Source organism: Lepisosteus platostomus, chromosome 1 (assembly GCF_059453375.1).
Source record: "Lepisosteus platostomus isolate fLepPlt1 chromosome 1, fLepPlt1.hap1, whole genome shotgun sequence".
Taxonomy (NCBI): domain Eukaryota; kingdom Metazoa; phylum Chordata; class Actinopteri; order Semionotiformes; family Lepisosteidae; genus Lepisosteus; species Lepisosteus platostomus.
Window position 1 is genome coordinate 64,529,917 of NC_142611.1, and position 140,427 is coordinate 64,670,343.

A 140,427-nucleotide genomic window follows, 5' to 3' on the forward strand; every position below is an offset into this window, starting at 1 on the left:
CTCTCCACCCCTCTCTCTCTGATCGGCTCGTCTGGTTCAGCTCTTTCATCGCATCACTCCATCCACACGCCTCTCTCTCATCCCCTCTCTGGATCGGGAAGGAAGAGGGGAGAGGGGAGAGGAGTGAGGAGACGAGAGAGGAGAGACGAGTGAGGGGAGAGAGGAGAGATGGGAGACGGGAGAGGGGAGAGGAGAGAGGGGAGACGGGATAGAGGAGACGGGAGAGAGGAGAGGAGAGACGGGAGAGGAGAGAGAAGAGAGGAGAGACGGGAGAGGAGAGAGAAGAGAGGGGAGAGAAGAGAGGGGAGAGATTGCGATGTGCGTGACCTCGCCCCAGCGGGGCTCAGTGATGGAGACTGAGGACAGCCGCTGCTGTTAAATTATTGGAGGCGATTAAGCCCTGATTTATGACGGTCCCTGTCAGTCCGCCGCGATGGATGGTATCTCCCAAAGAATTACACTTTCTCTCCCCCTGAAGCTCCCATCATCCCTGTCTCTCCATCCATCCATCTCTTCCTGCGGCCTCTCCGCGCCCGTCTCCAGTTCCCTCTCCCTCTGCGTCCCTGCGGAATAATGAGTTCTCACAGTCTTCGCCTAATTCATGGCTCTGCCTTCAAAAACCTGTCTCTATCGATCAGCCCCTGCCATCCGTCTCCCAGTGTCTGTCTCTCTGTCTGCCTGTCTGTCTCTCTGCCTGCCCCTGCCATGCTCACAGAGCACACCCCCTCAGGCGGACCGGACCCCGAATGTATCGGGATTCCTCAGTGAATGGCGAACGGGGGTCAAGAGAGCAGGTTAACGCCTCCCAATTAGGAAGCTGATCGATCCAATTAAGTCATCAGCTCTAAGGTCAGCGCGTCTCTCCAGGACCAGCACGGGAAAGTCAGTCCCCGCTAAAGGACATCCTGCCTGCAGCACTGCAGTGCCCCCTGTCACTGAACAGGAGTATTGTAAGAGACTGGCTGACAGTGCCACCTGCTGGCACATTAACAGCATTGCACACCCCAGCATCTTTCTTTTCCTAAAAGGATTCCCCTCCGAAGTACCTGTCCGGACAATCCCATTAAAGCTCACACCAACCAAATACATTCCTCTACAAACCAGACTGGCCCAGTTCACTTCAGTTCACTCAGCACCATTGCAGGCCCATACAGAGCAGGCTAGCCCAGTTCAGGTCAGTTGTACCTTCATACAACACCATTACAGGCCCATACAGAGCAGGCTAGCCCAGTTCAGGTCAGCTGTACCTTCATACAACACCATTACAGAACAGCTCCCCATCACCTTCTCTCAGTGAGAGTGCAGTGTTCATCTGCACAGGCCTGTGACTCTACCTGCTAGTGTTTCCCATTGGAGTGAGTGGGGGTGGGGGCTGGGTCTCAGGGAAACTGACACACACTCACAGACACACTGACACACACCTCTCACACACTGACACTCTGACAGACACAGATACACACTCACAGACACACTGACACTCTCATAATCATACTGACACACTCTCACAGACACACAGCATACACACTCTGACAGTCACACTGACACACTCTGACAGACAGACACGCCTCTCACAGGCACACTCTCACAGACACACTGATACACACTCTCAGACACACAGATACACACTCACAGACACACTGACGCAAACTCTCGCAAACTCACTGACACACACACACTCTCACAGACACACTAATACACACTCACAGACAGCCTGACACACTCTCAAAGACACACTGATACACACTCTCTCTTGGAGACACTCTGACATACACACACACTCTCACAGACACACTAATACACACTCACAGACACCCTGACACACTCTCACAGACACACTGACATACACACTCTTTCTCAGAGACACACTGACACACACACTCTCTCAGACACACTGACACACACACTCTCTCTCTCAGACACAATGACATACACACACTCTCTCTGAGACACTGACACACACTCACTCAGAGACACTCTGACACACACACTCTCTCAGACACACTGACACACACTCTCTCAGAGACCTCAGAGACACTCTGACACACTCTCACAGACACACTGACATACACACTCTTTCTCAGAGACACACTGACACACACACTCTCTCAGACACACTGACACACACACTCTCTCTCTCAGACACAATGACATACACACACTCTCTCAGACACACTGACACACACTCTCTCAGAGACACTCTGACACACTCTCTCAGACACACTGACACAAACACTCTCACTGACCCGAGCCGCACCGACACTAACCAGCCTCAGGACCAGCTGGCTCAGGGGGCTCTGTTTTGGGCTCAGCTCTTGGCTCAGCAGGGCTTTGTGGTGGTAGGAGTTTTGGTCGCTGTTTTTTAGGTGTAGCCAATACTTTAATACTCTTTTCTGTATGTTTATCAATAGTGGGTACTGGCCTAATTCGGCCCTGCGCCCGTTGTTAGGGGGTGCACACTCTCTGCACACTCTCTCAGAGACACTCTGACACACACACTCTCTCTCGCAGACACACTGACACACACACTCTCTCAGAGACACTCTGACACACACACTCTCTCTCGCAGACACACTGACACACACACTCTCTCAGAGACACTCTGACACACACACTCTCTCTCGCAGACACACTGACACACACACTCTCTCAGACACACTGACACACACACTCTCTCAGAGACACACTGACACACACACTCTCTCGGAGACACACTGACACACACACTCTCTCAGAGACACACTGACACACACACTCTCTCGGGGACACACTGACACACACACTCTCTCAGAGACACTCTGACACACACACTCTTTCAGAGACACACTGACACACACACGCTCTCTCGCAGACACACTGACACACACACTCTCTCGGGGACACACTGACACACACACTCTCTCGGAGACACTGACACACACACTCTCTCAGAGACACACTGACACACACACTCTCTCTCGCAGACACACTGACACACACACTCTCTCGGGGACACACTGACACACACACTCTCTCTCGCAGACACACTGACACACACACTCTCTCTCAGACACACTGACACACACTCTCTCAGAGACACTCTGACACACACACTCTCTCTCTCAGACACTCTGACACACACACTCTCTCGGGGACACACTGACACACACACTCTCTCAGAGACACACTGACACACACACTCTCTCAGAGACACACTGACACACACACTCTCTCGGGGACACACTGACACACACACTCTCTCTCTCAGACACACTGACACACACACTCTCTCAGAGACACACTGACACACACACTCTCTCGGAGACACTGACACACACACTCTCTCAGACACTCTGACACACACACTCTCTCGGAGACACTGACACACACACTCTCTCGGAGACACACTGACACACACACTCTCTCGGAGACACACTGACACACACACTCTCTCAGAGACACTCTGACACACACACTCTCTTGGGGACACACTGACACACACTCTCTCAGACACACTGACACACACACTCTCTCAGACACACACTGACACACACACTCTCTCAGACACACTGACACACACACTCTCTCAGAGACACACTGACACACACACTCTCTCAGACACACTGACACACACACTCTCTCGGGGACACACTGACACACACACTCTCTCAGAGACACTCTGACACACACACTCTCTCGGAGACACACTGACACACACTCTCTCAGACACACTGACACACACACTCTCTCTCTCAGACACACTGACACACACACTCTCTCGGGGACACACTGACACACACACTCTCTCGGGGACACACTGACACACACACTCTCTCAGAGACACTCTGACACACGCACTCTCTCTCTCAGACACACTGACACACACACTCTCTCGGAGACACACTGGCACACACACTCACAAAATGCACTTTCTGAACAGGCCGACAGGCAAACTGTCACCACCTGACACTCTGCACTGCGAAGATATTTCCCTCTCTCCTCTCCCTGCCTGTGTGTCTCCCTCTCTCCTCTGTCCCTGTCTCTCCCATTCCTCCTGCCAGTGAGGAAAGAGGGAGCGGAACGAGGGATGAGTGCAATGGGGCCAAGGACACGGCTGAAGTGGCAGAGGGAGGGAGAGGAGGACAGAGGGAGTAAGAGAGGCAGAGAACAGAGGAGGAGCGGTGTGCTATTAGCTCTATTATACATGTATAAATATTACATTTTCACTGTGTGCTAATGTGTCTTGAAAATTGTATGCAGTTCTGGGGAAAAAAAGCTATCTGGAATATCAACACCACTCTGCACAGCGCTGATCAATTATTAACCAGCACTGATTAAAAACTCATCTGCAATTAACCTGTTCACCTCCCTAGCCTGCTGGGTCATCAATATCCCTCTCTGTCCTTGACGGTAGTCTCACCTCCACACCAGTCCCATCCTGCTCTGTCTGTCTGTCTCACCGATTGTCCTTCTCTCTCTCTCACTGTCTGTCTCTCTCACTTATCTTATTGTCGGCTGGGTGTGTGTGTGAGGTTGGGTGTGTATGTCAGGTTGGTGTGTGTGAGGTTGGGCTGCGTGTGAGGCTGGGTGTGTGTGTGCGAGGTTGGGCTGCATGTGAGGCAGGGTGTGTGTGTGAGGTTGTGGTATGTGTGAGGTTGGGCTGAGTGGAGCAGAGGGTGGCACTGGAGGGTGAGGGGCAGAATGGTGGCCCTGTGGCTAAGGATCTGCATCTGCATCTGGGTCTGTGGCTGGAAGGTTGCCGGTTCAAATCCTGCAGCTGGCAGAGGAATCCTATTCTGTTGGGCCCCTGAGCAAGGCCCTTAACCCCAACTGCTCCAGGGGTGCTGTACAATGGCTGACCCTGTGCTCTGCCCCCAAGCTTCTCTCCCTGTCTGTGTGTCTCAGGGAGAGCAAGCTGGGGTATGTGAAAAGACAAATTCCTAATGCAAGAAATTGTATATGGCTGATAAAGTGATATTATAGCTGTGTGTGAGAGGCTGGGGTGTGTGTGCATAGACGGATACTTTATTGATCCTGTGAGGGAAATTGCAGAAAGCTCGTCAGGAGTACGATTCGAACCCACGCCTCCAAGGGAGACTGTGACCTGCACTAAGCACCTTAGACCACGAGCCAGCTGGTCCAATGAGCCACCGTTACCCCAGAGACACTGCATGCCTCTATCAGTACAATCTGTGTGTCTTTGTGCTGCTGTGTGTGTCTCTGTGCGTGTGTGTGCTCCGGCATGCGTGTCATGGTGTGTGTGCAGTTTAATTGGCGTGACGAGGTAAGTTGTCGGGAAGTCATTAGTGCGTGGAGGATAATCGCTTGAGCGCTCTGGGGACTGGGCCTTCTGAGAGAGAGACGGAAGAGAGGGAGAGAGAGGGAGAGACAGGAAGAAGGAGAGACAAGAGAGAAAGAGACAAAGGGACAGAGAGGGAGAGACAGGAAGAAGGTGGGACAAGAGAGAAAGAGACAGAGGGACAGAGAGGAAGAGACAGAGGGACAGAGGGAGAGACAAGGAGAGGGAGAGACAGAGGGACAGAGAGGGACAGAGGGAGAGACGGGGAGAAGGAGGGACAAGAGAGGAAGAGATGGAGGGACAGAGAGGGACACAGGGAGAGACAGAGGCACAGAAAGGGAGAAAGAGACAGAGAGGGAGAGAGGGACAGATGAAGAGAGAGTGACTGGTATGGAAAAAGAGGGGAAGAAAAGCAAACAGGATAGAAAGCTGTGTGACCGACAGAGAGAAGCAATATGAGAGAAAGAGGCAGATTGTTGTCAAACACTGGTTCCTAACCTGGAATATTGTAGTAACAATCATACAGCAACCCCAAGTGTTCCTGGCTCCAGCTGAGCTGAGACCAGGACTTCAGCAGCGATTTCAACTTCCCACAATTCCCCACACAACCCCAGACGCTAACTGCAGAGATGAAAGGCACGTTTGGGCACGTTGGCCCCGGTCCGACCGCAGGCTGTGGAGGGAAACGGGATCGAGGGGTCAGGAAGGAGGAATCCTGGAAGGAAGCGTGTGTGCTGGGAGAGGGGCTGGAAGAGGCCAGGAGAAGGAGACAGGGATCTGGAAGTGTTACTTGGGAGAGAGCCTAACGGGGGATTTGGGGAAAGAGAGACAGAGAAAGCAGGAGAGAGGGACTGGATTGGGCGAGCAGTGGAGCGGTTGGAATCTTGCCTGTCAAGGCGAGGAGGGAGGGAGAGAGTGAGGAAGGCAGGAGGAGATGGAGGAGGGGATGTCTCTCCTAGGGATTGTTAGTTTGGAGCATCTGTCAAAGACAGAAAGAGAGCAAGAGAAAGACTGCACACAGCACACACTGCACACTGACAGCACTCAGCACACTGCTGGACATTACAGGACTTGACAGGGTAACACAGGACAGGACCGGACAGGACGGACCAGGGTAACACAGGACAGGACCGGACAGGACAGACCAGGGTAATACAGGACTGGAGAGGACTGAACAGACCAGGGTAACACAGGACAGGACAGACCAGGGTAACACAGGACACAATTGGACAGGACAGACCAGGGTAACACAGGACAGGACTGGACAGAACAAGGTAACATAGAAGAGGAGTGGACAGAACAGACCAGGACAATGGAACAGAGAATGGGACAGTAGAAGATGAGACAGGCCAATAGAGAATGAGACAGGACAGTATGGGATGGGACAGGACAGGATGAGATGGCACAGGACAATATGGGATGAGATGGGACAGGACAGTATGGGATAATTAGGGCAGTAGAGAAGGAGACAGGACAGTATGGGATGAGACTGGGCTCTATGGGATGAGATAGGACAGGACAGAATGGGATAATTAGGACAGTAGAGATGGAGACAGGACAGTATGGGATGAGACTGGGATCTATGGGATGAGATGGAACAGGACAGTATGGGATAATTAGGACAGTAGAGAAGGAGACAGGACAGTATGGGATGAGACTGGACTCTATGGGATGAGATGGGACAAGACAGTATGGGATAATTAGGACAGTAGAGAAGGAGACAGGACAGTATGGGATGAGATGGGACAGGAGAGTATGGGATTAGATGGGACAGTATGGAATGAGTCTGGGCATTATGGGATGAGATGGGACAGGACAGTACGCTCAGACAACAGCTTTGTTTAACCCGGTGTGTGAATAAGAAAGGCCACTTGTCGTTGTTTAAGAAAGAAAGGATCAACCAAGGGCTATTAATTCAAAATTCATGAAGAAAAACAGTAAGAAAGAGGAGAGAGTGACAGACAGTGACAGTGGGTACAAGATGTGACCTTTATGTTGAGCACAGAAGCACTTCCAAAAACTCTCAGTAATGAGAACATGAGCGAACGAGGGAGACGAAGAGGCAACAAGGGAGAGGAAGAGGGGATCAGACAGCAGGGAAGAGGAGTGAAGAGAGATTGGAGAACAGAGAGAGGAGAGAGGGAACGAGGGAGAGGAGAGAGGATCAGACAGCAGGGAAGAGGAGTGAAGAGAGAGAGGAGAGAGGGAACGAGGGAGAGGAGAGAGGATCAGACAGCAGGGAAGAGGAGTGAAGAGAGATTGGAGAACAGAAAGAGGAGAGAGGGAACGAGGGAGAGGAGAGAGGATCAAACAGCAGGGAAGAGGAGTGAAGAGAGAGAGGAGAGAGGGAAAGAGGGAGAGGAGAGAGGATCAGACAGCAGGGAAGAGGAGTGAACAGAGAGAGAGGAGAGAGGGAATGAGAGAGAGGAGAGAGGGAACGAGGGAGAGGAGAGAGAGGGAGAGGAGAGAGGATCAGACAGCAGGGAAGAGGAGTAAACAGAGAGAGAGGAGAGAGGGAACGAGGGAGAGGAGAGAGAGGGAGAGGAGAGAGGATCAGACAGCAGGGAAGAGGAGTAAACAGAGAGAGGAGAGAGGGAACGAGGGAGAGGAGAGAGGGAAGAGAGAGAGAGGAGGGAGGGAACAAGGGAGAGGAGAGAGGGAGGGAAGGCAGCGATGATACAGTGTGTGTGAGATGCATGCACATTTCTGTCTGAGTGAGTGCGAGTCCCCCAGCCTTCCCTTAATTAATTAGGCGGAATATTTTAATTGTTCTCGGCTGCAGTTGATGAGCCTGTAATTAATAAACAGCATGTTGCGTCTCTGTAAACATGGCAGGATGACATTTACCAGGCGCTGGCGCTCTCTCTGCTGACTGGCTCAGCGCAGTGCCAGAGCACAGGGGCTGCCCCCCTGCCCCAGAGCGCCAGATCTCACCGGGGCGGAGAAACACCCAGGCTTTCCAATAACCCACTCTGGTACCAGCGCCAGCCCTGCTCATGGAGGTCCCCGATCCTACAATACAGCCCCCCCGTCTCGACAGATTACAGTCCTAACGGGTTCAATTAAATCACCGAGCGATGAGCTGAGATGAAAACTAGACGTATCTCTCTAGGGGGGCGGGACTGGAATCCCCATCTAGGACATACAACACTGATAAAAATCCATTTCAAATCCAACCAAATCCACTCCAGATGTTTGCTACAGCCCTGTGCTCAATTATAAAACTGGAACATTGTAATGTAATCCAACCCATTAATGGTGGTGGCTGAGCCAAAAAAAATAATTCAGGTAGGGAGCTGCGTCAGCACGCGCAGGCTGTAAAGGAACAAGTAAAGGTTTATTCCATGCTGAAAAGAGAAGAAAAGAAACACAATGTTTCCGAAATGTTGTGTTTTCCTTTCTTCTCTTTTCAGCATGGAATAGACCTTTACATGTTCCAAAAAAAAAATATTGCACTGCTTTTTAAAGACATTGCTAGAAGTTGAGAATCCTGGTGCTTTTTTTCATCGCTTTCGAATTGTTTCGGGGCCGATCTGTCATAATGAGAAGGGATGTGTGGAGAGCCAGTATCCATCCTGTTCCACATTCGGCTGGTTTCCCTGCAGGGGGTGCCCTGAGCCGCCCCAAGTCTCTGTTTCCGAAGAGTGGGAACGCTAGTGAGCAATGGCTCTATTTTTACAAGCAAGCGCGTGCAGTAGTGGGAGCCCTGCTCTTTGAGTGCTGTTGGACTGGGGCTCTATGGAACCGGGCCTGGGCCCTGGAGGACTGTTCCTCTCTGACCCGATCCAGCTATGTGGCATGAGCACGACAAGCCTGGGGTTCCGGACCTCGCCCCCTGCTCCCCCCAGTCCACAGCGCTGCACGCTGAGAGTCCCGCTTGCTTGGGCCCGGAACCCTGGTCCGGTCCTGCAGGGCTCATGGGAACCCAAGTCATTGACCAGCTATGGGGCTGGCAGCTCAGCACGGCCTCTCGTTCTGCTTAGGACTCCGGTGCTCGAGGGGGGTCCGGCGGGGTTCATAACCTTCTTCAGGAAGAGGACAGACTTCATCTTGTCCAGTTCAGTTTTTAAGCAGATCAGTGTGACAATTTAGGGCTCAGCTGGAAAGCAAACCTGGAACGTCCAGGATAGGAGACCACCTCTCCTCGTTCAGTGCTTTGTTTATTAAAGTTCGGTTCGGTTCGGAGTCGCTGGCCTAGACGGTCAGCAGTGAGAGTGGTCATTTCTAGTCCTCAGAAGCCTATAGGTGGAGATCTTCATCTTACCTGGCTCCCAGCGTCTTGCCTGAAGCACTGTAAATGCTTGTGCGATTACTTTAGCCTTTGACAACTGAACCAGCAAGGACCTGTGGGTATCGTACAAGGCCTGTACTGGATTGGACTGGATTGGACTGGATTCTCTCTGCTATAAACAATCACTAAGTGGAGACCCAGGACACATGTGAATCGGGTGGTGCACACTTCCATATGGGGCGCAAAAGTTCACCATTCCACCTCTTAATTACCTTTTCAAGCTAATTACCAGCTGTACCGGGCCAATTACACAGTTTTCAAAGGCCGTTAGCTTTAAGAGGCAGGTGACCCCGCCACACCGTGTCAGCTGTCGAGACGCCGGGAAGACTGGCTGGGTCTCCAGATCACATCACGTCTTGACTAATTACGGCGGGGCTTGGTAATTAAGAGATCCTCTGACGAGGATGCCAAAAGACCCTGCTGCTCCCAGACACACGACTGGAGACCCAAGCCCTTACACAGGGCCGGTGGGGGCCAGGCAGGGGGCGCGCAAGGGGCTCATTTTGGACTCACAGCGCCACCTGCTGGACATGCCATTGGGCGTGAGTCTGTGTCTGAAGGAAAGAGGGTTTAACAAGCCAGCGGAGCCGGGGTGGGGGCTGAGCTACAGCGCTGATGAAGATGCAGGGAGGGAGTGAGAGAGAGAGAGAGAGAGAGGATCAGAAAAGGTGTATTCCCTGGCCTGCGGTTCAGACAGAGAGAGGCCCAGGGATTGCCCTGTCAATCAAACCCAACATAATTAATGCCCCCCACCGCTCCACCTCATCACTCCCCCCCCCCCGTCCCCCCGCTCTCCTGTAGCCCCTGAGACTCACTCTTCAAAATCAGAGGCAGGTCTGTACTGGAGATGTTCAACAGAGCATCAGAGACAGGCAGGGAGAGAGGAGGAAAGACGGATTAAGCAGGTATTTAAAAACCATGCAACATCGCTCTCCTCTCTGGAATCACAAAAGGCTCCCTCTGTCCCTCTTCAGCTCCCTCCATCTCTCCCCCCCTCCCTCCTCTTCTTCTTTTCTCCTTCTGTGAATCTCTCCTTCCTTCCCCTCCTCCTCCTCCTCCTCCTCCTCTCATCCCTCTCTCTCTCTCTCTTCAGGGAGCCTGTTTGTCAGGCAGGCAGCAGAGCGAGGCTCAGCACTGTTCCTCTCCCTCTCTCTCCCTCTCCCTCTCTTTCATCCCGCTGTCGCTCGACAGCTCCAGCCCCTCGCACACACCGGAGAGAGGGCGGCCGCGGCTCCCGGAGCAGGGAGGCAGGGAGCGGGACAGGGCCAGCGGCGAGCGGGCGTGCAGGAGAAGGACGATGACTGAATCAGAGACTGAGAGGCCCGGCTGAATTCCAATCAGGGAGGGATGGAGGGAGAGAGGGATGGAAGGAGAGAGGGAGGGAACAGAGTTACTGAGAGAGAGGGTTGGGGGGGGGAGAGAAGAGAGAGACTGAGGGAGAGATGAAGGGGAAGAGAGCGATTGAGAGGGAAGAGAGAGAGTGGTTGAGGGAGAGATGAAGGGAGAGAAAGAGAGAGGAGAGAGAGGAAGACAGCAAGAGTGAAAAGCAGGGGGGGAGTTTCTTCTGTTATGTTCACCATCATCCAGCATTTCAAATCAGGCATTAAGGAAAAAAAGATTCGGAGAACTGATAACCAACAGATAACATGTCAGTTCATCGAGCTGCAGAACCACCCCTCTAGGCTGATCTGTACCAGGACCTGTGCAGCCTTGTCTCACCCCTGCCCTAACAACACTGCACACCGGTGCGTGACCTCTCACCCCTACTCTAACAACACTGCACACCGGTGCGTGACCTCTCACCCCTGCCCTAACAACACTGCACACCGGTGCGTGACCTCTCACCCCTACTCTAACAACACTGCACACCGGTGCGTGACCTCTCACCCCTGCCCTAACAACACTGCACACCGGTGCGTGACCTCTCACCCCTACTCTAACAACACTGCACACCGGTGCGTGACCTCTCACCCCTGCCCTAACAACACTGCACACCGGTGCATGACCTCTCACCCCTGCCCTAACAACACTGTACACCGGTGTGTGACCTTTCACCCCTGCCCTAACAACACTGCACACTGGCTCGTGACCTCTCACCCCTGTCCTAACCTAACCAATGCTGCACACTGCCTCATGACCTCTCGCCCCTGCCCTAACAACACTGCACACCAGTGCGTGACCTCTCACCCCTGTCCTAACCTAACCAACGCTGCACACTGCCTCATGACCTCTCACCCCTGTCCTGACCTAACAATGCTAAACACCAGATCATGATTGAGTTTAAAAGACTTGAACTCAGGGTGATTACAGAGAGCTGGGGTTCTGTAACTGGCTCCAGGTTATGCCCTGGGTGCAAATACAGCTGCTGTCCGTCTGCCCTGTATCTGGGTGAAAAAGTCTCACTCCTAACTGCTAGCAGCTGGCACTGTGTCAGTGGAGTTAGAACTGGAGCTGGAACTGTGACGGATCTTGGATTTCGAAAGAGGAAAAGAGGGCTAGGAACAGCAGGGATAATAATAATAAAAATAATTGACATAGCACCTTTAAAGGCAGCATCTCAAAGCACTTTAGAGTAGGTGTAAAGAAAAGTTAAGAAAAGAAAACTGTTACAAAGATAGTAAATTACAGAATAAGAACATATAAGGAAATGAGTGGTTAGAGGCCCGGCAGAAGACACTTGGTCATTAGAAAATGGAGCAGACGCATCTGTGATATCCCTGGGGACAGAATTCCAGAGGTGTGGCAAGAGAAGAAAGAGAGCAGTGCATGATGGGGAGGGGAGATGGAGAAGCAGGGAGAGGGAGAGGTCTGGGCCTCCAGCAGGAGAGCTGGCCAGCAGGGGGCAGCCACGAGTCCTCACACAGCTGCGGACTGCCCTGTTGCAGGTGTTGTTGGCTCACAGTAGGGCTCTTATCCAGACCCATACACAGAGGGGTGCAGGGAGGCTCAGAAACTCTCGGGGACCCCAGGAACCCTGTGACAGTGAGGACTCTGCTTTGCCCCCCAGCCCGCTCTCAAAGCCAGCCAGAGGTCTAAGACAAAGATGGAGCTGAGACACCAGTTTCCCCAGGATGCCCCTGTCCAGCCATCATTGCAGCTCTCAGGAAGGGACTAACGAGATCAGCTGAAGCCCCCAGGGGCCGGGGAGAGCGCGAGATTCTCCCTGCGCCGCGGCCCAGCTCCCAGACAGCTGCCTGAGTCTCAGACGAGCGGCGGTGTTCCTCCAGCGCACAGCTGTGTGTGTGAGGGAGCGAGAGACCGCTCCTCTCCCTGGAGGAGAGATTCTGAAGAGCGAGAGACAGACAGCCTGAGTGCGGAGAGATGGGGGAGTATCTGTGTGGTGTGTGTGTGTGAGTGGTGTGTAAGTGATGTGTGTGTGGTTTGTATGATGGGATGTGTGGTGTGTGTGTGGTGTATGGTGTGTTGTTTGTGTCTGGTGTGTGTGTGAGTGGTGTGTGGTGTGTGGTGTGTGTGTGGTGTGTGGTGTGTGGTGTGTGTGTGTGGCGTGATGTGTGTGTGGTGTGTGGTGTGTGTGATGTGGTGTGTGGTGTGTGTGTGGTGTGTGTGATGTGGTGTGTGTGTGGTGTGTGTGGTGTGTGTGAGTGGTGTGTGCTGTGTGTGTGGTGTGTGTGGTGTGGTGTGTGTGATGTGGTGTGTGTGATGTGGTGTGTGTGGTGTGTGTGTGGTGTGTGCTGTGTGTGTGGTGTGTGTGATGTGGTGTGTGTGGTGTGTGTGAGTGGTGTGTGCTGTGTGTGTGGTGTGTGTGATGTGGTGTGTGTGGTGTGTGTGTGGTGTGTGCTGTGTGTGTGGTGTGTGTGATGTGGTGTGTGTGGTGTGTGTGTGGTGTGTGCTGTGTGTGTGGTGTGTGTGATGTGGTGTGTGTGGTGTGTGTGAGTGGTGTGTGCTGTGTGTGTGGTGTGTGTGATGTGGTGTGTGTGGTGTGTGTGGTGTGTGTGAGTGGTGTGTGCTGTGTGTGGTGGGGGATGCTGGAGGGTGCAATTGACACTTTGTCATATATCCTAAAATACTTCACCCTCCACATACACCCCCACAACCCCACAACCCCACACACCACACCTCCTCGCTGGGGCTACTCAGCTGTGTCCCTGTCACTCCCCAGCATGCTCACTGAGACTCCCCACTCCACTGGAGCATGCAGAGACAGGAGAGAGGAGGAGAGAGAGGGGAGAGGGGACAGAGGAGGGACAGAGAGAGGAACAAAGAGGAGAGAAGGAGAGGGGAGACAGGAGAGAGGGGAGAAAGGAACAGAGGAGGAGAGAGAGAGGAGAGAGGGGGGCAGAGAGGAGAAGGCACTCAGATCTTTCTAATCCATAAGAAGGAGGTTCTGCAATATCAACAATTTTTGAAAGCATAATCAAACCCATTGTCCTATAAGACCATGAGGTGTGGGGTCCAGGCACAGACAGGACTGCACTAAATAAGACCCCATAGAAGCCCTGCATGCAGAGTTCTCCATGTGCAGAGAAACACACCTAACAACACGTGCAGGGCTGAATTAGGCCTGTACTCATGGCTCACACACATACTGTACAGAAGAAAGCAATCAGATATTGATTCCTCCCACCACAAGGCCCTGCTGAGCCAAAGGCTGAGCCCACCCAGAGAAGAGCCCCCTTAGACAGCTGACCCTGTAGCTCACTGACACCAGCCAGCCTCAGGACAGTACAACTAATGCAACACAAATCAAAGTCAACCAAGTCACAACACAAGCCAAACAACACTACCTAGCATTCCAGTCTGTGTGTGTGTCCAGTACACCCTACACAGATGAAGGAGAGGTTGGTGACCACAGCCTGCTCACAGACCTGGCTCCCCGGAGAGAACACTGTAATTGCTCTGTAAGTCTTCGGTCAGGCTGATGTCCCTCTAGAGAGGAGAGGAGGAGAGAGAGGCCCAGGAGGAGGACAGAAGCCCTCTCTGCTCTCCCTCTCTTTGAGAAAGTTAACAGAACGCCAGCGTCAGCAGAATAACAACACCAGTGGAGAGAGGAAAAAAACAGACAATTACCGGAACAAATTTCCTGCGATTTGTTTGTGTAACGAGGCTCTGTGGCGTGTGCGTTTAACGAGCGAGACGAGGAGCTCGTTAATAATGAATCCTGGGAACGAGGAGGCAGAACTTAGCACAGGAGTCTGGGCATTGGTTCCTAGCACACACAACCAAACACGCACACACAATCACACACACTCATATACTCACATTAGCCCACATAATTACACACACCCATATACTCACACACAATCACACACACTCGTAAACTCACATACGATCACACTCATATACTCACATTTGCACACACAATCACACACATACAGACTTACTCTTTAACCTCACACACACTCATACATTTACATACACTCACACACAGTCCCTATCACGCACACACATCCTCACACACAGTCCCTATCACGCACACACATCCTCACACACAGTCACTGTCACACACACACACATCATCACAAACACACACATCCTCGCACACAATCCCTGTCTCACACACACACATCCTCACCCACAATCCCTGTCTCACACACACACAGTCCCTGTCACACACACATATCATCACACCAACACACATCCACACACACTCTCTATCACACACACACACTGACAACCCCCACCACACTCTGTCACACACACAGTCCCTGTCACACACACACATCCTTACACATAGTCTTATGACACACACACACATCCACACACACACAGCCTCTGTCCTCTCAGGCTGCCAATCAGAGAGCTACAGTATCTCTTTTGATCCCTCTGTTCACCCATCTCCCAGTACAGACTCCCTCAGCCCCCCTGTCTCTGTACCCAACCGCCTCTCCCTCTTCTTCACCCCCTTCTGTCTCTTCCTCCACCCTCTGCACTTCTTCACAACGGGTCTCTCCTCTGTGTCCCCGCTGTCGACTTTTCTCCTCCCGGGATCACTCCATTACAGGAGGCGAGCACACAGCTCCCTCTGGTGGCTGGAACACATTACTGCACCCCGTGAGCCCACCTCGGCGCCTCCTGCCATTTTCTGCACAAGCTCTCCCCCTAGTGTTCAATACGCGCAGTGCTCTTCACGGTGTAAAAACGTGTGATCTTTCTAAAGAAAACGACCGGGATGTGCGAACGTCTTCCACATAAGTAGAAATTAAATTTTATTTTAAAAAAGGCACCGTCCTTCGGATAAGACGTAAAACTGAAGGCATTTCTCGGAAAGAGTAGGTGTATAAGAGACAAGATCACTTTATTTCCCATATACAATTTCTTGCATTAGGAATTTATTTTTCACATACCCCAGCTTGCTCTCCATGAGAAACAGAGCCCCCTGAGCCAGCTGGTCCTGAGGCTCACTGACCTGAGCCACACCGATACTAACCAGCCTCAGGACAGCTCTGCTAGAGCACCACAACCCAGACTCCACCACATCACAGCACAGATCAAACAGCAATATCTCAAACACTGGGACACACACACACAAACACAACATAAACTGGAATGCTACAGAACCCTAAACAGACAATACCCACTAGCTGAATATTTGACCAAAATAAAAAATAACAAACAGAAACAGACCCTGACGAAGTACAGGCTCAGTGATCACAACCTGGCCATAGAAACTGGGCGACCTGGCTGCCCAGAGAGGACAGGCTGTGCTCCCACTGCCAGCGGGGAGAAATAGAGACAGAGGTGCACTTCCTACTGCACTGTGACAGATACTCTGGGATTAGAGAAACATTCTTCCCGAAATTCAGAAATCTAATCCCAGAGTTCCCACACCCGCCAGAGTCACAACAGGTCCCAATCCTACTGGGAGAGGGAGGAGGGAACTCAGTTGATCTGGCAGCCCAGTATGTGATCTCCTGTCACAGCCTGAGGAACAGTGAGTCTGTCTCCCAATAATGCTCCAGCCACCTACAGTATATGTCAATATTTCATAATATGTCTTTGTTGTAAATGTCTGTAACATGTCTGTAGATTTTATTTTACTTCTATTTTTTGTCTTGTTCCATGTTAATTTTATTATTTTTATTTTCTTTGGCAACACTGATTGTACCCATCGGTCATGCTAATAAAGCACCTTGAATTGAATTGAATTGAGTACAGACACACAGACAGGGAGAGAAGCTTGGGTTCAGCCATTGTACAGCGCCCCTGGAGCAGCTGGGGTTAAGGACCTTGCTCAGGGGCCCAACAGAGTAGGATTCCTCTGCCAGCCACAGGAGTTGAACCAGCAACCTTTGAACTTGAACTTGAACTTGAACTTGAACTTTATTGCCATGTGTAACCGGTACTGGTACAATGGAATTCTTACTTACAGAAAGTCTCTCGATTGTAAAACAAGTGTAAAAAACAAAACAAAGTGCAAACAGTGCATCAAGACAATATACAAACAAACAATAGACAATGTGCAAGTAAACATGTAGACAGTTTGAATGTAAACAATACAGACGTGTAAACAATGACTGGAGATGTGCAATAGATAAGAAATCATAATGAGGTAGATGGTGTAGGTGTGGTCCGAGGGGGATGGCTAAATGTGTTCGCCAGTCTCACTGCTTGTGGATAGAAGCTATTGAAGAATCTAGTGGTCAGTGTCCGTATGCTCTTATATCTCTTGCCTGAGGGCAGTGGGGTGAAGAGCTCATGCCCGGGGTGGTGACTGTCCTCTGTGATGGCCAGAATTCTACCACGGCAGCGGTCCTCATAGAGCTGTTTAATTTCGGTGAGACCGCAGACGATGATCTTCTGGGCCACATTGACCATTCTCTGCAGTGCCTCTCTCGAGAGAGAAGAGGTGTTGCCATACCACATGGTGATCCCGTTGGTGAGGATGCTCTCGATGGTGCAGCAGTAGAAGTTCACCAACACATGTATTGGCATCCCCCACGATTGGCACCTCAAGAAATAAAGGCGCTGCTTCATGATAGAGTCAGTGTTCACAGTCCAGATTAGATCTTTAGAGATGTGAATTCCCAAAAACCTAAAGCTGATGACTGTTTCCACTTCCGTTCCATCAATACTGAGTGGGCTGTGAGTGTATGGCCTGTGTCTCCGAAAGTCCACTATTAGCTCTTTCGTTTTCTTTATGTTCAAGTCCAGGTTATTGCTATGACACCACCTAAGCAGCTGTACAACTTCATCCCTGTAAGTGGACTCGTCATCATCACTGATCAGTCCTATTATAGTGGTGTCATCTGCAAACTTAATGATGCGGTTGTTGCTGTGTCTTGCTGTGCAGTCGTGAGTAAATAGGGAGTACAACCTTGGACTCAGACAGCAGCCTTGTGGGGTTCCAGTGCTCAGAGTGAGTGGTGATGTTTTATAGCCTATCCGCACCACCTGTGGTCTCTCGATAAAAAAGTCCAGCAGCCAGTTGCAGACAGAGTTGCACAGACCTAATCCCCTGAGCTTTGTCACCAGTTGACTGGGTATGATGGAATTGAATGCTGAACTGTAGTCCACAAACAGCATTCTCACATACGAGTTCTTAATGTCCAGGTGTTCCAAGGCTGTATGCAGAGCCAGGGAGACAGCATCATCCGCTGATCTGTTGTTTTGGTAGGCGAACTGCAAGGGGTCCAGGGACTCTGTGATGGAGGAGTTGATGTGTGACAACACCAGCTTCTCCAGGCATTTCATCACCACAGATGTTAATGCTACTGGGCGGTAATCATTCAGGCATGTCACTTTTGCCTTTTTGGGGGTTGGAACAATAGTGGTTTTTTTAAAGCAGGTGGGGACCATGGACTGTGACAGGGAGGAGTTAAAGATGTCCGTAAACACTGTGGTCAGCTGGGCTGCACATGTCCTCAGGACGCGAAGTGGTATCCCATCAGGCCCTGCAGCCTTACGGATTTTCACCCTGCTCAGAGTCTTCTGCACGTCCTGCTCTGAGAGTTTCAGAACAAACTCGCCCTGCACACTTGGGGTCTTCTCAGCATTGCCCGTGTTCAGAGCATCAAAGCGGGCATAGAAATGGTTCAGCTCGTCAGGCAGGGATGTGTTGTTCGTGTCAATCTCCTGGCTGCAGCCCTTGTAGCCTGTGATTGACTGTAATCCCTGCCACAGCCTCCGGGTGTCAGCGCACTGCGTTTCAGCCACAGGCACAGACCCTTAGCCACAGAGCCACCATTCCACCCCAATCCCCCCTGCACCCCCATGTCGTGGCCAAATTTCCCCCTGTCCTTTACCAATCATGGCCTCCTAATGATCCCCATCTCTGAACTGGCTCCATCACTCTGTTCTCCCCCCCCACTGAGAGCTGATGTGTGGGGAGCGTCCTGGAGCACTATGGCTGCTGTCGCATCATCCAGGTGGGGCTGGACACTGGTGGTGGTGGAGGGGAGTCCCCATTACCTGTACAGCTTTTTGAATGGAGTGTCCACAAAAACACTATATAACTATTGATTACTTATTTTTATTTGTATGTATATTTTTATTTGTATATATATATGGCCAGCAGCCATATCACCCTGCAACTCACAACTGGCAGCCCACTGAAGCTCAACAGGTGTGAGCCTGGTCAGTACCGGGATGGAGACCTCCTGGGAAAAACTAAGGTTGCTGCTGGAAGAGGTGTTAGTCCTAATGCCCCAGTATAGTGATGGGGACACTATACTGTAAACAGGCGCCGTCCTTCGGATGAGACGTAAAACCGAGGTCCTGACTCTCTGTGGTCATTAAAAATCCCAGGGCGCTTCTCGAAAAGAGTAGGGGTGTAACCCCGGTGTCCTGGCCAAATTTCCAATTGGCCCTTACTAATCATGGCCTCCTAATAATCCCCCTCTATAAATTGGCTTAATTACTCTGCTCTCCTCCCCACTGATAGTTGATGTGTGGTGAGCATTCTGGCGCACTATGGCTGCCGTCGCATCATCCAGGTGGGGCTGCACACTGGTGGTGGTGGAGGGGATCCCCATTACCTGTAAAGTGCTTTGAGTGGAGTGTCTAGAAAAGCGCTATATAAGTGTAAGCAATTATTATTATCTCTGAAGAAGAGAAGTGAACAAGACCTGTTACAAAGAAGAGCCCCTCAGCCCCTCTGGCCCGTTAGGCAGTGAGTAGCCAATTGATCTGAGGCTGTCATCATCCAGCTGCTTCCTGAAAGAAGCCGGGAAATTAGGGTCAACAACATGGCTGGACAGCTTGTTCCATACGCTCTACACAAAGGGTTGTGGGAGTGTGGAACAAGCTACCCAGCCATGTGGTTGAAGCTGATTCCCTGGGTTCTTTCAAGAAACAGCCGGATGAGATCCTCATATCAATGAGCTAATAATTGCCACACGGACCAGGTGCGTGGATGTCCTCCCATTTGGAACTGGTCACATTCCACTAAAGACACTACCCAGGTCTGGGCATTAACCCCTCGTCTGTAATCTGTGCTTTCTATTAGTAAACCAGTTCCAAATCCAGACACACATTTCCCTGAAAGCCTGATGCCCTAATCTGGAAATTAATATTTAATGATGGAACTTAATCGAAAGCCTTCTGAAAGTCTAAATACACTCTTTCCTAAGCTCTGTGCGTATCCAGTTCTGCTGTTGCTTGATCAGAGAACTGTAACAACTTAGTCACGCAAGGCCTCCCTGGTCTAAGTCCTGTTGTCTATTCCCATGGGTATTATTACCACATACTGCAGGCGAACCTTTACTTTGGGTCTGTTACCTTCTTCTATATCTTGTAGGTAATAGAGGTCAGACTTACTGGTCCATATTTACCTACAGGGCTCAGTCACCCTTCTTAAAGAGGGGCGCTATATTGGCAGCTCTCCAGTGCCTGGGTGCGACCCCTCCCTTGAGTGAGCGTCCGAAGAGTTGTGTCAGCGGCTTCTGAACCACATTTCTCATTTCCTTCAGTGAAATCGGTACAATACCACTGAGTCATGGGGATTTATTCATCTTTCGTCATTCTAGTACTAAAAAACACTTCTGCCTCTTCTGGACAAAGACACCCATCCGCTTTCTACCCACTTCATGAGGCAGGGTACGCCCTGGACGGGACGCCAGTCCATCACAGACATACACACTCACAGCAGGGCCAGCCATGACACAAGCCACCAGCATGGCTTTGGACTGCGGGAGGAAACTGGAGCAGCTGGAGGAAACCTACAGGAACACGAAGGAAACATGCAGACTCCACACAGACAGCACCCCAGGTTTGGAATTCGACCCTGGACCCCAGTGCCAGTGGGCAGCAATGCTGACCAGTGCCCCAGCGTGTCACCCTGTGCTGACTGAATTGAATACAACTGTGTGCTTCCTCACTGTGTTACTGAGGCAGGCTTCCTCCTTTAGGAGCCCATCGGTGCAGCAGATGTCGATAGATGTTCTGTCTAGATGATTCGGGTCCCATACCAGCTTACGGCACAAGTTTTGGGCAGAGCAGTGGCTCTGTGGCTAAGCATCTGCGCCTGTTGCTGGTTCACATCCTGCAGCTGGCAGAGAAATCCTACTCCGTTGGGCCCCTGAGCAAGCCCCTTAACCCCAGCTGTTCCAGGGGTGCTGTGTAAATGGCTGACCCTGCGCTCTGACCCCCAGCTTCTCTCCCTGTCTGTGTGTCTCAGGGAGAGCAAGCTGGGGTATGTGAAAAGACAAATTCCTAATGCAAGAAACTGTACATGCCCAATAAAGTGATCTGACCTTATCTTGGCACATCAGCTATTTCCCTGGTGCTGTCTATTGTCCATTATTGTCCCTGATAACATATTACTTCATCCTTAATAGTTCTGTTACTGCTCTTCTGCATTCAAGGGGGACTATTGTATTTTTCACTGTTGTGCACCCACAGTCAATCATGTTCAGTCAATTATTTAAATGAAGACTGTCCTTTTCTGACCTTAAAACTGCACGTCTGTCACACACTCACTTACACATGGCAAAAAAAATAAATATTTAGTGCTAAAAAGCTCGTCTTTCCTCCTCGTTCTGTTTATGACACCAGCAATCATTTTTTTTTTGCCTATGATAAAATCCTCTATGACGAATTAATAAAGACGGTATTTCACGAGGAGAGACGACTTTATGTGAGAAACTGCGCGGCAGAATGCGCCATGTTGGATCTAAATCCTTCCTTTTTCACTGTGGGGGTCTGGCCGCGGTACCGGAGCCAAGATGGCGCCAGTTTCGCCTCGACCTCCTCTCCCTGGACGCGGCTGGCCGCAAACCCGCAGCGCCGCCGAGCAGCCGCCAGGTGGCGCCCGATCCCCCTCCCCCTGTTCTGTCTACAGGCGACCCAGCAAAGATGGCGGTGCGGAAGAAAGACGGCGGCCCGAATGTTAAATATTTCGAGGCGTCCGATACGGTTTCGCAGTTCGACAATGTCCGCATTTGGTTGGGCAAGAATTACAAAAAGGTACCTCTTCATTTTCCCCCCTTTTTCAATGCCATGTCTGGGTGTTTTTTGAAAAAGAGCTCCGGAGACCAGGGGGCTGGGTGAGGCGGGGGGAATTCTTGAATCCGGCTGAGCGATTCAGCCGAGACACAATGAGAGCCGCCCAGAAAACAAAAGAGACCCCGATGTTATTCTCCCCGTCATCCCGGCTGCAGGGGTGCGACCCCTCGGGCTGCCGGTTCGGGCGCGCGGAACGAATCGCAGTGCACAGCAGGGGGCAACCTGTCGCGTTTGAGCCGCGGCGTGTGTTTAGTGTGTTTGCGTGCGTGTCATTCCTTGATTTTGTCTGTTTTCGCAATTTAACTGGCAGGCGGAGATTCTCGCCAGCTGTTAACATCTGGCAGCCCCTGGCGTTTAGCCAGCGGTACTGCACGGCGGCGGGGGGAGCCGTGCGTGTTCTGAGATAACGGCTCTGACAGCCGGGGCCTCCTCCCCTCGCCCCGTCAACACTGCGGGGTCGTGTGGTGCGGGAGTTTCGCGTTTCGATGTTGCGCGACAAAACCTCAGCGCTGTCACAGACAGACACACACGCGCGCGCGCGCGCGCGCGCCCCCTCCCACGCGAACAGCGCCCAGCCCCACTCAGCCCCCGGCTCGGAGCGCGAGGCTGCCGAGCGGCCAGATGTGCTGTCCTATCGCAGCGCGTGTGGGCTGCGTGAAGTGATTCAAGCGCGGCGCAAAGTGGAGAAACGCACGAGAGGTCAGTGCTGTACTCTACTATACAGTGCAACCTCCTGCACACTGACAGACTGATATTGAAGATTGATCCTGGATGTGCTGTAGTGTTCAGTCAGTGTCTCTGTACTGTAACTGTACTGTGTAGTAATGTGCTAAACTACAGTGTCCGTTAACATACTAGAGTATTTTTGAAGTATTCCATTGTATGACACTTTAGGGTGATGTACTGTATAGTGCTGCGTATTGCTTTACGCAGTCAGTGTGTCTGTATTAACCCCTCTCTCAGTGCAGTGTTAATGTACTGTAGTGTCCAGTCAGTCAGTGTGTCTGTATTAACCCCTCTCTCAGTGCAGTGTTAATGTACTGTAGTGTCCAGTCAGTCAGTGTGTCTGTATTAACCCCTCTCTCTCAGTGCAGTGTTAATGTACTGTAGTGTCCAGTCAGTCAGTGTGTCTGTATGAACCCCTCTCTCTCAGTGCAGTGTTAATGTACTGTAGTGTCCAGTCAGTCAGTGTGTCTGTATGAACCCCTCTCTCTCAGTGCAGTGTTAATGTACTGTAGTGTCCAGTCAGTCAGTGTGTCTGTATTAACCCCTCTCTCTCAGTGCAGTGTTAATGTACTGTAGTGTCCAGTCAGTCAGTGTGTCTGTATGAACCCCTCTCTCTCAGTGCAGTGTTAATGTACTGTAGTGTCCAGTCAGTCAGTGTGTCTGTATTAACCTCTCTCTCTCAGTGCAGTGTTAGTGTACTGTAGTGTCCAGTCAGTCAGTGTGTCTGTATTAACCCCTCTCTCTCAGTGCAGTGTTAATGTACTGTAGTGTCCAGTCAGTCAGTGTGTCTGTATTAACCCCTCTCTCTCAGTGCAGTGTTAGTGTACTGTAGTGTCCAGTCAGTGTGTCTGTATTAACCCCTCTCTCCAGTGCAGTGTTAGTGTACTGTAGTGTCCAGTCAGTGTGTCTGTATTAACCCCTCTCTCTCAGTGCAGTGTTAATGTACTGTAGTGTCCAGTCAGTCAGTGTGTCTGTATGAACCCCTCTCTCTCAGTGCAGTGTTAATGTACTGTAGTGTCCAGTCAGTCAGTGTGTCTGTATTAACCCCTCTCTCTCAGTGCAGTGTTAATGTACTGTAGTGTCCAGTCAGTCAGTGTGTCTGTATTAACCCCTTTCTCTCAGTGCAGTGTTAGTGTACTGTAGTGTCCAGTCAGTGTGTCTGTATTAACCCCTCTCTCCAGTGCAGTGTTAGTGTACTGTAGTGTCCAGTCAGTGTGTCTGTATTAACCCCTCTCTCTCAGTGCAGTGTTAATGTACTGTAGTGTCCAGTCAGTCAGTGTGTCTGTATGAACCCCTCTCTCTCAGTGCAGTGTTAATGTACTGTAGTGTCCAGTCAGTCAGTGTGTCTGTATTAACCCCTCTCTCTCAGTGCAGTGTTAATGTACTGTAGTGTCCAGTCAGTCAGTGTGTCTTTATTAACCCCTCTCTCAGTGCAGTGTTAATGTACTGTAGTGTCCAGTCAGTATGTCTGTATTAACCCCTCTCTCTCAGTGTACTGTTAGTGTACTGCAGTGTCCAGTCAGTGTGTCTGTATTAACCCCTCTCTCAGTGCAGTGTTAATGTACTGTAGTGTCCAGTCAGTCAGTGTGTCTGTATTAACCCCTCTCTCTCAGTGCAGTGTTAATGTACTGTAGTGTCCAGTCAGTGTGTGTGTATTAACCCCTCTCTCTCAGTGCAGTGTTAATGTACTGGAGTGTCCAGTCAGTCAGTGTGTCTGTATGAACCCCTCTCTCTCAGTGCAGTGTTAGTGTACTGTAGTGTCCAGTCAGTGTGTCTGTATTAACCCTTTTCTCTCTCAGTGCAGTGTTAGTGTACTGTAGTGTCTAGTCAGTGTGTCTGTATTAACCCCTCTCTCTCAGTGCAGTGTTAATGTACTGTAGTGTCCAGTCAGTCAGTGTGTCTTTATTAACCCCTCTCTCTCAGTGCAGTGTTAGTGTACTGTAGTGCCCAGTCAGTGTGTCTGTATTAACCCCTCTCTCTCAGTGCAGTGTTAGTGTACTGTAGTGTCCAGTCAGTCAGTGTGTCTGTATTAACCCCTCTCTCTCAGTGCAGTGTTAGTGTACTGTAGTGTCCAGTCAGTGTGTCTGTATTAACCCTTTTCTCTCTCCCACACTGTCTCTCAGTATATCCAGGCAGAGCCGCCCACTAACAAGTCCCTGTCCAGCCTGGTTGTCCAGCTGCTACAGTTCCAGGAGGAGGTGTTTGGGAAACATGTCAGCAACCCTCCTCTCACCAAGCTGCCGGTACTGACCCATACAGAACACAGAGGAACAGTGTGCTAATCACACAGTAATACCACACTAATCACACAGTAAAACCACACTAATCACACAGCTCTAGGGTAGAGCACGCTCTGTATTGTTGATCACATTATTGGTAGAAGAGAACATGTGCAGGTTTACAGTGTGTATGTTGAGGAGATAACAGTAGGTACTAATAGAACCACAGGATTGCACTGACACAATGCTAAATTACTATCATGTCTTATCCTGGACTCCAGAGTCAACTCATTTGACTTTTAGTTCATTGTTAATGTACATCGTGATTCAGTTGATTTGTAGTTTCACAGCTCATGTGCTAATCATAAGCACCTGACAGCTGATCTAACTGTGCAAGACAGCGGGTGTCTTGGCTCTGATCTGTGTTCATCTTCCCTGCCCCTCTCCTCTGCTTCTACCTTGCTCCTGCCCCTCTCCCACCCTCCTGCTCTCTTCCTCTCCTCCCCTCCCCCTCTCCTGCTCTCCATGTAGATGAAATGTTTCCTGGACTTCAAGTCAGGGGGCGCTCTCTGCCACATCCTGGCTGCAGCATACAAATTCAAGAGTGACCAGGGCTGGTGAGTCACACTGACGGGCAGCAGAGTGGCAGTATAGAGGCCGTACACAGAGGGTACACTGGGCACTATAGAGACCGTACACAGAGGGTACACTGGACAGTATAGAGACCGTACAGAGACTGTACACTGGACAGTATAGAGACCGTACACAGAGGGTACACTGGGCACTATAGAGACCGTACAGAGACTGTACACTGGACAGTATAGAGACCGTACAGAGACTGTACACTGGACAGTATAGAGGCCGTACACAGAGGGTACACTGGGCACTATAGAGACCGTACAGAGACTGTACACTGGGCAGTATAGAGATCGTACAGAGACGGCACACTGGGCAGTATAGAGACCGTACAGAGACTGTACACTGGACAGTATAGAGACCGTTCAGAGACTGTACACTGGGCAGTATAGAGACCGTACAGAGACTGTACACTGGGCAGTATAGAGATCGTACAGAGACGGCACACTGGGCAGTATAGAGATCGTACAGAGACGGCACACTGGGCAGTATAGAGATCGTACAGAGACGGCACACTGGGCAGTATAGAGATCGTACAGAGACTGTACACTGGGCAGTATAGAGATCGTACAGAGACGGCACACTGGGCAGTATAGAGATCGTACAGAGACGGCACACTGGGCAGTATAGAGATCGTACAGAGACGGCACACTGGGCAGTATAGAGATCGTACAGAGACTGTACACTGGGCAGTATAGAGATCGTACAGAGACGGCACACTGGGCAGTATAGAGATCGTACAGAGACTGTACACTGGGCAGTATAGAGACCGTACAGAGACTGTACACTGGACAGTATAGAGATCGTACAGAGACGGCACACTGGGCAGTATAGAGATCGTACAGAGACTGTACACTGGGCAGTATAGAGATCGTACAGAGACGGCACACTGGGCAGTATAGAGATCGTACAGAGACGGCACACTGGACAGTATAGAGATCGTACAGAGACTGTACACTGGGCAGTATAGAGATCGTACAGAGACTGTACACTGGACAGTATAGAGATCGTACAGAGACTGTACACTGGGCAGTATAGAGACCGTACAGAGACTGTACACTGGACAGTATAGAGATCTTATAGAGACGGCACACTGGGCAGTATAGAGATCATACAGAAACTGTACACTGGACAGTATAGAGATCGTACAGAGACGGCACACTGGGCAGTATAGAGATCGTACAGAGACGGCACACTGGGCAGTATAGAGATCGTACAGAGACTGTACACTGGGCAGTATAGAGATCGTACAGAGACGGCACACTGGGCAGTATAGAGATCGTACAGAGACTGTACACTGGACAGTATAGAGATCGTACAGAGACTGTACACTGGGCAGTATAGAGATCGTACAGAGACTGTACACTGGGCAGTATAGAGATCGTACAGAGACGGCACACTGGGCAGTATAGAGATCGTACAGAGACAGCACACTGGGCAGTATAGAGATCTTATAGAGACAGAAAAGACACAGCACAGGGACAGTATAGAGACCGTACACTGGACAGCATAGAGAGTGTACAGGGACAGTATAGAGACCGTACACTGGACAGTATAGAGACATCAAAGAGGCAGTATAGAGACAGACCATACAGAGATAGCAGAGAGGCAGTGTACAGAGTTTATTTTTAGTGTTGTACAGTATCATGCCTTTCTAGAATTAGTATGGTAGCTGTATCTTGTTAATGCACAGCCTGAATAGAGGAGATATGCGGTCAGTATCGAGCTCGAGTGATTGTAAAGCTGATGTAGGTTGGAGCAAAGGCAGATGCAGGCAGTGTGGAGCCTCTATACTGTCAGCAAAGAGGGTGAAAAACTACTATAGAGTTAGAACAGAAGCTACATGCAGTGGTAGAGCTTCATAGCAGAGTGCAGACTTTGCAGAGCTTTTACAGAGTTAATACAGTATCTTTATAGATTTGATTTATAACGTGTGGAGTTAGTGTAGAGCTATTACTGAATCAAAGTCAAGCTTGTTCAGCTACGTACAATATTGAAGTATCATCCAATGAGTCTCTATGAGTCAATACCGGACCTGCACAGTGCAAGGGCAATAAAGCCTTGGCCTGTCTAGATCTAGTGAATAAGTATCTGTGCTGTTAAATAGTGTCCTTTATAAAAACACTGAGAGAATATTGAAATAGCAGCTATACTGCAACCCCACCTTGTACTCCTCTCTCAGGAGGAGGTTTGACTTCCAGAACCCGTCTCGAATGGACCGGAATGTGGAGATGTTCATGACCATCGAGAAGTCCCTGGTACAGGTGAGCTCACCTGCCTGTCCGTTTCTCCGAGTCGCTGCGTTCACCCTTCTCAGAGGAGTAACTGTGTCTCCCTCTCGCTCCGACAGAACAACTGTCTCAGTCGGCCCGTGATCTTCCTCAGCTCCGACATTGAGCCCAAGCTGCTGGGAAAACTGAAGGACATCATCAAACGTCATCAGGTACCCAACTGTCTCTCTCTCTGTACCTGGCATGTCTCTCTGTGGCTGTCCTGTCCAGTGTCTCTCTATACCTGGTGTGTCTCCCTGTGCTTGGTCTTTCTTTCTGTAGCTTTCCTGTCCCGTGTCTCCTTGTGCTCGGTCTGTGTCTCTCTGTAGCTGGTGTGTCTCTCTGTACCTGGTCTGTGTCTCCCTGTGCCTGGTCTATGTCTCTCTGTAGCTGTCCTGTCCCTCTCCTCTCTGTACCTGGTCTGTGTCTCCCTGTGCCTGGTCTATGTCTCTCTGTAGCTGTCCTGTCCCGTGTCTCCCTGTGCTCGGTCTGTCTCTCTGTAGCTGGTGTGTCTCTCTATAGTTGTCCTGTCCCTTTTCCTCTCTGTACCTCGTTTGTGTCTCCCTGTGCCTGGTCTGTGTCTCTCTGTAGCTGTCCTGTCCCATGTCTCTCTGTAGCTGTCCTGTCCCGCGTCTCCCTGTGCCTGGTCTGTGTCTCCCTGTGCCTGGTCTGTGTCTCTCTGTAGCTGTTCTGCCCCATGTCTCCCTGTACCTGGTCTGTATCTCTGTATAGCTGTCCTGTCCCTCTCATCTCTATACCTGGTCTGTGTCTCTCTGTAGCTGTCCTGTCCCTCTCCTCTCTGTACCTGGTCTGTGTCTCTGTAGCTGGTGTGTCTCCCTGTGCCTGGTCTGTGTCTCTCTGTAGCTGTCCTGTCCCATGTCTCTCTGTAGCTGGTGTGTCTCCTTGTGTCCGATATGTGTCTCTCTGTAGCTGTCGAGTCCCACTCCTCTCTGTACCTGGTCTCTGTCTCTCTGTAGCTGTCCTGTCCCGTGTCTCTCTGTACCTGGTCTGTGTCTCCCTGTGCCCGGTCTGTGTCTCTCTGTACCTGGTCTGAACATGTTTATTCCTGTGTGTGCCACTTTGACCCCTGACACTGTGTTCTGACCCCAGGGCTCTGTGACGGAGGACCGGGCAGCCAGCTCCCACATTGTGGTGCCCATCCCTGCCAGCCTGGAGGAGGGTGAGGGGCAGAGCTCTGTCATACTGGGGGTGTTGGGCTTCAATACGAGGGGAAAAGAGAGCAATACTGAATGTGGCTGTTTGGGGAGGGGGGAACTGTGAAACCAGTCCCAGAACCAGAGTGTGCAGAGTGAGAATAGAGGGTGTAAAGTTTCTTTAGTGTGTACTAATTCGTGTACGTATGTGTCAATCTTATTCTTAGTGTGTGAAGGTGATCGTGTGCTGGTCAGACAGCAGCAGTGAGGGTGTGTGAGAGTGTGTGAGGGTCAGACAGCAGCAGTGAGGGTGTGTGAGGGTCGGACCTCAGCAGTGAGGCTGTGTGAGGGTGTGTGAGGGTCAGACCTCAGCAGTGAGGCTGTGTGAGGGTGTGTGAGAGTCAGACAGCAGCAGTGAGGGTGAGTGAGAGTCAGACAGCAGCAGTGAGGGTGAGTGAGAGTCAGACAGCAGCAGTGAGGGTTTGTGAGAGTGTGTGAGGGTCAGACAGCAGCAGTGAGGGTGAGTGAGAGTCAGACAGCAGCAGTGAGGGTGAGTGAGAGTCAGACAGCAGCAGTGAGGGTTTGTGAGAGTGTGTGAGGGTCAGACAGCAGCGGTGAGAGTGTGTGAGGGTCAGACAGCAGCAGTGAGAGTGTGTGAGGGTCAGACAGCAGCGGTGAGAGTGTGTGAGGGTCAGACAGCAGCAGTGAGGGTGTGTGAGGGTCAGACAGCAGCAGTGAGGGTGTGTGAGGGTTAGACCTCAGCAGTGAGGCTGTGTGAGGGTGTGTGAGGGTCAGACAGCAGCGGTGAGGATGAGTGAGGGTCAGACAGCAGCAGTGAGGGTGTGTGAGAGTGTGTGAGGGTCAGACCTCAGCAGTGAGGCTGTGTGAGGGTGCGTGAGGGTCAGACAGCAGCGGTGAGGCTGTGTGAGGGTCAGACAGCAGCGGTGAGGCTGTGTGAGAGTGTGTGAGGGTCAGACAGCAGCGGTGAGGGTGCGTGAGGGTGCGTGAGGGTCAGACAGCAGCGGTGAGGGTGCGTGAGAGTCAAACAGCAGCAGTGAGGGTGTGTGAGGGTCAGACCTCAGCAGTGAGGCTGTGTGAGGGTGCGTGAGGGTCAGACAGCAGCGGTGAGGCTGTGTGAGAGTCAAACAGCAGCAGTGAGGGTGTGTGAGGGTCAGACCTCAGCAGTGAGGCTGTGTGAGGGTGCGTGAGGGTCAGACAGCAGCGGTGAGGCTGTGTGAGAGTCAAACAGCAGCAGTGAGGGTGCGTGAGGGTCAGACAGCAGCGGTGAGGGTGTGTGAGGGTCATACAGCAGCGGTGAGGGTGTGTGTGTTGGTGAGACAGCAGCAGTGAGGCTGTGTGAGGGTCAGACAGCAGCGGTGAGGGTGTGTGAGGGTCAGACAGCAGCGGTGAGGGTGCGTGTGTTGGTGAGACAGCAGCAGTGAGGCTGTGTGAGGGTCAGACAGCAGCGGTGAGGGTGTGTGAGGGTCAGACAGCAGCGGTGAGGGTGCGTGTGTTGGTGAGACAGCAGCGGTGAGGGTGTGTGAGGGTCAGACAGCAGCGGTGAGGGTGCGTGTGTTGGTCAGACAGAGGGTGTGTGAGGGTACGTGTGTTGGCAGACAGTAACAGTGCGTCTCTCTCCAGAGGAGTGGGTTCGCCCGGTGATGAAGAGAGACAAGCAGGTGTTGCTACACTGGGGCTACTCTCCTGACAGGTACGCTGCCAGCTGCGTTCCTTCCCTTCATCCCATCTGTAGCTGCTGCCCTGATTTTCTGTCCTGTGCTCTACCCCGTGTTTCATATCCAGTAGGATGCTGTTTACCACGCTCAGCCCCGTGTTTACCACGCTGTGCTGGGGGCTCGGCCCCGCATTTACCACTCTCCGCCCCGTCTTTACCGCACTGTACCCTGTTTACCACGCCGTGCTGTGTGCTGCGCCCCGTCTTTACTGGCTGTGACCTGTCTTTACCACACCATGCTGTGCCCTGTCTTTACCACACCATGATGTGCCCTGCGCCCTGTCTTTACCACACCATGCTGTGCGCTGCGCCCTGTCTTTACCACACCATGCTGTGCCCTGCGCCCTCTCTTTACCACACCATGATGTGCCCTGCGCCCTGTCTTTACCACACCATGCTGTGCGCTGCGCCCTGTCTTTACCACACCATGCTGTGCCCTGCGCCCTGTCTTTACCACACCATGCTGTGCCCTGCGCCCTGTCTTTACCACACCATGATGTGCCCTGCGCCCTGTCTTTACCACACCATGCTGTGCGCTGCGCCCTGTCTTTACCACACCATGCTGTGCCCTGCGCCCTCTCTTTACCACACCATGCTGTGCCCTGCGCCCTGTCTTTACCACACCATGATGTGCCCTGTGCCCTGTCTTTACCACACCATGCTGTGCCCTGCGCCCTGTCTTTACCACACCATGCTGTGCCCTGCGCCCTGTCTTTACCACACCATGCTGTGCCCTGCGCCCTGTCTTTACCACACCATGATGTGCCCTGTGCCCTGTCTTTACCACACCATGCTGTGCCCTGTGCCCTGTCTTTACCACACCATGCTGTGCCCTGTGCCCTGTCTTAACCACACCATGCTGTGCCCTGAGCCCTGTCTTTACCACACCATGATGTGCGCTGCGCCCTGTCTTTACCACACCATGCTGTGCCCTGCGCCCTGTCTTTACCACACCATGCTGTGCCCTGCGCCCTGTCTTTACCACACCATGCTGTGCCCTGCGCCCTGTCTTTACCACACCATGCTGTGTGCTGCGCCCTGTCTTTACCACACCATGCTGTGCCCTGCGCCCTGTCTTTACCACACCATGATGTGCCCTGTGCCCTGTCTTTACCACACCATGCTGTGCGCTGCGCCCTGTCTTTACCACACCATGATGTGCCCTGCGCCCTGTCTTTACCACACCATGCTGTGCCCTGCGCCCTGTCTTTACCACACCATGCTGTGCCCTGCGCCCTGTCTTTACCACACCATGATGTGCCCTGCGCCCTGTCTTTACCACACCATGCTGTGCCCTGTGCCCTGTCTTTACCACACCATGCTGTGCCCTGCGCCCTGTCTTTACCACACCATGGTGTGCGCTGCGCCCTGTCTTTACCACACCATGCTGTGCGCTGCGCCCTGTCTTTACCACACCATGCTGTGCCCTGGGCCCTGTCTTTACCACACCATGCTGTGCGCTGCGCCCTGTCTTTACCACACCATGGTGTGCGCTGCGCCCTGTCTTTACCACACCATGCTGTGCCCTGCGCCCTGTCTTTACCACACCATGCTGTGCGCTGCGCCCTGTCTTTACCACACCATGATGTGCCCTGCGCCCTGTCTTTACCACACCATGCTGTGCGCTGCGCCCTGTCTTTACCACACCATGATGTGCCCTGTGCCCTGTCTTTACCACACCATGCTGTGCCCTGCGCCCTGTCTTTACCACACCATGCTGTGCCCTGCGCCCTGTCTTTACCACACCATGCTGTGCCCTGCGCCCTGTCTTTACCACACCATGCTGTGCCCTGTGCCCTGTCTTTACCACACCATGCTGTGCCCTGCGCCCTGTCTTTACCACACCATGCTGTGCCCTGTGCCCTGTCTTTACCACACCATGATGTGTGCTGCGCCCTGTCTTTACCACACCATGCTGTGCCCTGCGCCCTGTCTTTACCACACCATGCTGTGCCCTGCGCCCTGTCTTTACCACACCATGATGTGCCCTGTGCCCTGTCTTTACCACACCATGATGTGTGCTGCGCCCTGTCTTTACCACACCATGCTGTGCCCTGCGCCCTGTCTTTACCACACCATGCTGTGCGCTGCGCCCTGTCTTTACCACACCATGCTGTGCGCTGCGCCCTGTCTTTACCACACCATGCTGTGCCCTGCGCCCTGTCTTTACCACACCATGCTGTGCGCTGCGCCCTGTCTTTACCACACCATGATGTGCCCTGCGCCCTGTCTTTACCACACCATGCTGTGCGCTGCGCCCTGTCTTTACCACACCATGATGTGCCCTGTGCCCTGTCTTTACCACACCATGCTGTGCCCTGCGCCCTGTCTTTACCACACCATGCTGTGCCCTGCGCCCTGTCTTTACCACACCATGCTGTGCCCTGCGCCCTGTCTTTACCACACCATGCTGTGCCCTGTGCCCTGTCTTTACCACACCATGCTGTGCCCTGCGCCCTGTCTTTACCACACCATGCTGTGCCCTGTGCCCTGTCTTTACCACACCATGATGTGTGCTGCGCCCTGTCTTTACCACACCATGCTGTGCCCTGCGCCCTGTCTTTACCACACCATGCTGTGCCCTGCGCCCTGTCTTTACCACACCATGATGTGCCCTGTGCCCTGTCTTTACCACACCATGCTGTGCGCTGCGCCCTGTCTTTTCCGCACTGCGCCCCGTCTTTACTGCCCTGTGCTGTTTTCCAGTTATGACACTTGGATCCCCGCCAGCGAAGTGGAGGCTGCAGTGGAGGACCCACCCACTCCCGAGAAACCCCGCAAGGTACTGACACCCCCAGACACTGATACCCCAAACCGTCGCTTGACATCCCAGCAAACCGCTGCTCTCCCCTGAGTGCCGAGAGGCCGAAACAGCCGTGCACAGAAACGTGCTGACGCGCGCCCTGCCCTCCCACTCTCCCAGGTCCACGCCAAGTGGATCCTGGACCTGGACTCCTTCAACGAGTGGATGAACGAGGAGGATTACGAGGTGGGGGAGGGGCCGCGCCGCAAGCGCATCTCCGCCAAGACGCTGACGGACGAGGTCAGCCCCCCCGACGGCGAGCGCCGCGACAGGAAGCCGGGCAACGCCAAGAAGAGGAAGCGCTCGCCCTCCCCTTCGCCCACCCCCACGCCCGAGACCAAGAAGAAGAACGCCAAGAAAGGGTGCGGGGGCCGGGGTGGGGGGGCACTGGCGAATCGGCGCCTCGGCCAGTTACACCGCTGGTGGCGTTAACCCAGCCATCCGTGTTCGGTGACCCGTTCAAAGAGACACTATGCAGCAGTCAGGTGTGTCTGACAGAACACTAGATGGCGCTCCATCAGCTCAGTGTGGCTGCAGCATTGGCCTGTGGTGGATTGTGGGTGTGGGGGGACATGGCGCTGGCCAGTGTCCAGTGGCTAGTGGCCAGTGTCCGGTGGCCACACAGGCTCTTTTCACTGGGGACCAGAGCTGACGGCTCTGTGCTGCACAGTCTCCAGACTGTAGGTCGTCATGCGAACTGGTGAGCTGACAGGATCCGCCCCGTTTCCATCGGGGTGTGTCGGGGCGAGGGCTGGGATCAGTGTTTAGCCGTACGTACTAGAGTGTCAGCGTGTGTATTAGCATGATTAACACGTCAGCGCGTGTACTAGCAGGTGTGTCACTGTCAGTGTGTATACATGTGTCCGTCAGTATTGTTGTGGGAGTGACCCCTGCACCCCTCCCTCCCCAGCCCAACAGCCCCCTATGCCAAGTCGAAACGCGGGCACCGCGAGGAGGAACAGGAGGACCTGACCAAGGATCTGGATGAGCCCTCACCTGTGCCCGCAGTGGAAGAGGTCACTCTGCCCAAGAACGGTACTGCGCCCCCTGGTGTTTGCACTGGGAAGCACACCTGTCCCTGCATTGCTGCAGAAGTGTCAGTCATCAAACTGAGCGATGTTAGATCAGCTGTATCCCCATGGGGCAGATCAGTTTCCTTTCGTACTGATAGCTGTTTTACTGTAGTGGCCAATCAGTTGTAAAAGTGATAGAAAGTTCTGCATGAGCAGAGGGTATTTAACGAGCTTTGGGTGGAGTGTCTAGGAAAGCACTATATAAGTGTATGTAGTTATTATTAGCCTGATCTGTTAACAGGTATCCAGTTTTGCTTTGCTTTTAACGATTCAGGGTTCAGAGTTTGGGATACAGATTCCATGCCTCTCACCCTGCCTCTCTGTCCCCCACAGTCAATACGAAGAAAGACTCCGAGTCGGCCCCAGTAAAGGGAGGAACCATGACTGACCTGGGTGAGTGACGCGCCTCCTCTCTCCTGCCTCTTCCTGTTGCTCACCCTGTAGCATGAGGGATCTGGGATCATGATTGCAGCCCAGTGCAGTCCTGCACAACAGAGCCCAGCCCAGTGCAGTTCTGTACAACAGAGCCCAGCCCAGTGCCGGACCATCCAGCCCAGTACAGTACAGCACAGCTCAGCCTAGTGGCATTCAGGACACGGCAGCACAGCCTAGCCCAGTGCATTATAGGACAGTATAGCCAAGCACAGTGTGGTGCAGTGCAGTACAGTAGAGGACAGTCCAGCCCAGCACAATAAAGGACAACATAGCAAAGCACAGTGTGGCTCAGTACAGTCCAGTACAGTCCAATCCAGCCTGGCCTAGCACAGTGCAGTGTGGGACAGGACAGCACAGCCCAATGCAATAAAGGACAACATAGCCAAGCACAGTGTGGCGCAGTGCAGTACAGTGTAGTCTAGTCCAGTCCAGTCCGGTCCAGCCTGGCCTAGCACAGTGCAGTACAGTCCAGTCCAGTACAGTCCAGCACAGTGCAGTGTGGGACAGGACAGCCCAGCCCAATGCAATAAAGGACAGCATAGCCAAGCACAGTGTGGCGCAGTGCAGTACAGGACAACAGAGCCCTGCCCGTCACAGTGTGGTATACAGTAGTGCCATACCAGACAGTAGTCCCCTCATGCTTGTGTCCCTTCCCATCCTGTAAGACAGCTGGACGTTCTGTCCAGTTTTACCCCTGAGATTCTTCTCAAAGCCAAAGAGCTTCATCAGTGTGGCCACTGAGGTAGAGCTGCCAGTGCAGTAGCGCTGAGTAAGACATACAGTCTGACATGATGTGGTGTGACAGTTGTTACGTGATTAGACCTGTTATCTCAGGGAGGAATGGTGGTCTAACGCTCTCTCTCTCCTTCTTCACCAGACGAGCAGGAGGATGAGTCGATGGAGGCAGTGGGGAAGGTAACTCACTGGTTTCTCTGTTAGTCTTCACACTTGCACTTCAGACACAGGCATCTCTTGGATTTGCTCAAAGGACCTAAAATAGTGTCACCTGGTCACTGTCCTCTCTCACCGTCCCACTATCTCTCCCTGCTGACCCCCCCATATCTCCCCTTCTCCCCCCGACCCCGTACCCCAACCCTCCCTCTCACTCTCTCCCCCATTCCCCGTACCCCGACCCTCCTGCTCTGTCCCAGGAGGAAGAGGAGGGCTCTCCCAGTGTGAAGGGGGAGCCGGTGAAGGGGGCTGATCTTCATGAGGACAACGTCACTGAGCAAACTCACCACATCATCATCCCCAGCTACGCCGCCTGGTTCGACTACAACAGGTACGGCTACACAACTACACAACCCACTGCCTCGCACTCACCACGTCAACATCATCATGCCCGGCTACAACAGGTACAGCTACACAACTACACAACCCACTGCCTCGCACTCGCCACATCACCATCATCGTGCCCGGCTACAACAGGTACAGCTACACAACTACACAACCCACTGCCCCGCACTCACCACGTCACCATCATCATCCCCAGCTACAAACAGGTACAGCTACACAACTACACAACCCACTGCCCCGCACTCACCACGTCACCATCATCATCCCCAGCTACAAACAGGTACAGCTATACAACTACACAACCCACTGCCCCGCACTCACCACGTCACCATCATCATGCCCAGCTACAAACAGGTACAGCTACACAACTACACAACCCACTGCCTCGCACTCACCACGTCACCATCATCATGCCCGGCTACAACAGGTAAAGCTACACAACTACACAACCCACTGCCTCGCACTCACCACATCACCATCATCATGCCCGGCTACAAACAGGTACAGCTACACAACTACACAACCCACTGCCCCGCACTCACCACATCACCATCATCATCCCTGGCTACAAACAGGTACAGCTACACAACTGGTCCCCCGCCGGCCCCTGACCTCTCCCCCTCTCCCCGTGTCTCGCAGCGTCCACGCGATCGAGCGCCGGGCTCTCCCAGAATTCTTCAACGGCAAGAACAAGTCCAAGACCCCCGAGATGTGAGTCCAGACACGAGGCTGTGTGGAGCGTGCCGTGTGCGCCCCCTGCTGGAGGAGCCCGCAGCCCGTGAACACATCCCAACGCCCCCTCCTCTCTCCCTGCAGATACCTGGCCTACAGGAACTTCATGATCGACACGTACCGCCTGAATCCCCAGGAGTACCTCACCTCCACCGCCTGCCGGCGCAACCTGGCCGGGGACGTGTGCGCCATCATGAGGTCAGGAGGCGCCACTGCGCTCGCGCTCTTCGGCGTCTCCCCCGCGTCGGCCGGCCCGTACGCCGCCGCTGTGCCTGCCCGCGCCTCTGTCCGCGGCTGCGCCTGCCCTCGGACCTCTCCGTCCCCGTCTTCCTCCCTCGCTGCGCTCCGGCCCGTGACCCCCTCTCTCGCCCTGCAGGGTTCACGCGTTCCTGGAGCAGTGGGGGCTCATCAATTACCAGGTGGACGCGGAGAGCCGCCCCACCCCCATGGGACCCCCTCCCACTTCGCACTTCCACGTCCTGGCTGACACGCCGTCCGGACTGGTGCCCCTGCAGCCCAAGACGTCCCAGGTAACGGAGTCGGGGAGGGAGGGGCTGGGGGGTCCTGATTTCTCCGATTGGCTGATCCCCCTCTCCCTCTCTCCTTGTCGGCCCGTCCAGACCCCCGCCTCCCAGCAGATGCTCAGTTTCCCGGAGAAGGTCAAGGAGAAGCCAGCGGACCTGCAGAACTTCGGCCTGAGGACGGACATGTACAGCAAGAAGAGTGGGCCGGCCAAGGTAGGGGGAGGGAGGGGGCGGAGGAGAGGGGCTAGGAGCAGGGTGGAGGGGGGACACACCTGTCTGTGGGAGTGGGAGTGAGAGAGGAGGAGGAGGAGGGAGTGGGGGCGAGAGAGGAAGGGGGGGAAAGAGATCTGGCATCAGCAGGGCCCCAGCGCCCTCGTGGTCAGATCGTGGGTGTGGTCCTGTGTTGTTGCAGAGCAAGAGTGCCGCCAGCGCCACCCGGGAGTGGACGGAGCAGGAGACCCTGCTGCTGCTGGAGGTGAGTGTGTCACCCTCGCCCCGGCCTCTCCGCACCCCCACCCTCGCCCGGGCCTCTCCGCGTCCCCCACCCTCGCCCCGCCCTCTCTGCAACCCCCACCATCGTCCTTTCCCCACAGCGTCCCCCTGACCCTCACGCGCCCCGTCTGCACCCGCCACACTCGCCCCGCCCTCTCCGCACCCCCACCCTCGCCCCGCCCTCTCCGCGTCCCCCACCCTCGCCCTCGCCCCACCCTCTCCGCGTCCCCCACCCTCGCCCTCGCCCCGCCCTCTCCTCGTCCCCCACCCTCGCCCTCGCCCTCGCCCCGCCCTCTCCTCGTCCCCCACCCTCGCCCTCGCCCTCGCCCCGCCCTCTCCTCGTCCCCCACCCTCGCCCTCGCCCCGCCCTCTCCTCGTCCCCCACCCTCGCCCTCGCCCTCGCCCCGCCCTCTCCGCGTCCCCCACCCTCGCCCTCGCCCCGCCCTCTCCTCGTCCCCCACCCTCGCCCTCGCCCTCGCCCCGCCCTCTCCTCGTCCCCCACCCTCGACCCTTCCCCATAGCGTCCCCCTGAGCCTCACCTGCCCCATCTGCACCCCCCACCCTCACCCCGCCCTCTCTGCACCCCCCACCCTAGCCACGCCCCTTCTGCAGCCCCCGCCTGCCCTCTCTGCACCCCCCTGACCCTCACCTGCCCCATCTGCACCCCCCGCCCTCGCCCCGCCCTCCCCGCGTCCCCCATCCTCACCCTGTATCCCCCCCACCCTTGCCCCACCCCGCCCCCCTGCCCTCTCTGTGTTCATCGGTAGCCCTCTCGCCCTGCCCCCCCAGGCGCTGGAGATGTACAAGGACGACTGGAACAAGGTGTCGGAGCACGTGGGCAGCCGCACGCAGGACGAGTGTATCCTGCACTTCCTGCGCCTCCCCATCGAGGACCCCTACCTGGAGGACAGCCAGGCCTCCCTGGGGCCCCTGGCCTTCCAGCCCGTCCCCTTCAGCCAGGCGGGGAACCCCGTCATGAGCACCGTGGCTTTCCTGGCCTCCGTGGTGGACCCCCGAGTTGCCTCTGCAGCCGCCAAGTCTGCCCTGGGTGAGAGAAAGAGGGGGAGAGAGAGGAGGAGACTGGGGAGGACAGTGTGAGAGGAGGAGACTGGGGAGGACAGTGTATGAGGGGGAGACTGGGGAGGACAGTGTGAGAGGGGGAGACTGGGGAGGACAGTGTGAGAGGAGGAGACTGGGGAGGACAGTGTGAGAGGAGGAGACTGGGGAGGACAGTGTGAGAGGGGGAGACTGGGGAGGACAGTGTGAGAGGAGGAGACTGGGGAGGACAGTGTGAGAGGAGGAGACTGGGGAGGACAGTGTGAGAGGAGGAGACTGGGGAGGACAGTGTATGAGGGGGAGACTGGGGAGGACAGTGTGAGAGGGGGAGACTGGGGAGGACAGTGTGAGAGGAGGAGACTGGGGAGGACAGTGTGAGAGGAGGAGACTGGGGAGGACAGTGTGAGAGGGGGAGACTGGGGAGGACAGTGTGAGAGGAGGAGACTGGGGAGGACAGTGTGAGAGGAGGAGACTGGGGAGGACAGTGTGAGAGGGGGAGACTGGGGAGGACAGTGTGAGAGGGGGAGACTGGGGAGGACAGTGTGAGAGGAGGAGACTGGGGAGGACAGTGTGAGAGGAGGAGACTGGGGAGGACAGTGTGAGAGGGGGAGACTGGGGAGGACAGTGTGAGAGGAGGAGACTGGGGAGGACAGTGTGAGAGGGGGACACTGGGGAGGACAGACTGGGGAGGACAGTGTGAGAGGGGCAGTGGGGTGACAGGGAAAGAGACAGACACTGTGAGAAAGTTTGGGCCAGAGGAAGAGAGAGATGGACAGGGGTGCAGAGTGGGTCCGATCTGGAGAGAGAGGGGATAGACGGGGTGGGGAAGGTGCGATCTGCTCTCTGACGTTCCCCTTTCTGTGCCAGAGGAGTTCTCCCGGATGAGGGAGGAGGTGCCGTCGGCCCTGGTGGAGGCCCACGTGCGGCGCGTGGAGGAGGCGGCGCGGGCCAGCGGCCGCCAGGACCCCTTGTATGGCCTGGACAGCAGCGGCATCGCCGGCACTGCCCTGGAGGAGACAGAGCGCACTGGTGAGACTGCCTGGCACACCACAGAGAGACACAGGGACAGAGAGTCAGAGAGCACAGGGACACTCCCACTGTCAGAGAGCACAGAGACACTCCCACTGTCAGAGAGCACACAGACACTCCCACTGTCAGAGAGCACAGAGACACTCCCACTGTCAGAGAGCACACAGAGACACTCCCACTGTCAGAGAGCACAGAGACACTCCCACTGTCAGAGAGCACAGAGACACTCCCACTGTCAGAGAGCACACAGACACTCCCACTGTCAGAGAGCACAGAGACACTCCCACTGTCAGAGAGCACACAGAGACACTCCCACTGTCAGAGAGCACAGAGACACTCCCACTGTCAGAGAGCACAGACACTCCCACTGTCAGAGAGCACAGACACTCCCACTGTCAGAGAGCACAGACACTCCCACTGTCAGAGAGCACACAGACACTCCCACTGTCAGAGAGCACAGAGACACTCCCACTGTCAGAAAGCACACAGACACTCCCACTGTCAGAGAGCACAGAGACACCCCCACTGTCAGAGAGCACAGACACTCCCACTGTCAGAGAGCACACAGACACTCCCACTGTCAGAGAGCACACAGACACTCCCACTGTCAGAGAGCACAGAGACACTCCCACTGTCAGAGAGCACACAGAGACACTCCCACTGTCAGAGAGCACAGAGACACTCCCACTGTCAGAGAGCACAGACACTCCCACTGTCAGAGAGCACAGACACTCCCACTGTCAGAGAGCACAGACACTCCCACTGTCAGAGAGCACACAGACACTCCCACTGTCAGAGAGCACAGAGACACTCCCACTGTCAGAAAGCACACAGACACTCCCACTGTCAGAGAGCACAGAGACACCCCCACTGTCAGAGAGCACAGACACTCCCACTGTCAGAGAGCACACAGACACTCCCACTGTCAGAGAGCACAGAGACACTCCCACTGTCAGAAAGCACACAGACACTCCCACTGTCAGAGAGCACAGAGACACTCCCACTGTCAGAGAGCACACAGAGACACTCCCACTGTCAGAGAGCACAGAGACACTCCCACTTTCAGAGAGCACAGACACTCCCACTGTCAGAGAGCACAGACACTCCCACTGTCAGAGAGCACAGACACTCCCACTGTCAGAGAGCACAGAGACACTCCCACTGTCAGAGAGCACACAGACACTCCCACTGTCAGAGAGCACAGACACTCCCACTGTCAGAGAGCACACAGACACTCCCACTGTCAGAGAGCACACAGAGACACTCCCACTGTCAGAGAGCGCACAGAGACACTCCCACTGTCAGAGAGCACAGAGACACTCCCACTGTCAGAGAGCACAGACACTCCCACTGTCAGAGAGCACAGAGACACTCCCACTGTCAGAGAGCACAGACACTCCCACTGTCAGAGAGCACAGACACTCCCACTGTCAGAGAGCACACAGACACTCCCACTGTCAGAGAGCACAGAGACACTCCCACTGTCAGAAAGCACACAGACACTCCCACTGTCAGAGAGCACAGAGACACTCCCACTGTCAGAGAGCACAGAGACACTCCCACTGTCAGAGAGCACACAGACACTCCCACTGTCAGAGAGCACAGAGACACTCCCACTGTCAGAGAGCACACAGAGACACTCCCACTGTCAGAGAGCACAGAGACACTCCCACTGTCAGAGAGCACACAGACACTCCCACTGTCAGAGAGCACAGAGACACTCCCACTGTCAGAGAGCACACAGAGACACTCCCACTGTCAGAGAGCACAGAGACACTCCCACTGTCAGAGAGCACAGAGACACTCCCACTGTCAGAGAGCACACAGACACTCCCACTGTCAGAGAGCACAGAGACACTCCCACTGTCAGAGAGCACACAGAGACACTCCCACTGTCAGAGAGCACAGAGACACTCCCACTGTCAGAGAGCACAGACACTCCCACTGTCAGAGAGCACAGAGACACTCCCACTGTCAGAGAGCACAGACACTCCCACTGTCAGAGAGCACAGACACTCCCACTGTCAGAGAGCACAGACACTCCCACTGTCAGAGAGCACACAGACACTCCCACTGTCAGAGAGCACAGAGACACTCCCACTGTCAGAAAGCACACAGACACTCCCACTGTCAGAGAGCACAGAGACACCCCCACTGTCAGAGAGCACAGACACTCCCACTGTCAGAGAGCACACAGACACTCCCACTGTCAGAGAGCACAGAGACACTCCCACTGTCAGAAAGCACACAGACACTCCCACTGTCAGAGAGCACAGAGACACTCCCACTGTCAGAGAGCACACAGAGACACTCCCACTGTCAGAGAGCACAGAGACACTCCCACTTTCAGAGAGCACAGACACTCCCACTGTCAGAGAGCACAGACACTCCCACTGTCAGAGAGCACAGACACTCCCACTGTCAGAGAGCACAGAGACACTCCCACTGTCAGAGAGCACACAGACACTCCCACTGTCAGAGAGCACAGACACTCCCACTGTCAGAGAGCACACAGACACTCCCACTGTCAGAGAGCACAGAGACACTCCCACTGTCAGAGAGCACAGAGACACTCCCACTGTCAGAGAGCACAGACACTCCCACTGTCAGAGAGCACAGAGACACTCCCACTGTCAGAGAGCACACAGAGACACTCCCACTGTCAGAGAGCACACAGAGACACTCCCACTGTCAGAGAGCACACAGACACTCCCACTGTCAGAGAGCACAGACACTCCCACTGTCAGAGAGCACACAGAGACACTCCCACTGTCAGAGAGCACAGAGACACTCTCACTGTCAGAGAGCACAGACACTCCCACTGTCAGAGAGCACACAGAGACGTTCCCACTGTCAGAGAGCACACAGACACTCCCACTGTCAGAGAGCACAGAGACACTCCCACTGTCAGAGAGCACAGACACTCCCACTGTCAGAGAGCACAGAGACACTCCCACTGTCAGAGAGCACACAGAGACACTCCCACTGTCAGAGAGCACACAGAGACACAATTCAATTCAATTCAATTCAAGGTGCTTTATTAGCATGACCGATGGGTACAATCAGTGTTGCCAAAGCAAATAAAAATAATAAAATTAACATAGAACAAAACAAAAAATAGAAGTAAAATAAAATCTACAGACATGTTACAGACATTTACAACAAAGACATATTATATAATATCGACATATACTGTAGGCGGCTGGAGCATTATTGGGAGACGGACTCACTGTTCCTCAGGCTGTGACAGGAGATCACATACTGGGCTGCCAGATCAACTGAGTTCCCTCCTCCCTCTCCCAGTAGGATTGGGACCTGTTGTGGTTTTGGCAGGTGTGGGAACTCTGGGATTAGATTTCTGAATTTCGGGAAGAATGTTTCTCTAATCCCAGAGTATCTGTCACAGTGCAGCAGGAAGTGCACCTCTGTCTCTATTTCTCCCTGCTGGCAGTGGGAGCACAGCCTGTCCTCTCTGGGCAGCCAGGTCTGCCTGTGTCGCCCAGTTTCTATGGCCAGGTTGTGGTCACTGAGCCTGTACTTCGTCAGGGTCTGTTTCTGTTTGTTATTTTTTATTTTGGTCAAATATTCAGCTAGTGTGTATTGTCTGTTTAAGGTTCTGTAGCATTCCAGTTTATGTTGTGTTTGTGTGTGTGTGTCCCAGTGTGTGAGATATTGCTGTTTGATCTGTGCTGTGATGTGGTTGAGTCTGGGTTGTGGTGCTCTAGCAGTGCTGCTCTCACTGTCAGAGAGCACAGACACTCCCACTGTCAGAGAGCACACAGAGACACTCCCACTGTCAGAGAGCACAGAGACACAATTCAATTCAATTCAATTCAAGGTGCTTTATTAGCATGACCGATGGGTACAATCAGTGTTGCCAAAGCAAATAAAAATAATAAAATTAACATAGAACAAAACAAAAAATAGAAGTAAAATAAAATCTACAGACATGTTACAGACATTTACAACAAAGACATATTATATAATATTGACATACTGTAGGCAGCTGGAGCATTATTGGGAGACGGACTCACTGTTCCTCAGGCTGTGACAGGAGATCACATACTGGGCTGCCAGATCAACTGAGTTCCCTCCTCCCTCTCCCAGTAGGATTGGGACCTGTTGTGGTTTTGGCAGGTGTGGGAAATCTGGGATTAGATTTCTGAATTTCGGGAAGAATGTTTCTCTAATCCCAGAGTATCTGTCACAGTGCAGTAGGAAGTGCACCTCTGTCTCTATTTCTCCCTGCTGGCAGTGGGAGCACAGCCTGTCCTCTCTGGGCAGCCAGGTCTGCCTGTGTCGCCCAGTTTCTATGGCCAGGTTGTGGTCACTGAGCCTGTACTTCGTCAGGGTCTGTTTCTGTTTGTTATTTTTTATTTTGGTCAAATATTCAGCTAGTGTGTATTGTCTGTTTAAGGTTCTGTAGCATTCCAGTTTATGTTGTGTTTGTGTGTGTGTGTCCCAGTGTGTGAGATATTGCTGTTTGATCTGTGCTGTGATGTGGTTGAGTCTGGGTTGTGGTGCTCTAGCAGTGCTGTCCTGAGGCTGGTTAGTGTTGGTGTGGCTCAGGTCGGTGAGCCTCAGGACCAGCTGGCTCAGGGGGCTCTGTTTTGGGCTCAGCTCTTGGCTCAGCAGGGCTTTGTGGTGGTAGGAATTTTGGTCGCTGTTTTTTAGGTGTAGCCAATACTTTAATATTCTTTTCTGTATGTTTATCAATAGTGGGTACTGGCCTAATTCGGCCCTGCACCCGTTGTTAGGAGTTTTTCTCTGCACACGGAGGATGTTTCTACAGATCTCCATGTGCAGAGTTTCTGTGGGGTGTTTGTCCCATTGCGTGTAATCCTGGTCTGTGAGGGGACCCCAAACTTCACTGCCGTATAGGGCAATGGGTTGGATTACACTTTCAAATATTTGGAGCCAGATTCTTGTTGGTGGGTTGATGTTGAAGAGCCTCCTTCTTATTGCGTAGAAAGCCCTGAGTGCCTTCTCCCTCAGTGCCTTCACTGCCAGGTCAAAACTCCCGGAAGAGCTGATGGTGAGACCGAGATATGTGTAGCTGGATGTGTGCTCCAATGTGTTCTTGTTCAGTGTGAATTTGTACCTGTTTCCCTGAGGTCTGGCTTTCTTCTGGAAAACTATAACTCTGGTCTTGTCCAGATTGACTGTCAGTGCCCAGGTCTGACAGTACTGCTCCAGCAGTGCCAGGTTCTGCTGCAGCCCCTGTTCTGTGGGCGACAGCAGGACCAGGTCATCTGCGTAGAGCAGGAACTTGATTTCTGTGTCGTGTAGTGTAAGACCAGGAGCTGCAGACTGCTCCAACATTCCTGCTAATTCATTGATATAGATATTGAACAGTGTTGGGCTCAGGCTGCAGCCCTGTCTCACCCCGCGGCCTTGGGTGAAGAATTTAGTCCTTTTGTTTCCAATTTTCACTGCACATTTGCTCTCTGAATACATTGATTTAATGATGTCGTACACTTTGCCCCCTATGCCACTTTGGAGTAGTTTATAAAACAATCTCTCATGCCAAATCGAGTCAAATGCTTTTTTGAAATCGACAAAGCAGGCAAAAATTTTTCCTTTGTGTTTTTGGTGGACGTGTTTGTCTATCAGTGTGTGTAGGGTGTAAATGTGATCAGATGTGCGGTGATCTGGCAAGAAGCCAATCTGACTTTTACTCAGGACATTGTGTTCGGTAAGGAAGGCCAGTATTCGTGTATTTAGGATACTGCAGAATACCTTCCCCAGGTTACTGTTCACACAGATGCCCCGGTAGTTGTTGGGATCGAGTTTATCTCCACTCTTATAGATGGGCGTGATCAGTCCTTGGTTCCAGGCCTCGGGGAAACATCCGGCTGTCATGATGAGATTGAGGAGTTTGAGCAGGGCTTGTTGCAACTTTGGGCTGCTGTGTCAGAGAGCACACAGAGACACTCCCACTGTCAGAGAGCACAGACACTCCCACTGTCAGAGAGCACAGACACTCCCACTGTCAGAGAGCACACAGAGACACTCTCACTCACTGGCTCATTGTCTCTTTGTGTTCCAGAAGAGAACAGCGAGGAAAATAAGAGCGACAGCCAGCCCAGCGAGGAGAAAAGAGAGAGCAAAGTACTCTTTCCCCCGTCCCTCTGTATTTCATCTGTCTGTGTGTCCGTCTGTCCGTCTCTGTCCCCGAGCCTGCCTGCCTGTCTGTGTGTGATGGCGGCCTGGCCGTCCTTGGTCCCTTCACTCTGTCTGCATGTGCGTCTCTCCTGCTCCCCCCTAATGCCCTGCTGATCTGCCCCATCCTGCACCTGTCTTACACCTGCCCTGGGCCCTTTGTGATTCCACGTTTGTCCGTGCCTCAGGAGAGTAAGGAAGGGTCCCCGGAGGAGGAGGAGAAGCCAGCGGAGATGGGAAAGAAGGACGAGGAGCGCGGGAGAGAGGGAGACGGAGACAGGGAGGCGGAGAAGGCCGACTCGGAGATGGGTGAGTCTCCGGTCGAGGCCCAGGCAGGGCAGGGCCGGGGGTGGGCGTGGCGAGTGTCTGACCTCTCTCCGGCCTCGTTCCCAGGTGACGGGGAGAAGGAGAAGGAGGGGAAGGAGAGCTCGGAGGGGGAGAGCGAGGGAGAGAGGAGAGCCAAGGTGGAGAAAGACGTTGGAGAAGGGAACCTGGCCACTGCGGCCGCGTCTGCACTGGCGGCTGCTGCTGTCAAGGCCAAGGTATGTCTCCCTGCCCACCCTGCTGTCCAGCAGACACTGTCCATGCAGCTGTCTGGCCATCTCTCTGTCCGTGCCCCTGTCGGTCCAGCCTTGTGACCAGAAGGCCATCTCTCTGTCCGTCCACCTGTCGGTCCAGCCTTGTGACCAGAAGGCCATCTCTCTGTCTATCCACCTGTCGGTCCAGCCTTGTGTCCGTCCATCTTTCTGTCCGTCCACCTGTCGGTCCAGCCTTTTTGACCAGAAAGCCATCTCTCTGTCCACCTGTCGGTCCAGCCTTGTGTCCGTCCACCTGTTGGTCCAGCCTTGTGACCAGAAGGCCATCTCTCTGTCTGTCCACCTGTCGGTCCAGCCTTGTGTCCGTCCATCTCTCTGTCCGTCCACCTGTCGGTCCAGCCTTGTGACCAGAAGGCCATCTCTCTGTCCGTCCACCTGTCGGTCCACCCTTGTGACCGGCCATCTCTCTGTCCGTCCACCTGTCGGTCAAGCCTTGTGACCGGCCATCTCTCTGTCCATGCATTTCCATGACTGGCCATCTCTCTGTCCATTTGTCCACTTCTCTGTTCACCTGTCCACCCATCTCCCTGTCCATGTGCAGCAGTGCCAGCCCTTCCCTACTGTAATCCCACCCTGCTTGCACGTTGTCTTTGTTGGCCTGTCCTTCATCCTCGCAGATGGGACCCCTCCGGGGCGCCTGGGTTGATCCCCCCTCGGGGAAGTCTGCGGAGTGTTTGACCAATCACTCTTCATTACTGGATGTCATTAACTGAAGAACGACAAGAAGTCAGTTTCACACAGCTGTGCCTAATCACTGTCATTACAAAATCAGCTCTCGAATACAAACCCTTCCCTTCGTATTCATCTCAAAGATCCCTCCTCCACCCAGTCTCTTCCTTGCAGCTGCCCCTGGGTCCACTCTGTCTGAATGAGGCTCGTCCTGTGGCCAGGAGGCGGCCCATTAACCAAGCACAGTAAGCCACACCAGTCTCACCATGGGTTCCAAGCATTCAGTTCTTGGATGTCGTCGTCCCTAGTGATATACAATTAACCCTTCGAGTATCCTACCCAACTCACTCCGACTTACCCCAGTGAGGGAATCGGAGAGGAGACCGATCTATATCTTTACTTTGACGCAGTACGCTCTTCACCAAGCACATGAATTGTCATCAGTCACTCTTCCCATCTGACTGTACCAGCTGATCCTGTTTGGCCAGGGACACCGTGTCCCTGTCCTCACAAGACACCGCGTGCGCCGGTCCCGATGACTGCAGCCGGCCTGTTGCTCTTTCACACCTCTCATTCTTCCTCCCCACCGAGACCACGGATCGTCTGTTAGTGGGATAGCCAGGGAGTGCTGGAGACTCCAGCTGTGCCATCTGGACTCCTTCAGTGGGCAGAAGGTGTGCCAGTGTCTCGCCAGGCGCTGCCCCACTCCCCCAGCCGGCAACGACTGCCTCCAGCCCTGAGCCAGCTGGCCAGCCCTGTTCCTCAGCGGAGCGCTCCACCCCTCTGTGCCAATCCACCACACAGCCCAGGTGTCCGGCACTTGTGATGCCCCGTGTAGGCCAGGCTCTATTTTCTCAAGCATCCCTGGCTCAGCGAGTCCCAAGCCAACTCCGTCTATTGCTCTTTATTACTCACTTCTCTCATTCCAAAGTCAAGCCCAAGACTGAAGGCCTGGTCCTCCTGGCTGCTCTTGGACTCGTTCCCATGAGCCCAGGCCTGTTCCACTCAGAGCCAGTCCCATCTGCTCCTCCGTCTCATGTGGAGTCTCACTCCCTCCGTTAGCCCAGGTGTGTCTCATTTTCTCCTTCCTTACAGGTGGCTGTCTCTTCAAGCCACCTCTCACTCCCTTACGCCATGCCCTGCTCTGTCTGCCTGACTGTCTCTCCAGTTCAGTTCAATTCAATTCCAGGTGCTTTATTAGCATGACCGATGGTTACAATCAGTGTTGCCAAAGCAAATAAAAATAGAACAATTAACGTGGAACAAAACAAAAAATAGTCAAATAAAACCTACAGACATGTTACAGACATTTACAACAAAGACATATTATAAAATATTGACATGTACTGTAGGCGGCTGGAGCATGATTGGGAGACAGACTCACTGTTCCTCAGGCTGTGACAGGAGATCACATACTGGGCTTATCTCCATCTCTCTCTCTCTCCAGCCCTTTGTCTTGTCTGCGTCAGTGGCGGTGTGTGGCCTAGAGTGTGGCCATGCTTGTTCCATGGTGTCAGAGCGAAGTGGCGCACATTCCCAGCCATTCATTTCCTAACCACTTCATCCCACTCCGGCTCTCAGGGGAGCCGGGCCCTATCCCAGCAAGCAACAGGCACAGGGCAGGGTACACCCTGGGTGGGACACCAGGGCACACACAGACGCACACGGACGCTCACACAAGGTCCCAGTTATCCTATTGGCGTGTCTTCGGACTGTGGGAGGAAAGCAGAGCACCTAGAGGAAACCTACATAAACACAGGGAGAGCATATAGACTCCACACAGATGGCATCCCTGGTCCAGAATCGAAACCAGAGCCCCAGCACTGAACAGCAACAATGCTAACCGCTGCCCCACTGTGGTGAGACACATATATCAGCACCTTTTCAAGGCTAGAGCGTTAGTGCTTAATTATTCTGTGGGATGTACGGGAAAATTGCTGGAATGTGTTTATTTAGCACTGCAGCTCCATACCCGTCACCTCAAGGTCAAAAGGTCAAAAGGTCAAAGTACAACAAGAACTGGCTTTGTAAAAACAACTGTAATTGGTTTTCTCCTAAGTCGTTAGGAGAAGGAGCGATCAACTTCATAGAACAGGACAAAAACCACCTCTGGAGTCTGTAACGCACTAACCTGTCTCATACTTTATGAGCCCGTACTGTATAAAAAGCAGTGAGCATTGGCAGTCTGTCCAGGCTGTGTGTATTGAGCTCAATAAAGGCTGAATCTGCACGAGGCTGTCTCCTGCTCCCCTGCTGAAGAGTTTCCACCAGTCCTGAGTGTGACGGTGCTGTCTGTCCTCTCAGCACCTGGCCGCAGTGGAGGAGAGGAAGATCAAGTCTCTGGTGGCCCTGCTGGTGGAGACGCAGATGAAGAAGCTGGAGATCAAACTGAGGCACTTCGAGGAGCTGGAGACCATCATGGACAGAGAGAGAGAGGCGGTGAGGGAGGGAGAGAGGGAGAGGAGGTGGGATAGAGGGAGGGAGAGGGGGAGAGACAGGGAGAGGCTGTGGGATAGAGGGAGGGAGAGAGGGAGACAGGGAGAGGCTGTGGGATAGAGGGAGGGAGAGGGAGAGACAGGGAGAGGCTGTGGGATAGAGGGAGGGAGAGAGGGGGAGACAGGGAGAGGAGGTGGGATAGAGGGAGGGAGAGAGGGAGACAGGGAGAGGCTGTGGGATAGAGGGAGGGAGAGAGGGAGACAGGGAGAGGCTGTGGGATAGAGGGACGGAGAGAGGGGGAGACAGGGAGAGGAGGTGGGATAGAGGGAGGGAGAGAGGGAGACAGGGAGAGGCTGTGGGATAGAGGGAGGGAAAGGAGGAGACAGGGAGAGGCTGTGGGATAGAGGGAGGGAGAGGAGGAGACAGGGAGAGGCTGTGGGATAGAGGGAGGGAGAGGAGGAGACAGAGGGAGAGAGAGAGGCGGTGGGAGAGAGGGAGAGAGAGGCTCAGACAGAGGGAGAGAGGGAGAGTCGGAGAGAGAGAGGCGGTGGGATAGAGGGAGAGAGGGAGAGTCCTGCGGGCTGTGCTGACAGTGTGTCCTCCCCCCTGCCCAGCTGGAGTACCAGAGGCAGCAGCTGCTGGCGGACCGGCAGTCCTTCCACATGGAGCAGCTCAAGTACGCCGAGATGAGGGCCCGGCAGCAGCACTTCCAGCACATCCAGCACCAGCAGCACAGCCAAGGCCCGGCCCCGCCCCCGCCGCCCAGCGGCCCGCCCGCGGTCGCCTTGGCACCCACCCCCGGGGCCGCCGCCACACCCCCCGCCCCCAGCCCGGCCCCGCCGGCCGTCCCCCCGTCCTCCTCCTCCTCCTCCTCCTCCTCCAACTCCTCCTCCTCCTCGCAGCCCAGCGAGGCCCCGCCCGGCCCGCCACCCCCGCCGGGCCAGCGCACTCCTCCCCCAGCCCCCTGCGGCCCCCCCAGCCAGGCCCCCCCGGGCCAGCCCTCCCTGGGGGTCCCCCAGCACCACGGTGAGTACAGCTGGGGGTCGGGGTCAGAGACTATTATCATTATTGTTGTTGGAGATCTGTGCTCACTCTTTCTGTGTCTGAGCCTGTCCTCTCTGTACAGACAGGTCTGTCTGTGTCCAGTTTCTGTGTCCAGGTTGTGGACACTGAGCCTGTCCTCTCTGTACAGTCAGGTCTGTCTGTGTCCAGTTTCTGTGTCCAGGCTGTGGACACTGAGCCTGTCCTCTCTGTACAGTCAGGTCTGCCTGTGTCCAGTTTCTGTGTCCAGGCTGTGGACACTGAGCCTGTCCTCTCTGTACAGTCAGGTCTGCCTGTGTCCAGTTTCTGTGTCCAGGCTGTGGACACTGAGCCTGTCCTCTCTGTACAGACAGGTCTGCCTGTGTCCAGTTTCTGTGTCCAGGCTGTGGACACTGAGCCTGTCCTCTCTGGACAGACAGGTCTGCCTGTGTCCAGTTTCTGTGTCCAGGCTGTGAGCCTTTGGCTCTGAAGGTTATTCTGGTGTGTGGAGTCTTGGCAATGGCTAAGTGGCCCTCTGATCTGCAGTGAGCATTTCTTGCAGGTTCACATCCCAGCCTGAAGGGGGAGACACAGGACCATGTGTTTAACTCAAGACACTAAAAACATCTTGTAAGATTGCAAAGGAACAATAGATTCCATACTGAAAAGAGAAGAAGATTTTAAGAAAAATCAGGCCCATCTACCTCATTAACCTGCTAGTAATTCATCCCAGTACAGGCAGTTCCTGATTTACGGGCTCTTATTTTGTGGATTAATCTGTGTCCTCTGGTTTGTGTTTAACTGCTGATCCAATGGCGCCTAGAGGGCTGAATTTGTGAAAATCTCCTCTGCTCAGCGTTGAAAAGGCCCTTCTGTTACTTTCTCTGCGAGGGCAGAAGTGGACGCTATGTGGAATTTAATTTAAAACAGAACAAGAAGCACTACTTTACACAGAGGGAGGTGGGAGTGTGGAACAAGCTGCTTAACCATATTGTTGAGGCTGAGACCCCTGCTGCTGTGAAGACACAGCCGGATCAGACCCCCTGATCGATTACCGGCTCACCGACAGATGGGCTGAACGTTTCCGACTGTCCTTTTCTCCTTATCCCTCCTTCTCTCTTGTTTTGGTTGACAGAGTCCACCGCTCCACTGCCTCCCGAGTCCCTAACCTCAGCCCTGGCCACAGGGCCTCCAGTGCCCCCCCAGCCGTGAGGGGGGGAGAGAGAGGGGTGGAGGGGGGGCTGAGGGGAGAGAGAGGGGGCGTGAGAGCGAGAGACCCGTCCCAGTGAGGCCACCGACTGAAGGGGTGCCCAGTCTCTGCTGCTGACCTGTCCCCCTGCTCCCTGCGAGCCCCCCCCACCTCCGGCTGGAGAGGCAGAACGACGTCGAGGCCAGACGAGCTCCCTAAACGCTGGACAAGTGCCGATGAGCGAACCTCTGAAGGCAGTGACCGAGGGGAGTGGAGACGCTCTTTTGTTTTCTGTTTGGAACGCCTCGCTGACGTCCTCCTCCCACCCCTCCGCCCCCCACGTCCCACGACATGAAGGAAGACCTGGGGCAGCCTGTGCTGACCGTCCAGTTTGGACCGGAACCGGGCCGCTCCGGCGCCACATCCCCAGAGCTCTCTCGGCCAGGCCTGTCATCTCCAGAGACTGTCGAATCCAGCCGGCTGGATCCCCAGAGATTTCTGGGGTGTGGACCCTCCCCCCACCCCCACCCCAACCCAACCCTATTTCCCCATATCTGTCGGTCAGCACCGTCGGCAGCCCCTGACCGCAGTAGGGGTCAGAGGTCGCTGCGGGCAGGAAACACACCTGGCACCTGCGCACATCCGCAAGGTGTGAGGGGGGAGTGAACTGCACTAGATAACAAAAAGAGAGAGCGAGACGATCTTTTTTTTTTGTTTTGGTGGTATGCACAAAGGGTTTAAACTTCAGAAGCGACTGGACATCGTATGTTCCTGGACATTTGCAGTTCGGTAGGAACAGAAGAAGACTGTGGAAGTGGGATGAAAAACATTAAGTTTACATTTTAATCATTTAAACCCCTTATGTGCATCAGAAAGTGTTTAAAACACGTATACACCCATATCTATGTATGTGTGAGTGTATAATATGGACTCCTTTAACCTGAAGAAGCACTTAGAAGTTTTTTATACATGTTGCTATTGTTGCAAGTATTATTGTTAATATTGATGTCATTGTTAGTGTTCCTGTGCTATGGTCCTGTCCTTAGGTGAAGTAGCTGATTCTTTATTGTGCTCTGAAAAGCTTGTCAGCAGTGTGGCAGGATGGGAAGGGCAGTTGTGATTAGATGCGTCAGTTCCTTACTGCTGTGTCGTCTCAGTGCTCCCAGGGGTCACTGGGAGCCTCTACTAGATCCGGGTCAGAGGGCAGCTGTGAGCAGTGATTTCCTCCTCCTCCCTGAGCAGGCTGTGGCGTTACTCCCTGCCCCCCCATTGCGGGGGGCTGCCTTTTTGACTGAGCCCCCCAAAGGGGTTCTGTCTGTCTGCCTCGTCACATTTCAGTAGTGTGGATGTTTGTCACAGGCCCTAACCCAGTGTCCAGGCAGTGTGGACAGACAGGGTGGACAAGCCCTAACCCAGTGTCCAGGCAGTGTTGACACACGTGGTGGACAAGCCCTAACCCAGTGTCCAGGCAGTGTGTCCGGACCGGGTTAGGGCTTTTCTGCCCTGTGTCCTGTCATTGCGGACGGATGGGGCAGACAAGCTCTGACCCAGTGTTCAGAGCAGAGTATCCAGTGTTAAGGTAACGGAGTCCCTCCAGACGTGTGGGCAGTGAAGAAACAGCCCACCGGCCCGCCCTGCCCTCTCTGCCTGCTCCAGAAGGACGTGACACTGGGCACCAAACATAGTGGTTTACTTTTTACTGTAAGTGACCTTTTATACTTCGACTGCTCGTTTATAATTACTGTTACATTGCTCTTGCTGGTATTGTTTAATTCTGTGGATCTGTTCGTGTCTGTCCAGATATATATATTCCCAAATATCTCTTCTGTCTCCACTTCCGTAGTGTTCCGATGCTCTTGTGTAGGTCTGACCTTTCACCTCTGACCTGCAGCCCAGCCCAGCCCTCTCACAGGATCTGCAGTCAGACCAGTGTCCGCTCCGTCTCAGCCTCCGAAGTGACGACCTTGATCTAACTGACAGTTTCCTGTCCCGGGACGCGTCGGATGTTTTATTCTTTTCCTTTTCCCTGTTGATGCTGTCCAGGGTGCGAATTTAGGGGCTCACTCTCACACGCCAGGCACACAGCGCACCTTAGCAGTATTCCAGAATTCGGGATAGCGAGGCAGCCACAGGCGTCTCAATCGAAGTGTTCCTGAGTTTTTGTGCAAGGGAGAGTAAGGGGGGGTCTGCGCAGTATCGCCGAGGATGCTGGGAAGCAGTAGGACTGTGCTTCTCTGTTGTTCAGGTGCATCTGCTCTGGTGTGAAGCTCAGTGCAGGTGTGCTTATATACAGAAATAAGGTTTAAAAAAATCAAACAGCAAACTTGACAAAAATATGTGCAAAGCAGAAAAGTTATTTACAATGAAAAAAAACTGAGAAACTCAGTATAAAGTCAGTTTAAAGTCACCCTGTGTCCTGTGTTGTTTGAATCTGACTATGTGTGTTTAACACAGGGCTGTCCAGTCCTGGTCCTGGGGGGTCAGTGTGTCTGCAGGGTGTCCAGTGTTGGTCCTGGGGCGGTCAGTGTGTCTGCAGGGTGTCCAGTCCTGGTCCTGGAGGGGTCAGTGTGTCTGCAGGGTGTCCAGTCCTGGTCCTGGGGGGTCAGTGTGTCTGCAGGGTGACCAGTCCTGGTCCTGGGGGGGGTCAGTGTGTCTGCAGGGTGTCCAGTCCTGGTCCTGGGGGGGTCAGTGTGTCTGCAGGGTGTCCAGTCCTGGTCCTGGGGGGGTCAGTGTGTCTGCAGGGTGTCCAGTCCTGGTCCTGGGGGGTCAGTGTGTCTGCAGGGGGTCCAGTCCTGGTCCTGGGGGGTCAGTGTGTCTGCAGGGTGTCCAGTCCTGGTCCTGGGGGGGGTCAGTGTGTCTGCAGGGTGTCCAGTCCTGGTTCCTCAACCATCCCTTAGAGGAGTCTCTCTCCTGCTTGTTCTCTTCTCACAAAGGATTCTCTTTCTTGTTTCTCTCTTTCCAAATGTAATTCTCTCCTCTCTGGAAGCCTCTGCTTTCTTTTTTTTAAAACCATCTCCTGGCCCATTCTGAGCTGGCAACTGATCATGTGACTTAGGGCTACAGGACCTTCCCCCAACAAAGATGTCTGGGAAATGTAGTTCAGGTCAGAATTGCCATTTTGCCTGAACTTGCTGTCCAAATTAGCCCTCTTTTGATGTACAGTATCACACACTTAACTGAAAATAAAAGTAGATGTCAAAAATAATTTAAGGCAGATTTTGCACCATTTAATGACAACCTGATGGTGAGAACCACAGGTTTGTGCAACATTTTTTCCACAAATCCAGGGCATTTTGAAAAAGTTCAATGTCTCTCACTTTAAATGGTTAATGCTGCAGAAGAGAGCAGAGTATCCATGTTAACCATATATGCTACTAGTGCTATTATTGCCAGACCAAACATCCCCTTTCTGAAGCACTGCCCCAATATGGTAGTGGCAGTGCTGGCATGTACCGTACACTGTAGAGGTGCTTGTTTGGAAATCGCCAAAAGAATAGAAGACAGATGGCTGGAATTCTGAGCCGATTCCAGAAGACAAGACAACCCCAAGTTTGGTAGTGAACCTGCAAGGGCAACTGAAGTATGACAATCCGCAAGTGGAGAACAGAATTGCTCCACAGTTTCTCATAAATTATTCAGGTTCAGGCTTAACCCAGGCCCATAATGAGCTAAAAAATATCCAGAAATAAGATGATGAAAAAATAATAATTTCCTCAGTCCTACCAGAGGAAAGGAGTTGGGGATGCATTTCAGTGCTGTACATCAACTCAAACACCACTGTTACAATAAACATCCTCCCCCTTCAGATTCACCAGCAGTGATGTCGGAGGTCTTATCGCAACTGAGATTTATATAACAGAGCCAACACCGAGCCCGTTGTACCTCGACAACCAGCAGCCAGCAAAACCCCCGAATGTTTAATTCTTCCAAGCATTTGGGGCAAATTAGGATTCATTTTGGGCCACGAGACGACAATGAGAGACGGCACCGTGGGGCGAAATGGAAACCCACTTACCATACATCGCGGGCAGTTCAATAAAGCGAACTATTTATACAAGATAAGTGCAGAAGAATTCAACTTTCTTTAAAAAAAAAACTCAACTTCCTCAATTTCTGGAAATTTGAAATGTTTTATTGTGTGAATGACACAGGAATGCAGAAGGAGGAAAAACAAATTCCAAAACTTGACATCCAGGTTTCGTCCAAAAGGATGAACTGGCTGGCTCGTGGAGTAACAGCCCCATGGCCGAATCCTGCAATTGGACAGGTAGGGAGGAGGCGGGTACCATCGAGACGGACTCGGCCAACCCCTTTGCCAGCTTCCCAGAACCCCGCCCCTGCAGCCCACCAATCACAGGGTGGACAGGAACACCAGTTCGAGTATTGCCCAAATTGCTGCTAGTGTAATAAATAGGGTCTTGCAATTCTGTCAGCGTCTAATCCATGCATGTCTGAACAAGGGAAGGGAAGGAATTTGCCATCCGTACAGGTGGGTTTATACTGGAGGAAGGATAGCGGGGGAGGGGATTCTACAGATAAAGGCACTTCTGAAAAGAAACACTGAATGTTGACAAAGATGGGGGCTGCTGATGGGGGGGGGGGGAGGGAGTGAATGCAGACAAGAGCCAGGGGCAAAAAAAAAAGTTGTATATAAACAGAGTACGCAATGAATTAAAAATAGATGTGGGGTGCTCCTCGAATCTTCAACCGCTCATAACCATCCGGACAAGCTCTGTTTGAGAGGGGAGAGAGAGAAAGAAGAGAGAGAAGGGTTAGTGTTTCTGCGTTCCTCACCACAGGAGGACTGGACACCAGCTACAGCAAGGGGGCCTGCAGTGCCATCGATTCAAACCCAGGGGGCGCCCTCAGCACACTCTGCCATCTGCTACTCACTACAGGAAATCATCTCAGCAGGATATAACGACAGGGAGGTTCCACAGTAATGGAGATCCTGCACCATTAAAAAACATGCAGATTGTAGGTTCTTCAAGAAAACTGTGAAACAGAAGAACCGATGCGCCTCAACAGGTACTAAAAGCCAGTACTGGAGGCGGCACGCTCATTAATGCAAAACGTGCTCTTGCAGTACTTGCATTACAGAGCACCACCAACCTACACTCTGCCTCAGACAGGAGGCTGCCATCTTGAAATCGTGCTCTCCTGCTACAGAGGAGCAGCTGCTCTCCTCCCAGTGCTGTGCTGTAGCCAGCGTCCAGCCCGCCTGTCTGCCCGTCCAGCGGTCAGTCGGTCTGTCAGCAGCCAAGGGGCAGGAGCTGGGATTAGAGGAGGGAAGGGCTGGGGCAGGGAGGGACAGCTCTACTTCCTACTCAGCCAGAGCAGCAGGGCCGGGTCACAGTTAGAGAGCTGCTCGTCAGTCAGTCGGTCAGTCAGTCTGTCCTTCCACCCCGCCCGACTCGAATCTGCAGCTACAAAAGGAGCTGAGCCCAGAGAGAAAAGCTGCCAAACTCAAGGCCCAGCAGACTACGAGCTCCAGGTACAGAAGAAGTACGAACTCAAGTTGGAAATCGAGAGGAATACCAGCAAGATTCTATTCACTGCAATTCCAGGTTAGTAAAGGACAGCTGTTCTTAAGGAGAGCTGGGGAGACTGCGTTCGTATAAAAGTGATCTTTAATTTCTACATAACATTTTTTCCTACTTAAATACAAATTTTTCTTTATGTCTACACATACACACTGGAGTTGTCAGATCAGACTGTCACCATTCAAACATCACCCCAAGGAGACTGGCTGATCCCGGTCCCTCCCTCCCTGCCTGTGCAGAGCTCAGCGCTGCTGGGCGATCCCGGTCCCTCCCTGGCTCACTGTGCAGGGCTCAGCGCTGCTGGCCGATCCTGGTCCCTCCCTGGCTCACTGTGCAGGGCTCAGCGCTCCTGGCCGATCCCGGTCCCTCCCTGGCTCACTGTGCAGGGCTCAGCGCTGCTGGCCGATCCCAGTCCCTCCCTGGCTCACTGTGCAGGGCTCAGCGCCCGCTGGGCAATCCCAGTCCCTCCCTGGCTCACTGTGCAGGGCTCAGCGCCCGCTGGGCAATCCCGGTCCCTCCCTGGCTCACTGTGCAGGGCTCAGCGCCCGCTGGGCGATCCCGGTCCCTCCCTGGCTCACTGTGCAGGGCTCAGCGCCCGCTGGCCGATCCCGGTCCCTCCCTGGCTCACTGTGCAGGGCTCAGCGCCCGCTGGGCGATCCCGGTCCCTCCCTGGCTCACTGTGCAGGGCTCAGCGCCCGCTGGGCGATCCCGGTCCCTCCCTGGCTCACTGTGCAGGGCTCAGCGCTGCTGGCCGATCCCGGTCCCTCCCTGGCTCACTGTGCAGGGCTCAGCGCTGCTGGGCGATCCCAGTCCCTCCCTGCCTGTGCAGAGCTCAGCGCTGCTGGGCGATCCCAGTCCCTCCCTGCCTGTGCAGAGCTCAGCGCCCGCTGGCTGATTACAGTCCCTGCATGTGAACAGCAAGAATCTAGGAGCCATAGTACATCAGGCAGATGACATCTGGCCAGGTGTTAAGATTCTGTAAGTATTACTCATGACACGCCAGCTCTCCGAGTACAACAGCGTTCCTCTTGCTAGCAGCTATGAAAGTCTGCCCCTGCCCCTCCCTACCCCCCTCATCACAGAGCCCTGGGTTCCTACATCGACAGCAGGAGAGACACCCAGACACATGCAGAGGAGCATGCTGCAGACGGGGGGCGCTGCAGAGACAAGGGTCATTCATCAACAGCAAAATGAAACAGGAGGATTTTGAAACAAACAGAACGATGGAGAGAGACGGCTGGATGCCTTTCCGAAAAACACCCAGGCAGGGGAGCGCAGTCACCATGGCAACCATCCCAAAGGCAGGGCTGGGGGGGGGCTTCTAAGTATCTGGACACAAGAGATCAGATCACTCATGTATATACGCTGCATACATGCCCATATACACAAACACACAGAGATGTGTATATGCACAAAGACACAGATGTATGCATAAATACAAACACAATCCAGGTACTTATTGAAGCCTCTAAAGGGTGTGGTGTTTGTCTGGATATGAAAGAACGACGGGGCTATTGGCCAATTTCGAAGACAAACGAGACCAGGACAAATATGTCGCCACGGTCATTCAGCGGGGTCTCCCACAATGCACCGTATTGTGCACAGGTAAAACCTCACACCTCCGCGGTTCTAAAAGCACCTTGTACTCGGTGCTCTAGTCAGGCAGAGCTCTCGCTGAAGACAGCGTCCAGATCCCGCCAAAAAGATGAAGATGGAGGATCAACCAGGAAGGCCTGGTTCGGGGCCAGTGGGCATTTCCAGCTGGGCCGGGGAGGGGGGGGGAAGGGGGCGACTGCGAGCCCCTGCCCGTGGGCGTGTCGGCAGGCCCGGCGGGGGTCTCTCCCGGGGGTATACGTGCTGGAGTGCCGTACCGACGCACGCTCAGCCAGACATGATGTGGCGCACAAAGACTGCAGGAGAGGAACAACAGTTACACACTGTGACCACAGGGGCGGCGACAGACAGCAGCGTTCCTATTGCACACAACCCCGCCGCTCGCCGGCTAGCATCAGCCCGCGGAGAGAAGCCTCTACGCCAGTGTTCATTTGTGTTTTTTCTGGCGTGACAGTTGTACCCAGGTTTTACCGCACTGGACAACGAGAGCACGCTGAACGAAATGTGACTCACAGCCCCATGAGCTACAGAAGGCCGAATCGGTTCCCCCCACCCCCCCTCACTAAACCGTTCAGTTCCTCGGACGTCTTCACCGGGAGCTGACAGAGGAGGTGCAGTAGGCAGACTCCCGGGATTGTGATCCCGGAAGCACAGGGCGCAGCGTTAACCCTGACCGCCTGACCCGCGGACCTCACGCACACCGACCCGGTTCCGCACAGGGGACCACCGGGACGGACCGCAAGTGCAAAAAACGGGATTGGGATTTGCTGTAAACCAGACGGGCCGGCTGCGGCCCTCAGGGGTGACCCTGGCTGGTCGAGCTCCCAGCGAAGGCCGGCCAGCGTCGGGGGCTCGGGCTGCATCGTCACTCCTATCCGCTGGCCCAGCTCAGCCTGCTCCGCCCTCGCCACCGGCAACCAGGGCGCCCGACACGAAACTCATCGGACTCGCAGGGGACCCTGGAGGGGCGTCTCACTGTAACCCCCGTTCCTAACAGTCAGGCAGGTCAGGGTTAAGAAGCTGGATAGACAACAGGCCAACCGATTCTTAAGGAAAAAAAAACATTCACAGCGGTCAATATTTTTTCGCGTATTTGCGCTCCTTTTGCGGAGGACAAAAAAAAAAAAGGAACTTTAAACACACAGCATACACAAACAATCACAGGTGACATGCTTTGTGCGGTTCTGATTTGGAGCACAGAATGCGAGCTGCTCTCCGAAAAACAAAAGCCGTGTCTGACGTCTTTCAGGAGTTCATTCGTCAATTTCATATTGCATGGTTTTTTTTTTTATCTTGGCAAACGTTTTCTCTCCTATTTCTCCGACTCCATCAGGATCTAGAGAACTTTGATAGGAAGGAACGGGGATGCTGGCTCCCCCCTCCCCCGACTGCTTGCAAGTGGAGACACGAGGCAGGCAGAGCTGAGGACACAGTCGATGCCCAAGTGACGACGTCTACTCCAAACACCCAGGACAACACGGACACTGCTGCCCAGGAGCAGAGCGAGCTCTCCCCTTGCAGAGAAACCAGAGCTGCAGCAGACTAGGCACAGACAGCAGGATCACCCCTATCCTGGCGATTGCATGGGCCCCTACAGAACATGCACTGGGAATCACTCTTCCAGCAGATGGAATGCTACCTGCAGCCCCCCCATCACCCTCCATGCCTGACTCACCACCTCCAAAACAGGATGTGGGAAGATGCACCAGTGCACCGTGGGACTTGTAGTTCCCAAGACCTCAGATCACCCTTGCAGTCCTCAACAGCATTACAAGCCCTCAGTATGCCACCTGACTCTCGTTTGTCTGAGGGTATTTCTTGTTTGTCGGACACGTGAGTGGGACACAATAGAATTACGTTGCTGCTCCTGTCCGGTGCTCAGGTGTGCAATGCAATCAGGGTGGGCAATCGCCAGGAGTCAGCAACCACACCTTTCACTGTTCCGCGCAGTTGTCGTCCGCGCGCGCACACACACACACACACACACACACGCGGATCCAGGGCCAGGAACCTTCAAGCTCTCAGAGGGCCCCCCCAGCTTCTGTCCGGGGGGGGGGTCATCTGGGTGCTGCAGGACTGCCTACAAACTCCTGTCCACTGCAGATGATCAGGAGACCCTCACCGTCCCCCACTCCCCCACACCCTCTCCTACCTTCATAGTTGATGCAACCGTTGGCGTCCTCATGTCCTGCCAGCAGCGTCTCTACCTCCTCCTCTGTCATCTTCTCTCCTGCAGTGCAGAGCACACAGCCCCACGGTCAGCACCCGGCCCACTCGGCACGGACCGCACAGCCCCACGGTCAGCGCCCGGCCCACTCGGCACGGACCGCACAGCCCCACGGTCAGCGCCCGGCCCACTCGGCACGGACCGCACAGCCCCACGGTCGGCGCCCGGCCCGTGGGGCAAGTCAGGGTACACCCGGGACAGGACGTGCACACACAACAGGGTCTATTTTCCCCAGAAGCCAATTTACATCCCAGCATGTCTTTCTGTAACTGTGGAAGGCAACTGGTTTTCCTCCAGGAGCTCTGAACGAATGGGGGGAGTGAGCATGTGAACTCCACACAGAGAGCACTCCAAGTCCAGAGGCAGACCCCCGCACTGCGAGGAGCCATGGGACACCACGCTGCCCTGCGTTACAGACGAGGTCTCAAACTGCACTGAGAGCACGGGCGAGAAGCGGCGTACCCAGCGTGGTGAGGACGTGGCGCAGCTCGGCGCCCATCACGGTGCCGTTGCCCTCCTTGTCGAAGACGCGCAGCCCCTCCACGAAGTCCTCAAAGGAGCCCTGGTCCTTGTTCTTGGCGATGGCCTGCAGCATGGGCAGGAACTGCTCGAAGTCCAGCATCTTGTGGTTCATCTCTGCAAGGAAGATCAGGGTCACGCTGGACACCCTCTGCGCCCACAGACCCCACTCCCATGCTCACACCCCACATACATACCCCACTCTGCACCCACAGACCCACAGCACGGACCCCACGCCCACACACCTCAGTTTGCAACTGTCCTATTGCTGCAGGTTTTCCAGAGGATTTCCACCTGTCACTTTTCTACTGCAGAATCGCAGGTAATTGGCTTCCAACACCACTGCCAGGCTAGCTGTTCCAAACACCCACCACCCTTTGAGTAAACACGAAGTGGCTCACTACACTACAGGGACTGATGTCTACACACAGAGCCAGGGCACTGCCACCCACCTTGCACTGTATACAGAGTACACACACTGCACATTTACCCTCGCGTTACGCAAACGTGTACCCCGCAAACCCCAGGACACTCACCCTCGGCTTTGGGGTTCCCCAGCACCTTCAGCACCTCAGCGTTGACGGGGTTCTGCCCCAGCGCCCTCATCACGTCTCCACACTGGCTGTAGCTGATCTTGCCATCACCCGTCCGGTCGAACAGCATAAAGGCCTCCTTGAACTCTGCCAGGGGGACAGCAGGGGCAGGAGGAGAAAGACGAGAGAAAGCAAAATGGAGGGGCAGAGAGAGAGAGGGTGCACTGTGGTTAGTTCATAACTTTTCACCAATAGGACTGTGGCGCAACACAAATTTCTTGAGAAAGAGCAGAAAGTGGCCAGCCCTGGCCTGGAAAGGGCCCAGTCCTGCAGGTTTTACAAACAAGCTCCTTCTGATCGAGTAAAACTATTTGTCCAACTCAATCATCCCGAGCTCAACTTGGAACAAAACCCAGGGAACTGCAACCCAGGACCAATCCTGGACATCCGCATGTGAAACATCTCATTAATACCTTTTTCCATCTTAGAAATATTGCCCACATTAGGCATTTTCCCATTAGTATCTCATTCTGAATGCCTCATTCACTCAATTATAACATTTAGGCATGTTTTTTTAATCTCTCTATGGGCTCCCTAACACTTCTTCTCAACAAGTTGCAATATGTCCAAAACTCAGCAGGAAGACGACTAACGCATACCAGACCCTGGTGGTATTTCACTCCTACACCTAAACCAGTCGCCTATGAAGTCACATATTCAATATAAGATCTTGTCACTGCCTTTCAGGACTAAATCCGTACCCAGGACTAAGCGTCAGACTTGTGGCGACTGTGCCTTTTCCGTCTCAGCTACTTTGTTATGGAACGCCCTTCCTCCGACACCACGAGAGACAAATTCTTTGTCTCTCTTCAAAACAAAACTCAGAACTCACCTTTTTTACCAGGGCCTGTCTGATTACCCTACATTCTAGCTGTATAAACCTGCACGCTTGTTTGTTTTTCTTTTTATTGTACTTTTGTTTACTTTGTCACTACCCTACAGAGAAAAGCATCCTTGGGTTTGGAAAGGTCCCCTAAAAATAAAAGATAATAATAATAATAATAATAATAATAATAATAATAATATCATCCCCTGCCTTTACCAAACCCATCCACACATTTTTTATTTCATCCAGTTCAGGGACACAGTGGCCCGGAGCCCATCCTGGCAAGCCACAGCCACAAGGCAGGACACCCCCTGGATGGGACGTCAGTCCATCACAGGGCAGATACACACAGACACACACGCGCACTCCAGGGCCAGTTCTCCCAGAATCCAACTAACCCACCAGCATCTCTTCAGACGGCGGGAGGAAACCGGAGCCGTACTTGGGAACTGCATTCTGTTCTGGTTTCCCGAGCGGAAAGGCTTAACCGGACCAGCCCAGCGGGCAAGACGGGCGCCCAGAGACACCGGACCACAACACACGCACGGCCGCAGGCTGGAGGTCGGGTGTGGGAAACACGGCGCACGAGGGGTCACACTCCCACTCCCGACTCCCTCACGCTCGCCCCGGGCTCCCCTCACCCCACCCCACCCCTCCCGGTATTATTCCTACTTTAATATTTCAGCGGCGCTTGGCAGACGCCCCAGGGCGCACAGTGCTGTTAGGGCGCAGCGAGGCGTGCCCACAGAACAGTGCCGTCACGCATGCTATTGTCACAATCCCTGGATGCCACTCCGACACTGCAACACTGCTCCTGCAAAAAGCATCTGGAAATACCAGCCTTGAATCTTTTTGATCTGTTGTTCCATTCGCATTAGCATTACAGACTGAATACCTATTGCAGCAAAAAAACAAACCTCTAAGGACAATGAAAGGTGACATCTACTGTACTTTTAATCCTTTATTTCTGGAGTTCCCAACTCAAAAGCTAAAAGCTAAAAGCTTCAGCCTTTGAGAACAGTTAAAAACACACTAATTAAAAGGGGACCTCTGACATGTTCAGGGACTGAAACCAATTAAAGGGGCTAAAGTGAATGCAGATAGGAGGTCAGTCTCTGGTTCAACTGTATAATGGATCAGATGGCAAGATGGAAATTAGACACGAGGGTTCAAAGGACCAAGGCAGGGAACTCGACTTTAAGCCGCCTGGTATTGTAATTCTTACAGTCAATGGCATACAAATTGAGACTACATCTGTATACTATAAGGCAGCAATCCAAGAGATGGGCCAAACCCAGGATATGAACCTACAGCCTTCCACTTGGGCGTTCAGAGCCCCTGACCTCCGCTCCAACATCTCAAAAAGAGCGAAAGACAGAACTAGAGGACATACTGGGTCACAGGCCTTCCCGGTTTGTACTCCACTCCATTACCATCTACATTACACCAGAAAGGGCACAAGGCTGGTGGAGAAAAAGAAACCTCTCGAGTTTTCGTTTTAAATCTTGTGCAAAAGCTCCCGTCGACTGGGAATTTATGATAAAGAGATGAAGGAGGGAGGGAGGGGTTAAAAAAACCCAAACAAACGCTGAAATACAAAAACGGGATCATCAGGCGAGGACCGTCTCCGCAAGGGAGAGGGTCGGGAAATGCTAAAACGCCAATTAAGGAATATCCCGGGGAACGCGCAAGGGACTGTTTGGGATTTGGGAGGGAGAGAGTCTGGAAAGACGCTGCGGAATTTCCTGACGTTGCCGCGTAATGGTGTTCGTTTTTCCTGCAGGCAGGAATGCGGGCTCTTCCCGGGAGCAGCCAGGACTCTCTTCACCATATAAGGCGCGGAGAGACGGAGGGAGGCAGGCAAGGGTGTTATCAGTCACCATCGCGGCTTCAGCACACCAGAGAGGAAACCGGCCGAAAGCCGTCCAGGAAACCAAAAAAGGAGATGGCCGTTTAGACCACCACCCCTCAACACACACACACCAAAAACCAGATACTAGCCTAGAAAAAAAGCAGCTTTCAGGCAGAAGGACTCGCCATCAACTTTAATCTCCGACCCGAGCAAGAAATTCACATTTCACCGGATACTCGAAACACTTTCTTAACCATTTCCTGTTCTGTCTTTCTTGTCGACGGCGAAACACGCTAACGGGACTTCGGAAGAAAAGAGAACGACAAAGGGGCATAAAAGCGCTCAAACAATCGTTTTCGGAGCTTTAACCCGAGTTTCAAGTGCAATACAAGTCCCATGACACGCTTTTCACACAGCATTTTACAGCTCTGTACTACAACAACTTTACCGTTGCCAAGTACTTCCGGTTTAACTCTTCGGGTCTCTCTCCCGATTTTTCTGACAAGATGCTGGGGGGGAATTACAGACCGACAAAACTGACAAGCTTATTTCAGAAACGAGCGCCATCTGTATATTTCAACGCCCTGCTCGGGATAGTAACAGATTAGTCCATATCCGGCGCATTTCCTCCCCAAGAGTAATCCACCGAAGGGAGGGATTGATAGACGGCCATTTCCTCACACTGCTGCAGAGTCGATCATTACACATGCGGGCTAGCAGTTCACCTCTATAAGGACATCTCAAGTCAGTATTTACACATCTGACATTCACAGCCTCCTGGCCTCAGTCTGACACCGTGCCTTTCCATTGAAAGGTGGGACATTGCGCACACTCACACCCAAGCCTGGTAGTCGCCAGTGCGGAATAGTAGCAGGAGTCACAACACGTTAATCGTTTCGCGCATGCAAAACCCAGGAAAAAGTCTTTCACAGTCGCCCTGTTGTTAGTTAACACTTCAACCCCATCAAACGTCACGCCAGGATTTAATTCAGCAAAGCCACACACACCAGACCCGACTTCTGCGCTTCCTGTGCAGTGAGAGCACTCCTGCAAGATTAAAGGCGACGTTCCCGTGTCAGGCATGAACACATTCGCCGGCCTGTACTTATCTCTAACCTCAGTCTGATCACAACGCACGGCAATGCATTGACAACTTACCGTAGATCTGTTCTGGTTTAAACTCAATCTGCAAGTTGTTTTTTTTAAAAAAAAAAGAAGAGAGAGAGAGAAGGAAAGGTGAAAAGAGGAAGATGTGATAGGACTCAACAGACAGATGAAGCAGTAAGCCGGTGTCCAGAAGCTGAAGATGAGACAAGAGAACCGTCTCTCCTGACGGAAAAAAAAATAACTTTCAGATCCACAAAACCCCGAAGCTCTTTCGACAAGAAACATGTAAAAGGTAAAAGACTTACCAAGAATCTGGTCTTCTGAGAAGTCAGACTGTTTTATTAAAACAAAAACGGAGAGAAAACAGGGACACAAATCAAACACTAATACCAAATGATAGAAGCATTCGCATCACCTCCATTGCGGATACAAGGCTAATTGCGGATATAAGACTCCTGGTCACTGATAACAGAGGGAGGGTATGGGGTTTGGGGTGTTATTAAGCTGTATAGAACAACTTCACACCCCCGGATACCTCACCTATCTACCTCAAACGCAACTGGACGAACTTACGAGATGTATCCGGGACAGATCCGCCTCATCCCGCTTCAAATCATATTCAATCCCCAGGCTCGGCGAGACGAGCGGTATTTCATTAATCGTGCCCCAGACAAGGGTAGCCAACAGCGAGCATTCTTGAAAAAAGGCCCTCCCACAGCCAGCTTGGGCTACACTGTCACTTCAGCACCCTTCAACGCAAAACTAGAAGAGCCTATGCTTCTGCTTAACACTGCATCCCTGCATCCCGATATACCCCTGTTATATCCTGATCCGCCTGTGTAAGGCACAATGAGAAAACACCCACCATTTTCGCTGCCCGGGCTGCTGGAGTTCAGAGTCTGTCGGTCGACGGCAGGAATGTGGGCCGGTCCAGGGCGGCGGGCCTGTAATACCTACTCCTTGCGTCACTGTTTACTGAAGCCCAGAGCCGCCAACCAATCGCAGCCCAGCTCAGCGGGCGTTGGCTTCATTGGGTTTACCGCAGTACCCCATAGTGAGGCGCACACATAATTATAACGGGGAGGGGACGAAGATTCACGAGGAGACGCTGTAGTTTGTAAACTTCAGCAGCCGCTGTCAAAATATTTCTGCGGCTTACAAAACGGTCGTACAACGTATCTAAAATTAAAATGCATATAACCATATATGAATATCGGCCTTTATTATCCTCAATGATCATTTCTCAAAATCAGTTTAGAATTTCGTTGCACCCATGGATTCATATTTACGGTACGGAGAGAGGTCGGACGCTGATGAATGACCTCTGCTGACTGAACCGAAGGGGTCCCCTAGTGTATACAAGCTGCAACTACACGACAATAAAGGAAGAATTTTTAAAAAGAAGAATTCCTTATATATATATTGAAGTAGATCAGGTGGGTAGCTGCGTCAGCATACGTAGGCTGCAAATGAACAAGTAATAGGTTTATTCCACGCTGAAAAGAGAATAAAGAAAACACAACGTTTCGGCCGTGGGGCCTTCTTCAGGTGTCAGAGTGATGAATCACACCTGAAGAAGGCTCCACAGCCGAAATGTTGTGTTTTCTTTCTTCTCTTTTCATCATGGAATAAACCTAGGACTTTTTCCCATATATGTATATTACACGTATTTTCTGGACACTCCACTCAAAGCACTGTACAGGTAATGGGGATCCCCTCCACCACCACCAATGTAGTGACAGCAGGTGGGGCTGCAAATTGGTGGTGGTGGAGGGGATCCCCATTACCAGTACAGTGCTTTGAGTGGAGTGTCCAGAAAAGTACTATATAAGTGTAAGCAATTATTACTTAGAAATTATTCACGTGCAGCACCCCCTGGAGGATGCACCAGTCTGCTCGCCACATACCAGCTATCAGTGGGGAAGAGAGCAGAGTGATGAAGCCAGTTCACAGATGGGGATTATTAAGAGGTCATGATTGGTAAGGGCCAATAGGAAACTTGCCCAGGACGGGGGATAACACCCCCTACTACGTTCTAGAAACGCCCAGGGATTTTTAATGACCACAGAGAGTCAGGACCTCGGTTTTACATCTCTTTTGAAGGACGGTGCCTTTTCACAGTATAGTGTCCCCCATCACTATACTGGGGCATTAGGACCCACATGGACCGCAGGGTGAGCGCCCCCTGCTGGCCCCACTAGCACCTCTTCCAGCAGCAACCTTAGTTTTTCCCAGGAGGTCTCCCATCCAGGTACTGACCTGACTCAGACCTGCAGAGCTGCACTGGTTGGTTTAGCTTTGTTTTTAAGTACTATTTTAACTATTTTTACATATATTTTAAATCATTCTCTTTTTAACAATAGCCTGGTTAGCACCAAGTATTGCAGAAACTACAATAAATGGGATTGGAAGAGCCATAGTTTCAGTGTTTCATAGAAAGGGCTGGAGGGCGGAGTGGTGGCACTGTAGCTAAGGATCTGCACCTATGGTTCAAATCCTGCGGCTGGCAGAGGAATCCTACTCTGTTGGGCTCCAGAGCAAGGCCCTTAACCCCAGCTGCTCCAGGGGTGCCGTATAAATGACTGACCCAAGCTTCTCTCCCTGTCTGTGTGTCTCATGGAGAGCAAGCTGGGGTGTGTGAAAAGACAAATTCCTAAAGCAAGAAATTGTATAGGGCCAATAAAGTGATCTTATCTTATCTAAATATAGGTACAAGTTTCATCCATCTGTATCCGTTGGGAAAAAAGGATCTCAAACGTTTTTAATTAGCGCTGAATATTAATTCAAAAGCAATCAACTTTCTTTTCTGAGAATTAATTGAATGCCACTGCGATCAGACCGTCCCTGATGCCCTGTGCCGAATCAGAACGCGCAGGACCTGCCAGCCTTCCTCCGGGCCTGGAGCTGGGGAGGACTGGCAGGGAAACGGAGACAGCCCGACGCACGCAGACAGAGATGCGGCAGACGCACTGCAGGACGGACACGCAGGAGTCACGCACACAGGCACAGAGAGCCCCGCGGGCCAAGCGTCAGCGCCTGCCTGCCCACGGCTGGTTGTCCTCCCAGCAGCCGTGTGAAGGCGATGTGAAGCCATACCCCCAGCGAGAGATGGCCGCAGCGGCGACAATGGCGTGACGGTGGCAATGGTACTGGGGGTGGTGTGGGGCTTGGGGGCAGGCTGGCAGGGATGCAGCCCTGAGCCCCAGTGCCCCGGTGCCCCAGTGCCAGGGCTACTGCTCGGTGAGGGGAGCGGGACGGGGCAGAGGGGCGTGTCCCACGACAGAACCATTGAGAGACCCTACCCGGAACCACAGCCCCCGTCCGATTGGACACGCTAGCCTCGGTCACCTCACTCATCACCCGGGTCCCCGGGCAGCGCTGGGTGGTGGTTCGGACTGGCAGGGTGCTCCCGCATGGCTCACCTGCTCTCTCCTCGGCCAGGTTGCCGAAGGCCCTCGTGCGAGCTGAAATGGCGGACGTGCAGCCCAGGGAGCCAGCAGTCGCCTGGTGATGTCATAGTCTACCCTCTAGTCTAAGGGTCTTTGTATGATGACATCATTCTGTGATCAGGGAGCTGAGCGCAGTACTGGCTGGACGGTTCCGTGCAGACAGAGCAGCGCACAATGCACAGTACAGACTGACAGTGCAGTGTAGCCAGTCTGTTCATAAGAAAAGGAATGTAAGTTTTTGAGTCTAAGTGTACAAAACAGCATTTGTTTCAGGACCAAGAGAAATGTAGCCACAGTGCAGCAGACCTGCTGGTTCAGACCTGATGTCGTGATGTTGTGATGATGTCATGATGTTGTCAGAATAGAAAGGCTCATCCACAGTTACCATTTCACCAGAAGAAAAGTACAGAAAATCATACAAGAGGCACAATTCTGCAACAAGACCCATTCACCCTTCACCCCATGCAGCTGGGGTGCTATCTATGTGGAGTTTGCATGTTCTCCCTGTGTAAATTGCAGAGCAAAGAAAATAGGAAAGTCTGCTGATGACCCCTCCCACCCAGGTTACTGACTGTTTCATAAATGTCCCTCAGGAAGACGTTACGTCTACTGAAACCAGTTTCAAACAGCATCTTTCCAAGGGCTGTCTTTATGCTTATCCAGAACCCTAGTTCTATGTGCAGTGTCCTAACGCTGTCTATTGTCTTCTTTGTGTATGGCTTATGTAGAATGTTTTTGCAGCACCAAGGTACACCGGAGTAAATTCCTTGTTCATGAATTGTGCTGGGTGAATAAAGGTGGCTCGGATTCGGATGTTCATGTGGAGCGTATGTGTGTATCCTGCCTCCTGCCTGTCGCTCGCTGGGATAGGCTCCAGCTCCCCTCCTCAGACCCTGAACTAGAAGAAGCAGGTAGAACATGGATGGATGGATGAAGAAGCTGTCAGAATACCCCTTGCCCTAGACTAGCGGTGCCCAGCCCTGGCCCTGGCGCCCCACACACCTGCTGGCTCTCAGGAGATCACTGAGCCTCGCTTCATCTGAGGAGCTGCTTCGCTGGAACATTTGCCTTTTGTTTCTACTCACAAGCTTGGGATCTTATTTCACTTACAAAATACAAAGGGTTCGAGCTGCAACATGTTTAAGAGCCGAGAACAAACAGCTCCCGTGACTCCTGTCATCATTATCAAGCCAGTGGAGGGCTTGATTGTGTACCCGAGGGCTCGGCAGTCAGAAAAACCAGCAGGGGTGTGGGTCACCAGTATCAGGATTGGAAACCCCTGCCATAGGCTAAGCCATACCACCTCCATTCAGCATGTTTCAATCCTTACTGAGATCAGAGAGCCTAAATCCTCCCTCTTCACCCACCAGCTCCAGCTGCAGCCCGAGAGACAGCTCACTGACTGACTGTACACTGGAGGAAGTGAACGACTTGTTAGCTGACTCCTCTGCACAGAATACAGGAGCCATCTGAGTTGATAGCAGTGTTTCCGATTGTCCGGCCTTCAGCCTGGAGCCTGGAGCACATCATACTGCTGTAGACATGATCACCTGCAGAACAGGTCAGTCTAGCACAACAGACTAAATGATCTAGTGCTGGTTTTCACACCGGTACCTATTCAGTGACAAAATGCGCTGACATCATCACGGGATCATGACATCATCACATCACGCTCTCACGCCTGAGCGGCAGATCTACAGCGTCTACAGGAGGACTTTTGTCTGAAATTAATGCTTTTTTTCATCTTTTAGAACTTCCTTCTCTGTTTCAGCGTTTCACTTTTGTGTGCTGAGATCTCCTCTAAAACTTTCTGTTGGAGACAGACAGCGCCAAAGCTTGGCAGCCAGCGTAAAACTGATTCTGAGGAGCAGCGCTCTAGCAATGTGCCAGAGGAAAACTCATCTCTGATTTTGATTTTCCATGTGGGACGCCCCTCCCCCCGACACGCCCCCCCCGCAGCAGCACCCCACACAGCTGTGGAGCTGTAGCCCCAGAGCTCTCTACTCACCACCACTGCAGCCGGGTCGAAGGGGCAGTCCGAGGGCTTCAGGAGCCGGGGTCGCAGTTGCGGCACGGGCCGGGGGAGCGCCGGGGCGGGGCGCGGGAAGGGGGGCCCCAGCCTGGCCGGGGCGGGGGGGGGCGTGCCGGACGCAGGCTTCTTCACGGAAGACTCTCTCTTGGGTGCCATGGCGGCGCGTTGGGTTCAGGAGCTGGTTTCCTTCCCGAGCCCCTCTGGCTGGAGCTGGTGCTGCTGTTGCAGGAAAGCCCGTTCTGAACTGAGCCCAGCTCAGAGAAAGTGTGTCAGCGCTGAGCGGAGTCAGGGGAGGAAGAGAGGGGGGCGAGCGAGACCACCGGAGTGTGGGTGTGTCGATCAACAGGCATCAGTCGGCATGTGTCTGTTCATCACTGCCGAGCTGCAGTGACGCTCCAGTCCTGTGGATTCAATCCTGACTGTGTGTGTGTGAGAGAGAGAGCTGGCTAGGGAGCCTATATGTAGGTGATTCTATTTCAGGTTTTGAAATAATGGATGTCCTTGGTTTTTAATTCTCCAGACCCTTCCCCCTCTCTCTCTCAGCCCGAGTGTGAGCCTCTTAATCTGGTGAGCCCACCCCTCTGTTTGCAGACATCAGCGCCTGTCCCAGCAGGGACACCCCCGACAGTTGAAGCTGCGAGCGTCTCTCTTTAAGGTAGGCAGGACTATTGCAATGCTTTTCTACAAATAGTTCATTGAAAGTGTTTTGGCACACTGTCATGTGGGTTGCGCAACATCAGTAGCGTTAATCATAACAGGTTGGGAATGTTAGATAAGCATCAAGATTACTGGGGCAAATCAGATCAACCTAAATATCCTCCACAAACGGAGGGCTATAAAGAAGTTCAAGAGCATTATGGTGTCTGTGTGTGTCGCCCCCCCCCATCCATTGTGAATTCACACGACACCCATCTGGGAGACGCCTCAGGACTCCAGAAATCTTCCATCCCCTTTGCAATACCACTCTCGAAAACAGTGCAAAATATCTCTCATCTCCATAAACACTGCTGTACTGTATTCTTGGGTGTTGACATTTGTCTGTTTTTTTGGACTGGGCTGTAAAACAAATGACCCCCAGGGGGTAATAAAGTCTGAATTCAATGGAATGTGGTTACCCTTGCTGCCTCCCAGCCCTGGGGCCCTTTCTGGAGTGCTGTCTGTGTGGAGTTTGTATGGGCTCCCCACATTCCCATAGGTTTCCTCCCACAGTCCAAAGACCTGCTGGTACATTATTTGGCTTCTGGGAAAACTGGCCCTGGTGTGAGTGTGTGCGTCTGTGTGGGATGGACTGGTGTCCCGTCCAGGGGGTATCCTGCCTTGTGCCCGTGGCTTGTTGGGACAGGCTCCGGCTCCCCCGCGACCCTGTAGGGCACAGTTATTAAACATACGGATGGATGGATTGGCGTGGAATTGAACTGAAACACTAGGAGCTCTGCTGGGCGCTAACAGCAGTGACCTGCTGGACGACGAAGACTGTACTTTCTCTCGTTTGCATTTCCCAGAAGGCACACAGAGAGCTCAGGAGCAGGGAGATACACGGGGCAGGTGTGGCAGCAGTGATAACGCGCCTCACAATGGCATCTTTCTGTTCTGAGGCCAGTGTGCACCCAGCCCCTCCACTGTACAGTGTGCAAAGTCACCTTCGTGTGTGAAAATGAAAGGCAGGCAGAACAGTATCACATAAAGGCATCGCCTATTACAGTCTTATTACTGTAGGAATCTGATGGTTCACCTTCAGTACACTGTCCTTGTTTTGCATAGTAAAAGCAGGCAGACAAATGCTTGTCTTTCACAATGCAGACCGATGTCTTTAACCAGTGGCAGCTCAGAATGGGATCTAGATGGTTCAATAAAATGTTTTGTTTTTCAGACCTGCTGTCTGTCCCTCTGTCTGTACTGACCCAGAGCCGGGAAGAGCCGGGCAGCAAGGCTCTGTCCACTTGCAGTCAGGTAATAGTAAAAGGTGGCAAGCCCACATGCCTTCTTTATTGATGGTAGACAGTTCAGAGTAGCCAATCAAAGTGCTTGTCATAGGGAGGTGGGAGAAGACCCATGTGGACACAGGGAGAACATGCAAACTCCACACAGACAGGCTCCTCAAGCTGCAATCGAACCCAAGCCCCCCAGGGCTGCGAGGCAACAGTGCTAAGCACACCTGCCAATGTACCTCAGTACAGACAGTGTAGTAAAATAATCACTTAACCTCCTGGTGCTGCTGTGGTCCAACATCTCTGAGTTGCACCGGGTCTGGGTTTAAACTGCAGAGCAAATTCTGCAGGAAACAGGGAAACCCTTTCTCAGAGAGCAGCACAGGGATGTGGTGCAGGTTAAGGAGACCCTAAATATTTAAGAATTAACGCCGTCTTTTTCCCCCAAAAGGTTTCTCTTAGGCCCTTTTTTCATTTTGTGCTATCCACCCCCATATTTGCGCTCACGTCGCACAGAAAACCCACATGCACCTCTCAGTCACACACACACCAGCACAACTCCTTAGAGGTTCCCCACAAACACAGCTCACTGAACGGATGTCTTTTTATGCCAGAATCCAGTCTTTTCATGGGCAGATGGGGCCTCAGTTAGGCACGGGAACCCCAGAGCCCCACTGCTCTGAGAGGCCAGAGGTCAGCAAGGCCCGAGCCTCGCAGAGACAACAGGCACAAGGCTGGATTTCCTTTGCTCTTTATTCAGAAGTTACTTCAGAGGAATGACAGTCGTCTTTATTTCAGCGATTCAGTTACAAAGGGTCTGGCTTCTGCAGAGCGGAGGTGCTGGCAGTCACTTTTACCCACCAGTCGAGGTCTTTATCCCTCAGGGCGCCCAGCAGGGGGCGCTCTAGGGCTTAGCCTCCCCGCACTCGAAGCGGACGAAGTCCAGGACGTGGGCGCCGTTCTCCTGCAGGTACTGGCCCACGGTGCGGTCTGGCTGGGACAGCAAGCTCTGCGCCAGCAGCCGCGTCTCGGTGTCCCCACCGCCGGGCAGGTCCTCGGACGTGCCCAGCGTCTCCGGTGCCTCGCCCACCACGTGCTGCGCCAGCCGCCGCCCCAGCTCCGCCCCGCCTCCGCGGCACGCCACCAGCGCCCCGTACCGGCCCAGCCGGGCACCCCCTTCCACCGCGGGCCCGGGCGGCGAGCCGTGGACGTACGAGCCGATGTGGCAGTCGGAGGGCACCGCCATGATCACCGCCCGCTGCAGCGCGATGTTCTCGCCCAGCCTGCCTGGGGGGAAACCACACAGAGGGCGCGGCGCGGTCACCAGGGCGAGCCGGACCGCAGGGGAGAGGCCCGCCCGAGCGCACGCCCGACTCTTACCTACAGCCAGAGCCAACTCGTCGGAGAGGGGGGCCCCGCCGGACCCCGCTTTCAGCAGGGACAGCTCCTCGGCTCCCAGGAGGCTCTGAGAGAGGTGGACAGCGGGACACAGTTAGCGGTAAGACACCAGCGAACCACACAAGCCCTGGGCAGGCCTGATGGGACAGCGTCAGTGCACCGTGCAAGCTGCAGAAGAGACGTCACCCTCCTTGAATCCGACACCGTGCAGAATTCTCTCGCGGCACAGAGCCCGGTCATTGGTACTGCCCAGCTCGCCAGTGTCCAGTGAGCGGCGCCCTGTGGCTTCGAGTCTGTGACCAACTGTGATCGAATCCCAGAATTCCCATATCCCCCCCGGCAGAGAACACAGCCCTGTGCGCTCAGAATGAGAGATTTCTAGCACCAGGAGCCCCCATACAGCTGCACACAGAGAGAACGAGCCACACGCCATCCACTCGTATCTCAAACACCGGGCCGCACGACGGGCGATACAGAAATCCACCGGAATTTCTCCTGGGAGCCAGCTGAACTGCCCGCCTGGCGCACACCAGCCACAGCAGCAGTGGCCATGATTTCCCACAGTGGCTTTTCTCCCCCAGTGGGATTTGTGTTTCTCGGCGAAGTCCCCTTCACCACCTTCCCCCCCCCCCGAGGAGGTGCACACCTTGGTGTAGCCAGATCCGCTCCCCGCTGTGCTCTGGTGACGCCCCATGGTGGCCAGAGCCACTCTGTGCACCAGCTGCTGGAATGTCTCGTTTCGGGCGACGAAGTCCGTCTCGCAGTTCACCTGAGATGAGAACGAGAGGCAGCAGGTCACCGAGGAGAGGCGGCAGGCCATTATCAGGAGGCAGCCAGTCAGCTCCTTCAAATGTGCTCGATCCAAGTTTCTGATCCAGTTGTTTGGAAAGATCTATGGAAATCTAATTCAACAATAAGACAATGCAGCTTCTTCCAAAAACCTGCCGCGTAAAGACGTGTCTGGGTGGTTTTTCAGTAAGCTCATACCAATTTTGTTGTTTTTTAATAAAACATTTCCACTAAACATCTTGGTACCGGATCACATACATATGAACACCACACTGTCTCTCCTGACGTGCAAGAACGTCTTAAAACAGAGATCAGCTGATAATTTGGGCCAGTCCTCTTATCAGTGTTACCTGAGAATAATTACTGCTCGCCCTCTAGTGGTGAATACACTACCGCCAGCTCTCCTGCAGGGGTGACCCTGCCCCTTGTCCTACCTCCACTAGGGGGCGACTACTGTCCTGCAGGGGTGACCCCGCTCCTTGTCCCACCTCCACCAGGGGGCGACTACTGTCCTGCAGGGGTGACCCTGCTCCTTGTCCCACCTCCACCGGGGGGCGACTACCGCCAGCTCTCCTGCAGGGGGGACCCTGCCCCTTGTCCTACCTCCACCATGACGGCGGTGCGGTCGCCCAGGAGCTGCCCGATCAGACCCTGCGAGGTGCGGCGACCCTGTAGCTTGTTGGCCTTGCTCCAGCCCTCCTTCTGTGCCTGTTCATGGAGCCAGCTCTCTGCCTGCACACACAGGGGCGGGTGAGGGAGGTTCACACTCACAAGCAGCAATGCATTTGGCTAAGCACAACTTATCACTGCGCAGGTTCTACTAGAAAAGTCACTCGGTCAGATTGTCCATGCTTTCGAAATCTTTCTATCTGATGAAGAAATCCTTCAAATCCATTCTTGATAAGCGTAGGTTCCGCCTCTGCTTGAACAAAAATATGATCAGAGATTTGGGGGTGATTTGAGCACACAGCACCCACAGAGCTGGACACCTAGACTAAGAACAAACCTCATTTTCAGGACCAGAGGTGACTACTTTAGAAACAGTTCAGGTGCGTAGCTGCATCAGCATGCATGGCTGCAAAGCAACAAATAATAGGTTTATTCCATGCTAAAAAGAGAAGAAAGAAAAAGTTGTGTTTTCTTCCTTCTCTTTTCAGCATGGAATAAACCTATTGTTCCTTTAGAAATACTTGTGAAGCAGAAATGGTGAATGGTCTTTATTCTGTCTGCAATTTATTCAAACAAGAACATCAGGAGTGCTTATCTGTGAGGGGGACTGCCTGAGTTACGGTCCACGTCAGGCTCAGTTCAACAGCGAGACCTGCTGTGATCTGGTGCCAGTCAGTGGTTTCCCCTGGACAGGTGGGCTGAGTGTTTTGCCGCGGGAGAGAGACCAGCCTCCACAGTTACCTGCGCAAAGTCGCCATCGAACTTTTCCAGAGCCTTCTTGCAGTTGACGAAGGAGTATCCGGTCACCTTGCGCAGTTTGACCAGCAGAGCCTTTTCCGTGGCCAGCAAGGGACAGCCCGAGTGGACAGACTGGACCGGCTGAGCGAAACAGACCTGGAGAACAGGTGCCCTTTAATTGTGAGGATTCCAAACCCACTCAACCAAGACCATTCAACCTGTATCCCTTCCAATCTACCCTACTGCAGTGCTGATAATACCAGCTCATTAATTGCTATATTAATCCTGCAAATAATAATAATTGCTTACACTTATATAGCGCTTTTCTGGACACTCCACTCAAAGCGCTGTACAGGTAACAGGGATCCCCTCCACCACCACCAGTGTGCTGGATGATGCGACAGCAGCCATAGTGCGCCAGTACGCTCACCACACACCAGCTCTCAGTGGGGGGGTGGGAGAACAGAGTGATGAAGCCAGTTCAGAGATGGGGATTATTAGGAGGCCATGATTGGTAAAGGGAAATTAGCCCAGGATTCTGGGGTTACACCCCTACTTTTTTCAGGAGACAACCTGGAAGGACAAAGGACAGCGCCTTTTTACAGTGCAGAGATCGCAGGGTGAGCGCCCCCTGCTGGCCCCACTAACACCTATTCCAGCAGCAACCTTAGTTTCTCCCAGAGGTCTCCTATCCAGGTACTGACCAGGCTCACACCTGCTGAGCGTCAGTGCTAATCAATTTCATAAATACAAGTGCATCAATTAGCAGACCAATTAACTTGTTTCTTTGGTCCGTCCTGAGTGTGAACCACACACGTCTTAAAGAGTACAGCTTCCACAGCTTCAGCACACAGATGTTACTCAGCGCTGGCTAGCTGATTAATTGATGATGAACAGACGCAGGTGGGAGAAGAGGGCTTTCCCTCTGCGGGTCCAACTGGTACACTACAAGCAGCACGCCCGAACGAGGGCGGTCCTGAAACGCGGAAACTGGCAGTGTTCATATCGGCTACAAACAGCGTCAGACCCTTTAACAGCTGACGGTACATTTACAAATATTTTCTCAAACAGAAAACTTACATCAGTTCGCCAGTGAGTCAGCTGAAAACAAGCAGACACGGTGTTTTTTTTATACAAAACTAGACCACGGAACTAATTTTGTATAACCTAGACTACGGAATCACTGTCAAGACACTGCAGTGGCAGCATCTGCTCTAGATAACTAATACTGAAGACTTTTACTCACGGACTATTTTAAATCGTATTCTTTTGAACGTATTTGATAAGATAAACTTGTTTCACTGTAAGCTGCCTTAGAATAATTGCTTCCCTAAGTATACCAATACATTCGTTCATTCACTATCACTACTAGCTTTGAGAATCAGCCTGCTCTGTGATCCAGGAATGCAGTAATCGTAACTACCTTTGCCAAGCTAAAACCGATAGTAATCCTTTTAAAAGTCCGAGCTATCCACACGGACTGGTAGTATACTTTATCAGCATTATCAGACACGCTTAATATCTCACGAGCTCCCAGCAGAACACTGTTGCTTCTGCAGACACATACTGTACAACATTCACGAGCTGTTACCAGAATTCACACAGAACCGTAATGCTGCGTAAGTGCGTGGCTCGGTTTCCATTTCTCACGCAAACAATTTACCTTTCTCAGATCCGATCTGACCGCTTTCAGCACAGAACACACAGACATGACCGGCTCCACGTTTGATAACCCGCACGTCAGGACGAACGGAGTGTCATTGAAGAACAGCACGCTGTCTACGGCGAGCGAGCAGGGTCAAAAAGTCTAACACCGACCACTCCGCGGAAGCCATAGATACTTACAATACTAGCTAAGTCTATGTGGAACGTCTGTGGCGGTACGTACCTGGAGAGCCATTTTACCTGGGGGTACCGGTAGTGTTACTTAAAACAATTGATAGAACTCCTCAGTATCCCCCGGACAAAGGAGCTTAACACCTTTACAAGGCAGCGCAGCACGATGACATCGTTTGAGCTGCTGTATTTCTTGCTTCAGTGGTGTCCTGGGTTTGACTGCAGGCTGGGGTGTTTGTCTCTGTGGAGTTTGCATGGTCTCCCCGCGACCGTGTGGGTGCTGCAGTTGTCTGTGAAAGCGGTTAATTCAGCCTGTAACTGGTGCCTCGTTGCCGGTGTCATCATGGTGAAGCAACTTCAAATCCCCCCCGCTGTCTGGAGTAACTCTGCCACAGTTGCGACCGGAGAATAGCTTTTTTTTCCCACCGAAGATTCCGATTTTTTTTTTATTCCAGCTTTCATTTTCAATTATTGGAAAAAAAACTTGCTTCTATATACTTGTAATAATTGCTCATTTCTGTATTGTGCACTATTTGACGGGTAACACAGTTGTGAGCAATTGTTTCAATGCCGCCTGTGAAAGCTTTAATCGGAGACTGTGAATTTACATTACATGCAGCGAATACATCAAAAGGACGTTTTTCATGATTACCAACAGATGCACAGAAGCTCTAAACCACACGCTGGTTTTAAAGATCTGGTCTCCTTTCTGACATCACATCATGACAACTTCGTGACATCATGACATCATCATAAGAGTGTTCAATAAGACGTAATAGAACTTTTATCCAAAAGTTAGAAACGATTTAAAAACCTTGATGCACAACGCAGAAGATTGTTTTTGTTTTGTGCACTGGAGTTTGCCTGCAACAAAAACTATTAGACAGATTTATAGAGTTTTCGTCAACAAGCAGACAACTAAATATTGTGTTCCTTATTATTCAACATTTTATTTTTAGAACATACACAGCCAATTTATTTCGCAGTTGGAAATGTACTAGTTCTGTTTAATAGAATATTCTGTGTTCAAATTGGCGAAAACTGCTCGGTAAATCCGAGTTAAGCTCGATAAGTGGTGTTTTGATCCCCCTAGTGGAGGATTGTCATTACTGCAGCCCTGGCTGTAGCGATTCGCAGCCTTGTTGCTGGTAGGGGGAGACGGTGAGGTCCTGGATCCAGTTTATAATTGGTATGAATTAATCCCTGCTAGTTAGTGGGTTTCAGGACTCTCGTTCGGGTGTACCTACTGAAATACAACCAACTACCCTTAAGCAGAAGAAGAAACACTGACATCATCTGCCTGACAGTGTCAAACCCACCTGTTTCTGTTCATTGTCAATTGATCACCTACTTAGAGCTGTTTAGTCAGAAATAAGGGAGCTCAATTCTTAACTGACAAGATGAGGAGAGACTGTGCTGAAAGTGTTGAGAGTTGAGTGTCCTGGAATATTGCCCTGGAACTGGCCCATGAATCCCCTGCTCTCAAGAAAGGGGCTGCAGAGATCGCTTTCTGGAGCCCCTGACACCTCGTGGGTTGGTGAGTGTGGTGAATAGTGAATAGTGCGCTGAATACCGGGCCACAACTCGAGCCTGACCCCCCCTGGCCGCACCAGGAAACTCCTAGGCAGCAGATCAGCAGCCCATGAGCGTGCATTTCGGCAGTGTGTCGCTGTTGTTGACTTTCAGTCCCCTCTGAGCTCCCGTGATGTAGAGATGCCCCCTGGCACAGAATCCTGCACAGTTCCTCAGAGTATCCCAGCGCACAGTCACTCCGGTGCCTCTTCCTCTCCTCCTGCCCCAGTATTTAGGAATATCACAGGAGGGATTGCCCTTTAAGGCTCCAAAAGGAACTCTCCATCACGCGAGCAAATGATTCAGTATCCTGTGCTGGAACTGTGCCCTTGTGAGTCAGGCGTCCCTTCCTGTTCCTGGTCTCCTCCGAGACCCTCTGCTGCACATTCCCTGCCTCAGCCTTCTTGCGCCCAGCGTCCAACAGAGCCACACAATCCACTTGCTCGCAGAGACCCAGAAGCTTCCAGGTGGAGGAACCTACTGCTAGCAAATCAGTCATACTTCTCTCACTAATAAAACTAACCCCACAAAAAAAGAAAACTTCTTTCAAGTCGAAAGTCGAGTTGATCGTCACCTGCACAAGTGCAATGAAATGCTTTTTTGCATGTGTGCTCCTATACCAAGACATCAAGGAAACACCAAAAGCCCAGGACAGTGGCAGCAACAACAAGTTAAATAACACACATCTTTGAGAGAAAAAAAAACACATCAGTGTGAGCCAGTGGTAGGGGTAGAGCTCAGTAATCTGACATCTTGAGGGAAGAAGCTGTCTCTGAGTCTGGATGTTCGTACCTTTATGCTCCTGTAGTGCTTCCCAGAGGGAAGGAGGGAGAAAAGTGAGGAGCCAGGATGACTGGTGTCTTTAACGATACTTCCAGCCTTCCTGAGGCAGCGAGTTGTAAAAATGTCTGAAACAGAGGGGAGCTGTACTCCAGTGATGGACTGGGCTGACCCGACCACCCCCTGTAACGCCTTCCAGTCAGACAACAAGCTGCTGCCAAACCACACTGCAATGCAACATGTGAGCACACTCTCAGTAGAGCACCTTTAATCTTCTCAGTGCTATAACCATTATAGAGACTGGGACTGCGGGCTGGCTGCTGATGGAACAGCACCGGAGTCCTATAATAACCCCTGCATCATCTAAAGACCACAGGTCTCTCTCTCTCTCTCTCTATTAACAAATACAGCTATTAACAAATTCAAAACACTGCAGACATCCAAGAAACTAATTAGGTTCATTTGCTGCTCAGGTTGGAACGAGGGCCCCTGGACATGAGGGCTCCACTAGAAATAGAGATGGGGTGCCAAGTTTGGGAGAAAAAGCTCCAGTTCAGTTCCAACCTCTGGTATCGAAATCCAGAGATCTCTAGAGGCGCCCCAGAAGAAAAGACCCCGAGTTGTGCCAGACCCCCCCTTTTCCATCTGAACTCTCTTTCCCAGTCAACGCTACACTGCGTCACGGAAAGAATCTTACACCTCGCGCTCCAGGGTCCGGGGTGCAAATTCCTGCATCTTCCTTGTAACTTCCGCTTCGGAGAGGTCTGGGACTAGAGCTTTTTCCCCACACTGCCAGGATTCCAAAACCCTGCCCTTAGCTTCCCGCATAGAATGGGGGATGCCATTGTGGCATTTAACATCACAGTATATCCAGTGGCCTGCAGGGCAGCAGGGCGGCTCAGTGGTTAGTGCTGCGGAGGTCCTGGGTTCAATCCCTGGGGTGCTGTCTGTGTGGAGTTTGCATGTTCTTCCCGTGTTCTTGTGGGTGTCTTCCACAGTCTAAAGACATGCTGGCAGGTTAATTGCCTTCTGGGAAGACTGGCCCTGGTGTGTGTGTGTGTGTGTGTGTGTGTGTGTGTGTGTGTGTGTGTGTGTGTGTGTGTGTGTGTGTGTGTGTGTGTGTGTGTGTGTGTGTGTGTGTGTGTGTGTGTGTGTGTGTGTGTGTGTGTGTGTGTGTGTATCTGCCCTGTGATGGACTGGCGTCCTGTCCAGGGTGTACCCTGCCTTGTGCCTGTTGCTTGCTGGGATAAAGTGCAAAGAAAAAGAAGGGATGGACGTGCACTCCAGCCTAATCAGGCCACTGGTGAGGCACTGAAGCCCCAGTGAAACAGGTCCACCCTGACTGGGACAGCAACAAACTATTCCCTCCGTCACTCAAGCTCCGACAGAGCCAGACGTTCACCCTGATCCAACAGCAGGAAAGCAAGCAAAACCCGGACACGTTTACATTTCTAACAAAGCACTGTTTATTGAAGCTCCTGAGAACGCCAGAGTCACAGAGACAGAGAGTAACAGCTCAGCAGTTTGCATTGAAGACCCAACATCAGTAACAGTGGGAGGAAGGAGGAGGCAGCTGGAATGACGTTCCCTGCAACTCCAGTTGGATCGTCTTGGCTGCGGTCCCCTCACTGCCCCATTCACAGTTCAAAGCAAAGAAACAGCCACTGTACCCAGGCTGGGTCAAATTCATTTCACAGTTATTTCCCCCTGCGCAGGGTGCAGCACACATCTTCACCATTTGCCTGAGCTCTGCAGTTACACTCTGTCCAGCCTCACAGGGAACTTCACAGGTTCTTGTGAAAAGCAATAATACTGAAATCGAATTTATATAATTCTAAATAATTTCTCATTAGCATTAATAAAAATAATATCTGGTGACATGCATTTATATAAGTAGTGCAAACAAAATGCATCACATGCATTATCAACAGCATCACTGCATTCAGCCCCACTATTGAAACAGAGCTTGGGCAGAACTAAAACCAGGAGACAGTAGTCTCTCCAGGAATCTGACCCTTGTGATGCCAGATAGACAGGGCAGCAATTCCAGCTTCAAGCACGCTTCTGCGAAACTCACCACTCTGCAAACAGCCGTTAAGGTCGAGTTGGAGCTTTAAGGCAGGAAGTTTCCTTTAAGTGGCGATGCTGTCAAGCTCCCTCTACCGTACACGCCTTGTAACTGCAAGTACGGGCCAAATCACTCTGGCAGTCACGTTAGCCAAACGACCTGGTCTGGTTTGGGAGTTTAATTTTTAAAAAAATAGGTTATGTTCCTCATTCTAGTCCAAATGCTTCAGAAATCGTCTAACATAGATTAACATGTTCGCCCCGAGTTAACAAGGGCTGTTCCTTCCGAACGAAGAATTTTAAATTCACTTAAGCAGTAAGTACGTTCCGTAAACAAAAAAATAAAGACTTCATTAATATAATGCACGAGTATGCGTTTGTCAACGGCTCTTTTCGTCACTGCGAAGTTCAGTCTCGTGGCTCTGCAGTAGTGGGAGATTTAGGACAGGTTGGTTAAAGATAACTAACACCTCACGGCGCTAGAAATAATAATAACAATAATAATTGCTTACATTTATATAGCGCTTTTCTGGACACTCCACTCAAAGCGCTTTACAGGTAATGGGGACTCCCCTCCACCACCACCAGTGTGCAGCCCCACCTGGATGATGCGACGGCAGCCATAGTGCGCCAGAACGCTCACCACACACCAGCTATCAGTGGGGAGGAGAGCAGAGTAATGAAGCCAATTTATAGAGGGGGATTGTTAGGAGGCCATGATTGATAAAGGCCGATGGGGAAATTTGGCCAGGATGCTGGGGTTACACCCCTACTCTTTTCGAGAAACACCCTGGGATTTTTAATGACCACAGAGAGTCAGGACCCCGGTTTCACGTCTCATCCGAAGGACGGCGCCTGTTTACAGTATAGTATCCCGTCACTATACTGGGGCATAAGGACCCACATGAGCCGCAGGGTGAGCGCCCCCTGCTGGCCCCACTAACACCTCTTCCAGCAGCAACCTTAGTTTTTCCCAGGAGGTCTCCCATCCAGGTACTGACCAGGCTCACACCTGCTTAGCTTCAGTGGGTTGCCAGTTGTGAGCTGCAGGGTGATATGAAATGTTGGGACGGTGCTTAATCGACCGGTCTGTTTTAATTCGCAGGGAAAATCTCTCGTTAGAAATGACAGATCGGCAGTCCCCGAATAAGCAGCTTCGATCCTGACAACTGTTTTAAATGTCCCACTGAATCTCCGCCTTTCTTCCAATCCAACAGATGATTAGTTTAATCCTCAAATGCGACAACAGAAGCTAGACAGCGGGATTGAACGATCTAGATATGCTATGATATGATTAAAACAAAAAAAACGTTTTAAAAAACGTTTCCCTAACAATGAACATCAACTTCAAAAACCTCACCTGTCCCAAAAGTCTCATAGCATCAACCCTAAGACTGACGCAGCTACCCACCTGAACTACTTATATTGCTTATAATATTACTTATACTTAGTATATTGGTCTTATATCGCCCCTCCCCCCCCCCGTTAGCAAAAACACAAAAGTAGAAACAAACTTACGCATCACAGTGTTGTCGAACAGATCGACGGCGTCTATCTCGCAGACAGACCAGCACTACGCTGAATGTCCACAAGGTGGCAGTCTCACAGCTTGTACTACTGCACAAATCTGGCCAAGTAATTCAGGGCCTCTGAGCGTGCGGGCCTCCGATAAGGAAAACTAACGCAGTGTTTCTCAGCCTTTCCCTTCCCACTCCGCGCTGCCATCAGCCCCCGGCCCACGGCCCCCTCCCCTCACACGCACCACGTCATCGACCAGAGCACATTTGTACGGGAAAAACGGAATTGAGATCCGACTTGGTGTGATCACAAAATCTGGCGAGTGGCCCAGTTGTTAAATGAAGAGGGCGGATTGTTTACACACACAGAATGTTTGGACAAATGTCAGATTCCCACCTCTCCCCGTGAATGTGCTGTAGTCTTTGATGCTATTCCTGAGAAAGGGGTGAGGCTGTTTAGAGGCAGTCTCGGCCTGGCCGATAAAGTATCTTCTGATTTCTCCGATCATTTATTTTTGGATGGAGTAGATATAAAAGACAAAAAAATACAATCATAATTATATGAGGAACTTGTGCAAGTTTTAGTTTTTACAAATGTGAATTTCCTCTGGCTGTGAAGTGTCTATTTCTGTATCTATTTTAATATGCTGTCAACTTTTTTGTATTTCTGGTGTTTAAATAAAAAAAAAATATTTAAAAAAAGAGAAATGGAATTTAGTTCCGTGTTCATCGGAGTTTTTTTTTTCAACATTAGCCCGGGAGGGGGCGCAGGATCACTTACTTCTGCCTCCACATGCATACACGCCCCCCGACTCCAGGCGGTGTCTCTCTTACTTGATCGTCCCTCTGACCTTGCTGGTCTGAGATCAGTGCTGTCCCATTACCCTCCTCAGTACGTACGCAGCGTCCCTTCCCTTCCTACCCATCGGCCCGTTTCGTCAATACACACAGGTCAGACAAACGTCGAAAACGTCGCGTCCCCCCCCCCCTTTTCAGCACGGAATAAACCTTTAATTCCCGGTTGCCACATACAAACATGCGATCTCCACGCAGATGGAGAACCGGGAATTGAACCGGCGGCCCCAGCGCTTATAGCCGCTGCGCCACCTATACCTCAATGTCCTGACATTATTTGTTGTCTATTCTTCTGCTATGCGACTTTTCCAAACTTTCGCGGCGCGCCCGGAATGATGGAAGGTCTGCTGGTTGAGAAACACTGCATTAGGGCTGCTCTAGAAGAGCGAGCGAGGTACTTCGGGAAGCAGAGAAGTGCCAGGCTAGTTTTAGTTCACGATTTAGTCCTTCGACTTGTCCGTTGACGTCTTGCGTCACGGCGGTTCCATTCCTTTTCCTAACATGGAGAGCGGACAAGGGTTTTAAAACCACGGGGACGCGTTTCCCCTCGCGCAGCGGCGCAGTCGGCAGGTCTCGAGCGGCGGAGAAGGACGTCACGAGACGGCTGCAAAGCGAAGTGGGGGGAAACGCCGCGCGACTCAGCTCCTGGCGTCATTCCGGCTCGCGGTCGGGCCCCCTCTCTCTCTCTCTCTCTCTTCCTCGCTCGCCGGGCCGCTCAGCTGCCCCGCGTCACTTCGCCGGGTCGCCCGCGCTTCACAGCTCCACCAACCCCGCGACCTTCTCAGAGCCTGCGGAGAGAAGCGGGGAGCCGGTCACCAACCCGAAATCTCACGCGTGGAATTCCTGAACACCTGCAGAGAGCCACAGCACTCATTAGTACATCAAGAACGCTGCTTAGCAAAATCCCTGCTGGACCAGCTTAATGCTGCTGTCGGTTTACCCAGGTCTCCATCCATCCATCTCCTCCTCTGTTTCACACAGTTCAGGGGAGCTGGAGCCTATCCCAGCAAGCAGCGGCCACAAGGCGGGACACACCCTGGACAGGCCGCCTGTCCATCACAGGGCACACACACTCACAGCAGGGTCAGTTTTCCCCGACACCAATGAACCCAACAGTGTGTGTGGAATGTGGGAGGAAACCCATGCACAGGTGGGCCGAACATGCAAGCTCCACACAGACAGCACCTCAGGAACTGGACCCAGGGCGCCAGCGCTGACCGCTGTGCCACCCTGCGACAGCGATGCAGAAACCGCTTCCATGCATGCGAGGCACGTTCCTGCAGACTCCTGCTGAAAGATCAGGGCTCACCCGAGACACAGCGACAGCGGCGACACCGGACGAGCAGAGCCACACAGACAACACACAGCGCCATGGTGACGAAGGCAGCCAGAACAGGCACTCTGCACAGAGAGAGGAAGGAGAAGATCAGGTAAGGAGAAACACACCCTGACAGTGGATGGGCGCAGCTTGGACACAGAAAATGCAGACAGGCAGACCTGGCTGCCCAGAGAGACTGTGTCTGGCATCCTGTCCAGTGCGTCTCTCTGTCTGTCCTGTGCTAGACTGGTGTCCTGTCCAGTGTGTTTGTATGTCCTGTTTTTGACTGATGTCCTATTCAGTGCGTCTGTGTGTGTCCTGTGTTGGACTGGCATCCTGTCCAGAGAAGATCCTGTCTCACTCGCTGAACCTGCCAGATTAGGCTCTGACTCACTACAGGAGAAATCGACTTGAAAATAGAAAATCAGAAGAGGAATTCTCCTGTTCATTTTTCATCCGCTGTGGTTTTTAGGTGTCCTGTTAGTGAGGGGGTTGCGATGAGAGTTTAAAGAGATACACTTACATAGTGCCATCATGAAACATGTTTTTCTTCTGGCACTGTACAGTGTTGTTACGCATTTTGTGTCCATCCTGGCAGCCGCACAGAGCCTTCGAGGAATTGCTGCATTTTTCGTAGATCACTTGATGGTCCCCTGGGAAGCACAGACAACCAGAGTGTCAACTGGACCACCTCCTCCCACAATCAGCTCCTCTCTCCACCTCTCCTATCTTTCCAAATCCAGGCCTGCTGCGATTCATGCTCTATGACTCACTTTGTCCAGAGCAACTGACTCACACACACTCCCTTGAACATACTGCAGCAAAGCCAAGAAAGTGGGAAAAGTCAGGAGAGACTGGGCAGAGCAAGCTGCTGGGAGGAGAGAGAGTGGGCGGAGTCAGCAGCAGTCCTTGGGAGGGTCAGTGTGTCTGCAGGGTGTCCAGTCCATAGTCCTGGGGGGTCAGTGTGTCTGCAGGGTGTCCAGTCCTGGTCCTGGAGGGGTCAGTGTGTCTGCAGGGTCTCCAGTCCTGGTCCTGGGGGGTCAGTGTGTCTGCGGGGTGTTCAGTCCTGGTCCTGGGGGGGGTCAGTGTGTCTGCAGGGTGTCCAGTCCTGGTCCTGGGGGGTCAGTGTGTCTGCGGGGTGTTCAGTCCTGGTCCTGGGGGGGGTCAGTGTGTCTGCAGGGTGTCCAGTCCTGGTCCTGGGGGGGTCAGTGTGTCTGCAGGTGTCCAGTCCTGCTCCTGGGGGGGTCAGTGTGTCTGCAGGGTGTCCAGTCCTGGTCCTGGAGGGGTCAGTGTGTCTGCAGGGTGTCCAGTCCTGGTCCTGGGGGGGGTCAGTGTGTCTGCAGGGTGTCCAGTCCTGGTCCTGATACACAATTGACACCCTGACCCTCCAGGTCTAGGAGCAGGGGAAAATTAAAATACCCAAGAAAATGGATCCTAGAAAGTATCCAGAGCTATGGTGCACAGTTACAGAATTAACAAGGATCCAACAGCTCTCACCATTTTTCTTCTGGCACTTTCCAGTGTCGTTATGCATTTCGTATCCATCCTGGCAGCCGCACAGAGCATTCGAGAAATAGCTGCAGTTTCTCAGCATCACTTGATGGTCCCCTGGGAAGCATAGACAACCAGAGTGTCAACTGGGCCACCTCCTCCCACAATCAGCTCCTCTCTCCACCTCTCCTATCTTTCCAAATCCAGGCCTGCTGCGATTCATGCAGAGGACAGAGAGCAAACTCACCTTCACACTTATTGCAAACCTTGCAGTGAAGTCCGTCATCAATGGTGCAGTTTTTCGTGATGAAAGAGTCTGTAGAAAGAAGCAGATATATACATATCAGATAGATACATATCACCACAATCCTGAAACATAGTACAATGTTACATACACAGTACAATAGACAACACCACACAATGTAGACAACAGGAACAATAAAAATGCAGTAGTGAGACACCCAAAAAACATGGTGGACCATGCACAAAAAGTGCATAGTGCAGATGTGTATTGAGGCACTGCAGTTGGCTGTTGAGGATGCATACTGCAGTGGGACAGAAGCTGTTCTTGAGTCTAGCGGTCCTTGCTTTGACAGGGCGGTACCGCTTGCTGGAGCACAGGAGGGAGAAAAGTCTGTGGCCGGGATGGCTGGGATCCTGAAGGATGGATTGGGGTTTATTGCAAAGTGGATGCTGTGAATCTCACCAGTTGATGGTAAATCACATCCTATAATCCTCTGTGCCTTTGCCACAACCCTTTGTAGTGCACCTCTGTCATGCACTGTAGTATTGCTGCACCACACAGTGATGCCACTAGTGAGGTCCTTAGCTACACACGTCTTTGCACATGATTTATTCCAGATATGTACTCTCGATCCCCATCCATCCCTCTTCTAACGGTTTCATCTGATTCACAGCAGCAGGGGCGCCGGAGCCTATCCCAGCAAGCAACAGGCACAAGGCAGGGTACACCCCGGATGGGACACCAGTCCATCACAGGACACGCAGACCCACACCAGGACCAGTTTTCGCAGAAGCCAATTATCCTACCAGCATGTCTTTGGACTGTGAGAGAAATCCCACGTGAAATTGGGGAGAACATGCAAACTCCACCCAGACAGCTGCGAGACAGCACTGCTGAGCACTGCGCGGCCCTTGATCCTCACTTTATCAAATAAATAAAGCAAAAGAAAACCTCCAATCCACGACATTACAGTTTTCAGAAAGAATTGATCTTTATTTTAAGTGCTCCAACTGACTGATGTCGCAGCTGAATCGGAAAGGAGAGATAAGAAAACGAGAGGGGGGCGGGGTATTCTGATGGGATCATGCTCACCAGCCCCGCAGTAGCCGCAACATCGGTCCGGTTGACCCTCTGACACCACCAAGTGTTCGCCGTCTCTGCACACAAGGCTGGCGACTCCGTCAGAATACGCCTGCAGGAAACACGAGAGCCAATCAAAAGGCACGAGCAAGCGCGGAGGACCAGACGTCATTCAGCCAAGAGAACGTGAGCCAGGTCCGCATTCGCTGGGGTCTTCGTGGGCTAGAACCCCGATCCTCACCCCCTGCTCCCGCACAGCCGAGTCCTGCTCACAGGGGGAACGCGTATTTCAGAGCGTGAACGTCCGAAACTGGTCGACTCGAGTCTTCGAGAGCTCGGGGGGAGGAGAACTACAAGACGGGGCAGCGTTTCAGCAGCGGGAAGAGAGGAGCTACTGTCCGGAAAGGAGCATTTTATAACATTTTTGGTTTGTGTCAGTCTCTGGGTAATGGGATGCTCTTATGGCAGGGAAAAATGGTAAGCCCTCAATTCGCGAGCAAAGTATAATGGATAGTTATAAAATATTCGAATAATCACTCCGAAAATGCAACGGTAAGTCAGCATTTTTTATTACCGAGTCCACACTGTAACGCTATGATATGGGTTAAACGTTAATGCATAAGTAAGTAAGTTTACGTCTGAGGAATCGCTGGAAAGACTCTTGGGAGGCATGATCGGAAGTGTTTACGTCACTGATAGCGCACAACACACACAGTAACCAAGGCAACAGCTAGACTATCCAGCAAAGCACACGGTAACCAGGGCAACAGACCAAAATGTTGGAATAAGACTACCAACGTATCATTGCACAAGCCCTGTGCATGCTTTGTGAACTACTCCGTCTGCGATTTTACCCGGTGTCTGAACAGCTAAACCTACTGCAAAACTGACACGGGCACGAGTCCTTATTCTGCACTGTTCTCGAGAACTCATAATAAATCTATTTTATGGATTACTAGGCAATTGTTTGTGCAAATAGTCAGATGTTTCTTCGTCCTTTTGACGTCACTATATACTATATACTCTCTCTGTATTTAGAGATTAAAGCCTTAGGACAATTGTCGCCTCATTTTTCCAATTAAGAGCCACGTACCTGTCTGAAAGGTAATACAGAGATTACAATTAATCCTCGCGGTCTGTTCAGATTTTTCTGTTGTAAACATTTCTAGCAGCTCAGTGGTTTAGGTTTATTATGGTTTATGTTAAGGAAGATCCGACGCACACTTTTCTGGAAAAAAAGTGAAATCCAGCTTAATTTTAACCCGTCTTTTCAGCGGTTGGTCTTTTTTGGAAACGTACGGTTTAAAATCTTAAGAGCACAAGCTCGGGGTCGCCTTCAGATTGAAGGAGCGAGTCTCTCGGAGCCCAGCTATCGAACTTTTCGACAACATGTCAGCGTTCAGTTCAAAAAGTCCAACTAATTATTGGCGATTGTCCGCAAGCACCGAGAAAGCAAACGAAACGAAAACAGCGGGGTTTTCAGTCTCACGTGAGTTCTCCCGCATTGTCAGCGGTCGCCCGGGTCCGACATACTCACCACGACGAGGAGAAGTACTGTGCTCCAAAGGCGTGCCATTCCGCCTGACTTGACACGCTTTACTGACGCACGGAAACGACCCTAGCAATGTCTCCGCTCTGCTCCGGGTTTTAAAAACCCCTTGTTCCGCCTTTTCTGGCTGACGTCCAACGTGAGACGAGTGCAGAAGCCCTGCCGACGCACAGCGCAAAACAGCCAAATAACTACAAATAATAAAAAAAAAGCCCAACGCAGATCGACTCCAGCCTGTAGCCCGTGGGCGGGCGGGGGCAGGACTCTGGATGTGCGAAGTGTTGATCAGACCTGCGTTTTCATTGTGACGGAGCGGGGTCAGTGCCTGCCTGTCTGTCTGTACAGATCCCCTCAGGGAGAAAGACTGTAGATCTGGGGCTCAGGCGCTGCTACGGGCTGCAGATTCAGCACAGAGGGATTCTGGCTCATTCCTGTCCCAGAACCTGGACGAGCCCCTGACGGACCACTGCTCTCCGAGCCCCACACGTCACCCAGGTCTGGCGAGCGAAGCGGTCTCACTGCCCCCTCGCCGGAGAGCACCGTCCTGTCGGGATCGGCCCCCCCGGGAGGCCGAGCAGGCGGTGGAGCTCCGTCTCCAGTAGCGTGTCGGACCCTCGCCGCCGCGCCCCTGAGCGGCCCACACGACACCCCGCGTCATCGCTCCGGAGGACCGGGCTCCAGTGCTGGCCAGCCCTTCTGGAGGGACTGAGTCCAGCCACAGCCCTCGCTCCTCTTGGGAAAGATCCTGGGAGAGATGCTCAGTGTTCAATATCCATCCATTTTGTAAACATTCACATCCACTTGGAATTTAAAGTAGGATAAATTATGTCCTGGATTTATGTCATGCCGGCAAGATTTTTGTGATCTAATATTGTAAGCTAGAAGATCTGGTCAGTTTGTTTAGTGTGAAAAAACAGCTTGTTACTAAATAAGGCTCCCGAGTGTTGGCTGACCCTACCTTGTGGGTGTGACTTACGACAGGCCATGCGTTAAGAATGACCTGGACAGTGATACCAGTTATACAGCCAGGCCTTGATGTGGGTACAGTCAGTTCTGGTACAGAGCGATAGACTTCACCCCGGTCAGGATGCCAGTCCATCGCAGGGCAAAGAGACACAAACACAACAGGGCTAATTTTCCCAGAAGCCCAGGACTATTACAGTCCTGGTCCTGGGGGGGTCAGTGTGTCTGCAGGGTGTCCAGTCCTGGTCCTGGGGGGTCAGTGTGTCTGCAGGGTGTCCAGTCCTGGTCCTGGGGGGGTCAGTGTGTCTGCGGGGTGTCCAGTCCTGGGTGGTCAGTGTGTCTGCAGGGTGTCCAGTCCTGGTCCTGGGGGGTCAGTGTGTCTGCAGGGTGTCCAGTCCTGGTCCTGGGGGGGTCAGTGTGTCTGTGGGGGGTCCAGTCCTGGTCCTGGGGGGTCAGTGTGTCTGCAGGGTCTGCTGTTGTGTATGTGTGCTTGTGCAATCACCCAGCTTTGGTTACTTGCTGAAAAATCAAACACTGACGAATCGCTCTCTTCTCTGGTCACCAGAGTTCAACACTCTTCTTACACTTCACAGATGAGCCCCTGCAAGTCCTGTAGCGAAACTGGTTGAAACGTGTTGGTTTCGCACGGCGCCCTTATTGCACAAAGGTCAGCTTTTCTCTGTCATATACTGTAGATCTGCGCTGCGTCACTGCGTAATGATTACTGTTAATTATACATGAAGCCACACTCCCGGTGTTTTCGGTTTTGGATTTGTAAGGGCTTAGTTACCGACGATCTTCTGATCCTTTGACTAAAGCCTCGGGCGCGTTCGTGCTAAGGGATACAGTGTTAGGGAGACAGCATTTTACAGGGAGAATTTGTAACTTGTTAAATTTGTAACTCCCTGTAAAAAAACAAACAACTTTTAGCCTGGGCACCTTACTTGGACTGTGCCGAGTGCTCGCTGTCCAATCACTCGAGGTTCCAGCTCTTTTGAAGCGCTCGGAAACGACGGGGGATCTCTTAAAACCGAAGGCGTCGTTTTGCAATGTCTGTGCCTGTACAGGCGATACCAGCTGCGGCCGAGCTGTCCCGGTTTGTGGCGGGCCCTGCTCTTGTTTCCCGTGAGATCCGAGAAGCCTCACTGTACATAACGAGCAGATCACATTCCCGAGCCCCGTCTGTGGGTGTCCGGGGGGTCCCGTTCATTTTAAAGCGAATATCATCTTCAACCCGATTAAAAAAAAAAAACTAAAAACTTACTGAAAGCGCGTTGGGTCTCACTGGAAAAGAAACCATTTAAAAAGGTCAAGTCCAGTATAAATGGTTTAATGGGTCATTGGGTCTGGCCTGGACCCCCTGGAGGTAGTGGCTGAGAGGAGAATGGTGTCCAAACTAGAGGCCATCATGGACAACGTCTCCCATCCCCTCTAGGACATGCTTGTAGATACATCTATTCTTTTTCTTTTCCCGTTTACAACCGTTTTTGTGCAATATATGCCAGGGACCTGTGCAATACATTTATATTTATATTTATATTGTGCGATACGACTTTTTTTGTGTACTGTTCTGTTCTGGTTTGTTCTTTGTGTGTCCTGGACTGTGAGTAACTCTTTTAGTGCACTTCTCACTGTACTGATTGTATTGTATTATTATTATTGTATCATTTGTTACACTGTGGCTGTGTTGTGTGTGTTAAGCTGCGGTTGCACTGCAATTTCCCTCACGGGATCAATAAAGTATCTATCTAATGGTTTTAAATCTTCCGGGCGCTATTCATCAAGGATTCCCTGTTTTCTGCTGGCTGTGCCAGCAAACCTTAAGGAAGTCTTGTCCATCCTGTCATTGATATTCCACCTGAGGGTCACAGAATCAGCAATCACAAAGACTAGGCCTAGACTGCATCCTGTGGAGGCCCCCAGTTTATGTGAAGGATACACACTGTAAGATCAGATCACTTTATTGGCCCTATACAATTTCTTGCATTATGAATTTGTCTTTTTCACACACCCCAGCTTGCTCTCCATGAGTCACACAGACAGGGAGAGAAGCTTGGGGTCAGACCGCAGGGTCTGCCATTTGTACAGCACCCCTGGTGCAGCTGGGGCTAAGGGCCCTGTTCAGGGGCCACAACGGAGTAGGATTCCGCGGGATACGAACCTGAAAAAATTCCAACCACAGGCGCAGATCCTTAGCCATAGGGTCACCACTCCAGCCCTTTTTTACATGTTTCTGTGAATGTAGAGACACCAGTAAAGCTGGAAATCAGAACACCCAGCACAAACCCATATAAACTTGGAGAGAACATGCAGACTCCATACGGAAGGATAATTATTTAATTTGGAATCAAACATCCTTAAATGCCACCTGGTTGCACTGATAGTTTTATGTTTTAAATATTTAGGCACATTAGATCTCCTTCCTTCCAAATTCCTCTCTAGGTGTATTTGTTATCCTAGAGAGCTGTGAGAAATTGTGGGGAAGAAGTGTAATTCAGATTGAAAGACCGTAAACAGGCCTAAAAAGACTCATTTGTTTCACCATTGTTCTGGAAACACTGTTACTGTCTCTTCTTTACCCAAAGGGTTGCAGAAGTATGGAACAACCTGCTAAGCCAAGCTTTGAATGCTTGAGTGCGGGTATAAGGTTTCCTCGTGGTCTTCTCCGTTCAAGGGGTTGGAAAAATGACCAGAAGTTTAAATTGAAAAAAGACATAACTCCAGTATAACAGATACAAGTTGCAATGTATTGGAATAATACAAGGTGTGTGCCAGATAAACCACGTCCTTTCAATATGAGAGACTTGATTACATCTCAGATGGAAGGTGCAGGATTTCACTCTCAGCAGAAACATTTTGGTTTTATTTTATTTTATTGCTTCATTATGTCCCCTGCAGCTCTTGTCCAACCTCCCCTGCAGAGGGTGCTAGTCTATAATAGGGATGTAAGTACCCTTTTATACAGCTGGATTTCTTTCCATTTCTGTCAATTTTCGTTCAATTGTGAGCATGATAAACTGATTACTCTCGCAATAAACTCTCAAGCCTTTATTCTGAATTCCTGTATCAGTGGAACATGGGATAAAAGAATGAGTCATTTAATTAAATCTGCATTGTGAACCTCTGAAACGTCTGATTCAAGGTAGGAGTTGGTTTTTGCCTTTTATATTGGCTGCGCTGTGTAAAGAAGACATTTAGAGATCCTTTGGAACCAAACTCTAAAAGCTCGTCAGCCCTGAGTGTCCAGACTCCTCTTAATTGAACTGATTGGTCAATAGGTTACAGGTGTTCCTGTAAGACTAACTGGATCAATACTCTCTATTGACTGGAGTTAGAGACCACTGCTCTGGTTTCTGATTAACGTACAAATCAAACACTCGTTTCCCCCAGGTTAGCTCTAGTTGTGCGAGAGTAACACAAATTAAGTCATTAACAGTTATTATGAAGTATGGTAAACCCTCACACACAGTGCAAAAACCAGTATGTACCTGCCACAGGCGCAGTAGGATGGGCAAAATATTGTTGGAATTGAAGTAGTTTGAGCAAGGAGCTGCGTCAGCGTGCATAGGCAGCAAAGGAACAAGTAAGGGCCTATTCCAGGCTGAAAAGAGAAGAAAAAAAATGCAACGTTTGGGCTGTGGAGCCTTCTGCGGGTGTCAATGTTGTGCCTATATGGTGTGATATTGCCTATATTGTTGGAACCATATGTGCAACACAACACTTCCACACGCGCGTGCATGTGTGTGCGTGTGCCACTTGACCAGCGTGGGTGACAAAATGCAAAGACGCAAATTCCATGAAGGACACTTTCACTTTTCTATTCCTGTACTGTGCTGTTCACTTGTTTTCCATGACAGTAGGCCAAATATGTGCTAAATGTGGCTCCCTGCTCTTAATGTCTTACAGTAATACAATCCACACAGATGTGAAACTGTTGGCACCAAGTGTTGTTGCCAAGGAAGCATATTGTCTTTTTACCCTCCACCTGTTCTATTTCCATGCTTGCGGTTGTATGAAAGATTTCCTCCCATTCATTTTTACCCTGAGAGGAAAACTTCCTTCTTCTGCTGCTGTAACCTCTGGGCGTGGGTGTAGGTGGGAGAGGTATCGTGACTTTAAGAGTTACTGAAACAGCGCAGGTGCACCTGTCCCGGCAGGATAGGGACCCGCCATCGGAATCTCTGGGATTCCTCTTGGTGGCTCAGTCTGCATTGAGAGCTGATGAGGTAACGGGGAGTAAAGGCTCTGATGTTAACTTTATTTTGTTTAAAGATAGTAAGGAGAGTACCTAGACAGGTAGGAGGATGAGAGAGATTTATTCATAGAATAATGATTTGGATAGAAGCAATGACTCAGAAGTTCACACATTCATCCATTTTCTAACTGTTTTATCCAGTACAGGGTTGCAGGGGGGCTGGAGTCTATACCTCCCCCGGCAAGCAATGGGAGCAAGGCTTTACAAGCTACAGCTTCCAACCCTCCTTAGAATATCTACTATCTAATATCTCCTGAAGCTGCAGAGCTGAACATTATTCGAAGGTGTCAAGTCAGTGAATTCTTTCATAGGTACATCCTAGATGGGACACCTGGGCCAGTTCTCCCAGAAGCCAATTCACCTGCTGGCACGTCTTTGGACTGAAGGAGGAAATTGAGGCACCCAGAGGAATCCCACGTGAACATGGGGAGAACATGCAAACTCCACACAGATACCACTCCAGGAGTTGAACCCCGGGCCCCAGCACTGCGAGGCAGCAATGCTAACCACTGCTTCACAACTCTCAAAAGTTTCATGGAAAAAAAAAATTCATTTTCATTTTCTGCAGCTTTTTCTTTCATGTGCACCAAGGAAACCACAGAAGAGCTGACACTGAGCTGGTTTTAGGGGCGCGCGATTCCCATCTGCTTCTCTGGAAGACAAACCCTGGCCAGCGTGCACCCTGATTCTGCAATCCGATACCATCGAGCCCCAGAAACCCAATCCCTCTTGCAGCAGGTAGCAGCAAGCCCAGATTCAGAGTTTATGGACTGTCTTCTTCTGAGCTCCTAGGCTTTCAAGTTCCAACAGGCCATAAGATGTTGTTGCTGTTTTTGCTGGAGCCCTGCCTGCCATCAGGGCCTACGTGCTAACGAAGAGATGGGATCTGGATGGCAAGGGATGTCCTCCACGCTGTTGGCAATTGCTTATGCTGTTGAAATCCAGTTGTAGCAGACAAGCCGAGTCCCAGTTGTGCATAATTTGCTTTGCACATGATTTCTATGTAGGCGGGTTTCATTATTACAGTTTTCAATGGATTGGCTTTCTCCCCTGCTGCAGTTACCAGGTGACATTGATCTAACCTCCCTGTGCTTGTGCAAATAAGCGCCCTCATTTAGAGCAAGCCTGGCGCCCCAGCATTTGCTGGCTGATCCCCTTCATTGAACAGTTTACCAGATTGATCAGTTCAGTTCAGTCACCTGCACGAGTGCAATGAAATGCTTATTTGCATGTGTGCTCCGATACGAAGACATTTAAGGAGACACCGACAGCCTAAACCCAGAACAGCAGCAGCAACAACAAGTTAAATAACACACATCTTAGAGAAACAAAACACATCAGTGTGAGCCAGTGGTAGGGGTAGAGCTCAGTAATCTGACATCTTGAGGGAAGAAACTGTCTCTGAATCTGGACAATCGAGCTTTTATGCTCCTATAACGCTTCCCAGAGGGAAGGAAGGAGAAAAGTGAGGAACCAGGATGACTGGTGTCCTTAACAATACTTCCAGCCTTCCTGAGGCAGCGAGTAGAAAAAATGTCTGAAACAGAGGGGGGCTGTACTCCAACTCTCCTCTATTTCAGACCCTGTGATTGGGCTCCTACTCCTTTAGGAAGCTGCGATTTCCAATTTCTCTTTGATTACGTATCAGTCTCTCATCTCAAGATGTCTAGTTTAAAAGTGCATGTTACCCTCCAGGCGACAATCACAAAGCAGAGGATAATAACCATGAGACGTTGGAGGGTCGCTGAGCTTGCAGGGACAAGCAGGCAGGCAGGTGAGAGCCGTCTGCCCCAGCGTGGGAATGAAGGGAAAGCCACAGGCAGAGAGCTGTGGGACGGGCTTGCAGTGGGTTACAATAAGTTGTGGCCGCAGCCCAAGCTGTTTGCCTTGATCAGACCTCCTCCCGGAGTGAGAATTAAAGGCCCCAGCCCCCTGTCTCCCACGAGCGATAAAGTTGCAGTAGGGAGGGTTGCCTTCCTGGTTCACAATCCAGGAACGTGGGGGCGTGAGGGACCTGGGCGTTTGCCCATTGGGGGTGAAAAGCTTGGAAGTTGCACAGGGACTTGTAACCCCTCCCCTGAATTTAGGTCAATGCCTGCATCATGGGGCAGTATGACGGCGCAGTGGTCAGCATTCCTGCCTCGCAGCGCTGGGGCCCTGGGTTCAATTCCTGGGGTGCTGTCTGTGTGTGTGGAGTCTGCATGATCTCTGTATTCATGTGAGTTTCTTCTGGGTGCTCCGGTTTCCTCCCACAGGTCCAAGACATGCTGGTCGGCTAATCTGCGTCTGGGAAAACTGGCCCTAGCACGAGTGTCTGTGTGTGCCCTGGTGTGGACTGCTGTGCCCTCCAGTGCGAACCCCACCCTGTGCCTGAATGTGCCAGGAGAGGCTTCACCTCCCCTGTGACTCTGACTTGGATGAAGTCATTAGAAAATGACTGGATGCTTTGAAGAGTTGCAAAAGAGAAACTAGGACAAAACCACAGGCTTTGTTTTGGAATTCCTGTTTCTTCTTTAGAACCGAGGGTCTGGAATCAAGGGCGTGTTTTTCAGTGACGTGTTGAGTAGAAACTAGCCTGAACAGGTTGGCCTAAGATTTTAATAGAATAACCATTTACCCAAAAGCCCATTCCAGAACCAGCTTTTATTACAAATAATTCCTATATAAACATTTCATGAAGATGTATGAATGACTAATTTCTGGAGTTAAAGTGTTCGCTAGCACTTTCTAAAAGTCCTTTTTCTGTTTTATGATGGTGTGGCTACATACGCTGACTGCTGTCCCAGTCGCAATCGCTACACTCCTTTTTTTCAATTTTTTTTTATTAAACGGATAAAGAATTTACAAATACAACTACAACCAAGGGACCAGAAACAGGTACAAGAGAAAAAAACACAGACAGAAAAAACATTTAACCGTCAGAGGTAATGAAGTAAATTATGCGATCAAATTGTATTTTATATATATATATCATATGTTTTCCTTGCTTTTATTATGTCTCAATTTTTTTAGAGAATTTGAATAGTGTTTCAACTCCACCTCAAAAGTTCCATAAAAGGGGAGTATTATTAGACCATTTTGATTTATGAGTGTGACATTTACAATCGCTACATTCCTTTTTTATTTTTTTTATTTTTTTGCTTTTATTAAATGTGTAAAGAATTTACAAATACAACTAGAGGAGCAGAAACCAGTACAGGAGAAAAAAGACACAATCGGAAAAAACTAACTGCCAGAGATAATGAAGTAAATTATATAGCCAAATTATTTTTTACATATAACAAATGTTAACTTGCTTTTGCATTTTTCACATTTTTACAAAATATAAAATAAATGTTTCGACTCAAATACTAAAATAAAAGACTAAAAAACAAAGTATTATCGGACCATTTTAATTTATAAATGTTAGTTTTACCCAGAATTACTAATTTGATAAAAATAAATGCTTTCCCCCCAAAAAAAAATCCTTATTACAACAAAATATCAAAATCTTTAAATGTAAAAAACGCCTTTAAATGCCTACAAACAAAACTCTGCAAATCTGTCTAAAATAACTTCACACACAAAAAAGACAATTCTTCCAGCTCGTGCTTAGATTTAGGAAGTGCTATTTTAGCGGAATAAAACTTACGAACAATTTTCAACAATAGCTTTAACCTTATTTGTATTATAACATCTATCAGGAGTTGTCCAACCTAATTTCCAAATTATTTTTTCTAACATTGCATTCGAAGAAAATGAACAAGGAGGGATAAAATGGGGTTTACAAAGATTCCTTATGTATCTTTCTAATCCTTTTCCACACCATCCATGAAAAAAACACAATTATAAAACCATGAAGGAAATCAGTCCTTCTGTATAAAATAAAAATCAGCACTCATTTTTAACAAAAAAAAAACACTTTTCCTTCAACAACACTTCGAATACCTCTGGCATCATTTTAAAAAATAAAGATAAACAACTCTATCATCTACAATCGCCACTTTCCTTCCTGGGACGCAGCCCCGTTTGTGACGTCACACAACCGCTGCCGAACTTCACCGGGATTCCCTGCGCGGCACCTGGGGCTTCCCCTGCACCCTGCGAACCGACTCCGGCCTGAAACTCCGTCATCACCGGCCTGGAGCGGTTGCCTCACCGGTTTCACTCATTGCCGCCGGCTAGGCAGGAGCTAGGAAAGCGAAACAGCGCGGCGGGTGAGGAAATAAATCCTCCCCCTCCCAGCTCGTGGGCATCCCTAGAAAACTAGGAACAGGAAGCAGGTCGGAGAGCCGTAGTTCTGCAGCTCGAGCTGGGAATGCGACTTGCGCGGGAACTGGGGGTTGTTTTTGTGTTTTGTTTTTTTTCTGCGGTGGCGACCGTGTTGTTGTTGTTGTTGTTGTTGTTGCACCGACGGTGACAGGTTTGTGAATGTGCTGGGGCTGGCGTCGTCTTGGCGACCCCGCAGCCCGCCGTTCGCGCCAGCACAGCGTTTAGAAGTTTGAACGTGACCCCTCGCCATCGCTGATCTGGAGCCAGACGAGGAAGCGCGTCGCTGCGCTTGGCGGACATGACAGCGATGTGCGCTCGCTTTGCTCTCGCGCCCTCGCCACAGTACAACCGCGTTTCGAGTTCCGTGTTCGTCGTCCTGACGTCACAGCGCCTGCTCTGCACTTAGCGGCAGGTTTGGTAGTTGTGAGTTTGTATCCAGCAGCTATATATATTGTAACGCTACGGGGGTTCAGGCGGGTGCCCTTGCCGCATTAGGTCGGTCCCCCACCGTCGGGGGCTCGAACCCGGGACTCCCGTGTCACTCAGCAGGGACCCAGCCCGGTGAGTTAAAGAGAGATCTCTTCACAGCCCAGGGGCTGTGGTCCTGCTATCACAGGGAAGGGCGGCGACGTCACCGCTCTGGTAAGCCGGCTCTTACACACCCTGTTGGCCGTATGCGTTACACTATATACACAACAGTATTATCCCACGCAAAGCAGCATTGTCATTAACAAGAGAACGGGTAAACATTTACTCCCTGCTGAAAGGAAAACAGACGACGTTTGGCCGTGGAGCCTTCGGGTGCGACACCTGCTCGAACTTTATTAACACAAGAACGCGGTCACACTCCTCTTTGTGGAGTTTCATTACTATAAAGGAGCACGTATACCGTCTGTTGTGTACAGGGTGTATGACTGCCATTGAGTATTCCTGGGTTTAGCGCAGAAAAGACAGGGCTGTGCTCGATGCTCTGTGAAACTGCAGAAACGTGGAAACGGCGCGGCTTAATCTTTCTAACAGAACAGAATACACTTACGACTTATACCTACCGTCGGTTTACTGTTACTGTTGGGCGAGCGGTGAATATTTAAGCATCAAAACCCCCAGAGGTTTTTAGCCTGGGCTTAGATCAAACACGTTTGAATTTGCAATTACACAACCGAAGGGAGCTGACTTCTGTGTGGGTTTACATAGACATGAACGCAAGGAAACGCGGGAATGCGAAACAAAACCACAAGCAATCCCGAGACGGCACACAAATTGCTGCCGTAGCCAACAGTGATGTATTTATGAGGATTCCTCTTGGTGGCGATGTGTTAGCGGCAGTATATCATAACACAATCCTATCTTCTTGAAACGCAACAAGTATTTTCTTTCTCCGCGGCGCTAATAGGGTTCCGTACCAATGAATGAACGACTTTTTTTTTTTTTAGATCGTGCGCAGACTAAGTAACCCATCACCTAGTAACTCCCAAACGGGCTAGGTGAGTCAAGTGGCCTGCCCTGGTATATAACCTTTCCGATGACTGATGACGACACCTGAACAGCGGTGATCGTCAGACCTACCACACCTGAGGCGAGGTCGGCCGAGGACTCTCGCGGTGACAGTCTTAGTGGGGAGACATTTCTCCTCCTGATGGAGCAGGGGAGTCGGTTCATGTCAGGACAGCCAGTGTTTTCTCTCTTCTGAGACTTGGATAATTTCGGTGACCCCTAGCTGCTGTTCTGCCGCTGGGGAAAGACCTGTTAGGTTACACTACTGGAAAGTTTCCTGGTGCTCTGGCTCTACAGAGCAAGGGGGGGTCCACTGTACCCCCTTACCTCCCAAACAAACTCTGAGGTGCTGTCTGTGTGGAGTCTGCATGCTCTCCCCATGTTCCCATGGGTTTCCTCCCACAGTCCAAAGACATGCTTACTTGCTGGTGTTGTAATTGGATTCTGGGGGTGATTAAACCTGGTGGGAGTGCGTGTGTCCTGTGATGGACTGGCGTCCTGTCCAAGATGTACCCTGCCTTGTGCCCACTGCTTGCTGGGATAAGACCGGGCTCTCCCTCAACCCTGAACTGGAAGAAGCGGATGAGAAAATGAACGGATGATCATGGAGCATGTGTCTGACTCGTGGATTGCCTGCGATTAATTCTCAGGGGATGAAAGAGGGCGTTCCGTTGGCTGCCCCTGTGTCGCCTCGATCAATTGCTGGAAGTGACTCACGCCATGGTGACCGTTTGTGGGCTGGGCATCGTGAAAGCGGACCTCGTCCTGCTGGGTCTTTATCCCGGAGCTCGTGCTGCCTTGAATTCCTGCGGTTCTGGGAAGGGGTGTGGTGGCTTTATCGACAGCTGTCCGAAAGTCCAGATACACTGACTGTCGCATCAGGACAGAAAAGGGGTCACAAACTAGAGGAGCCAATCAGCCCACCTGGGCCGTTTGGTAACTGATCAGTGGATCTCATCCACCTGTTTCTTGAAAGAAGCCCCCGCTTTGACAGCACGGCTGAGCAGCTTGTTCCACACCCCTACCAGCCTTTGTGTAAAGTAATGCCCCCCCCAGTCCGGATTGGAAGAGCTTATCCACCCGTTTCTTGAAAGAAGCCCTGGTATCAGCTTTGACAGCACGGCTGGGCAGCTTGTTCCACACCCCTACCAGCCTTTGTGTACAGTAATGCCTCCAGTGCTGATTGAAAGCGCTCCACAAGCTTTTTCTTGAACCGTGTCCCAAGGTGACCAGGGGTCAGGACACATGACTCATTTCCAGTGTGACCAGCTGTTAGGGGTCAGGATAAAGGCTCAGTGTGGCCAGAGGTCAGATGTCAGGGTCAGGGGTCACTCTCAGCCCCACCAGTGCTGGCGACATGACTAACCAGAATCAAATGGGCAGGAGGAGGCACCTCCTGTAACCTTGTGACCTGTCTTCTGTTTTGAAAGGTGCTGTCCTAGGGGCAGGTGATGGCTGACCCCACACCAGCGGGGGGCCGGCTCCGGCGATGGAAGCCGAGACTAATCGAGGTGCTGAGCTCAGACCCTGACTTCGTCCTGCAGCACGCCCAAGCCCTGTCCCTGCTGTCCGACCAGGAATACCGGCGGATCAAAGCCCTCGGCGACCCCTCGGAGAAGGTCAGGGACCTGCTGGACTGCGCGCTCGATAAAGGCCAGGCCCCTTGCTCGCGGCTCGTGGAGCTGCTGCAGGACCGGAGCGTGCAGGACACGTATCCCAGACTGTCCTTCCTCACCGAGGAGCCGGAGCAGGAGCAGCTGGGGGCAGGTAGGCACGCCCTTTCACCCCACATATCGCAGTCTGCGTCTCCACTGACCACAGGGTGACTGTCTGCCTATGTGGGCTGTTGGCCAGGCTCCTGTAAATTACACTCTGCCATTAGCAGGCCTCTGCTCACCGGACACTTACAACCTTTAGAAGTCTCCAACAAGGCTGTGCAACACGTGACCTCCAGATGAATTTCTAAGAAGACGACAGAGGAAATACACCACACAGGGTGGCAGCTCTGGGGCCCGGGGTTCAATTCCTGGAGTGCTGTCTGTGTGGAGTTTGCATGTTCTCCCTGTGTTCACCTGGGTTTCCTCCCCCAGTATAAAGTCATAATGGTAGGTTAATTGTCTAGGAAAACTGGCCCTGGTTCAAGGGTGTGTGTCTGTCCTGTGATGGACTGGCGTCCTGTCCAGGTCTATTCTGCCTCATGCTCATTACTTGTTGGGATAGGCCCCAGCTCCCCCCTGACGCTGAATTGAATTGACCCTGAATTAGTTAGAAAATGGATGGATGCATAAAACAACTAATAATAAAACAATAAAGAGCACCTGTATGAGTAATCAGTTATACTAGACTTTTCAAAACTCAACAGGAGTCACAAAGTCTGCTGGTGAATCAGCTCATTTCACCCTTGTGTTCTGGAGAGCAGGAATAACGCTGAACGAAATACAAGTAAGACCTCTGGAACCGATGGTTTAAAACTCTTTCAGCTGCCTGAAGGGACAAGTCAAGTTTTATGTGAGTCAAAAACCATGTATACATATTTTCACAGTGCAGACAAAAGCCCAACTGAAAAGGAAAATTGAAGAGGTGACTTCCGGCGCGGAGGAGAAGCCAGGGGATGGTGAGTCCACCTTGACTGAGGAGATCTGGGTGATGGGAGGGGTTCGCAGACGTCGGCCGGTGCTGACCGGCCCAGAGTGAGTTTCGCTGTGCTGAGAGGCTCTGTAGAGAGGCGAGTGTCCAATTGCATTCAATCTCTTATCCCTGCTCTGCTTTTTCCAACTGTTTTTCAACTATGGAGTTTTGCTTCCACCTAGTGGAGACCTTTCAGTGTAGCGCCTAGTAAATCATGATGGTATCCTCAATATCGGAGCACAGCTTCCCAGACTCTTCTGGCTGGGCAGCCCCTCTCTTTTCTTCCCATTGGCCAGGGGTGCAACCACAATTCAGACTGATGTCCACTGAAGGTAGGGATGAATATCCTGGAGCTGTCCTCTGCTACACCGATCTCTGGGAACATCCCAACCCTGACCCCTGCTTCTTTAACAAAGCTTTTATCCCCAGCCCTTTATCAGCACCCTTAACCCTAACCCCTGACCCCTGCTCCAATCAGCACCCTCATCCCTCACCCTAACCCCTGCTCCAATCAGCACCCTCATCCCTCGCCCTAACCCCTGACCCCTGCTCCAATAAGCACCCTCATCCCTCGCCCTCCACACCGCTGCCCACACCGCCTACACACCAAACCATGCCACATCAAACACGTCAAACAGACAGGATACCTTCCAACAAGGAACCAGGATCATCTACAAAATGATCCAAACAGTCCACCACCTACAAAACACAGCAGTTTCCGGAGGGGAGAACCAGACACCCGCCAGCCTACGACAGAGGAACTCAAGCACCTCATGAGACCGGCCAACCCAACCGAACTCACATGTTTAAAGCTAGTAAGCAATGCCAAAAACTGGCTCCACACCACACTGCAGGTCCTCGAAGAGCACTACGAGGAAACCCTCACACATCTCTCCAGACGACTGGAGGACCTGGAGCTTCCCCGCTGGGAACAAGCTTTCGCGGTTGCCTCCAGCTGGGCAAAGAAGAATTATGGGAGGAAAATACAGAACTACACGTTGGACCATACACAAGCTATGATTACTGCTACACTTAGCAACAAGGAATCCACTACCCCCACGTCTCCAAACAGATTCCAAATACTCAGCACACTAACCAGGGAAGAGGTAAATGGCTCAGAAGAGACATACAACGTGACCCAGGCAGAATCCCATCCAGAACCAGCGAGGAGACACTGGGAAAACAGACATCCAACCCAGAAATCTGGCCCCACGCCAGCCGGATCAGATATTTCCCCCGATCCCCATGCCACAAAGGATCCGAAGAGAGTAGAGAAGACAAGAGGGAACCATGAGAAACACCCTAAATGGAATCTGTATCCCAAACAGCACCACCAGGGTACACCTCTCCCAGGACTCTAGCTCTGACCCTAACCTCAACCCTAATCCTAACCCTGACATTAACCCTGATCCTGATCCTAACCCTAACCCTAATTCTAACACTGAAATTATGCCATGCCACAAAGGATCCGAAGAGAGCAGAGAAGACAAGAGGGAACCATGAGAAACACCCTAACTGGAATCTGTATCCCAAACAGCACCACCAGGGTACACCTCTCCCAGGACTCTAGCTCTGACCCTAACCTCAGCCCTAACCCTAACGCTTATACTGACGTTAACACCAACCCCGACACCAACCCTAACCCTAACCTTATCCCCAACCCTAATCCTAACCCTGACATTAACCCCGATCCTAACCCCGACCCTGATCCTAACCCTAACCCTAATACTAACACTGACATTAACCCTGATCCTAACCCCGACCCTGATCCTAACCCTAACCCTAATCTTAACCCTGACATCAACCCTGATCCTAACCCCGACCCTGATCCTAACCCTGACTCCGACCCCGACTATTACCCCCCCACACCACCACCAGCCCAACCAAGATACAGACCACATCGACATGACAAGACCACAAGAAAGCTAACGGACTGGAAGCTGGAAACCCACAAACGCTGGCTCTGCATAGGGGACTCCAATTTATCAAGAATACCCCCCTATGAAAATCCAGATCTACAGATAGAAAGCTACCCAGGAGCATCATTTTACAATGCAGCAAACCTCCTACAACACACCCCCCGGAACACAGGAGTGGAGAAAATCATTCTGTCCTTTGGAATCAATAACAAGGCACAAAAAGCAAAGGAAACAGCCATCAAACAACTACAACAGATGCTACGGGAAGCTAAGGGAACCTTCCCATCTGCAGAAATATACATCCCACTGATTAATTACTCCAGAGACCTGGAACCAGGATTCAGGAAAAACCTGGACACAATAAACAATCACATACAGCAAAACATGCCATACCTCCCCAAACTGGAAGAAGCCCTTTTCAAGACAGAAAGAGATGGAATTCACTGGACCACCGCAACAGCTCAAAAAATGCTAGACCACTGGTCACAACATTTAAACTGGTAAGCCCCAAAGCCGCAGAACAAGATGGGGACAAGAACAACAAAAACATTGTAAATCTAAGCAACAACTTCCACCCCACAACTGAACAAATAAACCTCCTCAATAAGGGCTTATCATTTGTCCCCACAGTAGGGACAAAGAAAGGTCAGAAAACCCGACTGAAAAGCGAAATCCGACAATACCACCGTCGCCTTAAACTGACCGCCTTCTTTGAGGATAAAGACACCGACACAGAAAGGGTTCCCTTCCTGCCTAAATCCAGTTGGGAACCAAGGGAAAACCAACTGCCACCAGAAATCCAGGAAATAATCCAAGAGGACAACACAATTCTACAGAAACTCCGACCATACAGGGACTCACACAACATAACAAAGGAGGAAACCGTAGCCTTAAAACATTTAAAGGAAAACAAACATATAGTCATAAAACCAGCAGACAAAGGGAGTGCAATAGTTATCATGGATAGAGAACAATACATTGCAGAAGCACACAGACAATTAAATAATCAGGAACACTATACTACTTTGGAAGAACCGCTGTACAAACAAACAGCACTAGAAATAGGGCAAATCCTACAAACTCTGGTTGAACTAAAACACCTAACAAAAAAACAGGCATTCTACCTAAGAGGAGAGGAATCACCACGACCGAGGATCTTCTACCTCCTCCCAAAAATTCATAAAGCCCCAGAAACATGGCCACTCCCCTACGAAATTCCACCTGGGAGGCCCATAGTGTCCGACTGCAACAGTGAATCCTACAGAATAGCAGAATATCTAGACCATTTCCTCAACCCCATTTCTAAACACCACCCAAGTTACATCAAAGACACCTATGACTTTGTAGCCAAAGTCAAAAATGCTACAATACAACAGGAAGCCTTCCTGTTCACCATTGACATTGACAGTTTATACACCAACATTGAAACTACGGAGGGACTGAAAGCAGTCCGGGAGTGGTTTCTCAAATACCCTGACCGCAACAGACCAGAAACCCAAATTCTGAAGCTATTGGAAATTAGCCTCAACAAAAACGATTTTGAATTTGAAGAGCATCACTACTTACAAATAAAAGGAACTGCTATGGGGAAGCGCTTTGCTCCGGCCTATGCTGACATCTATATGGCCCATTGGGAAGCCACAGTATTCCCAAAATGCACACACAAACCTACACACTACTTCAGGTACCTCGACGACATCTGGGGAACCTGGACGCACGGCCCACAGGCCTTTCAAGAATTCATTAACACCCTCAACACACACCACAGGTCCATTAAACTCAAATACACCAAGCAGGAAAACCAGATAGATTTCCTAGACACCACCACATACAAGGGTTCCTCCTTCAACAACACAGGCAAACTGGACATTAAGGTATATTTCAAAGACACGGACACACACGGCTTACTGCACAAAGACAGCTTCCATCCAAAACATACTTTCAAAGGACTGGTAAAATCACAACTCCTACGCTTCCACAAAATCTGCACACAACAACAAGACTTTGAGGAAGCCAAACACACACTCTTCCAAGCTCTACGCCTGAGAGGATACACACGAAGTTTCCTCAGAAATGTGGCACAAACATTTCTAAACAGAAAAACACCTGATGACAGCAAAATAATACCCCTCATCACAACATACTCCCAACTCAGCGTAATAACCAACCAAAAACTAAAGTCTACATTCACCACGATATTAGAAAACACAAACCTACTGAGGGAACACAAAATCATATCTGCATATAGAAAAAACAAAAACCTACAGGATTATTTAGTCCAAAGCAAACTAAAACCTGTACAAAACAGATCAAATACACCAAAAGCCAAACACTTCAAACAGAAAACAACGATCCAAAACAACAAAACCAAAGAAATCTTCCAGTTGCAAAGGGCGCTCTCAGAAAACACCAATAACGCTGTCTATGGCATCCAGTGCAAAACGTGCGGGGTGACCTATGTGGGGGAAACGGGTAACTCCATCCGAACCCGACTGGCACAACACAGGTACAACATCCGGAACCAGCGGGAAAGGAGGACTCACCTGGTGGCACACTTCCTACAGCACGGGCTGGAAGCGCTGGAGGCCACAGGACTGGAGAGCAACCCCAACTGGACAGAGATGGAAAGAAAGAAAAAGGAAACGGAGTGGATCAAAAGACTTCATACTACCTTTCCACAAGGCCTGAACATCAGAAAATAAACTGGGAGGGTTTCAGTCGTTGGAAGGAGAGTGCAACACTCCTTGTCCCAGATGGTCCCTTTTTAGAGAAAATCTGGGAGAAAGAGCTTTGTTCCCCTACCCTAACCCTGACATTAACCCTGATCCTGATCCTAACCCTAACCCTAATTCTAACACTGAAATTAACCCTGATCCTAACCCTAACCCTAATCTTAACCCTGACATTAACCCTGATCCTAACCCCGACCCTGATCCTAACCCTGACTCCGACCCCGACTATTACCCCCCCACACCACCACCAGCCCAACCAAGATACCGACCACACCGACATGAGAAGACCACAAGAAAGCTAATGGACTGGAAGCTGGAAACCCACAAATGCTGGCTCTGCATAGGGGACTCCAATTTATCAAGAATACCCCCCTATGAAAATCCAGATCTACAGATAGAAAGCTACCCAGGAGCATCATTTTACAATGCAGCAAACCTCCTACAACACACCCCCCGGAACACAGGAGTGGAGAAAATCATTCTATCCTTTGGAATCAATAACAAGGCACAAAAAGCAAAGGAAACAGCTATCAAACAACTACAGCAGATGCTACGGGAAGCTAAGGGAACCTTCCCAGCTGCAGAAATATACATCCCACTGATTAATTACTCCAGAGACCTGGAACCAGGATTCAGGAAAAACCTGGACACAATTAACAATCACATACAGCAAAACATGCCATACCTCCCCAAACTGGAAGAAGCCCTTTTCAAGACAGAAAGAGATGGAATTCACTGGACCACCGCAACAGCTCAAAAAATGCTAGACCACTGGTCACAACATTTAAACTGGTAAGCCCCAAAGCCACAGAACAGGAGGGGGACAAGAACAACAAAAATATTGTAAATCTAAGCAACAACTTCCACCCCACAACTGAACAACTCAATAAGGGCTTATCATTTGTCCCCACAGTAGGGACAAAGAAAGGTCAGAAAACCAGACTGAAAAGCGAAATCCGACAATACCATCGTCGCCTTAAACTGACCGCCTTCTTTGAGGATAAAGACACTGACACAGAAAGGGTTCCCTTCCTGCCTAAATCCAGTTGGGAACCAGGGGAAAACCAACTGCCACCAGAAATCCAGGAAATAACTCAAGAGGACAACAGAATTCTACGAAACCATACAGGGACTCACACAACATAACTAAGGAGGAAACCATAGCCTTAAAACATTTAAAGGAAAACAAACATATAGTCATAAAACCAGCAGACAAAGGGAGTGCAATAGTTATCATGGATAGAGAACAATACATTGCAGAAGCACACAGACAATTAAATAATCAGGAACACTATACTACTTTGGAAGTACCGCTGTACTAACAAACAGCACTAGAAACAGGGCAAATCCTACAAACTCTGGTTGAACTAAAACACCTAACAAAAAAAACAGGCATTCTACCTAAGAGGAGAGAAATCGCCACGACCGAGGATATTCTACCTCCTCCCAAAAATTCATAAAGCCCCAGAAACATGGCCGCTCCCCTACGAAATTCCACCTGGGAGGCCCATAGTGTCCGACTGCAACAGTAAATCCTACAGAATAGCAGAATATCTAGACCATTTCCTCAACCCCATTTCTAAACACCACCCAAGTTACAACAAAGACACCTATGACTTTGTAGCCAAAGTCAAAAATGCTACAATACAACAGGAAGCCTTCCTGTTCACCATTGACATTGACAGTTTATACACCAACATTGAAACTACGGAGGGACTGAAAGCAGTCCGGGAGTGCTTTCTCAAATTCCCTGACCGCAACAGACCAGAAACACAAATTCTGAAGCTATTGGAAATCAGCCTCAACAAAAACGATTTTGAATTCGAAGAGCAATACTACTTACAAATAAAAGGAACTGCTATGGGGAAACGCTTTGCTCCAGCCTATGCTGACATTTATAAGGCCCATTGGGAAGCCACAGTATTCCCAAAATGCACACACAAACCTACACACTATTTCAGGTACCTCGACGACATCTGGGGAACCTGGACGCACGGCCCACAGGCCTTTCAAGAATTCATTAACACCCTCAACACACACCACAGGTCCATTAAACTCAAATACACCAAGCATGAAAACCACATAGACTTCCTAGACACCACCACATACAAGGGTTCCTCCTTCAACAACACAGGCAAACTGGACATCAAGGTATATTTCAAGGACACGGACACACACGGCTTACTGCACAAAGACATCTTCCACCCAAAACATCCTTTCAAAGGACTGGTAAAATCACATCTCCTACGCTTCCACAAAATCTGCACACAACAAGACTTTGAGGAAGCCAAATACACACTCTTCCAAGCTCTACGCCCGAGAGGATACACACGAAGTTTCCTCAAAAATGTGGCACAAATTTCTAAACAGAAAAACACCTGATGACAGCAAAATAATACCCCTCATCACAACATACTCCCAACTCAGCGTAATAACCAACCAAAAACTAAAGTCTACATTCGCCACGATATTAGAAAACACAAACCTACTGAGGGAACACAAAACCATATCTGCATATAGAAAAAACAAAAACCTACAGGATTATTTAGTCCAAAGCAAACTAAAACAGATCAAATACACCAAAAGCCAAACACTTCAAACAGAAAACAACGATCCAAAACAACAAAACCAAAGAAATCTTCCAGTTGCAAAGGGCGCTTTCAGAAAACACCAATAATGCTGTCTATGGCATCCAGTGCAAAACGTGTGGGGTGACCTATGTGGGGGAAACAGGTAACTCCATCCGAACCCGACTGGCACAACACAGGTACAACATCCGGAACCAGCGGGAAAGGAGGACTCACCTGGTGGCACACTTCCTACAGCACGGGCTGGATGTGCTGGAGGCCACAGGACTGGAGAGCAACCCCAACTGGACAGAGATGGAAAGAAAGAAAAAGGAAACGGAGGGGATCAAAAGACTTCATACTACCTTTCCACAAGGCCTGAACATCAGAAAATAAACTGGGAGGGTTTCAGTCGTTGGAAGGAGAGTGCAACACTCCTTGTCCCAGATGGTCCCTTCTTAGAGAAAATCTGGGAGAAAGAGCTTTGTTCCCCTATCCTAACCCCTGACCCCTGCTCCAATCTGCACCCTCATCCCTCACCCTAACCCTTGCTCCAATAAGCACCTTCATACCTCCCACTAACCCCTGACCCCTGCTCCAGTCAGCACCCTGATCCCTCACCCTAACCCCTGACCCCTGCTCCAATCTGCACCCTCATCCGTCCCCCTAACCCTTGCTCCAATAAGCATCTTCATACCTCCCACTAACCCCTGACCCCTGCTCCAGTCAGCACCCTGATCCCTCACCCTAACCCCTGACCCCTGCTCCAATCAGCACCCTGATCCCTCACCCTAACCCCTGACCCCTGCTCCAATCAGCACCTTCATACCTCCCACTAACCCCTGACCCCTGCTCCAATCAGCGCCTTCATACCTCCCACTAACCCCTGACCCCTGCTCCAATCAGCGCCTTCATACCTCCCACTAACCCCTGACCCCTGCTCCAATCAGCACCTTCATACCTCACCCTAACCCCTGACCCCTGCTCCAATCAGCACCTTCATACCTCACCCTAACCCCTGACCCCTGCTCCAATCAGCGCCTTCATACCTCCCACTAACCCCTGACCCCTGCTCCAATCAGCGCCTTCATACCTCCCACTAACCCCTGACCCCTGCTCCAATCAGCACCTTCATACCTCACCCTAACCCCTGACCCCTGCTCCAATCAGCTCCATCTTCTCAGTGCAGCTTCCCTAAGCTGAATGATTCACTCTCTGCCCTCTACCGCCCTCTGGTGGCCAGCAACAGACCACTTTCTCTCTGCGGCTCCCAGCTGCGTGAGGTCGGTCTCCCTGCAAACAGCACAAACAATGAAGCCCACCACATTTGTGTTGAATGTAGCATTTAAGGGGCTTTTTTTTTTTTTTTTTAGAGATATAGCGCACTACACTGATATAATCAAGTGGCTCTTAGTCCCCCTACAAGGGTGGTGAGTGACTTTGCACCACAAATATTTTCTGAGCTGCAGCTTGGGAGAGTGTATGCTTCACTGGTGTCTTACTGGGTGGCACGGTGGCACAGTGGTAAGCAATTGCTGCCAGCCAGAACTGGGGCCCTCCTGGGGTGCTGTCCGTGTGGAGTTTGTATGTTGTCCCTGTGTTCGTGTGGGTTTCCTCCCACAGTCCAAAGTGGCTCCCGGGAGAGTTGGCCCTTGTGTCTGTGTGTGGCCCCTGACGGACTGGTGTCCTGCCCACAAAAGACCCCGCTTTGTGCCTGTTGCCTGCTGGGATAGGCTTCTGCTGCCCTGAGACCCCGAGCAGGAAGCAGTGGTTAGTCCCCCCCCGCTCACGGCGCCCGGTCTCCCTGCAGGCGCGGCGCTGGTGTCGGAGCGGCAGCTGATGCAGCTGGCCTCCCAGGTGGGCCACGAGTGGAAGCAGGTGGGGCGGCTGCTGCTGGGGCTGCCCAGCGCGCGGCTGGAGCACTGCGCGGAGGAGAACCCGCACGCCCACTGCGAGCGCGTCTTCGCCATGCTGCGCGCCTGGAGGACGCGGGAGAAGCGGGGCGCCACCGCGGCGCGCCTGCACGCCCTGCTGTCCCAGGACGGCTCGCCCCTGCACCCCGAGGCCTTCGACTTCCTCCTGGAGCCCTCCTGACAAACAGGGGAGGAGACCCCGACATCACCAGCTTATCGTTCCGAGGATCTGATCCGGCTGTTTCTGGAAAGAAACCGGGGAATCGGCTTCAGCCACATGGATGGGCAGCTTGTTCCCTGCTCCTGCCACCCTTTGTATAAAGAAGCAACTTCTGTTCTCAGTTTTAAGTGCACTTCCACGTCGTTGGCACTGGTCCTCTGGTTTGTGATTCAGTGTTGACACTGAACCCCTGACCCCTCTGCGTTGACTTTGAATACTTGTACAAAGTCTGCTTGTAGTCTTTTTTGTCCAAGATCAAAAAGGTTCAGTCCCTTCAGCCACAGACTACACCTGGTTACTCTTCTCTGGACAGACACCAGTGCAGCAATCTTTTCCATACTGTAATGACCATAAGTCTACAATATTCTACCTGAGGCTTTATTACTGCAAAAGCCATTTTCTGGACTTTTTTATATATATAAACACACACTAACATTTTGTTGCCTTTTTCATAGCTTTCCCTTAATCTAGAAGATGTAATCAATGTGTCAATAAAAACACCTGAGTCTTTTTCCATAAGTAGCCTTCTCTAGCTCAGTTATTCCCCACTTTGTTTTGTTCGTGGTTTTGCTGCCTGTGTGCAACACCCTGCCCTTGTCTAGATTAAACTTGTCAGTTTCCTGGTGTTTCCCAGTCACGAATTTTATCTTGCTGTGTCTCTTTATTTGGCACCTTGGGCAAACATGACAACTTTACTGACTATACCAGAATCTCGATCATTGATGCACATTAGGAAGACCAGTGGTCCCAGTACAGATCTCTGTAGCTCTCCACTATTAGACTAGACGAGAACTTTCACCCCTTTTTCTGTCCTCCTTTTTCATTAACCCGTTCACAATAAAAATGTGCACATTTCCCTGCATGTGTGCTGCCTCCAGGTTCACAATCTTTAAGAAGGAGATTCCCCGCTGGGCTGAATTGAGATGCATCTTGCCTGCGATATGCCATTTTGTTTCACCTGCTAGTGGAGAATCTACCTTCCCTCAGGCCAGTGAAGTCCCTTCGGGTCACGAATGACCCGCTGAGCAAACGGGAAGATGAACCCTATGTAGGCATTTTTAATAAGTGAGCCTGCCAGGTTTGCAGATGTTGCAGAATGAGGAGGATTAGCAGATGTTGGAGAAGAGACGAACTAAAATAAGAGATCTGGATAAATGTCACATCCAGGCAAACGGCCAGAGGCTGGCGTTGGGCACAGCAAACAGAATTGCTTGTGTTTTCAGAGTTTTTCTATCCCCAAGGATCTCCAGGCCTTAACATGCAGGAGGGGAGCCACGTCCCACCCCCTGGAGTGCAGCCCCACCTGGGTGACACACAGCAGCCCCACTCAAGGGGAGGAGAGCCCTTGTTTTGTTTTTGCTACTTGCAACAAAGTTGATTTCAAGATTTGAATGCGCGGAATCCCTTGCCACTTTTCCACACAGCAAATCCAAGACCGATATTAGCACTCCGTACCAAACCCCAAGGACTGCCATTCCTCAGTTTTAAGCAGGGAGCTGCAGGAACAAGTAAAGGTTAGTTCCAGGCTGAAAAGAGAAGAAAAGAAACAACGTTTGGGCTGTGGAGCCTTCTGCGGGTGTAAATGTTGTGCCTATATGGTATGATATTGCCTATATTGTTGGAACAGATGAACAGCTGAACCGTTGAATAAACCTTTGCTTATTCCTCAGTTTATCCCGTGAAGGCGTGACCAGCAGTGTCACGAATGCCCAGTCTACAGCACCGTCCAGCGTCTGTCAGAGCGGGGTGGAGACCCCTAGCGTACAATAGCGGAATAGACACGAGTGAACAGGCGGGTGCAGCCTTCCATTAGCTTCTCGTCTTAGGTGTACGCAGCAATGTGCTTTTTCGCTAATCTCATACATTCAAAGGTCAAAAGACCGATCAAGGATTTTCTGTAAGCGCATTTATAGCCATTTTAAGGCATGGTGCTGTTTTTCCATAATACGTGTTGATGCAAGTTAAGCAAAGCGCGCCTTATTGCGCCTACAGTTTATCGCAGTCGTTTTCGCCCTGAAAGTTAGATACTTGCGTTTCCAAAGCCGTCATTCTCATCTCGTCCAGTGTAATTAGGGGATATTTAAAACAATCATTGGTTGCCGATTTAGAACTCTGGGTCTGCTTTCCCCCTTTTTTCTAATTCCTAAAAAAAAGTGCACGGCGTTGTGCCAAAGACTCGAGCAGAGTTTTTCCAATCTTTATTTTTTTCTCTCTTAAAGACATCGCGAGGATTTAGAGCGCCGTTCTGAGGTTTAAGCCTGGAAAGAGCTGTTAAAAAAAACAACTTGAAAACTTCCCACCTCCGTTTTAACACGACTTAATGAAAGTGCGTGTGTCTGTGTCGGTGTGCCCTGTGATGGACTGGCGTCCTGTCCGGGGTGTACCCTGCCTTGTGCCCGTTGCTTGCCAGGACAGGCTCCAGCGCCCTGCGACTCCGAATTGGAAGAGGTAAGGAAAGGGATGGCTACCATTTATCCTGGGACGATACGGTTTTGCAGTGGCGCGCAGCACAAGTTACACAAGTTACAGCACAAGTGGCAGCGGAGACACAAGCCTTCGGATCCTAACCAGTCTCTCCTCGGCCACAGAGCCCGGCTGTGCCCCCCCCCCCAGGTACCCCGGCGGTGGGCGAGCAGTCCGAGAGGAGCTGAGGACTGACTGGGCGCCTAGCTGGTGAAGGTGAAGCGCAGTCGTTAATAAGGCTACCTCCGCCGCGTTCAGGACCCGAGAGCAGAGCGTTTCAATCAATTAGCAGGTCAATTAAGGCTTCAGACACGACAGCAGAACTCTGCGGGAACCTGCGGGTGTGCGGGGTCACAAAGCCGGTGTTAGAAAGCCAATTGAACTTTAGAAATAATTGAATAATGGAAGCTAATTGAACTTTAGAAATAATTGAATTAATTTTCTGACCAGTTCCCAGACCGTGGTATGGGTTTATTCAATTAGACGCACAACTATAGTTTTCTTATTAAGATCCGAGAACTTAACAAATCGACACAAAGGGCGTTTGTTTTGTGAACAGAAGCACACGGGTTAATCGCTTCTCGGACGGCAAACTTCTTCATCCAGTTTCTCGGTCGATTATTTTCTAACTCCCCCCTTTTTAGGGTAGAAGAGGAAAAGAAATCTGGATGTTTATTATTTTTTTCTCCGCGGCTGCCTCGCGCTGTCCTGCAATAACCTCTCTCTCGAGAAGTATCACGTTGTTTCACCCTGGGATTTCACCCTTGTGCACCCTTGTCCCCGTGCTCAGATCACCCGATCCCGCCGGGGGCGGGGTTTGTACCATCCCTATTGATCGTGCGCTGACGTCATCCGGGTGATTATCCCCGTTCCCTGCCTCGCTGTCTGTTCTGTATCGAGTCGGTGCGCCTCGGTATACAAGCGAGGAAAAAGTAAATAAGATAAAGAAAACGTCTGGATCCGATCCGAGAACGAAATCTGCACGACTGTCCCACCATCATGGCCTCAGAGTGCAACTGCAAGACTGATCTCACTGGTAAGCAATACTTTTTATACTCCTCTGGTGAAAAAAAAGATATTTTGTCTACAAATTATTTCTTATCTTCTTTTGCCACTATGAGACACAATATCTCACCAGAAGTAAAGACATTTAATTTCAAGATAATTGTTTCATTAACTCCTCCTGCCGGAACGCTGTCTGCCGGATTCATTTCCAGCTGAGCTCAGGGGCTCCAACGCTAATTGAAGACTTATTTGATCTGTATGCTTATTTATTTTCAGCCCTGAGTACCAAAAATATCCGACTTCAAGGGTTCTGTTTCCAATAGCTTCAGCACACAAAAGCCTCTCTGGGTTCTACCGGACGATATTTCCGATTACTCAATTGACGATGAACAGACACGTGTCTGTAACGGACCCGCCCACCGTGGGAGTGGCCTATATCAGACACGCCCCCGACGAGCATCCGCTAAGTACCCCTCGCAGCAGAACACGGGGCGGGGATAAAGATATGGACAGAGCTAAACAGTCTTTTTTAAGAAATTAGAATTGTATTCCCATTCTTGTCACGTATTCAGCCCCGCCCACTTGTCCACTTGTCCGGAGCACTGCCTTCGGTTTATGGTTTAAGGGAAACATTAAAAAGTAGCCTGGCGAGAGTTTTATCCAGTAAAAGATCATTAAAATGTGCAACTTTCCTTACCGCTATGTTATTCTCCTGATCTGTCCGCGTTTTATTAGAACTCAGAAAGGGATTCGGGCAAGAGCTGCCGAAGAAAACTCTTGAGACGGGCAAGGCCAAACGCTCAGCTCCACCCATGTGTAGCCCCGCCCGTGTCCCGCAGCGACAGATTTCTCGCTCTGCCAATGAGAACTCGCGATGGGCGGGGATAAACGTTTGGCTCCACCCAGGTGTAGCCACGCCCCGTTCCGTGTTCGAGCAGCTACAGGCTTCTTCATTCTGCGGGTCTGGTGGGCTGCATTTCCGTCTGCGGACCCGACTGAGGGCAGTTCTGAACATCGGGGTACAGAGTTGATACAGTTACAAATGCCATTTGATATGAAAGCAAATTTCCAGATCTGCCCCAAATGGCTGCCCAGCCGCGATATAAATCCTGCAACTCACAACTGGCAGCCCTCTGAAGCTTAGCAGGTGTGAGCCTGGTCAGTACCTGGATGGGAGACCTCCTGGGAGAAATTAAGGTTGCTGCTGGAAGAGGTGTTAGTGGGGCCAGCAGGGGGCACTCACCCTGTGGTCTATGTGGGTCCTAATGCCCCAGTATAGTGACAGGGACACTATACTGTAAAAAGGTGATGTCCTTTAGATGAGACATAAAACTGAGGTCCTGACTCTCTGTGGTCATTAAAAACCTCAGGGTGTTTCTCAAAAAAGAGCAGGGGTGTTACCCCGGCATCCTGGACAAATTTCCCGTTAGCCCTTACCAATCATGACCTCCTAATAATCCCCATCTATGAATTGGCATCATTACTCTGCTCTCCTCCCCACTGAGAGCTGGTGTGTGGTGAGCGTTCTGGCGCACTATGGCTGCTGTCACATCATCCAGGTGGGGCTGCACATTGGTGGTGGTGGAGGGGAGTCCCCAGTACCTGTAAAGCGCTTTGAGTGGAATGTCCAGAAAAGCGCTATATAAGTGTAAGCAATTATTATTATTAAACTGAACTCAGGTCTCCTGTAATTAGGAAATTGGAACAAAAATCGGAGAAGGGTTTGGTTTCTACAACAGAACTCCTGGGAACCCATGTCCTGTGTGTTTTCTGGTTCAACCCAAATCAATCCCATTAACTCATTTGTAATCCATTCATAGAGCTCATTTGTTGAGGGCAGAAGATTTGTGTTCCAATCAGTCTGAAAATAATTCAATTCATTGTAGTCAACTGCTCTGCGTGATTGATCAGAGTTAAATTGTTCTAGAAACACAGTTTAAGGGAAACTCTTGTTTTTATTTATTTCTTTGCAAACTGAAAAACTGTTAAGATCCGGACCATAATACATATAAAACAGATATTTTTAAGACTCTTTTCTGCTCGTACCTATTGATTGAATTATCAATCATTACTTTGGCCATGTCTCTGCACGTGTAACATGTGACTGTGTAATCCTTCTGTTTTACTGGAATTGATAACATGTTATATGTGCCTGTGTGTTAACCAGTAATGGTTTTATCTTATTACCTGAATCAATATGGAGATTAGGCTGGTTTACTGTGCCAGTAAAGTAAATGTTTTGTGATTAACACATTTTCTAGGGATCTTAACAAACTCAGCTTTGAGTCCCACAAGCCCTGATATTATTGTCTTGCTTTTGAAATTAAGACAATATCCTCACCCCCGGGTTCCCTTACTGAACATGCTGCAAGTCGGATGAAGGATGGGATCATATCAAACGTTCGAGCCACGATCCCGGTATCCGATGGGCTGGAAAGAATCCTGGCGAAATCAAAGCACCACATTTGTAAAATGTCCGATTAGTGAGCAGGATGGACTTTGGATGTAATCCAGGTCTTACATGCTCTCGCTGGCCGGACAGTCTCTAAAATCAATGTCTTTCCGGGAGTGGTCCTGGGCAGACAAGCAAGGCTCCTGGTTGAAGGAGACCTTGCTTTTGAAGCACACAGAATTGCATTGCAGAACTGCCTCTAATCCCATCCTGAGTTTAAGAATTCCTCGGGCAGGAGAGAAAAAGGCTATGCTATGTCGCTATGTGGCTATGTGGCTTCCAGAGGTATGCATCTCTGGAATCCACCCAGGACATTCCTGGAAGGTGTGCAAGGGTGTGTTTCTAATAAAAAAATAATATCCTCTAGGAATTTGTTTGAAATCTTGCTCTTTCTGTGCCAGTAAAGAACATGGGCTGTGGCGTTAATGCAGCACAGGAAATATGTCAAGAGACAGGTCTGAAGTATTTCCACTGTACGCCAGTAGGATATAGCTTTTTGCAAAAAAAACAAGGGAAGCCAGAGGTGTCTTTCTGTGTTCCCAAAAGGTAGCTACTGTACCTACTATCAACCCTCTTTCCACAAAGGGTGGTGGGAGTGTGGATCGAGCTGTCCAGCCATGTTGTTGAAGTCGATACCTTGGCATGTTTCAATAAACAGCTGGATGAGATCCCCGAAGCAATTTGCTAATTACCAGGTGGGCTGAATGACCTCTCCTTTGTAATCGACGATCACATGACTAAACCCCATGAGATCGAAGTTAGCCTCCCTTCTCTAGCTCCAATTCCAAACGCTGGGAATGCCAATAAGGGGAAAAAAAGGAAAATCAGCCCCTGCAGCCTGAGGCTGCGTCAAGGGGGTTTGGAAATAACAACCGTCCCTCCTGTCCACGGATCCCGAACGGATCTGCGTGCGATCCAGAATCTGGGCAAGGACAGTGCTCCAAGGCACTGACTCACTGCTGGTCCCTGCCAGCCATTGTGCGTGTAAAGTTACATTATGGCGTGGGAATTCGAACCCTGTGCACCTGGGTCCAGTTCCAGCTCTGGGGTGCTGACTGTGTGGAGTTTGCATGTTCTCCAGTTGTTCACCTGGTTTTCCCCCCACAGTTCAAGGCATTGTGGTGGGTTAATTGGTTTTTGGGAAAATTGGCCCTGCTTGTGAGTGTCTGTGTCTGTGTCTGTGCCCTGCGATGCACAGGTGCCCTGTCCAGAGCGGTGGCTCTGTGGCTAGGGATCTGCGCCTGTGACTGGAAGGTTGCCGGTTCAAATCCCGCAGCCGGCAGAGGAATCCTACTCCGTTGGGCCCTGAGCAAGGCCCTTAACCCTAACTGCTCCAGGGGCGCCGTACAATGGCAGACCCTGCGCTCTGACCCCAAGCTTCTCTTCCTGTCTGTGTGTCTGTGTCTCCATGGAGAAAAGCTGGGGTATGCGAAAAGATAATTCCTAATGCAAGAAATTGTATAGGGCTAATAAAGAAACATTAACATTACATTACACTTTTGTGCCTGTTGCCTGCTGGGATAGGCTCCAGGTTCCCTGCAACCCTGAAGTGGATGAAGCAATTAGAAAATGGATAGATGGATGAATGAAACTGACAAGAAGGAGAAGACAAGCATGGGGATGTTTTTGTTTGTGTTTTTCCATAGTTTCTATCCTCTGACCGCACATGACTAGAAACCCTTGCATCCTCCCCCCTGTGTCCAGTGTTTGCTGGAAGTAGATCCTTCTGTTGCTCAATAGTGCCTGTCCTGTCTGCTCTCTGGGAGTCCTAGGTCTGACCTGGGCCCCCAGGGCTGCAGGAATCGCCCTGCCCCAGGCATGGAGCAGGAGAGAGACTGTCTCCCCCTCCCTGGGCTGGCAGGCGGTCAGCTGGACTTGGGCCAAATGACTTGTTCTTCGATACCTTTGGACCTGTTGGCCCCGACTTCGCTTCCCCCCAAGTCAAACAGGGCCAGTGCGAACTGGTTAACCTCTGTGTGCCCTTGGCCGCTAGCCAGGTGCTGTTTTTCCTGTCTGAGCCGAGCAGTCCGTGCAGTCGCAGTCCCTGCCGCGGGGCTTGGTTCAACCGCATCGGAGCGGTGTCTCTTCCTGCAAAGCCTCGGCTGATGAAGGGCACCTCAGCCGCCCCCCCCGTTTAAAAGCCTCGCCTGTTCGCACCCCCCGCTAGTGTTGGAAGAGTTGCTGAGCCGGTCGGCCGCGCGCGTTGGGGATAGCGGACACGGCGACACGCGCTCCTCTAGGCGCTTCAGCATCCTTGCTTCGGGAGGCAGTGTCTGCACGAGCTATACAGTTTGATTTTTAGAAATAAAAGTGGTCTGTGAAGTTCCCACGACCTGGAGAACGATATCTCGCTCCTCTGTATACTTGTATATGGCTTGAACTTGAACTTGATTTGATTGATAAGTCGGTGCTGACAATCACGCAACGAGGAAGGCGGTGGTGGGACAGCGGGGTACAGGACTGCACACCGTGAGCTGCCACAAAACGGGAAGGAGATTTAGCCGCGCAGGGACGCGGCGACCAAGTGTAGCCTTAGCTGGAGGCAGCGGGTTTTCGGCGGCACAGGGCTTACTCGGGGTCGGCACAGCGCAGGCTCGGCTCAGCCCCCAGTGCCCCTCCGTGCGCTTGGCTCGCTACGGCGTCCTGCCGCCGCCCTGCACTCCCGGTACTCGAGTTACAGATTTCAGAACTCATTCCGACGCAGGAGGAGAGCCCAGTGGGCGAAGCAGGCAGACGACCTGTTGCTGTTCTGCCGTGTTCTGATCGACAACATACCTGAAGATCAATCACACATTTTAAAGCCCCCCCCCATGTAACAATATACACACTCCAGGCTTGAGGGGGAAATAAATGCAGAAAGTCTTGCATCTTTGTAAATTGACCCCCAGGTTGGTGGGGCGCGTTATCGCGTTGTCTCTCCAGACAACCAAATCTTTTTCGAACTTGGAGAAGGCGTGAAAGAGGAGACCTCGCTCCTTGCAAATACTCCCCCCCCCCTCCACGCCCCCAGCCCCTCGCGTGCCCCGCGCTCGGCGCGGTGTCCCCGCGCTTTCATTGGCTGCCCGGCTCGAGGTGCTCGGCCGGCCTGCGGGCGCCCCGCGGCGACAGACCCGTCCTGCCCTGCAGTCGGCCCACACTGTCTCGAGATGAGCGCGGCCGCGAGGGCTCCCGGCGAGACTCCGGACCAGAACGGAGACAGCGAAGGTAAACCGCACGAGCACCTAGTGTGGAAACACAGCCCGCCAGTCAATAGGACCGAGCATTCGGTTTATGAGGGCTGCTGTACCGTATATGGTCATGTCATCTCATTGAATGGGGATGCAATTCTTTAACACTGCTTAGGCGTAATGTATCTTTTGTTTTTGCTGTTGTTTTGTATATTTGCTCTGTCATATATTCGGAGGAAAACGGGATTATATCGTTTCCACTCCTCCGTCTACATAAGACAGCGGAACATACTGTATATCTTTCTTCAAGCGTCGGTTTTTCGTGTCTCTCCGACTTGCTCAGCGGGCACCCTGGCTGCCGTTTGTAAAACGCAGCGTGAATTGGGTCTGGAAGCAGACACGGCTGTGTGTTGAACCCATTAGTAGGAAGTGCCCGGGGTTCTTGCGCTGAAGCGCGGGGCAGAGTTACAGCTGCTTGACAGCGCGCAGCTGCTGGGGCACTGCTGCGCTCGAGAGCCGTTTCCCACGCGCAGGAGAAGGGGGAGGAACTTTTTGAGAGACTGAAAAAACAAGACTGGGATTTGGGGAATGGAAAATTCCAGACAAAAAAACTGGAGATTTTATAACCGAGGAAAAAAAAACTGCTCCGGCGTTGTCCGGTCCTTTTTCTTCCAGCCCGCTATCAAACAGCTTCTCTCTCTCCTCGACTCTTGCCCGTTTGCACTCTGTAAAAGGAGGTGTTTGTCTGTTATTTCTGTGGGTGCTTGTTCCCTGAATGGGGTGTGTAATTACAGCAGGGCCCTCGCTGTGCCAATCCCCTTTGAATTTCTGAACACACCTGGGCACCAACCCTAACCCGTGGACATCAGTGTTTATCTTCCGCAATGGACCATCTGAAGTAGGTCTGATAGGTGGGATATACATCTGGTATAGCGCCTGGTGCGGTTCAGAGCTCTGACGTCACAATTCCCCACGCTGTCCGAGTGCGCGCGTTGGGGATAGCGGGCACGCCGACACGCGCTCTTCTAGGCGCTTCAGCATCCTTGCTTCGGGAGGCAGTGTCTGCACGAGCTATACAGTTTGATTTTTTGAAACAAAAAAGTGGTCTGTGAGGTTCCCCCGACCTGGAGAACGATATCTCGCTCCTCTGTATACTTGTATATGGCTTGAACTTGAACTTGATTTGATTGATAAGTCGGTGCTGACAATCACGCAACGAGGAAGGCGGTGGTGGGACAGCGGGGTACAGGACTGCACACCGTGAGCTGCCACAAAACGGGAAGGAGATTTAGCTGCGCAGGGACGCGGTGACCAAGTGTAGCCGCTACGCTGGGGGTACTGTAGGGTGAAATCAGCCGAATCTGCACCCCCCCCCCCAGCCGGCGGAGGGGCTCAATCAACCCTTATCATTTTGAAACGGGACACTGTGGGGCGCTCCGGGCTGCTCGGTGAGTTACTATACTCGGCGACGGCTCGGACTGCTGGGGCTCCGACCGAGCAGAGGCAGAGGGGGGCTTCATGGAAAACGCGAGCAGGTTTCTACGGGTCCCTCAAGAGCCGCGATAGGAAACGTCTTGGAATGTAGGCTACATGCGGCTTTCCCTGCACGTCAACACAGATGAATTATGATAGCGAATTAGACATTCATTTTAGGAACTCGCAGCCCCGATTCAGCACATCTGGTAATAATTATTATTATGTTTCTAATGTAATCGTGATACAGATGAACGGTACTGCTGAGAACACTAACATTCGTGCAATTATCACTACACCGAGGGTCACAGTGACGGTGACAGCCCGTCACGGACAAGTGGACTCAAGGCCCTTAAGGAGGTGTAAAAATGCGAGGGGGGGGGGGGGGGGGGGCGTGTGGGAAGAACCCGTTGACCTCACCGCGGAATGGGGCGGTGACGGCAGCCCAGAAACAGCGCACCGGGCCCGGCCCCGCCCCTCTCTTGCCCTCTCGTGCTGCGGTCGACTGTCACAAAACACCAGTCCGCCGGCCGTGCACGAGCCCCCGTCGTGCCCACGAGCGGAGGGCGAGCTCGCCGAACGCGAACGCTCCCCGACAGGGAGACGCACGCGCTCTCCATTCCTTTAAGGAGCGGGTTGCCCTGGCAGCGGCCGCAGGGGCGCAGACGGGACGGGACGGGGGGGCGGTGACGTCAGACAGTCCGGGCTGTAAGCGGCGTTCCTTACCGATGTAGCCGAGGGCGTGTTTCGGGAGATCAGGTGCGCTCACGGGCTCGGGGTAGCGAGAGCAATAGTCCACCGTGGGCTCCTTCACACCGGTCCCGTTATAAAAAAAGGACTAATGCACGGAGGCAAAGATCTTCCTCGTGCCCTGGAGGGTGGGCGTGACTGCTCGGCTCCGATATGACATACAGTAGGCGGCACAGGCTGCACATAGAGCCACAGCCACGGCCCCACTGCCGCCCCCTCGCGACAAGGAGCCCGTGACGGTCCCTGTGCTGTCTCTGTGTCCTGGGCGGACGAGACGACAGGTCTCTTCACCGCACATCGAAACCCCTCCGCGTTTCGTGGCTGATAGAAGCGTTTGAGGGTCTGGGGGTCCCGGTACCCTGTTTATAACGGTGCCCCTCGGACTGCCAGCGCCCCTGAAGGCCACGCCCGCTCCGTAGCGCAGGGGTGCGGGCCGGAGGCAGGGCTCTGGGCAGGCGTCCCCAGTGCTGGGCCTGGTGACCCACACTCCTGCTGGGCTTGCTGCCAGCCGAGCCCTCCACTGACTTGATAACGATGACAGGAGTCAGGGGAGCTGGTTGTTCTTGGCTCTTAAACATGTTGCAGCTCGAACCCTTTGTATTTTGTAAGTGAAATAAGATCCCAAGCTTGTGAGTAGAAACAAAAGGCAAATGTTCCAGTGAAGCAGCTCCTCAGATGAAGCGAGGCTCAGTGATCTCCTGAGAGCCAGCAGGTGTGTGGGGCGCCAGGGCCAGGGCTGGGCACCACAGGCTCAGGGCTCAGTGAGGCTTCTGGGGCGCTGTCTAAAAGCAGCAGCAGGTATCCGTGACCTTTTATGGCCAGCAGCCATATGCAACTCACAACTGGCAACCCACTGAAGCTCAGCAGGTGTGAGCCTGGTCAGTACCTGGATGGGAGACCTCCTGGGAGAAACTAAGGCTGCTGCTGGAAGAGGTGTTAGTGGGGCCAGCAGGGGGCGCTCACCCTGCGGTCTGTGTGGGTCCTAATGCCCCAGTATAGTGATGGGGGACACTATACTGTAAACAGGCGCCGTCCTTCGGATGAGACGTAAAACCGAGGTCCTGACTCTCTGTGGTCTCTGTGGTGTAACCCAGGCGCCCTGGCCAAATTTCCCATCGGCCTTTATCAATCATGGCCTCCTAACAATCCCCCTCTATGAATTGGCTTCATTACTCTGCTCTCCTCCCCACTGAGAGCTGGTGTGTGGTGAGCGTTCTGGCGCACTATGGCTGCCGTCGCATCATCCAGGTGGGGCTGCACATTAGTGGTGGTGGAGGGGAGTCCCCATTACCTGTAAAGCGCTTTGAGTGGAGTGTCCAGAAAAGCGCTATATAAGTGTAAGCGATTATTATTATTATTATTATTATTATTATTATTATTATTATTATTATTATTATTTACCCTCTCAGGCGAACTCTGACATTAGAATTGTTTTACAAACCGAACCCTTCTTGACTCAAAGCTGACAGTGAGGGCTAACACTGCCATGGAGGTCAGCTGCACCGAAGGCAGAGACGGACAGTAACTTAATTCCCTCGCCGGGCCTAGAGGGGCATTTTCCCAGGAGCGCTGGTGCACGACCTAGGACAATAATGCAAGTATGCAAAGGTCCCAAAATTTGAATTAAAAAAAATGCAGAAGTTGGGGGGGGGGGTTAATTCAGCCATGGTCAGCAAAATCCACTGTGGACCAAGGAAGGTCCGAGAAACATGACCGGTTGGGGCAGGATTTGCTCGAACATTCCCTCTCACAAACGGTCATCTTGGCTGAATCTGTGACCCATTAACACTTACTTGCCCCTCTCCTGTCCCCCATGTCTCTGTCAGCTGCCCCTGCCCCGTTTCCTACCCAGTAGTAAAGGACTGTACCCCTGTGACGCAGGGAGAGAGCCCCTCACTCCCCTCTCCCCCGAGGTCAGGACAGACGGCCCCTCCCTGATCCGTGAGGCATGCGGGACAGTGCTTAGGGGCAACAGCTGTGATTTCGTACGCCCTCTTCTCCCATCTCCCTCTGTCTCAGGGGTGAAGGGGGGGCCACACCTGAACGGGCCACTGACTGACCATGACGAGGGGCTGCAGTTCCTCGCCGATGCCTTTGAGATTATCCTGGAAGAGGCTCTGCGCAAGGGGACGGACAGGCAGGAGAAGGTCAGGCTGATCCGTCCGTCTTCGCTGTACCACAGGTCGCTGTCGGTGTAACGCCACATTACCGCGAGCCGGCGGGTCGCTGTCGGTGTAACGCCACATTACCGCGAGTCAGCGGGTCGCTGTCGGTGTAACGCCACATTACCGCGAGTCAGCGGGTCGCTGTCGGTGTAACGCCACATTACCGCGAGTCGGCGGGTCGCTGTCGGTGTAACGCCACATTACCGCGAGTCGGCGGGTCGCTGTCGGTGTAACGCCACATTACCGCGAGTCGGCGGGTCGCTGTCGGTGTAACGCCACATTACCGCGAGCCGGCGGGTCGCTGCGTCGGACTGCTGTGCAGGATGTCAAGTGCAATACTGCTGCCCCCTACAGGTGTGCGAGTGGCGCGACCCCGAGGAGCTGAGGGCGCTGCTGGACCTGGACCTGCAGGAGGTGGGGGAGTCCCATGGCCGGCTGCTGCAGCGGGTTCGAGATGTGGCCAAGTACAGCGTCAAGACCCGTAAGAGCGCTGGGACGCCCCGCAGTCCAATGCAACCTGCAAGATAGCACCTCGTGTCCTCTTTTACCCCAGTAGAGCACAGAGACACAGCAGCACTCTACAGCCCTGGGTACCTCCCCTCTCGACCATACCCAGGCGCCTCAGCCAGTATCAAGCTTCGCCCCCCTGTTGCCCACAGACACCCCTGCCAGCACCTCTACAAACTACTTACACCTCATTAAGTGTCTCTCTAAACAACAGGAAAGTCCTCCCACAACAGCAGCCCACAGAGCCCTTTGTAAACCTGTCCCCTCGGCTGTCCCTGCCAGCGCTGATTTTAAGCATTAGCCTCTGCTCTGCGCTCTGCTGCTACACGTGGAGGATAGTGGCAGACTGAACCACCAAGCCTTTCGCTGAATAACAGGCCTGGCCCTGCAGAGGCAACACCGTTCTGTGTGACTGGAGGCTGTGGTTGATGCAGGAGCTGTCTCAGTTGTTGCTGATTTGCTTGTCTCCTCTGCAGATCACCCCCTGTTCTTCAACCAGCTGTTTGCTGGAGTGGACTATCACTCCCTGGCCGGACGCTTCCTCACGGAGACCCTCAACACCAGCCAGTAAATGTTGGAGCTTTTCTTACCAACCGAACAGACACATTTCACCTTGAGAGCATGAGAGTTTGTCTACGGGGGGTGGGAGGGATGTTGAAGCCGGGCTGGAGCAAGTCGAGGGAAGATGCATTCCATTGCTGGAAAAATGTGTTGGCCAACCAGAACCAACTGCTGGTGAATTGCACCCCCTACTGGCTGGCTCGGCCTGTAGAAGCGTTCACTCTAGGTGAGAGAGAGGGAGAGAGTCTTCATTATCCCCAAGGGGCCATTTATTTTATTTTACAGCAGTGGACAATATAAAAAAAAACTCACAAACTAAATGCATATGTACGCACACAAGAACCATTTGCTGAGCAAGGTTATAGCCACAGGTCTAAATGAGAAACGAAGGTTGAGCTCCGTTTGTCCAGGTCCTGGGCTCCTGCCACCAGCCAGCTCAGTCACCTGTGATGAGGATTACCCACGTGGCAGAGCACCACCTGGGAACAAGGTTAGAAATAGCTCTCGGGGAGACGATGTTTCCTGTTTTTCTTGTCATGATGACATCATTGCGATGTCCATCACCCTCCTCTAAGCTAGTGGGGGCTGCAGAGCTCGAAGCGCATCTCGGCTCTTCCTGATGTGATGGATGCAATGGGTAGGTGGTCCGGGGGGGGAGGAGGGGGTGTGGCGCATCTGTTCTTCCTTGTTTTCCATGTCCAGCGCGGGAGTCGCTGCTGCGAGCCGAGAAGTGAAGAAACACTTGGCAATTCCCAATTAGCGGGGGAGGAGGGGGAGCGGAGGGCATAAACTGAAAGATTGCTGGATGCATGCTGGGATACCAGTCATTACAACAAGCTGGACTTGCCTCATGAGGCCTCCTCAGAGCGCACCCCTAATGAGCTGAAAAAGGGCCTGTGGGTCTTTCTGAGCCCGCTCCTGTCTGCCCGCCCAGGTACACGTACGAGGTGGCCCCGGTCTTCGTGCTGATGGAGGAGGTGGTTCTGTCCGAGCTGCGCTCTCTGGTCGGCTGGGCGGCGGGAGATGGGATCTTCTGCCCCGGCGGCTCTGTGTCCAACATGTATGCCATGAACCTGGCGCGGTACCGGGCCTTCCCAGAGGTCAAACTGCGGGGCCTGTGGGCCGTGCCGCGCCTCGCCGTCTTCGCGTCCCAGGAGGTGAGAGCAGCGAGGGGCACCCGGGGCGCGCCGCTTCCCCGAAACACCAGAGGGGGTTCACTGGCAGCACAACCTGGGGTGGGAGGCTCAGGCTTCTATAATCAGCCCACCTCACTTGTCTCGGATCAGTAGGATTTATTGACAAAACAAGGCCGGAATGTGGCTTGACCGTCACAGAACCCTGCCGGAATTCTGCACTGATTGAATTTCCCAAACGTTTCAATGAAACCTTTGCGAGGATTAAGGAAAATACTGTAGGGGAGGTTTCTCTCCGCTGGACACAGGCCCATGCATCCTGACGCAAGGGAGGTGGGCAAGATCTCAGCCAATCGGAATGTAGATCTGGCTGCCTAGCCAGTCCGAGAGTAGGGCTCCGTCCCACACAGACTCTGTAGGCTACGTGACTGAAGGGGGGCTTTTTAAGACCTAGAATAGGTCTTAGAATAATACATCTATGTGGCTTGTAGGGGGGATGGTCATCGTTACCTTGAGAGACAAAAGACAGCAGGGCATGTTGCGAAGTGTCGGGAATAAGACTGTGTGTTTGTCTTTTCCTAGTGCCACTACTCTGTCAGGAAGTCGGCCAGTTTCCAGGGCATCGGGATAGAGAATGTGCACCCTGTCCGGGTGGACCCCAGGTATAGCCGGCCGAGTGGATACCTTGGCGACCGCACTCCGTGCTACGTGTCCACAGGATGTGTTCGTCGTGGTTAAATGGCATCAAGGCCTCTTGCTGTCCCCTCTTCCTCTTCTCCTTATCTTGCAGGGGCGGCATGATTCCGGAAGACCTGGAGGAGAAGATTGAGCTGGCTAAATCCCAGGCAGGTCTCCTCCATCATCCATCGCTGGGATTCTAGGGAATTTGTACTTCAAGCGAAATCCAGGGGAAAGGAAACTGGGTTCAGCTGCTTTTGTGCTTGGGAGGAGGTTAAAATCTGTTCTCTTCCAGCAGCAAAGCCCACTTTCAGAAACCTGCGCATTTCTAGATCAGGAAATTGGTGTTAGAGGCGCAGATTCTAGAGTCTGAGAGGGAATCTTCTACTGGCTTTCCTCTCAGGGCTGTATGTGTGTGAGCACATGCCTGTGAGTGTGTGAGTGTGCGAGAAGCATGTGCCTGTGGGTGTGTGAGCTGTGTGTGAGTGTGCGAGCAGCGTGTGCCTGCGAGTGTGCGAGTCTATGGCCAGTGTGTGCCTGTGAGTGTGCGGGCAGTGTGTGCCTGTGAGTGTGCGAGTATGTGAACAGTGTGTGCATGTGAATGTGCGAGTGTATGAGCAGCATGTGCGTGTGAGTGTGCAAGTGTACGGACAGCATGTGCGTGTGAGTGTGCGAGTGTACAGACAGCGTGTGCCTGTGATATGTGAGTGTGCGAGAAGCGTGTGCCTGTGGGTGTGTGAGTGTGCGAGAAGCGTGTGCCTGTGAGTGTGTGAGCTGTGTGTGCCTGTGGGTGTGTGATTGTGTGAGCTGTGTGTGCCTGTGGGTGTGTGAGTGTGCCAGTGAGTGCCTGTCCTTGGTGCAGTCCTGTCGTGAGAGTGTATGGACCAACAGGCAGTGTGTACAGGTGTGAGAGGAGCTGCACCTGGACTCCCGACTCCCTCTCCTCGCCCCACAGGGTGCTGTGCCTTTCCTGGTGAGTGCTACCTCTGGTACCACCATCCTGGGCGCGTTCGACCCCCTGGACCGGATCGCAGATGTGTGTGAGAAGCACGGGCTCTGGCTACACGTGGACGTGAGTACATTCGGAAGGATGAGAGATCGTCCCAGGAAAAGTGAAGCCCAACTGACTCGAATGGCGGAGAGTGACTTATTGATCCCTTCTAGGTGTTTTTTGAGGGAATCAAACTACCCAATTGGGCAGCTTGTTCTAGATCCCTGCAACCCTGAAACTGGACCACAGAGTGACCACAGATGGACACCATGTGCATCTCAGTGTCAGATCCTGTGCCAGTCAGGATCTCCCCCAAATTCCTATCTCGCATACATCATCCAGTGTGGGATGCAGAAATGCTCTTTAGCTGCAAACGAGTCCCGTTGTGAGACACCTTGTGTATTCGCAGACTGAGGGATGACTGATGAAGGGAATGAGTCTGTTCTTCTCTGTCTGTACTCTCAGGCTGCCTGGGGCGGAAGTGTGCTGTTTTCCAAGAAACACAGGCATCTGATGAAGGGGATTGAGAGGTGAGTGATCCCTAATCTAGCATCTCCAGTCAGATCCTGAACCCTGTGCCTGCTCCAGGTTGCCATGTGCTTCTCCTGAGTCCCACATGAGGTGGAAGAGCTCAGAAGAAAGATTAAAACAATTGAAAGCCAGCAGACACTGAGGTCATAGGTCTCTTCCTCTGCAGACACATTCAGCCCTGAGCTGTCTGCTTCTAGCTACCTCACCTGGGGTCCAGGGTCATGACCTTTAACCCCCAGTACTGTGTGTGTGCACAGGGCAGACTCAGTGGCTTGGAACCCCCACAAGATGCTGATGGCAGGGCTGCAGTGCTCCGCATTCCTGCTCAAGGACACTACTGTAAGTCTCCGTCAAAGGATGTCTGCATTATGGAGCGCGTGTCTCACCCCCTCCATTGTGAATTCACACTGCTCCCACCTGGGAGACGCCTCTGTGTCTGCAGGTGTAAAAGTAACAGGCTCAGGAAGTCTTTCATTCCCACTGCAATAATCACTCTCAAACAATGTAAAGTAACTCTCTCATCTCCTGTCACAGCATTGTACCGTCTTCTCTGTTGGTAATGTTTGTCTTCCTTGTTGTGTCGTTGTGTTGGACTGTACCGTAAAAAATATCTTCCCCAGAGGATTAGAAAGAGGGGTGTCCTGGCCAAATTTTCCCCTAGTCTTTACCAATCGTGGCCTCCTAATAATCCCCATCTGTGAACTGGCTTCACCACTCTGCTCTCCTCCCCACTGAGAGCTGGTGTGTGGTGAGTGTACTGGTGCACTATGGCTGCAGTTGCATCATCCAGGTGGGGCTGCACATTGGTGGTGGTAGTGGGATTCCCCATTACCTGTAAAGCACTTTGAGTGTAGTGTCCAGAAAAGCGCTATATCAGTGTAAGCAGTTATGATTACTGAAACTTGAATTGAATTGAACCTCTTTTTCTGTTATGTTCTTACGACTAGCCATGTGTGTTTATCTTGTCCGCCCTGTGGCGGAACACCGTCGGAAACATTTTTGCAGGCTGTCGCGTAGTGAACTGTCGGTCTCCTCCGCCCCTCTGCAGAACCTGCTGAAGCGCTGCCACTGCGCCAACGCCACCTACCTGTTCCAGCAGGACAAGTTCTACGACCTGAGCTACGACACGGGGGACAAGTCTGTGCAGTGCGGCCGCAAGGTGGACTGCCTGAAGCTGTGGCTCATGTGGAAGGCCGTGGGGACGCGGGGGCTGGAGGAGCGCGTGGACAAGGCCTTCGCTTACACCAGGTGGCGCTGTTGAGCCGGCTGCTGCCACCACCCCCCCCAGCTGCAGCTGCTGCTGCTTCTTTTCCGCCTGTTTCTCCCCTTCCGTCTCTCCCTCTGTCTCTTCCTGCCCCAGTCTTTTTCACTGCCCCCTCTTTGTACTGCTATGTGTGGACACTGGGGTGTCAGTGTGAGAGCTTGCAGTCACTCGCCCACGTTGGGATTTTTCCCTTGTGCGTAGCACTCTCAGTTCCTCGGCGCTCCAGGTGGGGGCGCTGTTCTCCAGCGTATCTCTCATGATGGCCTGGAACTGATTCTTTTCTTCCTCTCTCTCCAGGTTCCTTGTGGAGGAGATGAAGAAACGTGAGGGCTTCCAGCTGGTGGTGGAGGTGAGGGGTTCGTTCAAGGGTGTGTAGGGTAATTGGCTCCAATCTGTGGGGACTTTTTCATCATCATCATCATCACCATCATTAGCTTGCTTAGCAGCTGGTTTATTCAGAGCCACTTGCAATGTGTATGAAATCTGTAGAAGTCATAGATGAGTGGGGCTATTCCTCCCATCTATCCGGTTCGGTAGCTTAGCTAATTGAGCTGCGGCTCTCGTCCAGCTGTTTCTCGATACAATCCAGGGTACTGGCTCCGGCAAAGTGACTGGAGGCCTGTTCCAGAGTCCCACCACCCTTTGTGTAACTTGTGTCTCCTGTTCTGGTTGGCGGAGCTTTTCCAGCTGTTCCTTGTAAGAAACCAGGGTATCGGCTTCAACAGCACGGCTGGGCAGCTTGTTCCACACTCCCACCACCGCTGGTGTAAAGAAGGGGAAATGCAGTGTCCTCTAGGCTGTGCTGACTCTGAAGAGGTCTGCTGGATTGACTTTGTCGATAAAATATTAAATAATTGAATTGGGTCCTAGGACTGTCCGGTCCTGGTTTTCTAGGGTTTGGAGCCCAGCAGTGTTCTTTAGCTCTTGAAACCAGCAGCACCTTAAGAAGTGGGAATTTGTTTCCTTAACTGAGAGAACCATCGGGTGAACTGGACAGCTGAGCTGGAAAGCCCCACTGCGGGCTGTCCGTTCCTGCGGCCTGAGTGTCATGGCGGGGGATCGTAGTGTAACCCGGCTCTCTCTCTCTCTGCCCCACGGTGCAGCCGGAGTTTGTGAACGTGTGCTTCTGGTACGCGCCCCCCAGTCTGAGAGGCCAGGAGGGCAGCGAGGACTACAGGGACCGGCTGGCCAAGGTGGGCGAGAGCAGAAGACTGTCGTCGAAGAGCCTCCGTCCGCACCCCGAGAGATCTGCTCCTCCCTCCCCGTCTCTCCCGTCTCCCCTCCCACAGCTGTCTGTCACCTGATGCTGGTTCTGGAATAGTTCCCATGCCTGTCCCTCTCCCCAGTGGCTGCCCCACCCCCCGACACCAGTGTGCTCTCCTTTTTAGGGGGTGCAAGGAATCGGGTTTATTAATAATGCTGCTATAGATAGACCCTGCTGCCCATGGAGAGGTCAGGACTTGATGCCACCTTGATGCCAGGTGCTGAGGTCTTGGGGGAGTGATCGCAGACACCCCCAGGGGTGCTCCTGGCATCGCCCCCTGCTGTCTCGGGGACACACAGCCGTCGGCTCGAACTCTAGAGCGGACATTCCTTGTAAACACGTGCCGCGGCTCTTTTGAGTTTTCCCCAGGATTTGCCTGCCTTTTACGCTCATTTTCTTTGCCAGTGTATTCTGTGCCACTCCACCTTTCTCTCTCTCTCTCCTCCTCTCTCTGGGCTCACCTTTCTCTCCCTCCCTCCTCCTTTCTCTGGGGTCACCTTTCTCTCCCTCCCTCCTCCTCTCTGGGCTCACCCCTCTCCTTTCCCTCCTCCTCTCTCTGGGCTCACCCCTCTCCTCTCCCTCCTCCTCTCTCTGGGCTCACCCCCCTCCTCTCCCCACCTCCTCTCTCTGGGCTCACCCCTCTCCTCTCCCTCCTCCTATCTCTGGGCTCACCTTACAATTCAATTCAATTCAATTCAATTCAAGGTGCTTTATTAGCATGACTGATGGGTACAATCAGTGTTTGCCGAAGCAAATAAAATAAAATTAACATGAAACGAAACAAAACAAAAATCACATACTGGGCTGCCAGTTCAACTGAGTTCCCTCCTCCCTCTCCCAGTAGGATTGGGACCCATTGTGATTCTGGCAGGTGTGGGAACTCTGGGATTAGACTTCTGAATTTAGGGAAGAATGTTTCTCTAATCCCAGAGTATCTGTCACAGTGCAGTAGGAAGTGCACCTCTGCTAATTTCTCCCCGCTGGCAGTGGTAACACAGCCTGTCCCCTCTGGACAGCCAGGTCTGCCTGTGTCACCCAGTTTCTATGGCCAGGCTGTGGTCACTGAGCCTGTACTTCATCAGGGTCTGTTTCTTTTTGCTGTTTCTTATCTTGGTCAAATATTCGGCTAGTGTGTATTGTCTGTTTAGGGTTCTGTAGCATCCCAGTTTATGTTGTGTTTGTGTGTATGTGTCCCAGTGTGTGAGATATTGCTGTTTAATCTGTGCTGTGATGTGGTTGAGTTGTGGTGCTCTAGCAGTGCTGTCCTGAGGCTGGCTGGTGTCGGTGTGGCTCAGGTCAGTGAGCCTCAGGACCAACTGGCTCAGAGGGCTCTTTGTTGGGCTCAGCTCTTAGCTAAGTAGTTCCTTGTGGTGCTTTAAGCAGTGCCTTTTGGTCACTGTTTTTTAAGTGTAGCCAACACTTTAATACTCTCTTCTGTATGTTTATTAATAATGGGCATTGGCTTAATTCAGCCCTGCACACATTGTTAGGTGTTTTCTCTGCACATGGATGATGTTTCTACAGATCTCCATGTGCAAAGTTTCTGTGGGGTGTTTGACCCGTTTAGTGCAATCCTGGTCTGTGAGGGGACCCCACACTTCACTGCCATATAGAGCAATGGGTTGGATTACACATTCAAATATTTGCAGCCAGATTTTTATGGGGGGGGTGGGCAGATGTTGTAGAGCCTCCTTGTAATGATGTAGACAGCCTCAGTGCCTTCACTGCCAGGTCAAAACTCCCAGATGAGCTGATCGGCAGGCCAAGGTATGTGTAGCTGGTTGTGTGCTCCAGTGTGAAGTGGTACCTGTTTCCCCGAGATCTGGCTTCTGAGGTAACTCTCTCTCTCTCTCTCTCTCTCAGGTGGCCCCCACCATTAAGGAGCGCATGGTCCGCAAGGGCAGCATGATGGTGGGGTACCAGCCCCAGCACGACCGCGTCAACTTCTTCCGCGCAGTGGTGCTGTCCCCCCAGCTCACCCGCGACGACCTCCTGTTCTTCCTGGATGAGATCGAGAGGCTGGGCAGTGACCTCTAGCCCTCAACACCCCCCTGCCTCCTCTGTGTGTCTCCTCCCCTCTCCCTGTCCTTCTGTCTCCTGTCCCACCTCCACTGAGCTCTGCCCCCCTCCATCTTCCGCCGTGTCCCTGTCCCTCTCTCCCATTGGGAGACTCTCAATTCAGTTCAATTCCAGGTGCTTTATTGGCATGACCAATGAGGACAATCGGTGTTGCCAAAGCAAATTAAATACAATTAACATAAAACAAAAAATCTACAGACGTTTACAATAAAGACACAATCATAATATATTTACATATAGATATATGGAGTATTATTGAGAGACAGGCTCACTGTTCCTCAGGCTGTGACAGGAGATCACATACTGGGCTGCCAGTTCAACTGAGTTCCCTCCTCCCAGTAGGATTGGGAGTTGTTGTGATTCTGGCAGGTGTGGGAATTCTGGGATTAGATTTGTAAATTTGGGGAAGAATGTTTCCCTAATCCCAGAATATTTGTCGCAGTGCAGTAGGAAGTGCACCTCTGTCTCTCTCTCACCTTCTATCTCTGCAGTTCTCTGTCTCTCTCCTCCTCTTTTTTCACGTCTCTCCTCTCTCTCCTTCTCCTCTGAGCGTCGTTTCCTCTCTCCTCCTCTTTCTGTATGCCTCTCCCTCTCTCTGTACGTCTCTCCCTCTCTCTCTCCTCACTTTGCTTGTCTCTCCTCTCTCCTCCCCTCTCTGCACTTCTCTCCCTCTCTTCTCCTCTCGCTGCCTGTCTCTCCTTCTCTCTCCTCCTTTCCCTTCACTTCTCTGTCTCTCTCCCTGTCAGTGTTGCTGCCCCCCCCTGCCCCTCACACCTCACAGTTCTACTCTCTCCTCCCCCCCCGCCCCTCTGCGTTCTTCGGCCCTTTCGCTGCGGAGACTGGGAGACTGCCCCGCGGACCGCCTGGAGCTGTCTCTGAGTCCGTGAGACCCCCTGGGAGGGATGGTACGTGAACTGGTACCAGCCCATGGGCTGTGAGAGATCCAGCGCAGGTCTCTCTGGTGACATGGCAGCTTGTTAAATTCCCCCCAAAAGAACCCTCAAAAAGGAACGAGGGAATCCATCAGCGGGGAAGAGAGGTCAAGGCCTGCAGCCTCTGCCCGCATTCTGGAATACAAGAGCACATGCACAGGACGTAGGGCTGTTGTGAGAGTTTGTGTGTTTGTGTTGCCATGTCTGGCGTTGCTGGAATGTGTCAGAAACTGGAATGTTTAATTAAAAAAACACTCTTGAGTGCAATAGCATGTTTAACCCGTTCCATCATCTCCTGGAGAGGTGACCAAAGTCTGAAAAATCTGCCCCCCTGCCAACCCCCCCCCCACCCCACACACACACACACACACACACACACACACACACACACACACACACACACACACACACACACACACACACACACACACACACACACACACACACACACACACACACACACACACACACACACACACACACACACACACACACAGGAATTCAAGTCATGGGAACACTGCCATCTTACTGGTGTGTTCACAAGCAGGATCAGTCCGGATCCTAACAGGCCAGCCCTATGGGGCAGTGGTCAGGGTTCTGGACTTAACTGGAAGGTTGTGGGTTCGAATCCCAGGTGAGACACTGTTGTTCTGGTGGTTCCCTAAGACTGGGTGGATGAGCGGATGGTTTTTAGGTCGTATTCACCTCCTCCTCGTTGAGGGACACCTGCAGGCTGCACCTCAGTCAAACCCATCTGTCCGCGACCTTCTCACCCACTTCAACACTGTCGCCTGCAAGCTCTGAGAAGATGATGGAGCGCTGGATCTGATGAGAGAACAGATCTGATCTGAAAAGCTCTGAAGCGACAGCAGATCTCACGGCTGATTAGCCACTCGTTTATAACCAATGATAAATACGATTTTAAGGTTATTTGAGCAAAACGTGCAGAACCCCGTGAGTCCGTGTCTGTGCTTTGGAAGCACAGCACTGTAGGCTTTCTCTCATTTCTGTAATGGAGTTTTCTGGTATTGTCACCCGTATGTGTTCATTGCTTCAGAACTTGTAGCCAACTGGTGTTACGTTTTGGTTACATATGGCAACAAAGAAAAAGGATTTTGAAAATACTCTGGAGAGAAGGATATTAGGAGACACTTGTTGCCTACAATATATATTTTTTTAATTAACAGCAGGCATTGACAATTAAGGAGAAGTGTGGTGCCTTGTTTTTTTAAAAGAAAAATAATCTGGAATAAACTATTAGAAACGTTTTTGCCATTGCCTGACCATATTAAAAAAAAAACTCCACAGATGCAGTCCTAGCAACAGACAACATCTGTATGTAGATGAGATATTAGAATAATCCTTAATATGTATTTAATCACAACATACAAGCTATTCACTTGCTTCCAGTTTAACACAGGATGTCCAGTCCTGGTCCTGGGGGGGTCAGTCTGTCTGCAGGGTGTCCAGTCCCGGTCCTGGGGGGTCAGTGTTTCTGCAGGGTGTCCAGTCCTGGTCCGGGGGGTCAGTGTATCTGCAGGGTGTCCAGTCCTGGTCCTGGGGGGTCAGTGTGTCTGCAGGGTGTCCAGTCCTGGTCCTGGGGGGTCAGTGTGTCTGCAGGGTGTCCGGTCCTGGTACTGGGGGTTCAGTGTGTCTGCAGGTTTCTGGTCCACCATCTAAAGCAGACTTTGAATCATAGCATTGAATAATAACAAGGAAAAAAAAGTTAGATTGGCAATCCTTAATAAAGTAATAGTTATTTAAGAATGATCATGAAAGCAGGAAAAATTTACTAGCACAATCAACGCCTCAGCCTTCATTTCGCCTTCCATTCTTTAGAGTGCTGCTGCTTTCGTGTGGCCACATGGTGGCGCGCTGTACATTGACCTTCCAAAGATGGCCGTCATACAGCTTCATTACCTCTAAAAGATGGCGGATGAAGGCACGCGGTCTCCCCCCTTCCACCTCGACCCCCCTTGAGTCACGTGACGCAGCTCTCCCCGGGGAGCACTTCCGGTGGCGTTTCCTGTGTTTGTAAACTGCTCGTAACACTGGAGCTGACCGAGAGAGATTGAAAAAAAAAAAAAACGGCTTCGCACGAGGAAATAAACGAGTAGGTAAATAAATGGGATTTTACGCGCCTTGATTTCTGTTGGGGGTTAAAATTACTCCGGAGTGTTTATATCGCCAGTTCTGTTCGAAAGTAGCCCGGAGAGTGGTTTCCGAGGCGATGCTTGTCCACACGCCCTGTGTTGTC

The 140,427-nt window shown here is 51.8% G+C and overlaps 7 protein-coding genes and 1 long non-coding RNA gene across 20 annotated transcripts in view; 4 read left to right on the top strand and 4 right to left on the bottom strand.

Moving 5' to 3' along the window:
- Window positions 1-21,804: 21,804 nt before the first annotated feature.
- smarcc2 (SWI/SNF related BAF chromatin remodeling complex subunit C2) lies at window positions 21,805-54,627 on the top strand. Of its 2 annotated transcripts, XM_088633525.1 has the most exons (26): window positions 21,805-21,929; window positions 24,818-24,937; window positions 25,445-25,530; window positions 27,732-27,813; window positions 27,900-27,992; window positions 28,930-28,999; window positions 30,615-30,684; window positions 33,415-33,490; window positions 33,632-33,873; window positions 34,422-34,546; window positions 34,918-34,977; window positions 35,897-35,934; window positions 36,171-36,301; window positions 36,955-37,026; window positions 37,132-37,245; window positions 37,424-37,577; window positions 37,668-37,784; window positions 37,984-38,046; window positions 38,853-39,111; window positions 39,987-40,148; window positions 46,198-46,259; window positions 46,499-46,619; window positions 46,704-46,852; window positions 49,880-50,014; window positions 50,626-51,037; window positions 52,167-54,627. In XM_088633525.1, the coding sequence occupies exons 1-26, from the start codon at window positions 21,819-21,821 to the stop codon at window positions 52,241-52,243; spliced, it is 3,201 nt and encodes a 1,066-aa protein (XP_088489651.1). In that variant the 5' UTR covers window positions 21,805-21,818; the 3' UTR covers window positions 52,244-54,627. The 2 variants fall into 2 exon arrangements, with proteins under 2 accessions (XP_088489651.1, XP_088489650.1); XM_088633524.1 differs by having other exon boundaries at window positions 37,424-37,784.
- A 1,703-nt stretch (window positions 54,628-56,330) lies between these two features.
- Window positions 56,331-72,138, bottom strand: LOC148678435 (uncharacterized). The gene is made up of 10 exons (XM_088639482.1): window positions 71,955-72,138; window positions 69,804-69,965; window positions 67,367-67,475; window positions 66,807-66,834; window positions 66,553-66,580; window positions 62,660-62,803; window positions 62,067-62,240; window positions 61,530-61,607; window positions 59,635-59,673; window positions 56,331-56,952 (listed from the first exon to the last, which is right to left on the bottom strand). Exons 1-9 carry the CDS (start codon window positions 72,136-72,138, stop codon window positions 59,645-59,647), a joined length of 936 nt encoding a protein of 311 aa, XP_088495608.1. The 3' UTR covers window positions 56,331-56,952; window positions 59,635-59,644.
- A 2,507-nt stretch (window positions 72,139-74,645) lies between these two features.
- On the bottom strand, window positions 74,646-79,306 carry tsfm (Ts translation elongation factor, mitochondrial). The gene is made up of 6 exons (XM_088633523.1): window positions 79,168-79,306; window positions 77,508-77,660; window positions 76,701-76,829; window positions 75,955-76,077; window positions 75,291-75,375; window positions 74,646-75,197 (listed from the first exon to the last, which is right to left on the bottom strand). Exons 1-6 carry the CDS (start codon window positions 79,213-79,215, stop codon window positions 74,815-74,817), a joined length of 921 nt encoding a protein of 306 aa, XP_088489649.1. The 5' UTR covers window positions 79,216-79,306; the 3' UTR covers window positions 74,646-74,814.
- A 3,828-nt stretch (window positions 79,307-83,134) lies between these two features.
- Window positions 83,135-92,464, bottom strand: LOC148678437 (uncharacterized). The gene is made up of 7 exons (XM_088633526.1): window positions 91,802-92,464; window positions 90,277-90,376; window positions 89,188-89,256; window positions 88,947-89,057; window positions 87,973-88,102; window positions 87,441-87,532; window positions 83,135-86,919 (listed from the first exon to the last, which is right to left on the bottom strand). Exons 1-7 carry the CDS (start codon window positions 91,838-91,840, stop codon window positions 86,885-86,887), a joined length of 576 nt encoding a protein of 191 aa, XP_088489652.1. The 5' UTR covers window positions 91,841-92,464; the 3' UTR covers window positions 83,135-86,884.
- An 8,350-nt stretch (window positions 92,465-100,814) lies between these two features.
- Window positions 100,815-119,060, bottom strand: LOC148678438 (uncharacterized). Its single transcript, XR_015939161.1, has 3 exons — window positions 118,921-119,060; window positions 112,860-112,927; window positions 100,815-101,202 (listed from the first exon to the last, which is right to left on the bottom strand). It is a non-coding gene; the product is annotated as an uncharacterized LOC148678438 (long non-coding RNA).
- On the top strand, window positions 101,096-115,396 carry LOC148678439 (uncharacterized). 9 transcript variants are annotated; one of them, XM_088633538.1, is made up of 5 exons: window positions 101,096-101,227; window positions 102,716-102,766; window positions 104,207-104,543; window positions 105,319-105,390; window positions 114,433-115,396. In XM_088633538.1, exons 3-5 carry the CDS (start codon window positions 104,228-104,230, stop codon window positions 114,714-114,716), a joined length of 672 nt encoding a protein of 223 aa, XP_088489664.1. In that variant the 5' UTR covers window positions 101,096-101,227; window positions 102,716-102,766; window positions 104,207-104,227; the 3' UTR covers window positions 114,717-115,396. The 9 variants fall into 9 exon arrangements, with proteins under 9 accessions (XP_088489664.1, XP_088489661.1, XP_088489665.1 ...); XM_088633539.1 differs by having other exon boundaries at window positions 101,155-101,293; XM_088633534.1 differs by lacking the exon at window positions 101,096-101,227 and adding an exon at window positions 101,300-101,924.
- On the top strand, window positions 118,075-138,437 carry csad (cysteine sulfinic acid decarboxylase). Of its 3 annotated transcripts, none has more exons than XM_088633530.1 (14): window positions 118,075-118,254; window positions 128,085-128,212; window positions 128,585-128,711; window positions 129,214-129,304; window positions 130,233-130,455; window positions 131,014-131,093; window positions 131,222-131,276; window positions 132,065-132,181; window positions 132,566-132,630; window positions 132,889-132,970; window positions 133,680-133,879; window positions 134,193-134,244; window positions 134,999-135,088; window positions 137,023-138,437. In XM_088633530.1, exons 1-14 carry the CDS (start codon window positions 118,218-118,220, stop codon window positions 137,194-137,196), a joined length of 1,521 nt encoding a protein of 506 aa, XP_088489656.1. In that variant the 5' UTR covers window positions 118,075-118,217; the 3' UTR covers window positions 137,197-138,437. The 3 variants fall into 3 exon arrangements, with proteins under 3 accessions (XP_088489656.1, XP_088489655.1, XP_088489654.1); XM_088633529.1 differs by lacking the exon at window positions 118,075-118,254 and adding an exon at window positions 123,693-123,879; XM_088633528.1 differs by lacking the exon at window positions 118,075-118,254 and adding an exon at window positions 125,417-125,524.
- Window positions 138,438-140,150: 1,713 nt separating this feature from the next.
- Window positions 140,151-140,427, top strand: part of znf740a (zinc finger protein 740a) — a 10,855-nt gene continuing 10,578 nt past the window's right edge. Inside the window, exon 1 of one of the 2 annotated variants that reach the window (XM_088633532.1) lies at window positions 140,151-140,283. The gene's annotated coding sequence lies outside the window, so the exon portion shown is untranslated. Of the gene's footprint in view, window positions 140,288-140,427 lie in introns of both variants that reach the window. The other variant, XM_088633531.1, reaches the window with a different exon arrangement.

Bases quoted from the DNA above. Each gene is read 5' to 3' on its own strand.
- LOC148678437 (XM_088633526.1), bottom strand. From the start codon at position 91,840: ATGGCACGCCTTTGGAGCACAGTACTTCTCCTCGTCGTG. The intron at 89,058-89,187 runs GTGAGTTTGCTC...TATGCTTCCCAG, and splicing joins GGTTTGCAATAAGTGTGAAG to GGGACCATCAAGTGATGCTG. The intron at 88,103-88,946 runs GTGAGAGCTGTT...TGTGCTTCCCAG, and splicing joins AAAGTGCCAGAAGAAAAATG to GGGACCATCAAGTGATCTAC.
- csad (XM_088633528.1), top strand. From the start codon at position 125,461: ATGAATTATGATAGCGAATTAGACATTCATTTTAGGAACTCGCAGCCC. The intron at 131,277-132,064 runs GCAGGTCTCCTC...CTCGCCCCACAG, and splicing joins TTGAGCTGGCTAAATCCCAG to GGTGCTGTGCCTTTCCTGGT. The intron at 134,245-134,998 runs GTGAGGGGTTCG...CCCACGGTGCAG, and splicing joins GCTTCCAGCTGGTGGTGGAG to CCGGAGTTTGTGAACGTGTG.
- tsfm (XM_088633523.1), bottom strand. From the start codon at position 79,215: ATGTCTGTGTGTTCTGTGCTGAAAGCGGTCAGATCGGATCTGAGAAAG. The intron at 76,830-77,507 runs GTAACTGTGGAG...CTGTGTGTGCAG, and splicing joins TCGATGGCGACTTTGCGCAG to GCAGAGAGCTGGCTCCATGA. The intron at 76,078-76,700 runs GTAGGACAAGGG...TTCTCATCTCAG, and splicing joins GCACCGCCGTCATGGTGGAG to GTGAACTGCGAGACGGACTT.
- LOC148678435 (XM_088639482.1), bottom strand. From the start codon at position 72,138: ATGGCACCCAAGAGAGAGTCTTCCGTGAAGAAGCCTGCGTCCGGCACG. The intron at 67,476-69,803 runs GTAGGGTCTCTC...CTGGGCTTCAGT, and splicing joins GACGGGGGCTGTGGTTCCGG to AAACAGTGACGCAAGGAGTA. The intron at 61,608-62,066 runs GTACGCCGCTTC...TCTGCACTGCAG, and splicing joins CCACGTCCTCACCACGCTGG to GAGAGAAGATGACAGAGGAG.
- smarcc2 (XM_088633524.1), top strand. From the start codon at position 21,819: ATGGCGGTGCGGAAGAAAGACGGCGGCCCGAATGTTAAATATTTCGAG. The intron at 37,027-37,131 runs GTGAGTCCAGAC...CTCTCCCTGCAG, and splicing joins AAGTCCAAGACCCCCGAGAT to ATACCTGGCCTACAGGAACT. The intron at 37,246-37,423 runs GTCAGGAGGCGC...CTCGCCCTGCAG, and splicing joins GACGTGTGCGCCATCATGAG to GGTTCACGCGTTCCTGGAGC.
- LOC148678439 (XM_088633538.1), top strand. From the start codon at position 104,228: ATGGCTGACCCCACACCAGCGGGGGGCCGGCTCCGGCGATGGAAGCCG. The intron at 104,544-105,318 runs GTAGGCACGCCC...ATATTTTCACAG, and splicing joins GCAGGAGCAGCTGGGGGCAG to TGCAGACAAAAGCCCAACTG. The intron at 105,391-114,432 runs GTGAGTCCACCT...GTCTCCCTGCAG, and splicing joins GGAGGAGAAGCCAGGGGATG to GCGCGGCGCTGGTGTCGGAG.